The 144,179-nt window shown below is 35.0% G+C and overlaps 8 protein-coding genes, 1 long non-coding RNA gene and 1 pseudogene across 10 annotated transcripts; 6 read left to right on the forward strand and 4 right to left on the reverse strand.

The window, feature by feature from the left end:
• Positions 1–16,648: 16,648 nt before the first annotated feature.
• Positions 16,649–17,356, reverse strand: LOC145581202 (uncharacterized). Its single transcript, XM_081638253.1, has one exon. It carries the CDS (start codon positions 17,354–17,356, stop codon positions 16,649–16,651), a length of 708 nt encoding a protein of 235 aa, XP_081494379.1.
• A 30,667-nt stretch (positions 17,357–48,023) lies between these two features.
• On the forward strand, positions 48,024–56,334 carry LOC145582257 (uncharacterized). Its single transcript, XR_014099845.1, has 4 exons — positions 48,024–48,215; positions 48,644–48,727; positions 55,211–55,775; positions 56,141–56,334. It is a non-coding gene; the product is annotated as an uncharacterized LOC145582257 (long non-coding RNA).
• A 4,029-nt stretch (positions 56,335–60,363) lies between these two features.
• On the forward strand, positions 60,364–63,801 carry LOC145582258 (cycloeucalenol cycloisomerase-like). The gene is made up of 8 exons (XM_081639269.1): positions 60,364–60,529; positions 60,655–60,806; positions 61,182–61,265; positions 61,360–61,401; positions 61,853–61,963; positions 62,052–62,243; positions 62,921–63,018; positions 63,178–63,801. Exons 1-8 carry the CDS (start codon positions 60,523–60,525, stop codon positions 63,368–63,370), a joined length of 879 nt encoding a protein of 292 aa, XP_081495395.1. The 5' UTR covers positions 60,364–60,522; the 3' UTR covers positions 63,371–63,801.
• A 4,788-nt stretch (positions 63,802–68,589) lies between these two features.
• On the forward strand, positions 68,590–74,433 carry LOC145582259 (eukaryotic translation initiation factor NCBP-like). Its single transcript, XM_081639270.1, has 6 exons — positions 68,590–68,836; positions 72,496–72,591; positions 72,679–72,783; positions 72,920–72,997; positions 73,820–73,939; positions 74,041–74,433. Exons 1-6 carry the CDS (start codon positions 68,708–68,710, stop codon positions 74,170–74,172), a joined length of 660 nt encoding a protein of 219 aa, XP_081495396.1. The 5' UTR covers positions 68,590–68,707; the 3' UTR covers positions 74,173–74,433.
• An 8,790-nt stretch (positions 74,434–83,223) lies between these two features.
• LOC145581203 (uncharacterized) lies at positions 83,224–83,757 on the forward strand. Its single transcript, XM_081638254.1, has one exon. The coding sequence runs from the start codon at positions 83,224–83,226 to the stop codon at positions 83,755–83,757; it is 534 nt and encodes a 177-aa protein (XP_081494380.1).
• Positions 83,758–86,297: 2,540 nt separating this feature from the next.
• LOC145581205 (uncharacterized) lies at positions 86,298–86,729 on the forward strand. The gene has a single exon (XM_081638255.1). The coding sequence runs from the start codon at positions 86,298–86,300 to the stop codon at positions 86,727–86,729; it is 432 nt and encodes a 143-aa protein (XP_081494381.1).
• Positions 86,730–87,456: 727 nt separating this feature from the next.
• LOC145583168 (uncharacterized) lies at positions 87,457–102,694 on the forward strand. 2 transcript variants are annotated; one of them, XM_081640339.1, is made up of 4 exons: positions 87,457–87,575; positions 88,261–88,411; positions 101,385–101,819; positions 102,300–102,694. In XM_081640339.1, the coding sequence occupies exons 3-4, from the start codon at positions 101,409–101,411 to the stop codon at positions 102,504–102,506; spliced, it is 618 nt and encodes a 205-aa protein (XP_081496465.1). In that variant the 5' UTR covers positions 87,457–87,575; positions 88,261–88,411; positions 101,385–101,408; the 3' UTR covers positions 102,507–102,694. The 2 variants fall into 2 exon arrangements, with proteins under 2 accessions (XP_081496465.1, XP_081496464.1); XM_081640338.1 differs by lacking the exons at positions 87,457–87,575; positions 88,261–88,411 and adding an exon at positions 101,104–101,245.
• A 10,163-nt stretch (positions 102,695–112,857) lies between these two features.
• LOC145581206 (uncharacterized) lies at positions 112,858–114,722 on the reverse strand. The gene is made up of 2 exons (XM_081638256.1): positions 113,838–114,722; positions 112,858–112,866 (listed from the first exon to the last, which is right to left on the reverse strand). Exons 1-2 carry the CDS (start codon positions 114,720–114,722, stop codon positions 112,858–112,860), a joined length of 894 nt encoding a protein of 297 aa, XP_081494382.1.
• Positions 114,723–121,137: 6,415 nt separating this feature from the next.
• On the reverse strand, positions 121,138–123,494 carry LOC145581207 (disease resistance protein RPM1-like; annotated as a pseudogene).
• A 10,182-nt stretch (positions 123,495–133,676) lies between these two features.
• LOC145582260 (histone H4) lies at positions 133,677–134,244 on the reverse strand. The gene has a single exon (XM_081639271.1). The coding sequence runs from the start codon at positions 134,174–134,176 to the stop codon at positions 133,865–133,867; it is 312 nt and encodes a 103-aa protein (XP_081495397.1). The 5' UTR covers positions 134,177–134,244; the 3' UTR covers positions 133,677–133,864.
• Positions 134,245–144,179: the final 9,935 nt, after the last annotated feature.

The following is a 144,179-nucleotide window of genomic DNA, read 5'->3' on the forward strand; positions in this document are numbered from 1 at the left end:
GAGCTAAGCATCATATATAGTGTAAAGAAACGATCTTGAACGTCACTTAGGTCTGGAAGCTAAGGACGTATATAGATTAAGTGATTGTTAAGTATTGCACAATAAATGTTGCTTAGGTCAAGATGCTAATCACGATATGCTTTGTATGATTACAAATCATTGATTTTTAAATGTTGCTAAGCACATTACGCGATGCATGAAACAATGAACATTGCTCAGGTCAGGAAGCCAAGCAAGTATACAATGTTTCTTCTAATGAATGTTGTCTTGAAAGATAATGAAGCATGAGCAGTAGGGAAACAAGATTTCATGACAAGGGTTCCTAAGGGAAAGATGATATGGCTATGTATGTGTGAAAGAAGTGTGTGAATGTGATACAAAGACTGGCTGCAAAGGCTGTGGTGATGGAAATAGATGTGAGAAGAGTCAAAGATGATGACTCTTTAGGCTGGGTGAGCTAAGCGATTTGGGTTCAAGCCCCCAAGTCTAGCTCTATATGGGTAGGGATAAGCATTGGAAATGACTCGATCATGTGTGGATATGAATGTTGACATGAATGTGAGTATGAATGTGGCCGCACCTCATTGTGAGGTTGCCTACGTATCTGTTAAGAATTAGGCCGGACGTAGCTCTAACCGAACTTCGCACAAGTATATGTACACCTCAAAGAGGTCTTTTGAGGGTTGTAACGTGGTTAAGGATGATGGTTTGAAGAAAAAAGGGATAAAGGCTCAAGACCCGAGAGAAGCCCCCAAGATGTGTAATTGTGTTTGAAAATTTTGAATTCGCAAGTTTTATTTTCAACATTTTTTTTCTTTTTTTTTTCTTTGATTATTCTTTTCTCATTCTTTTGAATCAATGTGGGAAATCTCAGATCATGCGGTCCATCACTCACTTAGCATTCATGTTTCTCAGGCACATGATCGGGCTAGGATAGGTCGTTGGTACTACTACCCCTAATCAAATTAATTACTTATAATGCCTAAACTTACACTAAACTAGTTAGTGGAAAGTAAAGGGTCGATCCACTAAGGAAGCACACTTGTTTAACATCAATGTCACTAATGCAAGAGTAAGAAGGGAAATGTTTTTGTTGGTTTTGGGAATGAAAACACTAGAACTATAAGTAAACAAGTAAAAAGAGTGATTAAATCAAGATAAGACAACACTAGGGATTAGGGGGTTTCAAATATGATTAAAGTGAGGGAGAACAATATTAAGCATCATGATTAACATGCCAAAGAATATAAAATCCTACCTAAACAATTCATTTTCATGCAATAGTTTAGGCAAACCAATAAAAGTGGTCTAAGCTGAATAGGATCATTTTCATGCATCCCATTAGGCACAAACTAACCCAAGAATAAAGAGGCACAATACATGGAACTCCATTTCAATACTCATTCTCATGCAATCATTAAAATAGAGGTGATCTAACTCTAGTTCAAATCATTCTCATGCATTTAAACTAGAAGGCAATCAAATAAAGTGCTACAATAATCTCAAGTCAATAAAAATCATATCTTTCATTGATTTAAGGCATGTAATCAATCCACTAATCATCATTCATCCATCATTCAATACATATTTTACACCCCCTTCCCCTAGCTAAGAAACTAGCCTAGAAAAGGGGGATTAGACATGATAACAAAACTAAATGAGAACAAGATAGACATGAAAGCAAACATGATCAAAAACAATGAAAATACCAAAAGATATCAATCCACAAAATAGATAGAAATAAACAACTAGAGTGCAAATAAACAAAGCTAAGAGAAAGGATTAGAGATTACTAGATAGGCAATAGTAGAAAGATTAAAACTTGCAAAGTTGCTTGATTGATTGAAATGAAACTTAAACCAAAGTTGCATACATGAAGATAACTTGAGTAATACTACACTTTCTCTCTCTAAGATTAGGGTTTAATTGTTTTTAAGTAATGATATATGATCATACCAACTTGAATAGGAGGCTATATATATGAAGCATAAAAGACGGAAATAACAAGCCTTGGAGAGCCTTCTAGCTTACAGCCGCACCCTCTACATCGTGGGTTATGGGGTTGCTAAACCCAGCAACCCGCGCCAGCGGCATCAAGACCCGCGCCCGCGGCTCCAAGGAGATGCCATCTCCTGCTGAGGAGAGGCCGCGGCACAGCATCAGGAGGAAAATCAGGCTCGCACAACCGCGCCCGCGGCTTCTGGTGCCGCGCCCGCGGGTCAGGGAGGAGAGCCCTCTCCTGAGGCGCGGCGCGACATCTACTGAAAGTCTGAATGGCTGCCCTGCTCAGGCTCCGCGCCCGCGGCATTAGGCTCCGCGCCCGCGGCTCCCCTGCTCTGCCAAACTTCCATCTTTGATCAACATATCTCCAATCCAAGACTAGCCAAGCTTTCAATGGTTCATCCGGAAGGGCCAAAAACCTACAAAACAAAAGAAAAAGCTAGAAAAGACAAGAAAAAGGGAACGAAAGAAAGAAAACACGAGAAAGACAAACAAAGAAAAGAAGAACAAAAAGGGAAGAAAAAAAGGGGCAAACAAGCTACAAGTGGGAGGAAAAACCCCGTAAAAGGAGCACTAAACCGTGGCATAAATGCCACTCATCAGCACAGTACCAAGCGCTCGATGAGAGACGCAATTCGAGACGTGTTCATATCAAAGACATTGGAACACTTGCCCTTAGACATTGTTTTATTGTTGCTTTGCTGCTTTTTTTTTTACTTTCTTTTTAATGTTACAAATTACACACCTTCCCATCCCATGGTTAGGTGAATGTGGGTTGAATAAATGAGGTCAAATGTTAGACGAGGCTCAAAGTGGTTAATGAAGAAGTGGAATAAGTGTTTGAAAATGGTTTTAGGGGGAATGACAGGGTTGCAAAGGTGCCTCAAATCATTGATGTACCTTGTGTTTAGTTCGGCAATTGATATTTTTTTTTAACTTTTTTTATAAGAAAGACTGATCGAGATATAAAGGAATAATGCTCATTTTATTGATGGGAATGGTGAATAAACAAACACATAAACATATTAGAGTCTACGAAGAAAAACCTATGCTACACATAAGAGGGGAATGGAAAGAATCATGAAATCTTGCACGATGGATCCGCTGTGCGCCTTGTCTTCATTACTTCTTGCCGCCTAGAGGGATAGGAAGTTTGTTTGCATCAACAAGATCTTGAATAATGTCCTTCAAATTCCAACATTGCTCGATAGAGTGACCTCTTCCTTGATGGAACTTGCAGTGGGCATTGGGATTCCACTTGGCGCTCCTTTCTTTAGGTTTTGGCTCTGGAAATGGCCCAATAGGTGTGATCAAGCCTTAACCGTAAAGGCGATCAAAGGCTGCATCATAAGTCATTCCTAAAGGAGTGTAAGTTCTCCTTTTCTTGGGCAATGGAGCATAAAGAGCTAACACTTCATTAAGATCAACTTGGCTTATATTGTTGGTAGTATTTTCGTGCTTAGAAGACGAAAAAGAAGGAAGGTCGTTCTTCTTGTTTTTCCAAGTGTTATTATTGTTACCACCAACAGTCTTTATTAGCTCATCCTTGATATTGATACCAATGTCATATACAGCTTCAAAAGTGTTCAAGGAGAGAAATTTGAGATGTTGCCTGTACTTGTATATTAGGTTCTAGATGAAGAGGCGAACTATCTCTCTTTCTTTGGGGTGATTTACCAAGAGTGCAGCCGTTTCCCTCTACCTGTACAGATAAGCGGTGAAGCCTTCATTCTCTTTCTATTTGAGAATGGAGAGTTCACGTTTAGACTTTCAGGTTTGAATGTTACACTTGTAACGATTCATGAAATTGTCGGTGACATCTTGCCAAGTTGTTGTATTCTTGGTATCTAGAGAATAAAACCATTGCTGGCAAACATGCTCTAAGGAGAGAGGGAACACCATAGGGAAGAGTGTTACGTCCAATCCTTGAGAGCCATGGTTATAGAGAACACCTTCAAATGGAATATTGGATAGTCAATAGGCTTGAACATTGGAATATCAGCAGTGGAGAACTTTTCAGGGAGCCTGTCCTTCATATCTAAAGGAATGAGAGGCTATTCCACATAGGTGAAATCCTCAAAATCTTGCTCACCTGCTTTTTCAATTTGTCAAGGGTAGTAACAGTGACCTTGTTTTGCTCGATGGTAATGACCCTAGTGGTAAGGGTTTGCATCATGGTAGACAGTGCCTCAATGGATTTGTCGATGTTCTCAATATCTTCCTTAGTGGCCATTGGAACGAACTGAAAGTAGTTTGAAGGTGATAAGTAATGTAGAGATGGCGAAGTTCTCTTTGAACGCCTCTTAGATCTAAGAGATTGTTGCGGTAATGACTCGAATCGTATTAATCTACCCCTGATCCTTGATCAAGTACTGTGAAATAAAACAATTCACTTAATTGTTTGACTCATTGCTCAAGATAGGAAAGGAAGGGGAAAACTAGACATTTGAAAACAGGTGAGAAGAATTCCACTCGTTTTTATTATGACGAAAAAAGGGGGCTGCATGAACCTAGTATATGATCATAAACGACATGGTGCATGACTTGAGTCGGAAAATAAAGAAAGTGTGTGGATTATACTAGACTCGTGAGTGATTAAGTGATGTTAAGACTCGTGGTATGATCGTATGGCTAGACATGTGAATAGTAATCAAAATGACTGACGCGAGGACCAAATTAGCACGGAAGACTAAAAAAAAGCTGACTGGACCTATTCCCTGGGCACCGTGACACGACGAACTGTACCGTGTCACGGTACAAGCTGCCGTGACACAACACTGATTTCCGTGACGTGGCATTTCTGCCCTAGCGCGATGATCAGTTCCAGGTGTTTTTGTGTGTTTTTTCCTGTTTTTTTTATTTATTTTTATTTTAGTGTTTGCGCTAATTACTAAGTGAGTACAGTCCATTGGCATTAGTTAGTCATAAAATAAACCACCATGGACAAAAAAAAACTCATTAAGGTTAAGATCAAAACGATCACACATAGGGCACGTAGGCATAGTGATGCAAAGAAGAGTTTGCAACCTAAGGTCAAGATGTTCCACTATGGTCAAGTTCATTTGGTGTCAAAAGGGTACCATGGTTAAGAGTTTGGATGCATTAGCAAGGCAGCCTCCCTTGAGGGTGTATGCCAACGTGCGGCTCCGCAAGTTCGGGATTAAATCGAACTCGACTCCATGGTTTGGGTGAATTTAATAAATCGGATGAACCCTTATTGCCATGAGCGTTTTTGGGTTGATAGAGCTTAAATTCCCCGGGGCTAAGATGTATGTAGAATACACACGTTTTTTTTAGAAAAATGGAAGGAAGCTAACTGTGAAAAAAAAATAAAGCCACTAGAAAGATTTCAGGATTGTCGCAACACGGCAGGAAGCACCGTGTCGTGGTATAGAACGCCACGTCACGACATTGTGCACCGTGACATGGCAGTTAGGAAATTTGACTGGTGCCTCTATTTTCTTCGTTCGCAGTCAGATTATTCAATTTTTCCTATGGGAGAACCTAAAAACGACGTTAAAAACGTCAATGTAAAAGCAAAAATGCCAATTTAATCACTGGAATACAATTCAAGAATCTTTCAAGTCTCATCCACTCATCTTAATTAAGTACCGATCACTCAAATCAATAAATAACCAAGAATCCTCCCCAGCGGAGTCGCCAAATTATAGGCGTCGTTTGATGAACAAAATATCTATGGGATTTACCTCGCTTTTGGATATGTAAGTATATATCCTAAGCTTAAGGTTTTCATACTATGTTTATATGTACTTTATAGATTATTTTATTTACTTTTGAGATTGTTTGGTTTACTTATGAGTAATTTTTCATTTAGTGTAAAGTTTTATATAGACTAGCCAACAAGCTCAATTTTTCATGTTGCCTTACTTTGCATGACTTATTTTCTCTATACAATTGGTAATACTTAAATAGATTAATGATTTTATGACCACTTTTATGACCCATTTTCCCCTTTATTAAAGTCCTTTCTTGTTCTTTTTTCCCTCTTTTTCTCTAGTTTTGATATAATTTGCTTAGTTTCCCTCTCTTGGTAGCTTTTAGCCAATATTATGTGATTTTGGGTGTTTTACCCCCCTTTTTCCTTCTTTACCTCTTTCCTCCACTATTTTGCTTATATTTGTGTATGATTTTTTGTTCAGGTTAAACGAAAAGCTTGCATTACTTTTCCTGAAGCTTCGCTTATACCTCAGAATGCTTTGGAGTAGGAGGAGTGTGGAGCTTGAAGCATTTTTAGAGAGCTGGAACAGTCGTAAGGAGCGGTCGCTCACCCTTATAGGAGCGCCCGCTCCTCTCGAGCCTTTATCTCACATTTTTCAACAGTTTAGAGGAGCGGCCGCTCACCTCTAAAGGAGCGCCCACTCTCATCTGTACGAGCGCCCGCTCCTCTTTGGTGGAGCGCCTGCTCCCAAGGGTTCGAGAAATTGTCTTGACCCTCCAGAGCGGCCACTCCCCCTCGATTGAGCGACAGCTCCCGGTATTTCGTGCATTATTTTTTCATTTTTAGACTTAATTTTGGGGAATGAGATAGGGGTATAAATACCATTAATGATGTAATTAGTGGGTTATTGAGTTTTTATCCCTAATCTAGTGAGAGAAACTATTGGTAATCTAGAGAGAGAAAGTTGTTCAATCTTCAATTTCATCTTAGTAATCAAATTTCTTCAAGGTTTCCTTCAATTCAATATAAGATTTTCATATTTTCACCTTCAATCAAACTTAAATGGTAGTAATCTCTTACTCTACTTTGGTATTTGGTTTAATTGTTTTTGGTAATATTGAGTTCCTTTTAATTCTTTGATTTATCTTGTTTGATTATCTTTTCTTGAATTTGGAATTATGTTTAGCTTGGTTAAGATTGAATGCTTGCTTAGAGTAGTTGTGATGGCTATCTTCTTTCCTCTAGCTTAGATTTTAGCTAGGAAAGGGGGTGAAAATCATGATTAATTAGGATCATATTGATGATTGGTTGGATTTGGCCTTGATTTGATGATTTTGTGCTTAAATTGCTTGGAGTTATTGATGTGCACCCTTAATTCTAATAGTTGATGTTCTAAATTAGATGCATGGGAATGATCTAGTTTAGGTTGGATCTAATTCATCAATTTACTTGAATAATTGCATGGGAATGAATTATTTGAGTAGAATTTATATTCCTTAGCATGAACCCTCGTTGATTATCATTGTTGTCTTAGTTCATCATGATTGGAACCCCCTCTCCCTAGTGATTTGATCATATTTATCTCAATTCTAGTTTTTCATTCCTTATTTTAGTGTTTCTAGTTTGAACTTTCTTAACTAGCTTGCTTTAATCTTTGTAGTAGTTAATTTGATCATTAAATTTCACAAAAACAATCAAAATACCCCTTGTGACTTGCAATAGATTCTTAATTTCACTTGATTGTGAAATACTCCGTTTCCTTGAGGATCGATCATTTACTTCCCACTAACTAGCTTAGTGTAAGTTTAGGCTATAAATTTCTAATTTGATTTAGGGTAGTAATCTCAATGACCTACTTTCCCGTGATCAAATAAAACACTAATCTGTTCAAATTCAGAATATTTTGGTTTACCTAATCTTTACTTTGCATTTATTTTCTTGTTCTTCTTTATATAAATGCAGTTAGGGGTTGGCAAAGAAAAGGTGATGAACATTCGTTGTTCAAAGATATGGAAATCTTCGTGGTTTCGATAAATATTCTAAACTTGCTAGTCATTTTCTCCAACTTATTTTGTGGTTTGTATTATCATGTCCTCTGTTTTAGAGTAGGCCATTATCATGTATAAATGCTAGCTAGGAGATATAGTCACATGTTTGATCTTGCTTGATGTACTGGCATACATAAGGGTAGTTCGAGTTTTCTGTTTCATATAAAAAGTGTTCTTGCTCCTCTTGTTTCATATTAGAACCTTTACTTAGTCTTATGCCTTTCTTTTATTTGAGGGTTTGATTTGTTGGTGTTTTATTATGTATGTGTATATTGGTATTTTGTAATCTGGGAGTGGACTGAAGGTCTGAAGGTTTAGCGTATAATTTTTGGTAAAGAGTGGTTACATAGCTATGATATGTTGGTTTATAGCTCCTATGTGCTCATTATAGATTTATAGGACTGGCTTGCTATGATATTATTTATTATTTTCAGAAATTTGGTATATGATCAGCTTTTCTTGTATGATTTTCGCGATTATCGTCTTTTTTTAGATAATTATATTTAAACATTTTCTATATGACAAGCTCTTAGTGTTGTGGGAAAACGATTGAGCATTTTGTTGTGTTGTATTGATGTATGTCATATTGTCATATCTATATTGCACACAGGTTTGGTTTGTATATGGATCACAACACCCTCTATCCTTAATTTCTCAAAGTCAATGCAGTTGTCTTTGTTGCTCTATTGTAGTTTCCTGGTTTCTATATGGTTCTGGTTTTAATGGGTTTAGACTTGTTGATCAGTTAGTCAACTCTTGTACATGCCAATTCTTGCTCATTGTTCATTAGTCCCTCCTATCACTTGTATATCTCTTAAAGAGAGGCATGACAGAGTGAAGTGTTGGCAAGGAGGCCAAGGACAACTAATATATGTACCTGACAACAGATTACCTTGAGCGGATTTGATATATTTTTCATAGTTTTGTTTTTTTACGAGAAGAAAAAGGATTTCATTAATGAAAGATAGCTAAACGGCACTTACAAACAATTCCTAGGAAATCTAAAATTCTAACACAAGTATAAATCACCTTAGAACTAATTACATCGCAGATTCATCAACGATCGCCTTAATAAAAAAACTTTATCTGAAGCAATACAATATGTGAGTTAGCACTAATTCGGCTTAAGATCCACGGATGAGTAGTTATTTGGGTGAAAAAACTCAAATGGCCTTCTAGATACTTTCGGAGATTGTGAAACCCTAGATCTTCAATCTTAGCAGACAAACAAACAAAGAAATTAAGCCTAATAAAATAAGCATCATCATAAAGATGAGATCCATTTATTAAAAGCAAATGAAAAGTTTTTTGGGGCTTACCACCGGTAAAAACACCGGTGGAAGCCCCTATAAAAATTTACAATTGAGATAAGAAGAAAAGAGATGAAAGAGAAAGAGAGAAAAGAGAAGAGTGAAAGAAAACCTTAAAACAGTAGAAAAAATATAGCAATAGAGGCTAAAAAAACCCTTTTTCATAGTTGTTAGAGTTATGTTTTCTTATGTATTCTTCAATTTGAGTTTTTATAAACCACGTATTATTGCTTTGTATATATGTATTATGTGCAATAAGGATATCAAAATGATGGAAAATTGCTCTTGTTCTCGTTTAAAATACTCCATATCAATTCCATTTCCAATAATTGCAAATATACTATAGAACTTTTTTGATTTACTTTTGAAAATTTTTAATTTACTTTTAAGTAATTTTTCTTTACTTTGATTAGATTAGCCTACTAGCTCAACGAGTAGAGCATTGTGCAAAATGCACAAAATATGTGGTTTCGAATCCCACGTAGGTTGTTTTATTAGATGAATATTTCTTTTAATTATATTTTTGTGTAATTCATGAGTTCTCTGTCAAAAAATATTTTATTTACTTTTTGAATTATTCTATTCACTTTATATTAAAAAAAAACCTTTACTTTAATCTTGTATGCTAATTTCTTTTCCAATTATTTTTCATCTTTGTAAATCAGGTTATAAGTGGCTCATCTTAGACTCATTTTCTATGTTTACATATTACTTTTAACGATTTAATTATGCATATACTCTTGAAATTTTTTTTATTACTTTTAATATTGTTACTTTTAATGATAGAAAAGCTTCCTTAGTCATTTATCATTTCAAGCTAATTTATTTTTCGTATACTTTAGAGTTGATTTGATTTACGTTTTAGTAAATTTAATTTAATTTTAACTTTTGAATAACGTTATAGTGATTTTATATATACTTTCAGATAACCTATGTAGGAATCGAACCTACACCTCTATGCATCCGCATAGTGCTCTACCATTTGAGCTAATAGGTTTAGCTCAAAGATTTTTTTTTTTCATTTACTTTAGATTCTTTTTTATTTACATTGAAATCTTTTTTATTCACTTTAAAGGTTTGGTCTCATATTATGGAGAAATGATCAAATTGGAGCATGAGAGTATGGGACAATGAAAAATGTTTGTCTAGGGTGTGCATTGTTGAGTTCATATGCTTAGCATGCTGGTCATACGTCTGAACATTGCTTTTGATATAAACCTTAAAATATGCTAAAGCAAGGGAAAAAATGACTAGGTGAGTAAAGGTAATTGTGGAAACTTTCTTATACTACAAATTCATAATCTTGCATAAATATCAAGTTAATCAACAATAAGACAAGTCGAGCAATTCTATCTCTATGGTGCTCTACATGAAAGAAGCTTGGCATCTTTTAAACCCCTTTAAACAAAGCATATTGCATGTTCAAATTAGCTGACACAATATTCCGAATTTATACTAAATTTTTAGTTTCCCCTCTGATCACTTTATCCCACAAGCCATTAGCAGCAATGGAATGCGCAAAAGCCCTTGTCATAAATGAGGGTATGTGATTTTACCTCATCACAACTTTGAAAACTTATGAAGTAAACACAGTTCACAGCCACTGTTGTCAAGTGTGCTTATAATTTGATATGCAACAGAAAGTGGAATTCAGGAAAAAAAAAATCCCTAACTAGAATTAAAACCAGTAGTATGAGATCAAAATTAAAGTTACACTCAACTTCAAAAAATATATAATAGTTTTATGGGACCTTCCATTTCTACACCAGCTTCCATAACCCTGATTCTACATCCCCTTTGATTTTGATTGCTCATACATTGTATGAGTATATCAAAATGTCAATTTTTCAATTTACTTTCAAACATAATTGATTTACTTCTAGGAAATTTTGACTTTTACCACCTCCAAAAAACGACTTATTGGATTTTACCACTGACATAAAAAAAAGTTTTATTTTACCACCTACAGAATTTCCAAAAATTGGATTTCACCACCAACTTACGGATTCCGTCCATGAATCCGTAGGGCCCATTATTTTGACGTTTCATCTTCATCTCCCCCAATCTTCCATGTCAACCAGTCGACAACGGAATTGACTCACCTCGGTTGGTCGAAATTTCGAGTGGGGTAGGGACGGTCGGAATTTGGTTTTGGCTAAGGAGGGGGTCGGAATAAGGTGGTGGTTAGGGTTTTAGGAGTGCGAAATTTGGTGGTGGCTAGGCTTTTAGGAGTGGTCGAAATTTGATAGGACGGGGCTTTATGGGTGGTGCGTAGTGCGGTGCGGTGGCTGGTGTGTTGTGGGTGCGGTGGTTGTGCTAGTTGGCCTGGTGTATTGTGGGTTCGGTGGATGTGGTTAGTGTACTGGTTGTGCGGTGTGAAGTGCAGTGGTTGTGGCTGGCTGTGCGGCAAGTTGGTGGTGGGGCTTTGTAGTCGGTCCGACGGTGGGGTTGGTAGTTGGTCCGGCAGTGGGGCTGGTAGTTGGTCCGGCAGTGGGGCTGGTAGTCGGTCCGACGGTGGGGATGGTAGCCGGTTGGTGGCTAGGTTTATTTATTTATTTTTTTAATTTACCCAATAATATGGTGACACGTGGACATGGTAGTCCCCACTAACGGATTTATGAACGGAATTCGTTAGTTGGCGGTGATTGGTGGTAAAAGCCAACTTTCATTTTTTAATGTGGCAGTAAAATAAAACTTTTTTTTATGTAGGTGGTAAAAGCAAATAAGTCATTTTTTAAAAGTGGTAAAAATCAAAATTTACTTACTTTTACTTTGTTTTTATCTACATTTGCAATTGATTACATAATAGGATTCTTTGATGCATTTTATCAAACAATTCACATAGATCGTTCACAAACTCAACCAATTTCACTATTAAGAATTCAAAATTGTCTAGACTAACGATAAATTTTACAAAAAATCACAGATAATGATATCATCAAAACTCGATGATTTAAAAAAAAAAAACTTACCACACAAGCTGCTTTAATGGAGTACAGAGAACTCGAAAGCCGCTTTAATGGCAATGAGAAAGCTCGAAAACTTCTGTAATGGAGAACTCAAAGCCCTAGCATCAATGGAGAAGAGAGACTAATTGGAGAAAAGAGAATTTTGAGCGTGAAGAGAAGATAATCGCAAGATCCAAAATTCTATTCCCTCCGTATTTTAATAAGTGTTACAGTTTGACCAAACACGAATGTCAAGACATTACTTTGAACATTAATTTATCTAATTATATGTTAGTAAAATCATAAGAAATTTTATAATATGAAAGTATATATTATAACAAATTCAACAATATGTTATATAATAACATTTGTTTTTTATATATTGGTAAATTAATCAAGTCAAAACCATTATGTAAATAGTGGAAAAAGTTAAATTGTAACACTTATTAAGAGGGAGCACTATTTATTAAATAATCTGATCCGTCTATCGTCTTTTGATCTAACGGTTGTGATGAGTTCTTAGTTTCTCACGCTAACTCGATTATATATATATATATAGGGAAGGGGTGTAGGTAGAGTTCCCTACAATAGAATGTAGGCATTAGTAATTATTAATCACCGAACTAAATTAATCTCGCTCCGCCTTTGGCTTCCAATATATTGTTATAAAATACAATCAAACTCTAAAATAATTGTAGTAGTTTAAATAGCTTGGAAACAGTCGTAAAACTGCGAATTCCTACAAAATAATACCAACTCTACAAAAAAAAACTAACACTAGAAAACGTATATTAGTAATAAAAATAGTTCTGTAAAGTTTAAATAAACACACACACACACACACACACACACACACACATATATATATATATATATATATATATATATATATATATATATATATATATATATATATATATATATATATATATATATATATATATATATATATATATATATATATATATATATATATATAATGAGTAGGGAGGGGAGCTGTTATACAAGTAAGACACATTATCTATAAAAGTCTAACAACACACAAGTATAAAAGCAAAGCAATACTAGATAGAAGGCTTTTGGATTTCATTCAATCACTTTCCCTCTAAAGGGTTTTAATTCGCAATTACATAATCTCTAGTAAACACTAAAATGACATTATCATAATAAAAAGCCTAGAAAACTTATAGAAAATTCTAGGAAAGCAATAGAAAAACATCTAATACATACTGAGGGATTGAGTTGAAAAGTAGGGGACGGGATGAATATTTTAGTTTGGAATGATCCCTAGGACACAGTCAAGAAAAATTATTTTGCCTCGGGGTAGTGCGAGTGAGAATTTCAAAGAGTGCGATTTAATTCATTTACCTACTGCTACATGGAATTTCCCTAGGATAAATGAGCTCTTTTTGCCATTCGAAAGGGTGAGAATTACTAGCATCTCAATAATTTCAATTTACGTGATGATTCTCTATGTTAGGATTAAGGATATAGTGATTACTCTGTTCGTTCAGCTTGTAGGGCTATCTTTGGGGAGCTTGATGTTGATAATGTAGCTTTGAGTTCGAGTGTGTCCAGTTTTTGGGGTAAAATCTGGAATGCTATTGCTCTACCTCGTGTTAAAGTGTTCTATTGGAGAGCGTGTAGGGGAGCTTTGCCTACTACCCAAGGGCTTCAAAAGAGAAGGGTGAATGTCAGCTCGGTCTGTAATATCTACGATGCTGAAGAGGAGAACGAGCTTCACTGTATACAAGGGTGTGTGTAGCAAGGCTACTTTGGGATGCTCTAGATTTGGGGGATATGGTGAGTGGTTTCTTTAAGGATTTTGTAGAGATGGTGGGATCATGCTTTGGCAGGGTGCAAAAATCGGATTATAGGCATTCTGTGACAGCTTATTGGGCAATTTAGGTGGCTTAAATAGATGATGTTTGAGGGTGAAAAATTTTAGCCTTCAAAATCTGTAGAGTATGTAATTCCTTCGAGGAAGTGGTTTGGAGTTATGTGGGTAAGGAAGGTAATGTTGTAGCACATGTGGCACATTGCTTACTTGGGATAGTAGGGGTAAGGGTTTGTTTGTCTTATTTTCCTTTTAGCATTATTTCTCTTTTAGATATTGATGTTGTTTCTAATGAAAGTTAAATGCTTGATGGCGTTTTTATTTTTTTAAAAAAATACATACTAAGGGAATAATATGAAAGGAATAGTGTGGTGTCCATTGAACAAGAGTAATACTCCGATAAAGGATTCTAAATTAATTAGAAAAGCTAATTATTCAGGGAAGCCAAGTGATCGAAATGCCTATCTGGAGGCCGCTTCCGATCAGTAAGTTACGATTAATATAATTAAACTTATAACTTGCTCTTGACTAAGCCATGCGGGTCACACCCAATCATGTAACCGAACAAAGGCGACGAATTAATCCAAATGATTAAATACGTTGATAAAGATTTTATGAACTTAGACGTTGGATTCCGAGCTTAGAGAGTCGAACCCAAGCATTGCTAGTCGAGTCAAAGGAATCAATAAGACGAGAAAAATAATCAAACGACACATCGTGTTAAAATTACAAGCATAGCACGAGGCCTAGTATCGCCTCGTTTGTGGGGAAAGGGACTAGGGCCAAAAGCACTAGGCCTTCATGCCACAGCAGTGTTTGCAAGGCTCATGTAGGCTAACCTTGCTTGCGGGTTGGCTGGAGCAGCCTATTGGCCTGTGCACCTAGGCAGCACTAGCAGGGCCTGCCTAGCAAGGCCAACAAGTGGTTGGTTCTTGTGGTGCTACTGCTAGGCCTACCCTGCTGTTGTGGGCTTGCGGTATGCGCGTGGGCCTACGGCTGGCAGCGTGGGCTTGCGGAAAAGGCTAGTAGGCCTAGCCTTGTGGCACAAGGCTGCTAGAAAAGCCAGGGTGCTTCCCTTGTTGCCCAAGTAAGTAAAGGCAGCCCCTTGCCTTATTCTCCAAGGTGAAGGTGGTCTTCCAACCTACACTCTCTTGTGTGTTGATACTTGTCGTTTGCTTATTGTTCATGCGATTTAATTTAATTTAGAATTAAATTAATAGCTTATTTTCTCACATTACCAATTCTCTCACATGGAAAGGTGATTGAGGTTTTTGGGAATGCTATACCAACTTTGGGAGTTAGAAATTTAAACTTTGATTACACTTAATAAGGCATCTCTCAAAAGCGTGAGAAAACCTTTAAGTTCGTAAAATTCCCCTTTTTGGTTTAATTAGTCTCGTCTAACTACAAGATAGGAACCTTGTTCGGGCACGTGGGTCTGCAGCGTAGGAGGATTCTCGCGTGCGTGTCTAGAGCTTTTCGAGGGTCATGCTCTTGTTTGGGTGAAGCATGCTTCAAGGTTAAGATGGTCTTCTCTCTCTCTCTCTCTCTCTCTCTCTCTTATGTGCTTATTGCTTTATTAATTGAATGTTTATTAGTTGTACTAATTATGCATGCGGTCCGGGCGGGTTTTGGTTCCACACGGTTCTTAGACATCGTGAAACCCAACATAATATTCTAACACTTGGAGTTAAATAAGAGAATTTGGAAGAGTTTTGATGTGATTTTTACAAATGGGTCAATTTAATTGAACATATCTTTTTTTTTCTACTCAGTATTTTAAGGATTTTTGCAAAATAAAAGTCAAGGCTTGTTATTTTGGGAGTATAAATAAGAATTTGGTTAAGGTTAGTGTAAAGTGTGTGTGTTGTTGGAGTGATAGCTTGAGTCACTATTTTCCTTTGAGTGTAATGATTCATGGTGATCAATACCCTAATTTAAATTCTATCCGAAGCAAGCATCCAAACTAAACTTTGTGTTGGGGATTTCTTGAGTCTTGATGATGTTAAAGCTTTCTTGCCAACAAGAATAGCTTGTAAGTGTAAGGTCAAATGTTCATGTGACCAAATTAAAGATCTTGTTGAGAAAGGTAAAGCTAACAGTGAACGAACAATTTTAGTACTTTTAGCTACTGTAATTGGGGTTTATTGTGTGTATCCACTCCTTGAATTATAAAGAGCTCCATTTCTGCAGCTTAAGTTGTTTCTTGAACCTTTACATATTAAGTTTCTTGAAAGCTATCTAATAGTCCTTTTCTTATAGTTGTGTATTATTATGTTGCATCACCTATTCACCTTAGTGTCATGTGTTATAAATGTTTATGTGTGAAAATCCTATTTATCCTTTATATTTTATTATTTTAAAGTCTAGGCCTCTATTGGTAAGTTTTACTTTTTATATTGTGCCTTATAAACTCTTATTTATGTTAATTTTAGTTGTTCAAAAAAAAATTCAATGATATTTTTAATGTTTAAACCTTCATAAACTTTTAGCAGTCATTTGCAATTGTAAAACAAAATGAATGATTGGCCTATAACTAAAGTTGCAAATTCATTGCTAGTAAAGGAAACTAATGAAAGAGGCATAAAATCCATCTCACTAACATTATGAAGAATATAACTATTCATTTCAACAACAATCATTAACATAACATTAAGGCTAAAGTAAAACTTAAATTCCAAGCTTGAAAATAAACCAAATTAAAAGCAAAATACAAATTAAATTAAAGTTCGATTTTAAGGGAACTAAAAAAGTAGAAAATGAAATAGATTTAGGAAGAAAGAGTTAATAATATTTGCCCTGATATTGTATCCCTACAAAAGAAGCTAACTAGGGAAACATTGTAAGTAATCGTGAGAAATTTCCTTTAAGCAAGACCAAACTCTCCATGTAAGCACTAGTGAAAGTGGAGAAAGCTTGTAACCTTTTCCAAGAACTTTTGTTTCTTTATTTTTTAAATTGTAAGAGTTTCCACATCCGGTGTTTCCCCAAACCAGTAACTCGCCATCCATCTTGAGATATAAACTCTTACCAAATAATTGTAAGTTAATTTTATACCTTTTAGTCCATGATTGTGTTGTGTCTTCTACTTCTTTCATCTCCCATATTTGAAAGTGAGTCTCAAATATCTCCATGAGCATAACCAATTGATCTAGAATGACAGGATACCTTAAACAATCATCTGATAATTCATTAACAACTTCACACTTAGACAATTTAATGTATTTAAATGTATCAGTAGGTACATTAAATAACACAAAATGGGAAGGCCTATCTTTTAAAGCATTAAATAGAATATCAACCCCTGACCAATATATGATCCCATCATGAGAAGCCTTCGGACAAGCAATATCCCAATAACATGGCCTACTTGAAATATCAACACACTTCCAAGAAAATGTGCTAAGAGTAAAAATCTCAGCAAATCTAGGATTTTGAAATCCATTTCCATTAAGACTTGCTACCACTTTGTAGTAATTCTTAATATGGTCAAAGCCAAAAGCATAATCAATGGTAAACCTTCCACCTACCATTGGCAGAAATTGGGGAAAAGGGAATTCTAAGGCTTTCCTAATTGAAGGGTTCCATAATAATATTTTGTGAAATTGATTTTGCAACACGAATTTTCCTATGCAAAGAAAACCATTGGTATAACCAATAACTTGGTAACGTTCATACCATGTGCAATCTATTTCAAGTTTATACAACTTTTTAAATTTATCGGCACTCCGAATTGAACAAAAATGTTCAGTACTAAATGTTCGAGGTGTTTCAAAAACTAGTAGGTGAGACTTTATTTTATTGATTTGATAGTTTTTTAAATGGATTAAAGAAAATTTTGGGTCGTCAATTAAAGAACACCATACCTTGGACACACAACGACATCTAAGTAGAGATTTTGCTAGTAATTTTGCAAGTATTTGAATATATATATCTTCTGGTAATGTGACTGTTGGACCTTCACTCTCCCTTAGTTTCACCATACTTGATAGCAAAAAGAATGAATGCTTTCTATTCGAAAGAGAAAGAAAAAAAATGGAGGCTGAGAGGATGATATTGAAGTTGTCAATATATTTCAAAATTTATAACAAATTTGCATATGAAGACTATTTGACTAAGTCTGTATAATTGGAAAGAAATCATGTCAATGTGAAAATAGTGATTTTCTTTAACAAAGTGTGATTTTATTAATGACAAATGTTTCTAATTAACTTATTCACGTGAAAAAAAACTAATAACTTAGGCTAGCATGTCATTAATGAAATGTAAAGCTACAATAATAGGTGGAAGCATGAAAGAATGTAAGGTGACTAAATAAAGAGGAAATAATATATTATTCAACTGTCAATTTCTAACCCAAACCGTTAAACCCGGCTATTTCGAATCGAACCGAAAAAGAACTGAATTGTAAAAAAACCCATTTTTTGGAAACCGAAAACCGACCCAACCCAATTTTTTCTAACCCGAAACTAAACTGAATCGAATTTGTGCGAACCGTTACTAACCCGACCCGTTATCAAACCTAACTGTTACAGCCCGAAACTGACAATAACCCAAACCAATTATGTCTGAGCAGATAATAACCCGACCCATATTAAACCGAAAACCCTTTAAACTCGACAAAAATCCGATAAACCTAAACCGGTCCGACCCGTAACCCGTTCTGACCGAACCATTTATAACCCGTAACCCGTTGTGACGGAACCGTTTCTAACATGTAACCCGTTAAGACCGAACTATTTATGACTTGTAACCCTTTGAGACCGAACCATTTATGATTGCTAACCCGTTATGTCCAAGTCTTTTACATCCCATAACCCAATATGTTTATGATCTGATCCGTTTCAACCCACTACTCGATAAACCTAACTTATTATGACTTAACTTGATTATAACATGACCCGTTCCTACCATTATCTGACTAATTAACTCGACTCGATAATGATCTAACTCGATTTTAACCCAATATGATTTGGACTTAAACCCACTTTAGATTGGGTAAACCTGTTTTCAAACAGACCAATGTAAGTTGAATCCAAACCGATTATGACTTGAACCAATAATGACCAGACCTAAAGTTTACCCGAACTATTTTGAACCGAAACCCGTTTTCAAACTGACCTAGTTTAACCCAAACTGATTATGAACCGAATCGATTACAACCCGACCTGATTAGGACTCGAACAGTTTTGAACCAAAATTCACTTTAAACCGACTCGGTTCAGCCCAAGCTGATTATGACCCAAACCAACTACAACCCAACCCGATTACAACCCGACCCGAATAGAAACTGCAATAAAAAAAAAAAACAAACCGAACTGACCAGAGGAGTTTCAAAACCGACCCAAACCAACCAGCTAATCATTGCAACCCGTTTAAACCGACCCGTTATAACCCAAAACTGATAAACCCAACCCAAACTCGAACTGTTTACCCGAATTGACACCTCTATTTATTCTATAATACTGTGTAAAGTGTCGCCAATGAGTTTTAGAAATACTCATGAAACCCTTTCGTACCCTTAACTAATGTTCTAAAAGGTTTTCATATTGTACGTGGGTTTTTCCTCTAGTAACCTTACGAACCCATTAAAAGGTTTGTTAATCAAAGCTAGATTAGGGAGAGAGGTTACGGTACCAAAAAGTCTCTCAAGCAAAGAGTTCAATCGGTCCATATATAATATGTATTCTACTAGCTCTTCTTATTCGCAAATTCATTTGTAGGTAAATGTGTGCAACGCGATTCCTAATTTCTTATTGTTTATTTAATACTAGAAAAATCATGTAAATGCATAAATAGTTATTCTTATATAATCAATTAAAGCAAGAAAAAAAAGGAAAAAAAAAATCAAGTTAGACATATTGTCACTAGTAGAAAAAACCAAAAAGGCACCAACGGATAGACATATGTTTACCCACACCGTGCCCATTATTGCAAAATGGCACCGGTATAAAGAAAACTTGTGCCCATATGTCTTAAAGGGCACCAATTTTAATTAAACTAGTGCCCTTTGTACTGTAATATGAAGGATATATATATTTCTCTATCCTCACTACTGCCTCTTACCCTCTCTTCTTATTCTTTCTCCTATAATGGGTAAACCCTAATTCTCTATCTTCTTTCTCAGTCCTTAATTTCTGTTGATTATTCCTTCATTAAATCTCATTATCACCTCTTTTTCTCTCTTCTCTTTCTTTCTTCATCTCTAAAATTAGTGAGGGTTGTAAGACCTAAGTCATCATTAGCCTCAGGAAGATGTAGAAGATGACAATAAGATGTTGCTACTATTCTGACACCACTTCTCGCCAATGTATTTTCCTCTTTGAAATATCATCTTTAATTAGGATTTTTGAAATTGTGTGATGATGTTTATAATTTGATATGGATCTAACTTAGCTAACTCAGTTCCTCACTTTTTGATGTCTTTTAACTTTGTTTGTCCTTGTTCTTTTTTTCATTTTGTCGAACACCTAGGTTGCACGCCCTCGCATTTGTTAGGCTCATGTAGTTAACGAGTTTCCCATGATCCCAAAGCCTTTCCCACGTTTGTATTTTTCCACTTTGTTGTGAATTTCTGTTGTTAAGTATGAATTTTGATTATTGCAATTCATTAATACATAATTTGAGAAATCATGTTCATTGTGCTAAATAAAATTGATTGATTTGGTGTTGATTTTAGGGTAAATCACTTGTGGTACGGATTTATTAGAAGATTATGAATGAGAATGGATCCCTAGCTTAATTCTGCAGTAATTAAAGATACCTACATACTTAAGTCGAGTTTGATTGGTGGAAGATTTCTAGAGTAATTAATCTTGCTAATTGTCTAATTTGACGATAAAAACCATAATCTTTATTGCAAATTTTAGAATATGGCATAGTTTATGCAAGTTTTATAATGTGGCATTAGTGCGATTTTTAATTTGTTGAGTGTACAGTTTTAAGACGTGGCATATATAGTTGATGCAAGTTTTGTAGTTTTAGTCTAAATTGAAGTGTCAAATGTCCATACGTACACATGGTTTTGAGTTTAATATTGGAGTCTAAGCAACATGGGGAAGAGATAACATCGTTCCTTGGTCCTAAGCGTGGCGTTGAGTTTGCTTTGAATATTAACATGAAGTCGTACCTTATTCAAGAGATGCATAAATGATTATTTCCTCCAAAACTTTCTAAGGTTTACTCAGGTTAGTGGAGGTGTTGTTTCTCTTTAGAATACTTTTTTTGGTGGTTATATCATTAAATATTTAACAAATGTCAACTTAGAACTCATTAATTATTTCCCAATATGCTTGTCTTGCATTGCCTCTATTTTTTAAGACTTAATGGTGCTGATTTCTTCTTAGTATGCAATGTTAAAGGCCATGCCTTGAATCATTTTTCTATGACTTCATTTTAACTTAACCTGTTTTCACACTTTGTTGCATGTTGGACCAGAAATCTTTTTATCGAAGACTCATGTTGATATATTGCCTAATTTCACCCTAAACTTTGGTTCTAAACTTTGCTCGGTATGTTATGGTCACTCATCCTTCATATCCTAATTTGTCACCCCTATCCCCTAACAAACCCTTTACAAGCAAGGAACCGGCAATAGGTTTTTAATTTATAAACTTGTAAACCGTTAATGAATTTTAAAGAAAGGAGCAAAGAAATCCACAAATTTTAATCCATCGAGTTAATATAAGATTACACCTCATTCACAATCCATAAGATTGCTAACTCCATGTGATCATGAAACATGAATAGAGGGTTCAAGGATAACGATACGTACGAAATTGAATTAGGAAGACAATTTCACCTATGTAGGCGTCGTTTGAAGTGCGCCTATGTTAAACATGTGTGAATATGCTTGGCACTCATTGGAAGTGGGAATTAACATTCGATTAGGGACAAGGAAAGTAGGGAGCCGCCAACAAGTTTTTAAGGAACTTGTAGATCGTTCACGGATCATTAAAGGTAACCACGATAAGGGACAACGATAGGCAACAACGATTGACACGTGAAGGTTACACCCCATTCATAATCCATGAGATTACTAACTCCATATGGTTCGGAACCACGAAAAGAGGATCAGAAATGATGGTACGAAGTGAGTCATGGAGTCACATTCGCCCGTATTGGCCTCTACTCGATTCTTATTGTGAAAAGTATTCCTGCGGTCTCAAAGGGGTACAAACAAAATATTCAATTCGCTCCAAACTATTATTATGCTAAATTGGCTGAATATAATGCAACATATAATTCTAAAATATTCGTGATCACTTAATTAAATAACAAGATTAAAAAGGAACCTAAAGCGGTTGTCCAAGTTATCTTATTAGGCATGATTTTCAATTACATATTCCCTTTAAGATGTAATATGGTGATCATGAAAATATAATAAAATAAACATTAATGTTGGAAGCAATTCAACAATAAATCCAACAATTAATATCTGTCAAACATAAAAAATGGTTAGAAAAATAATAGGAATAAAAGAAACATGATTCCTTACTTTGATTTTGTTTGCTTGCAACTATAAAATAATAAACACATTAGTAACTTCAAGGAAATTAATAAACAATAATTGAAATCAAATTAAATTAAAGGTTGATTTAGGGCCAAACCCTCAAACAATTTTACCTTTCACGCCATGGCTTAAGTATAGAACTATGGGTAAAGTACGGACTCCTTGGAGTGCTTAAGGGAAGTATTATGGAAGATTAGTGTAGGCGTCGTTCGAATTGCTCCTACGTTAAAGCATGTGTGAATATTCTTGGCACTCATAGGAAGTGAGGATTGACATATACGATTAGGGACAAGGAAAGTAGGGAGCCGCCAACAAGTTTTTAAGAAACTTATAAACTGTTCACGGATCATTTAAGGCAACCACGATAAAGGGACAACGATAGGCAACAACGATTGACCCGTGAAGGTTACACCTCATTCATAATCCATGAGATTACTAACTCCATATGGTTAGGAACCATGAAAGGAGGATCGGGGATGATGGTACGAAGTGAGTCATGGAGTCACATTCGCCCGTATTGGCCTCTACTCGATTCTTATATTGAAAAGTGATTCCTGCGATCTCAAAGGCATACAAACAAATATTCAATTCGCTCCAAACTAACATTAAGATGAATTGGTTGAATATTAATGCAACACATAATTCTAAAATATTTGTGATCACTTTAATTAAATAACAAGATTAAAAAGAAACCAAAACCGATCGTCCAGATTATCTTATTAGTCGTGATTTTCAATTACATATTCCCTTCAAACATGCAATATGGTGATCAATAATATAACAGAATAAACATTAATATTAGAAGCAATTTAACAATAAATTGTTAGTCAAATAAAATATAAATTAACCTAATTATGATACTAGCAATATAAAAAATAAAATAAGTAATTAAAATAATTAATTACTCACATTACGCACGTTCCTTAAAATCGCTACATCATTAATAAATTGTTAGTAACTTCAATAAAAATATAAATTAAATAGAAAATAAATTAAATAAATGTAGAGTTGATTTGGTCCAAACCCTCAATTATTTGTACCTTTCACGCCTTGATTTAAGGACGGAACCTCGGGTCAAGTATGGACTCCTTGGAGTGTTTAAGGGATGTATTATGGAAGAATAAGGAGGCTAGTGTTTAGGCTAAAGAGGGAGAAGAGAATGATTGTTGTTGTAGAGGGAGAGAGAATGATTTTTGGTGCCCCGAACTGCAGAACGGAGGGTCATATTTATAGAGGAAATGATTAGAGGATCACACGGAACCCTAGAAAAGATAAAAACCCTAATGTGGGGCACCGTGACACGGTCAGTGGTTGCCGCGACACGGCAATAAGTGCCGTGACACGGTGAAAAATACTGTGTCGCGGTGCACTATTTTTCCCTAAAATGATAAAGCACGTGCAGTTGTTTACGCGGAGAAAACACGGAAATTCCCGTGTCACAGCATGTTTGTCGTGACACTGCAAATAATGTCGTGATGCGGCAAAGTCCACCATGGCGCGGCATGTGGCATCGTGTCACGGTGTACAATTTTTCCAAAATTAACACAGAAAAGACACGGCAAAGAATGCCGTGACGCGGCAATGTCCACCGTGGCGCGGCACGTGGCGCCGCGTCACGGTGTACGGGCTTTCCAGATTTGCGTCCAAATTCATAAATGAGTGAGAAAACATGGAAAATACACGGAAAAAACACCGTGACACGGTGAAAAATACCGTGTCACGACAATATGCATCGTGCCACGTCAGCTTTTGACGTGACGCGGCATTTTAGCTGTTGCGAGGTAATTCCAGTTTTTTACGCGTTTTTAAAACTATGATAAATTTTGATCTGTAACTTGAAATAAGGCGTATAATATATCATTGTAAATCTTATCAAGTCTACTTTTCAACCCAATTAGAATCACGTCAAAATAATTTGTAAATTTTAAGATATGGCCATTTTAGTGAAAGGGTGTTGGTTTTGGGCCGAGTTTAGTATTTTGCTCATATCTTCTTCGTTTTAAATCGAAATTGGGCTTATGATATATCGTTGGAAACCTTATTGAAAGGCCTATCCAACCAAATAATAATTGGATCAAAATTATATGGCCGCAAAATCAGTTTCTCTCGGTTTTGTGATGTGGACACGAAAAGTGAAAAATAAGTTATGGTTTAGCAAAATGGGCCAAGAATTGAGTTGGTTTATGAAATGTATGGAATGGAAATATGGATTAAGCACTCTAAAGGTTAAATATTCAACCCAACCAATAATGGCGGTGAAAGGTTTTTCATCATCGAGTTTGGTTTTGGGGAGACATTTTAGGTGTCTACAGTTAGAGTAAGCTAGTGTTTAGGCTAGAGCATAGAAGAGAGAAGAGAGAATGATTTGATGCCCCGAACTAAAGAAATCAGTAGGGTATTTATAGAGGAAAATGAGCAGGGGATTCCACAAAACCCTAAAAGGGATAAACGCCACGGAAAAACCCTAATTGGGCATTGCGTCATGGTGTGTGCACCGTGACACGGTACTGGGCACCGTGACGCGGTAGTGTCCGCCGTGGCACGGCACAATGCAGCGTGACACAGTGCACAGTTTTTCTAAAAATACGTCCAAATTCATTTTAAACCTAATTCTTAATTATTAAGTTCGGTATTTTAAAGTGTCTTTTTAGAGTTCCGGGCTTATTTAGGTTTATTATTCATTAATCGGGCTCAATTAATAAATAATACAAAATGAATCAAAAGGGGGTTTCAGGCAAAAATATGAATTGGACTATGCTTTTACTAAACATTATGACTGATCCGTTGACTATTCTATGAGATGTGTTCAATTGAACATGGATTTTAAGCACTCCCGAGATTAAATACTCGACCCTCCCAACAATGGCGGTGAAAGGTTGTTCTGTTGGGTTTCGATAAGTCTAACTCACCGCGGAACAAAATCCGACCCCAAGATCCGCTCACAATTAATATAACTAAATGACATTAATAACAAGAAAGAGAGAAAAGACGATCTTACCCTTGCCGCGTGCTTCACTCACACTCAGAGCTCTTACTTCAAAGCCAAGTCTTGCAAGCGCAGAGACCTCCTACGGTATCCACCCGCAACTAGACCCGATCGGTCTCCTACTCGGAGTTTAGCCGAGTCGGACCAAAACACTACTCGAGTATTATATGAACTTAAAGGTTTTCTCTCAAGTGAAGATGCCTTATTGAGTTCTTACTTAAGTGACTTTCTCCAATTCCTAAGGTAGGTATTTATAGAGAATTTCATGTGAGAATTCCACTCTCCCATCAGTGTGGAGAGTTGGTAAAATCAATTTTCTCATTTTATTTTTAAATCAAAAATAAAAAGAAAACTCTAGATAATAATTAATCAACAAGTGTCACAAAGAGGGAGAGGGTAGGTGAGGACCACAAGGAGGGGGGGACCAAAAGCTTTGCCCCCCAAGGATCCCCAACCGCCCACACGGAGCCAACCATGGCGCGCCAGCTGGCGTTGCCAGCCTTGGGCGCCAACGCTGCCTAGCTGCTGGGTGCTGCTGCCAGCACTCTCGTGCGCCAGCCTAGCAAGCATTGCTTGCTTTTTGCTGCTAGGCGTGGCGCGCTATGACGCTGCTCCCATGCTAGCTGGCCAGCATGCCAGCACGCACACGCGCACAGCAAGCCTCGCATGAAATGCGGGCTGCTGGTGCGCTTGTGTGCGGCTGGTGTTGCTAGCTTGGCTAACGACGCGCCAGCTGCCTAGCCATGCGCACCCAGCACCCTTGGCTTGGTGTAGTGCGCATGTTAGAACCACTTGCCCCTAGCACTCGGTTTTCTCGGGGCATTCCAATGCTAGGGGTGTTTCAGTAATTGCTGATTAATTATAGATTTTACCGTTTCGTCTTTTATTAATTCGACTCGACTTGCGACGCTCGATTTCGACGCTCCTAGCGTGATTTCCGACGTCTAAATAAATAATACACGAGCGACTCATTCATTCCTTCCGAATTAATTTATCGTATCGGATCGTTAGTTGCTTAGGTGTCACCCGAAGGGTTCAGTCAAGATTTAGCTGTAATAATAATTATGGATTAATATTACTGATCAGAAGCGGACTCCAACTAGGCATTCCAATCACTTGACCTCACTGAATAATTAGCTTTCTAATAATTCTTAACCCTCTATCGGAATAATACACTTGTTAGAAGGACAACATTCCTATCAATCTCCCACTTGTCCTTCTGGACAAATGCGTTTTTTGTGTATAGCCTATTTCCTATGTCACTTTATGTCTCTTTATGAAGTATAAGGTAAGATTATTCGTCATCCTTATTACGTCCAGAAGTGTTTCTCGAAATCTGAGTTTGATTGTCAATAAATAGATGATTTCTAAAATCCATCCGAGCACGGCCATGCATTTTATAGTCGCACTCTTCGTTAGGCCTTGTAAACAACGGAGACATGTTCCCTATTATTAGTAGGGGATATTGCCAGTCTTGTACTGTTAGCTTCTCTTACTAAAAGGACCTAGCCGCCCGAGTGTTGCCGTTATAATCTCCATGTACGGTAGATGTTTGACTAACATTAAAACGGACTGGTACTCAAATAAGAGAACTCACAATAATACTCACGGTCGAGGAAAGAGGTTCTGATAGCCATAATGAGAAGTATACTTATGACGATTTTTAAATCTCTTAAAGTATTCTCATAAGTCGATCCAATATGGTTATAAACCAATAATTGTGCAAATGATTTATGACAATCATGTCCTTGTAGCACAAGAAACGATGCTATAAATCAAACTACACACTAATCTCAAGTGGTCATTAATCGTCCATCATTTAAGTGACCTTGATTAGGGTTAATTTTCGATTATAGTATTCATTGTTCACTTAATAAGTGTTTCTTTATCCGATCCAAGACTGGTCTTGATACCCTATTTTGAATATTCTCATAATCGAATGGACTCAATATTTAATTCTAAACCATAATTAACAAGAAATGGAGTGATAAAATTGCATGAAATTGAATTACTCCAAAACTTGAATGGTTCATTGTAGTGTCTTACATTAAGATGTTCAAAAATTAATTAAAACACTAAACAGGGAAGTCAAAGCCAATCTCCAACGTGCCTGATTCTCATTGCCTCAACGTGCTTGTTGTGCTTCACTTGAGGCAGAGGTTTAGTAAGTGGATCGGCTACATTGTCGTCCGTTCCAACTTTACAAATTCTGATTTCACCTTCTGACTTCCGTTCCCTTATCATGTGAAATCGCCGCTTGACATGTTTGACCTTCTGATGTTCCCTTGGCTCTCTTTCTTGAGCAATAGCTCCATTGTTGTCACAATAAAGGGCTATTAATCCCTTGATGGAGGGTACAACATCAAGTTCACCAATGAACTTACGAATCCAAACTGCCTCCTAAGCCGCTTCAGCAGCTGCCAAGTATTCGACTTCAGTTGTAGAATCTGCAGTTGTGCTCTGTTTGGCACACTTACAATAAACGCTCCTCCATTTACCAGAACACGTATCTAGACTGTGATTTGAAATCGTCTCTGTCTGTTTGAAAGCTTGCGTCGGTATAACCTTCAACAACTAATTCTTCTGAGCCACCATATACCAGGAATTTATCCTTATTCCTTTTTAGGTACTTAAGGATATTCTTGGCCTCAGTCCAATGTACCTCTCCTAGGTCTGATTGGCATCGGCTCATAGCACTCAAGGCATACGATACATCTGGCCTAGTACATATCATGGCATACATGATCGATCCAATAAGCAAAGCATATGGTATCTGATTCATTCTTTCTCGCTCATCAGGTGTCTGTGGACACTGCTTCTTGCTTAGGGTTATGCCATGTGACATGGGTAGGTGACCTCTCTTGGCCTCTTGCATGTTAAATCGAGCCAGTACCTTATCATCCTCAATCTAATCATCCTCTTTGATCTATCCCTATAGATTTTGATGCCCAATATGTACTAAGCCTCTCCCAAGTCTTTCATTGAAAAACATTTTCCAAGCCAGGCCTTTACAGACTCTAGAATTGGAATACTGTTTCCAATGAGCAATATGTCATCGACATATAAGACTAGGAAGGCGATGTCACTCCCACTGACCTTCTTGTAAACACAAGATTCATTTGGATTCTTGATAAAACCAAACTTACTGATGGCTTCATCGAATCGCAGATTCCAACTTTTGCTAGCTTGCTTAAGCCCATAAATGTACTTTTTAAGCTTACACACTTTCCTAGCATTGTTTTGGTCGACAAAACCTTCAAGCTCTGTCATGTACACAGTTTCTTCCAAAATTCCATTGAGGAAGGCAGTTTTGACGTCCATCTGCCATATTTTATAATTGTAATATGCAGCAATCGCTAGGATGATCCGAACGGATTTAAGCATTGCGACCGGAGAAAAGGTTTCATCATAATCAATACCATGAATTTTCTTGTAACCTTTTGCTACCAGTCTAGCTTTGTAAATGAATACATTTCCATCTTTGTCGGTTTTCAATTTGAAAATCCACTTACATCCAATAGGTGTGTAACCTTTGGGTAAGTCAACCAAGTCCCATACTTGATTTTCAAACATGGAATCAATTTCAGATCTCATGGCCTCTTGCCATTTAGTAGAGTCGGTGATTGCCATCGCTTGCTTGTAGGTTGCCGGTTCGTCTCCATCCATTAGCAGGATGTCCTGATTCTTGGTTAATACGACACCAAGATACCTATTAGGTTGAGACCTTGGCCTCTGCGACCTACGTAGGGTAACGGATTGAGCATTAACATTGTCAATTTGACTTTGCACATTTTTACTAGCGTCAACAGATGTTGTTTGAGCACTTTAACTATCAATTTGATTTTGTTACTCGTACTCTCGAACTTCATCGAATTCGATTTTCCTCCCACTTGTCATTTTGGAAAGGTGTTCCTTCTCCAAAAAGCCACCAACATGAGCAAGAAACACTTTGTTCTCGGATTTGTTGTAGAAGTAGTACCCTTTGGTTTCTTTTGGGTAGCCCACAAAGAAAACCTTGTCAGATTTGGGGTGAAGTTTGTCAGAAATTAATTTCTTGACATATGCTTCGCATCTCCATATCTTGAGAAAAGACAATCTTGGAGGTTTCTTCGTCCATAATTCGTATGGAATCTTTTCCACAGCTTTTGATGGAGCACAGTTCAGTGTAAGTGTCGCGGTTACAAGTGTGTGCGCCTAGAAAGAGATAGGAAGATCACTAAGACCCATTGTTGATCGTACCATGTCCAGCAAGGTTCAATTTCTCCTTTCAGATACTCCATCCCATTGTGGAGTTCCTGGAGGTGTTAATTTTGAAAGTATACCCTTTTCTTTCAGATGGTCATCGAATTCTTTGCTCAAGTATTCACCACCTCGATCCGATCGAAGGGCTTTAATTTTCTTGCCAAGCTGATTTTCAACTTCACTCTAAAATTCTTTGAACTTTTCAAACAATTCAGATTTGTGCGACATAAGATAGACATATCCATATCTACTATAGTCGTTTGTGAAGGTGATAAAATACTGATGGTCGTTTCTTGTGGTTTTACTCATTGGTCCACATACATCGGTGTGTATTAGGCCCAACAAGTCACTTACCCTTTCTCCCAACTTGGAGAATGGTTGTTTTATCATCTTGCCTAATAAACATCCTTCGCAATTTTCAAACGATTGTAAATCGAATGAGTCAAGAACACCTTCTTGGAGAAGTTTCTTGATGCGTTTGATGTTAATGTGGCCAAGACGACAATGCCACAAGTGCGTCTCCTTTGACTCAATGATCTTAGCTTTCTTAGTGGTATTATTAACATTATAAACTTGTTTGTCTAATGAAAGCACATAAAGACCATTTTCAGAATGTGTAATACCATATATAACATTATCGAGATAAAACGAACATTCATTGCCTTTACTCGAAATTCAAAACCTTTGGCGTCCAACGCCGAAATTGAAATGATGTTTTTGGTAATGTTGGGAACATAATAACAGTTTTCAATTTCCAAAACTAGCCCGGAGGGCAAAGACAAACTAAGAGTTCCTACAGATACGGCCGCAATTCTGGCTCCATTGCCAATCCGGAGTTCAACCTCTCCTTTCGCTAGCCTTCTAGTGTTCCTTAGTCCTTGAGAATTGGAACAAAGGTGTGAACCACATTCGGTATCTAATACGCATGATGTTGAGCAAGTGAAGTTTAAGTCTATAACGAATATACCTGATCCAGAAGCAACGGTTCTGTTCTTATTATCTTCCTTGAATTTGAGGAAATCTCTCTTCTAATGTCCCTTCTTCTTGCAGTCTAAGCATTCGGAATCAGATTTAGAAGATGCTACCTTCTTGTCCTTGTTATCTTTGGTAGCTTTTGGCTTAGGCGGAAAGGTCTTCTTACCCTTCCCCTTGAAGCCTTTCTTCTTTTGCCTGAGCGCTTGAACGGCTCGCCCTTTTTTATCATGAGCATATCATGCTTCCCCTCATCCTTGAGCGTTTACTCGGCTTTCTTCAACATACCATGAAGCTCGGTGAGGGTTTTCTCCATGTTGTGCATATTATAGTTCATCATGAACTAATCATAGTCTTTGTGCAACGAGTGGAGAATGATGTCAATTGCCATCTCGGTTGAATACCCCGCGTCAAGCCTTTCCATGTTCTCAAATAATCCTATCATTTTGAGTACATGTGGGCTGACCGGCTCTCCTTTCTTGAGCTTACTCTCAAGGATCTGCCTGTTGGTTTCAAACCTTTTAATTCGGGCTTGCTCTTGTAAAATGTTCTGAAGCTTAGAAATGATCTCAAAAGTTGTGTCCTTCTCAAAGAAATTCTTCTGAAGGTCGGGAGACATAGTGGCCAACATGATGCATTTGACATCCCGATTGACAGTTTGCCATCGGTTTAGGGCAGCCTAAGTCACTTCCTCATTGGGAGTCTCGAGCATTTCCTCATCAAGGACATATTCCTTTTGCTCTTGCATGAGAACTATACGCAAGTTTCTTTGCCAATCAAGAAAATTTGGCCCACTCAACTTCTCCTTGTCGAAAATTAAGCGTAACGAGAATTGGTTGTTTGAGTTATTTACAGACATGGTTCTACAATTGAAAGAATTTGAAATGAAAAACCATTCATAATACTTAAATAAGATTGAATTCATGCATATTTATCAAACTTATTTAAACGTCTTATTCACACATTAAAATTGTCCCCATTTGGTGAGAATAAGTCGATTCTAAGATCCAAATTAAAGAATTAATGAGTAGTTAAGCATGTTTTGGCGTGTCTTAACACTTAATATTCTAAGCTAAGCAACTCTTTGCTAATGGCTCCAAGCCACTCTTGGTTAGATAAATCATCGCATCTAATGCTCTCTTAACAACTTATCTACTTTGCCATGACATGTTAGGACTCCATCACTCATATCGTTGAGTATAACCAAAACCAACATGCATACCTGGTAAGCCTTACGTTTCCTAGGAGTAATAGTGATGTCTTGCTTTGGCGTAGCCCATCACTACTCTTAATAGGTTGGTAAGTGTTGTTTTGGAATGGCAAATTTTACTCAATATTTTAGGGACCTAGGGTTTCTACGTTGGTTGATATAAGTGAACTTAATTAATCATCACAACATTCGAAATCCTAAACATGCATCTAACATATCATTCATATATATAAGCATAAATATATATCGAAAACATAAGTAAATGATGCATTTGGCAACTAGCAGGACCCCTTGAGTCTTCAAGGGTCTTTTCTTGCAACTTCATGGCTTCGTCTTCCAAGATCCTCCGTCTTCAATACATAACCAAAATAATGCAGCTACTAGTATCTACGATTAGGACTAATAGAAATATTAAGGTACAAAAATACTCAACGGTTCACAGACCGTATTTAAATTTACAAAAATACATGACGGAACGCATTCTGTATTTTCTATCCTAATTGGGCCCCACTAGTTGCCATTTCCATTCATCCATTCACTATATGTGAATGGCCCATGCATTTTACAACGATAAAAAAGTAACAATGTATAAACACGCGTAAACTAGTAACTAACTTAGGTGGTTAATCCGATTAACGAGCCTAATTAAAACTAGTCAAAGTTGTTTAACCGATTATGTGATTAAGCGCAATTAATAATCGAAGCTCCCACTAAATTCCGCATCCAACGTAATTAATCCAATTAATTAAGCCGGTAAACCCAAAATTTTGCCCAAATAAAATTTCACAAGTGCTGCTCAAAACCAAGGCCTAGCCTCCAAAATTTAATTAAAATTATTTAAACATAATTAAAATAATTAAAATCGGCAAAATGCAAAAATAACATAGCCCTAAAAACCCCAAATTTCCTAACATCAAGCCTTTTGTTATGCTCCCTAGTGAGGGGTCGCGCGCACAGCCATTTCCCATGCCAAGCGTCACACCCGTAGCCTAAAGCATCGCATACGCGTTATGCTCCCTACGGGGCATGCTTGCGACATGTGGGCTGTGCATGTGTGTGCGTTGCTTGGTGAGGCTGGGTGGCTGTGTGTGCGCGGTGTGCTAGGCACTGGGGCATGGGTGCCTAGTGAGGGGTCGCGCGCACAGCCATGGCCCATGCCAAGCGTCACACCCGTAGCCTAAAGCATCGCATACGCGTTATGCTCCCTACGGGGCATGCTTGCGACATGTGGCCACGAAGGCCACTCGAGCTTGCTGCTGTGCGCGCACCATGCCGCCAGCCAGTAGCACACCGCGCACACACAGCCACCCAGCCTCACCAAGAAACGCACACACATGCACAGCCCACACACACCGCACGCATAGCGCGCACAGCATGCGGCTGCTGCTGCGCCATGATGCTGCTTTGCGAGCATCAGCCATGCATTTGAGTGGCGCACGCACCAAGCACAACCAGCCCTTGGCAGCTACATGCGGGTTGTTGTGTAGCCCGGCTAGCCGAGGGTGGCTTTTGCCTTGGTTTGCGTGCTAGATTTTCATAATTAATTCCGAATTCTGCGTGACTTAATTCCGAATTGTAGGAGACTTCCAAGTGAGTAATTTCATATAGTCGTGGCGATTTTAAGATCGTATTCAAGGTATGTTCGCGCACTTGGTATTTATTTGGTGATGTAAGAACGTGCTAAGCTTAGAATAATTTATTAAAAATAGTATCATGATAGATTTTGATTGGAATTTATTATTTGGTTGATGGTAGTGATTGAATTATGAAGCATGAATTATTTGTGATGGATTAGTGAATGAAAACAATTAATTTGGCATGTTGTACATGAACCATACTTTTATTATTGGCATGATAAAGAGCATGTTTAATTAAACTTAATGTTTAATTTGGTTTGGAATATTGAAAAGGAATTGATTAAGGTTCCTATATATAATTTTTATAGATGCTATAAGCATGAGAAAATAGTTATTTAAGTGTCTATGCACACGAGGAATAAATTATATATTGGTGCCTTAGTGCACTTAAGGTGTTTCTAACACCAAGGGATAGGAATTTTGGCGCATTATGCGTTTAAGGTGTCTTTGACACCGAGGTAGATTAAAAAGGGTTCAACATTAAATATTATGTGGTCACTAATTATTCAAGAATTAAATTGGTAGGGTTAATTGTTTGAATAATTATAATGATTGATTGTGTTATGGTTTGAGAGTCATCACCAAGTTTAATAATATGAAAATAACGTAAAGTGAAAGAGATTATGCACCAAAACTCTTGGAACGTATATACCTTGAGTATGAACATATGGGGGGAGTTATGGGGTTTTATATTTAACCATAACTTCTACTAGGAGTACAGGACACTGTATATTCCTTTTTATTATTATGCACAGGAATTCCGCCACTTATGAGTGGTTCTTTTATACTGGCACGATTAGCTCTCGTGTTAGTACCCCTTTATTAGGGGGGAAACCTGTTCGATGCGTAATCAATGCTAATTGAATAAATTAAATATTTAATTGAGAGTCATGTATTGTTGTATTTTGTATGCTTGTAAACAGGTGCAACAAGGTAAATTGTGTGATATAGGTGAAAGCATGTTAGTGTGTTTTAATTACGCTTATGTACTCAACATTGCTGATTGTGTGTTTGTATGTTTGTTTGGCCTAGTCTTTACTTTGGCCCTACGATGACCCATTTCTAATGGAGAGTAGTAGGGACAAGTAGAGATGAACTTTTCAAGTGATGAAGCATATTCATGATGGGCATGAGTGAAGAACGAATCATGCTTAGTTTTCATAAGTTTATATTGTGGTTTATTGCTTTGATTATTTTATTATATTATGCTTGTGAGACTAACGCAGAGGTTTTTAAGTTGTTTGGTTTTAATAAGGGCCTACAATAGTTCCAAGTTGTAGGTTAACTTCGTTTTACTTTGGTTTGACATTACTTTTGTTGGGTTGACTTTGAAAGTTGAATTGTTTTGAATTTTTTCAAAGATAGTCTTCTGATGTGTGTCTTAGATAGTTACCTTAGTCGTTTTCACGGTGGCGGTAATGTCTTAGATTTTCCTATTTTAAGTTTTAAAAAGAGCAAAACAGGTATTTTAAAGGAAAGGAATTTCTAGGGTGTTACAGTAGATGAGGACCACAAGGAGGACCACATGGCGTCCTTGCTCCCCAAGCATTCCCACAAAAAATCGGCCCTCACATGGCTGCCAATAGCAGCGCGCCAGTTGGCCGCAGCCAGCCTTGGGTGCCAAGGCTGCCACGGTGGCGGCCTGGCCCCTTGGCTATGCCTGCTGGCTAGCCGCACATTCGACCCCAACACGTTGCGCTTGCTTTTGGGCTACTGGCTGAATGCTACTGGACAGCCGCACACTTCGGCAGCCCGTGCTAGCACGCCACGCATCGTTGCGGGCTGCTGGGCGCTGCTGCCTTTGCACATGCGCGCGAGGCCTAGCAAGTAATTATTGTTGGCCTTGCTGCGATGGTGCGGGCTGTGCGAGCCAGCACACCTAGCCACTGCTAACGAGGCACAGCGCGCATTGCTTGCGGCTTGCCTTACTAGCACTGCTTGTAGGGATTTAGGAACTCTAAGCGGAATTTTACGAATCATATTCGTTCGCACCTAAACAGGATCTACAAGCATAACACATTAAGAATCACATAATACATACCTTTGACGCGTGATTTCCACAAGCGATTAACTGTCAATTAGGGAGATAATAGAGCCCCAAGCGTTCCTCCTCTACTTAGTCCACGGGATAGGATTGAACCTCCACTACTGCTAGGTAGTTGGGCACAAACACTTTGAACCACCTTCTACGGAGAGGGGAGGAGAAAACTGAGCCACGAACAACCACGACCACCACTTTGCACCACCGTGCACCATACGCACCACCGGCGTGTGCAGTCATGAGGGAAGAGGAGAGAATATGTGCGTGAAGCTAGGGTTTGGTGGCTAGCAATCTATTCTCAATTGACTGTTAATTGTGTTATATCAAAACCTAGGCAAGGCCTCTATTTATACATCATATGTATAATTAGAGTCCAAACCAAGCCCATAATACTCTCCCTTTACAACCCATATGGCCGGCCATTCCATGAGGCCCAATAATGGGCTTCTTTATTTTGTTCAATCCATTACCCTTTTGTGTGACCTTATAGGATCCATTCTATTGGGCTTTGGACTATTTGACTATCCCAAAGATCATTGATCACGTCTAGCAACAGATAATGACGACCCAAAAGAACGAACTTAATTATCTCCATAATTCGATCCATTATACATCTAGTAAATGCACTTGACGAAGACATAAATCCTTCAATCTCCCACTTGTCTGAGACAAGTGAATATTCAAATTCCTTAAGTCAATATATGTCGATTTGATAATATTATTGCATCACATGTCGAGATCATATCAATCTACAAATCTTTTTCTTGAAATCTGAGTTAGAATTACAAAACAAATGAAACTGAGTAATACATTTGAGCGCGGCCACGCATTCACTGAATTCTCCCTCTTCAAGTCGCGATGACACATTCCTAATTAAATAGGTAGACTCAATCCAATCTTGTGGCAACCAAAGCTCCCACTCAACTATTGAAGTAACCAGGAAACACCCTTTATAATCTCCAGTTACGGGAAGACGTTTGAATGTACCACAGTTAAATCAATCATTGAATGAAATCAATGTTCCACTCATGTCAGAGGAATCCACTAATATATCCAGAAGCTCTATACTTGAACTTTAAAGTAGGTCAATAGTTCGATCATGCATCATTCATGCATATCCGTGTGATTGACCGAGCATCACTATGCCCCTATAGCCCATGAAACTGCGCTATCCAATCAATCTTACATGCTAGTCCATTGATTGAAATCATTTATGTCCACTTTAATGATTTCAAACTAGGAACTTAAATAATGTATGAATTTCGTTCACCTGTGGGGTTTCATTCACCAGGTCATCATTCTGATGAGCCCATCAATTCATAATTATTTTGGACATTTTATTTAATTTCAAAAACCATAATTAAATAAGATTGAAACTTTGTTTCAATTGATAAACATAATTCTGCAAGTTAATGTATTACTTATGTAATATGCTTTCTCAAAACATACACAACTTAAATTACATAACTTGCTTCAATCCAAGAACCTTGATATGACTCTCATACCTTGGTTATGGAAGGAGTTTAATAAGTATAATTCATGAGACATTCTCATTAATATGAATTTTGAAACTTCTAAATTTTAATATTCATCTCCATACACTAAGAACTTTCCTTCATCCTTTTACTAGGAATCAGAAATTTCTAATTGCATTCCAATGTTACATTGGATTTCGATTGAAATCTATCATCACTTGTTCTTAAAACATGTGAATCAAAATAGACGAGTATAGGCCATGACATGCATGATGCATCCTTTGCAAAATGCATACGGAGCATCACCTCAAAACCTTAATTTCATCAATCCTATTTTCAAAGCATTGAATCTTTAAGCAATGTGTCATGTTATATGGGATTGAAACTCTTTTCAATACAATGTTGAATTTCATAAGAATCTTATCAATATAAGCTTCTTAACCAAACTCCAACACCCTTTAAGACCTATTTCAATAGATCTTGAATCCCAACTGTACTCATCTTCCTCTTCAAGATTTTTCATACAAAATGCATTAGCCATTACTTGACCCTTCAAGCAATGAATAATTGTTCTTTGTACTAGACCAAGAAGACTTCATAGATCCTACTAAACATCTTGTATACATAACATCTTCATTTTATGAGAACATCAAACAATTTTGATTAACTCACAAAATTAAGAATACTAACTCTATGGTGCTTTCTTTGATCCATAAATGAACCTCTTATGCATCCTTTAGGATTATTGGATTTTCAAAACTATTTTGAGTGTATCGTATACAAATATTCTTTCATGAACAATTTCAAGAAAGCGTATTTAAAATCCATCTACCAAATCTCATAAGGTAGAAATCACTAAAATATCTTTAATAGATCTTTGCAACATGACTAATGTAAAGGTTTCATCGTAGTCATAATCATACTATGAATTAGTTGAATCCTTTAGCAAGTCTTTGCTTTGGTTAGAAAGCATTTTTCTTTCTTGTCTTTTTTGCTTATAATGGGTCTTACCCAATTAGGCAAATTAATCAAGTGTCATACACTTTCTTACAGACTTAGAATCTATTTAAGACTTTCATGGTTTTTCAACCACTTTGGAGTTATAACTTGTCAAATAATCTTTATTACTTGCATAATCATCATGTTCCAAAATAAATATTTTAGAACTCTTAGTCAATATGAAATCATATTTCTTTAGCTAAGTTTCACGTATGCTAGTCATCATTGTGGGTTTTAATGCAACAATTGAAACTTATACAACAACTTTGTTTAGTTTTTAATGAGAAACGACATTAGAGGTTGTGTACTTGGAATGCACTACCTTCGACACATTATTATTATTCCCATTACACTTAATGAGACCACGCGTTGTCATTTGTAACATGAGGTGAATATGCTCATATTGTTGCTTTCATTCGATTATTTCTTGAATTTCTTCAAGATTTTCAAATTGACTTTTCTTGAACTCTTTCAAGGCTCTCGAACTTTTCGAATTAGCTTATACTCCCACTTGCCTTTTGAAGAGGCATATTTAGCATAGGGTGAACCAACCATGGTTTAAACCATGTTTGTTTGTTGCTTTTCTCGAACTTTTTCGAGATTTACACTACTCCCACTTGACCTTTTGGAAATGACATGTTTTCCATAAAGGCACCTACTTGAGCAACAAACACTTTGTCCTAAGTATGACTTGTGTAGTAATACCCCGTGCTCTATATAGGACTTGAACGTGCATGAAACATTTTAATACAACTTTCATTCCTTGCTTTGTATAAAGACTTTATAAGAACTTTTCTTATCCATATCATGTATGAAGCCTTTGCTACATTTTGATTTAACGAACGTAGTTTTGTTTAGTTTTGTATCTTATCTTAAAAGTATATCCCTTGAATAATGGTTGGAAGATAGGTAATTTTCATCCATTATCAAAATATATCTTATATAGATTGATAGCTCCTTTATAAACACTTCATAAGGTCTCTTTTGGAGTTTGTTGTAAAACAATTTCATAATTCTTGGATGTTTATTAAGGTAGGCTCAAATTCTCATTATCACGATCATATCGCAATAAGTTGAATATATATTGCCAAGTAAATCTTGACTCAAACTTTCACAATTACAATCATATTGTAATGTAATCATTATCTTGTCAAGTTGATACTGAACTTCATACTAAACCTTTTGAATTTTTTAAAATTTTCACACTTATGATTCAACTAAGCACTGGTGATCATATCACAAATAAAGTTTCATTGTCCGACTCTAGCCTTTGAACCTTTGGTTTTCTTACATCGATATGTATTCGACCTCGAGTTCGCATCATCATTTCTCTAAATGGTGACTTTGTCAAAATTTTCAAATTGGAATGAAGTTCACATATATCAATAGATTTATAATCTAACGATATTGAAAGTCCATCCCTTTGGATCTTCCGCATGCTATGTTCATTTTCATCCGAATCATTTGACATATAGAGACAATATATATATATAGAACTAGTTTATCTATATCTACCATATTGAGTTTTTAAACCTATTTAGCTATTCAAAACACATTAACTCAATAAAGCATAGAATAACATTTATCCATGTTGTATAATCTTCAATGCTTAGTCATTACTAAGATTGAATGGTATTTCGATAATGGCAAGAATAAATAACATTTATTTAATTCTAGCCAATAACTAGGTAAGGTGAAAATAAGCTTCTACTTGTAAAGTTGCAACTTTTGCTTCTAGACTTGTAGATTCTACTTGTGAAGTAGCAACAGTTGCTTCTAAACTTGTAGATTCATTTCTCCCTTAGCCATACTTTTTCATTTAGTTCAACCACATTCTCAATGACAGTGAACTAAACATGACATTACATATCCAAGAAGTAGTAATATGCTAAATCAATTTCTATAATATACTTCTTAAATTGGAATATTTCCATTCTTTTACCTTCTAATTGTATGAGGTGGTTTCTAATCAATTGGAATTGGTCCATTTAATTGGAAACATTTTTTGTTCATAACAACTTTTAGCATGTAAGTAGTTCTAGGTTTGAGAAATAGCAACTTGTTTGTATTTCTTGGCCTATAACTTCTTAATGCAATCCTCATATATTCTTAAACCTTTCCAATTTGAGCCATTTAGAACATTTCTCTTAGGTTCAAAATGATGTTTTGCTTAACTTTTAAGCATTTTTCATGATTTTGCTAAGTCTATTAATTCATTATTCATATTTGAGTTTAATAAACTATTTAACTCTATATGAAATGGATGAAGAATAATGTCATTTAATCAACTTTGGATCATAAGGATTTCCAATCACTTTCTTATATTCAATCATATTGAAGATAAGAGATTTTATTGGACTTCCATACTTGTTTTTTAAATCCATCTTAGCAAAATTAAAATATAGGTTTATGGATTATCTTTTAACCTTTTGATCACGTTTCTCAACTTTATTTTCAATCGAGGAGATTTTATATAAAATTAGAACGACATATTACTTATAAGTAAACGCAAAATTTAATTATGTTTAATAAAATTTAAAGTACCATAAGCAAATTAAATTGGTAACTTTAAAACACTTTATTCAATTTAAATGATCCCAATTTGAATTTAAGTGATTCCAAGACTCTTTATTTGTGCAATAATTGACCGAACTTTGGCCCTACCATCAACCATTACATTTTCAAGGTGAGTAAACTCTTTAATGATTACAACTCTTGTAACTCTTGGTTGAATAATTAACCATCACATGTTTAATTATTACCCTTTGCTTCAAGGTTCTAAACACTTTAGGTAACCTTGTTGAGTATAACCAATTAAAATTGTAAAACTTGACTTACCCCAACTCTCCCAAGATATAAAATGACACCCAGCTTTGGCATGACCTATCATAAATATCAAAGGTTTATTGGGTTTTTAATTGGAAAAGCAACCTCAATATTACCAGGACTTAGATTTATTATGTTATGATTAATTTAGTGAACTCTAGCGCATCATCATTAACATCAATAAAATCTAACATGCATAAAATACTGAATGCATAAACAAGACATAGCATGGCCCCTAATCCTAAGAAAACTAACAAAGTAAATGCTCCCACTTCAGCCTTCATGGATCTCATCCACCTCTCTCCTTTGGGCCTTCACTTCATGGGCTTCTTGGATTAACTGCAACCTGTAATTCTACTATATTCTATTTACTACTTAAATAAAATAAATAAAATTACAAAAATACTTTATCGGTTCGTAGACCATACTTAGATTACAAAAATACATCACGATACGCAAATCGTATTTAGCAATCTAATGGGCCATACTAGTCATTATATAGCAACATAATATCATATATTATAAATTTGCCACATAATAAATCACTCATCATGCTTTCCTAAACTACAACATCGAATGTTCATAATTAAGGAAACACGACACCTAAATATCTCATATTTTAATTACTGCAATTAGATAATATCATATATTATTCATGAACATCAATAAAATATCATATATATTAAATTAGGCATGAGATAGAATCAAATCTTATTTTAATCTTAAAAGATAAATCATATTTATCCCCAAAGATTATCCTAACAAAATTAGGAGATTCTATCCTAATTACTAGCCAATCATAAATTTTAAATCAATTATATCCTAAAATAATTATGGGATAATCACATTATTTAAATCAATCTTTATCCTTTTGGAATGTGCTCAAAATATCCTAACAAATCCTCTCCAAAATTAACCACTTTAATTATGGATAATCATCAAAATTAACAAATTTAAATATGGATGATATCACTTTTGAAAGATTTGAGTTTATCCCAAATAAAAGATTTTATTTCAAAATAATTCTATTTTATCCCAAAATAAATCATATTTATCTTGAAATATTTTTAAATAAAAATAATAATTATTTTTTTTTTTTTTTTTGAAAAATGGGGCTATATTGTGGCTAAGCTAACTGCCCAGCCAGGTGGCTGCCGCTGCTACAGCCAGGCTCACAGCCCAGCCGAAACAGCATCCCTGCCACAAGACCAGGCCGAAGCCCAGCCTCAACAGCACCAGCTGCCGCAGCCAGGCCGGAGCCCAGCCGCGCAACCAGGCAAAATGCCCAGCCACGCCACCACCCACCGCCCTCACTACCCCTCTTTTCGACCACCTGGATAGCCGTCGTGGCCCACCTAACGGTGGTCAGACCACCCAGCCACGGCTGTCCCCTCTCAAAATTATCTTTTTTATTTTTTTGAGATTTAGTTTAATTAAAAAACTTTTGTAAAATTAAATTAATTAGGTCTTTTGAATTAAAACATAAAATTTATGCCTAATTCAATTTTGAAATTAAATTCATAATTCAATTTCAAATTTAGGGTTCTTTACAAAATTAATTCAAAATTTAATCTAACACTTAAATCAAATTATTGATTATACAAAAAACCATATTTTATGTAACAAATCAATCCAATTAAATTTATGAAGCATAAAACTTCAAAAATTATCAAAATTAAGCACAAAAATAAAAATAAGGGCTTTATTTCAATCAAATTTTTCGAAAAACTAGGGCTTAATTTGGATTTTGCTAGGAAGAATTGAGCAATTTAAATCATATTTAAACAATTCCAAACCTATAACTCTCCATTTAAAATAAATATTGAACCATAATTAAATTATTCTCCCTCTTAGTTGAATTAAAATTTGTGGACATCAAAGATTTATGATCAATATGCGTAAATGCAAGAGGCTAACTGATACCACTGTAGGGATTTAGGTACTCTAAGCGGAATTTCACGAATCATATTCGTTCGCACCTAAACAGGATCTACAAGCATAACACATAAAGAATCACATAATACATACCTTTGACGCGTGATTTCCACAAGCGATTGACTATCAATTAGGGAGATAATAGAGTCCCAAGTGTTGCTCCTCTACTTAGTCCACGAGATAGGATTGAACCTCCAATATTGCTAGGTAGTTGGGCACGAACACTTCGAACCACCTTCTATGGAGAGTGGAGGAGAAAACCGAGCCACGAACAACCACGACCACCACTGTGCACCACCGTGCACCACACGCACCACCGGCGTGTGCAGTCATGAGGGAAGAGGAGAGAGTATGTGCGTGAGGCTAGGGTTTGGTTGTTAGCAAGTCTATTCTCAATTGACTGTTAATTGTGTTATATCAAAACCTAGGCAAGGCCTCTATTTATACATCATATGTATATTTAGAGTCCAAACCAAGCCCACAATACTCTCCCTTTACAACCCATATTGCCGGCCACTCCATGAGGCCCAATAATGGGCTTCTTTTTTTTGTTCAATCCATCACCCTTTTGTGTGACCTTATAGGATCCATTCTATTGGGTTTTGGACTATTTGACTAGCCCAAAGATCATTGATCACGTCTAGCAACAAATAATGACGACCCAAAAGAACGAACTTAATTATCTCCATAATTCGATCCATTATATATCTAGTAATTGCACTTAACGAAGACATAAATCCTTCACTGCTAGCTTGCAAGCTCGACCAACAAGCACCAGCCAGCACCCTCGAGGGTTGCTGTGCTTGCGGCCTTGCTTGCGGCTATGGCTAGCTAGCACATATAGCCTAGCTCTCGATTGGCTAGGCCAACGCGAGGTTAGAGCTATATTTTGACTTGTTGGTTGTTTGATTTTTTGTCTCGTCGATTCCAAAATTCGACTCGACTTGAGACGCTCAGTTTTGATGTTCTTAGCTCGGTATCCGTTAGCTCGATATCCGACGTCTTTGGTCATAATACTCTAATGCTCATTAATTCCTTCGGATTAATTCATCTAGCTTCTTGGATCGGTTACTTGATTGGGTGTGACCCAAAAGGTTTAGTCAAGATTAAACTGTAATATTAATTATGCATTAATATTACTGATCGGAAGCAGCCTCCAGCTAGGCATTCCGATCACTTGACCTCACCGAATAATTAGCTTTTTAATAATTCCTAACCCTCTATCGGAATAATACACTTGTTTGAAGGACAACATTCCTATCACAAGGTTTATCTCCTTTTTTCGTGGGAGAATCTTCTTAAGTTTGAATCCAAGATAATAGATTTAATGGAGTGTCGTGAAATTATTTCGTTGGTGAAAAATCATGCGAGATCGCAAGGGTTATCAAGCTTTCGAATACAATTAGATAAAACAGAAGGAAAACAACCTCACGGCTACAAAGGATCATTAGATTGTCTCTCCAACAAGGTTGTATATTTCAGCTATATAAGCCGGAGATGTTCTACAGTACAAGATCTACTCGATGATTGTAGTTTTTATAAAAGAAATTTTTAATTGATTCAATATCTCATTTATTTGTTAAAGTCGAATTTTTTTGTAGATGACCTATGACTATTTATTAATGAATTTTTTTACTATTAAAAAAAAAACTTCAAAATCAAATTGAAATAAATTAAAATAAAGAATATACAAAGGTTGAAAAAATTGGTGTATCCCTTGAGATTATACCACTACGCCTGGTCTAAAGGTAACACCTTCGGATCTTATTTCGAAGTTTTGAATTACTTTAATAGATAACCTAGGTCTTGTTTGGTTCACATGGAAAATTTATATTTCACGGGAAATTTTTTCCGTCATTAGTTTCCTAGGAATTAAGCTAAAGTATTTGGTTAATATTATAAGATATTGCACTTCCTAAGAAATTCAACTCACCAAGGGGGGAGTTGATTGGTGAGTAAATTCCCTTGGAATTGCTAGCTATTTTACATGTTTACCTAGCTTATTTCCTACTAACCAAACACAACTTCATTTTAATACTTCCTGGGAAACTCAATTTCAAAGGAAATCGACATCCAACCAAACAACACCCTAAAATAGTGGAACTATTACGTCCAGGTCTCGGGTTCATGAAAACGATATTTAGAATGGTCTCGGTTTGACATGTCAAAGTCGTCTCATCAGGTCATCAAATTCATGTCGAATATTAGAAAGTAGGTCAATATTTATAAACTAAAAATCGAAAAAAGATATAGAAGTTGGACGTGCACTGCAGCACGCAGAGATGCGACGTGTTCGTTGCGATGCAATTTAGGATAAGATGAGAAACTACGTCACGATAGGTGGCAATGCACCATGACACCAGGTTATACGCAATTACACAGGGTATTGTACGTGACACAATGTGAGTGGTGTCATCTAGGGGTCTCTAGTAAGGGGATCCTATATCACCTTACTTATTTCTCCTTTGTGTAAAGACCTTTTCGAGGCTCTTAACAAAGGTGGCAAATGAGAGATTGATTCATGGTACTCAAGTTTGTAGAGGTGCTCCCCGGGTTTCCCACTTATTTTCTAGTGATGACAATATCCTTTTTGCTAGAGCTAAGCGATGTTGCAAGAGTGTTCTGTTGTGAAATTGTTGAAATTATCAGTGTAACACCCCGGCGCATTTTGTCCTCACTCATGCGCACCCTAGGAAAACTTCTCAGATTGTCACCCATCCCAAGACTACTCTCAGCCAAGCACGCTTAGCTAAGAAGTATCTTAACATACAAGCTCTCTAAAAAAAGATACATCTTGTTGGTATGAGTAGTATATTAAGTTCCTTCAAAGAAATCATGAGTGATATTACAATCATTATTAAATACAAGAGAGCATGTGTACGCTATAGTCCTTGAGATACCCAGATGGCCGGTGTACTATTTTGCCCAAATATTCTAAAAGGTGGTGATGCTGATAGTAAATAGCTTAGGTTGTATTATTTGAACACACCGATAATAGTTTGGATTATTTTAAGCAAATTTTTACACACACACACACACAAAAAAAAATAATAATAATAATAATAATAATAATAATTTGTAATGTACAAGGTTTGAAGTTTTTAACCTTAGACCACTTACGTCCTATTCTTTAAAGCTTCTAGTAGAAGAGAGCAGATTTCAACAGTGTAGAATATGTAATAGCATAGTAGAGCAGAGCATAACATATTTCAACATAATAAAGCAAAGCAAAGCAAAACAGACATTAGATCTTTAGACTTTAGTCTCTTACCATCTTACGTATGATTGTACGCAGCAAATTTGGTCAAGTTGTGACAAGTAGAATTACACAAATTTTTGTATGTGGCTGGCCACACGGTGTGGCTAGCCACAATTATTATTATTATTATTATTATTATTATTATTATTATTATTATTATTATTATTATTATTATTATTATTATTATTATTATTTTACAAAATACGACAAGTCTTCTCTCTCATCTTTTCTTAGCTTCTTCTCCAAGCCAGACCACACATCACCAACAACCATATCTCTACTCCACCCATTTTCTCTCTCCTCTTTTCTTAGCTTCTTCTCCAAGCCAGACCACACATCACCAACAACCATATCTCTACTCCACCCATTTTCTCTTTCCTCTTTGCCAAATTGCTGCAATTAAAGCCCGAAATTGTAGAAATTGGGTGTCAAATTGCTATGAAAAATTGCGATTAATTAACCTTAAGATCATCAACAACATTTGAAGTAGCGAAATCGATGAGAACCGGAGAAATGTGAGCTCGTTTTCTTCGTGAAATCGTCAATCGAACATTCTTAGTCAAAAATTCAGCAACAGAAACAGCAATAGTAAATATGAGTATATTATAGAGTATTTGTATTTTGGTTTGGTCAAGGGTTACTTGTAGGGTGTTACTGGTTTAGTCAGGGGTAGGGTGTTACTGGTTTGGTATAGGGCCTACAAGAAACCCTTGAATAAGTAACTCATACAAGTAACCCTTGAATAAGTAACTCATACAAGTAACCCTTGAATAAGTAACTCATACAAGTAACCTTTGAATTAACCCATACAAGTAACCCTGAAAAAAAATACAAGTAACCCCTGAATAAGTAATCCATACTAGTAACCCATGAAAAAAAAAATACAAGTAACCCCCGAAAAATACAAATAACCCTGACAAAGCCAATAACCCCTACAATTTTTACTTATGCGCGTGAATAATAATCCCATTATGCACGTGTCAGAGTCCGTTATTTTTGCTGACTTGGCGTGTGGCTGCACCAAAAACACTCTAGTAGAGTTAGACCCTGTTCTTTTGAGTTTCTGGGCAAAGTAGAGAAGAGCAGATTTCAGGATAGCAGAGCAGAGCCGAGCCGAGCAGAGCAGATTTCAACATTATTATTAATACTATTATTAATGTTATTAATATTAATGTTGTTGTTGTTGTTGTTGTTGTTGTTGTTGTTGTTGTTGTTGTTGTTGTTGTTGTTGTTGTTGTTGTTGTTGTTGTTGTTGTTGTTGTTGTTGTTGTTGTTGTTGTTGTTGTTGTTATTATTATTATTATTATTATTAAGTGCATATACCATTGATTTAGGTGAGTGAAAACATAAATAAATGTGTACCATATTTAACATATGTTAATAGTAGAAAGATAAAAGACAACGGTTTACTTATATTTATTTCACAAAAATTTTAAAATAAAATGATTTAATGAGTAATAATGATTTTACTTATAAATTTGTCTTAATCATATATTTTAAACCCTCAAAATAATAATGATATACAAAGTACTACTTGAAAACAACCTCTTTTTTTTAATTCTTAAATTGTATGAAAAGATTTGAAAAATAATTCAACTCAATAAACTAACAATCAATACCCACATAAAATGTTTCTACACATTGTGATTCTAATATCAAATGTTTATAAAAAGAAATTGTTTATTAATTTTTATTATTATTATTTATTTATCTGAAAGAATTGTTATAATTATTAGAAATTATTAATTAATAATATTATTAAATATTAATTCTTAATAGTTTGAATTATTAAATATTATTATTGATAATTATTATTATGATTAATAAATATTAACTATTATTAATATTAATAATTATTAAATATATTTTTAATATTAATAATTATTATAATTATTCAAAATAATAAATTATTATCATTAATATAATATTAACTATTGTTATTAAATATTAATTATTATTTAAAAATAGAGCAGAGCAGAATTCTTTTAAACAGAGCAAGCAGAGCATATTTAATTTGAGCAGAGCAGCGCAGAACGAGCCTAAATCTCAAATCCCAAAATCTTTGTCCCAAAAAAATCCATAAATCACATGGTATTCACGTGGGAGGGACTGAGGGAACAGTCCACTAGATATCGTAATTAATCGTAAGCAACCTTCAATATTTACAAGTAGTAATCCACCATCATCGAAATTCCATCAAAATCCCCAATTTCTCCTTTCTTCGATTGCTAGCTACATCTTGGTTTTTGAAATTCAATTGCAGAAGACAACTGTTTACTTAAACTCCAGATTCACAAGGTGGGGTGAGCTTAAACTTTTTTTTTTTTCTTTGCTTATGCTTGTGATTTTGATTTTCGTTAAATTATTCAGGGAACTAGGTTAGTACTCATGCGATGCACGAAAATATTTATAAATATCATTTGTCCGTAAGAGAATGTTTAATCTCATGTGTATATTACTCATGTTAAAGATTGTACATATCACAAAATGGTTAAAAAAAAAAAAAAAAACTCAATACAAATGAAAAAGAAAAAAAAAATGTTTTAATAAGCAAATTCAAATGAAAGTGTTACGAAATGTATTGTAGTATTGCAATAAAAGTGTATGGATTAGTAAATAATCATAAGTACGAGTAATTTTAGATGTCAACTGATTTTGTTTTAGTACTTCGTATAAGACTATTAGTTATAGATTTTCCTAATAATTTGTATTGAATTATCTTGCAGGGTTTAAGGTGATTTGCGGCGAATTTGATATCTTTGAACTGTTAATTTAATCTCAAACAAGCATATTCATGGCAGATTACAGGGGTAAAGTTTTGAATTTTTTATATATATTCTGAATATCTTGTTATGTCCCTTTTTATATAGTAAAATTCCTTATGACGATTCATGTTAGCCAACCCAAATCATTTTGGGACTAAGGCTTTGTTTGTTGTTGTTGTTGTTGTTGTATTCTGAATTATCATTATTATACTCCTTGTTATTGTAAAGTGTTACTGTATTATTGTACTTATCAAAATTAGTATGTATTGCTTTATATTTCGTTTCCTGGTTAGAAAAAGGATTTGTTCGAGTATTCATTCTAATGTGGCATACTAGATTATGGCAATATTATTTCAAAGCATGATATTTTGTGATTATAAGATAGAATTTTATCCTGAAAACAGGTCACTTACCTGTAGTTGATCTAAAGCTTGTATTTTTCATGTGCTAAAAACTGGGGTAGTTTTTGCCATCATGTCTCACAAGTGTGTCAATCGTTTGGGTGCAAACTTTCTAGAGGGTATTGCATCACATGAGTATATAGATGCCGTTTCGGATCAAGTATGTCGTGCATATATAGAAAAGGGATTAGGAGAAGTTGTTTTTGTTATTGATTAATCACAAATATTTATACTGTTACAATGAGGCTTAAGCTATGCAATCAAATCCCTACAATTATGGAAGATAAAATCATAAATAGCTTACAACTAGAAGATTGAATAATATCCCTAAAATTAAGTCTAGAATATACAATCATATATCTATGATCAAGGAACATAAGTATTGAATGTTTGACTTTGAGTATATCACTCCTTATCACGCCCCCTCAAAATGGGCGGCCAAGATGAGAGGCCAATTTTGCTGACTAATGTACCGAATTGCTCTGGAGGAAGGGGTTTGGTGAGTGGATCAGCTAGCTGGTCATTTGTGGAGATGTATGCAACTCGTAGATCGCCACTTTGGACATTTTCTCAAACAAAATGATAGTATAGAGCTAGATGTTTCATTTTGGAGTGGAAAACCGGATTTGCACTTACATATGTAGCCCCAGCGTTGTCACAATATATGACTGGAGTAGTTGTGACATGAAGACCAATTTCTTGAAACAAATTTCGTACCCACAACAATTAAGCCGTAGCATTTGTAACTGCTCTATATTCGGCTTCGGTAGAGGACCTTGCCCTTGTACGTTGTTTTCTAGAGGACCATGAGATGGGATTTCTGCCCAAATAAGTAATGTATGCTGTTGTGGAGATATAATTACCTTTATCCCTAGCCCAGTCGACGTCTGAGAAAGCATGGAGAGTGAGTGGGGAGTATCTATGCAATGTTAAGCCCATGTTGAGTGTGCCACGAAGGTACCTTAGTAGGCGATATAATGCTTGCATATGTTGATCAGTTGGCCTTTGCATATATTGAGCTAACTTGTTAATGGCAAAAGCAATGTCCGGATGAGTTAGTCCGAGATATTGGAGGCTACCAATCAGTTGTCGATATTGAGTAGGATCCGATAGTGGCTCACCATGAATGGTCAATGGAGGATCCGTTACAAGAGGAGTAGCAGCTGGTTTAGCTTCATCCATATTGGCTTTGCATAATATCTCAGTGATGTACTTCTTTTGACTCAAGAAAAGACTATTAGGATGGGGCATAACTTCAACTCCCAAAAAATATGATAACTCACCTAAATCCTTAAGTGAGAAACGAGCAGCAAGTTTGTTGATAAATTCTTCCAAAAATAAAGGTGTATTACTTGTCACTATGATGTCATCGACGTAGACAAGCAAATAAATTGTTTTACCATTTTTGTGAAACGTGAATAATGACGAGTCCGAGATAGTGTTCTTGAAGCCCATTTGAACCAAGTGGTGTCGCAATTCTTTATACCAAGCTCTTGGGGCTTGTTTTAGACCATAAAGAGCTTTGTTTAGCTTGCACACATGCGTGGGATTTTTAGGATCACTATATCCCGGGGGTTGGATGGTGGTGACATCATCGGTGAGGGTATTTTGGAGAAATGGATTGTTAATATCAAGTTGGCGTAGAGGCAAACCATTATTCACGGCAAGGGAGAGAATAAGCCCCAGTGTTGCGGGTTTTACAACGGGACTAAAAGTTTCTCCATAGTCTATACCCGCCCTTTGGTTGAAACCTCTTGCCACATACCTAGCCTTGTATTGAATGACTTTGCAACCTTTGTCTTTCTTGATGCGGAAAATCCATTTGCACCCTACTACATTTTGTGAGGGGGAGGGAGGAACAAGATCCCAAGTTTTGTTCTTTCAATAATTTCTTCATCCATTGCGTTTCGCCAAACTAGGCTTTTGAGAGCTTGAGTAACCATTGTGTTGAGGTGTATATGGAGGAGTAGTTAGATGAGATATCCCATCAATGGACAGAAAGTTGTGGAGGGATTCATACTCGCCTCCATGATCCGAGTAGAGAGTTTTGAGAGGTAGTTGAAAGTATTTTTCAACCAGAGCTTTGTATCGAATGAATATATTTTTAGTGTCTGATTTTTGTTTAAGGTTATATAACCAGATATATTTAGTGTAATGATCAACAAATATTAGATAGTATTTGAAACCATCATGAGAATAGATTGGAGATGTCCATAGGTTAGTATAGACATACTAGACTTAATAGAAGAAATAGAAAATGGAAGACGATGACTTTTGTTGCAAGCACATGCATTGCAATCTAGAGTAGAAATACTAGAAACATTGAGTTCATTTTTAGAGATAAGTTGTCGAAAAACATTTTGAGACGGATGCCCTAAACGATGATGCCAATCAAGAGAAGTGGCTTTTGTGCCTGTGTATACTCTAGGATAATGAGGTTGAATTTCATAGATGCCCATCTTAACGGGCCCTTGGGAGAGAGATACCCTCGTTGTGAGATCCTTTATAAGAAAGGAATTTGATGAGAATATGACACAGACATTGTTATCGTGACAAAGTTGAGAAACAGAAATTATATTTTTAGATATGGCAGGGATAACAAGAACATTATTAAGTTGAAGAGAGTTTGATAAAGAAATAGATCCAAAGTGTGTAATTTTGAGGCCCATACCATCACCAACGACTAATTTGTGTGTGCCGTTGTAAGGAGTGTGGAAGGAGAGATTGTTGAGGTCTGGTGTGACGTGGTGAGAAGCACCACTATCAAGAAGCCATTGTGTGGTGGAGGAGTGGTTGGATGAGGAATTATTGAAATTGATAGTGTTGTTGATGTTAAGGTAGATAAAAGGTTTGGTAGGAGTGGGGTTTATCACTGCCATGTGACAAATTAAAGGAAGCAAGAAGGTATAAGTTGGATGGATCTTAGTCTGATACCATATAGAAAAGAGATTGGGAGAAGTTGTTTTTGTTATTGATTAATCACAAATATTTATACTGTTACAATGAGGCTTAAGCTATGCAATCAAATCCCTACAATTATGGAAGATAAAATCATAAATAGCTTACAACTAGAAGATTGAATAATATCCCTAAAATTAAGGCTAGAATATACAATCATATTTCTATGATCAAGGAACATAAGTATGGAATGTTTGACTTTGAGTATATCACTCCTTATCAGCATAAACTGAATTTTTACTGGGAGGTTGGGGGCACAGCTACTATGAAGGATTGATAAGGTGACTCTTAATGTGCTAAATACTATTGAGGCTACGACCAACAAGTACTATAAATACTACGTAGCAAAAGTATCATCTTCTCCTTGCCTTCTAGGAAGGATTGAAAAGGTGATTCTTAAATCTTAATGTGCTAAGTATTGTCTATACAATCAGCAGCCTTTTCATTTTATCATGACATCGACTAGCTACCTTTGAAATAGTAGTCTTGTACACATCATTTAGTAGTCTTGTACACATCATTTACTATGTCGTTTATAGGTTTGTGTCAACTAAGCGAAAGCTTCAAACAGCATGTATTCTCCGAAGTACTGTACCAACAGACATATGTTGTCTGTGTAATGGAAATACAAAAAGAGTCCATATGTTTGTAAAATGTGGGGTTGATCCAGGCTTCATCTGATTAACTGGTATGGGATGAGTTTATAAAGTTTTATGTATGAGTAGCTGAAGCGTTGCAGATTCCACTAAAGTATTTAACTTGGGGTTTAGGTAAAATTTTACGATAAATTATTGTTTGTCAAATTGGAATTGAAGTTAGTAGAGTAGACTGAAGAACTTTTGGTGAAAGTGTACTCATCAATCGTATGATTCTGCTGTCTTCCAATAGATTTCTGTTTATAATCAAGTTAAATATTCAATGTTAGCAGCCATTTCATATAAGGTTGAAATCTGCTGAAAGTCATGGAATGATATTGTATTACCTCTTTTAAGTACGAATAAAAAGGTTTATATTGATAATAATGGACGTTTCAAAATGGAATATGGGGCAAACTAATAGGGACGGAGATAGTTATGTATTACAGTATTACCTGATTGCTTTAAGAAATGAGGCCAAAGCTGTGTTATGTGTCTGTGTTTTTTGAATCTTTCCCCTGTTCATGGAACTCAGTATTCATGGCTATTGTTTCAATCCTCTACCTCAGTTTGAAACTGAGATGCATTAGGAGTGTGCTTTGGTTGGACATAGTGGCATACACATGCCTTCATTTTGCTGGTGTTATCCTGGATGAGCAGGCTATTAAATATTGTGGTAATCATATTTTGTTGGAGACAAATTATGCCGTTTATGAGTTCATAGTGTGATGGACTATTGCTCTCTCTGTGACCTTACCTACAAAATCTGAAAAGTTCCCTTAATGTTTATAATGAAGGTCATGGATTGATTATTATAAAGAGAGCTTGAAAACCTACTGCTACAAGGCTATGTTCTCAACAATCAAATTCCTTATTAAGGTTTACCAACATGTTGATATAAGAATCAGCCTCTGGCCTCTGCTGCTCAACCCCAATTAAAGATAGACTCAAATGCCACAAAGATACCCCCGGGGATTTTTTCTTTTAGTTGGGACTTTTATTTTTCCATCGGACAGGAATCACAGGACTCTATTTCCATTCTTCAAAATCTTCTTTTTTCTCCCTGGTAAAGTTTAATATCATGCAGTGCTGCTAAGCTTATCTGAACCACCACATCTCTTTTCCGTCATGATGACAGCATTAGGAGCTTCCCTTAGACTAAAGTCCTTTCTACTTAGAACTAATTGTTAATATGCAGTAGACTGAGCCAAGCACTTGAATGGCTGTTGCTACATACTCTTGGATATATGATCAATATTCTCATGGTTTTGCCTCTTGACTAGTTCGCTGTTGCTTATTTGGATATTGTCAGGGGTTTTTGTTGTTCAAGTACTAGCCATCATGCTGGTTTGGTGAGATGATAAATTAAGCAATGGAACTTGTGAGCTTTCTAGCTGGTGGTCTAGGATTGTTTATACTAAATCGTGGTGATTTTTTTTTTCATCCAATATAATCTTTGACACATTCTGTAGTCATCTTTGTGTTGCTCGTTTTAGTAGGCTTGCATGCATCTGAAAGTTGAGTTAGCCCACTATTGTGTTGCCGAGAGAGTGAGATGTTACAAAAATAGATTAGATCAGATCCTAGGGATGCTCATGAATTACAAGATGTTCTTAAAGCACTGCTGACTCCCACATTCTTGTATTTACTACTGGCCATTACTGTGTGGCTGATTATAATTTTCATTTCATTAACATAAATAAGAAAAGTGACGAAAACCACCTTCAAAATGCTGGGGTTCTGTTTCCAGGGTTGCTGCAGTCTTCCTTCACTTTCGGAATCCACCGTTTTATTTTTTTTATTTTTTTGTTTTTCCTATTTTATTTGGAAATAATTAAAGGCTGGAGTTCCAGTTCATGGATTGAAAGAAGAATACGGCTGGAAAGCTAAACATTGCTTGGCATAGGAGAGATGTCATCTTGGTTAGTACTTCATATGTGAAAATCTTGTCACTAATATTGAAATTGAAGGAGAAAACAATTGCTGGGGTATCTTAGTCACGTAGTGATAATCTTGTACTTTTTATAGAAATTTAACAAGCTTTGAGGTTAAAATTTAAACTCAAGAGGATGGAATTTGCAAAAATCAATGAAAGGAGAAAACAAATGTTGGGGTATGAAACATTTGCTTTTCTATATATAAAATTTGCACAAATTGCATATTTTGAGGTAAAGTCATGGTGGGATATCAACAAAGGCCCTATATAATTCTTTGTATGGAAGAATCTTGAAGTTTGCTAAGGATGATATGATATGATATGATCATCTGCTATTTTATGTTTGACTGAGCTACAATTTTTAAAGTCATAGGCCATACTGCCATATGATGAATGGTGAAAATCCCAGCACTTTATGTGGCAAGATCATTAGTGTCTTTGTTTCTTTCAACCAATTAGGTTGTCACGTGTTTGTAGCTGGTTGATTACACAGGTTGCATTTCTAGTGCTTTCCAGGCAGACAATATTAACATTTCTACACATTCCTTGAGCTTAGTGATAGATGTTTGGATTCTTAAATCTTGGTTGTTTTATCCAGAGCTTCATTAAATTGAGAAAATGAAACTTCTTGGCTCCAACTTGAAGAAAAGAAAGCAGTCAGCTGTAGCTGCTGAAGACTTGGACCTGCCTGCACCAAAGCATGTATGCTATGAGGCAGCTGACGAATCTGAATGTGGATCATTACGATCTGCAAATGAAGAGGATTCAGAAGTACTTAACATGCTAGTTGAATCAACTCAAGACAGCAATAGCTTTCCTGGGGGTTCACAGTCATCTACAGAACTGAATTTTGATGCAGGTTTTCGAATGACGGAATCATATGATGAAGCTTCTACTTCCTGGGCTAATTTCAAGACCAGTCACATCCGGAATTGATTCCCTTTCACTAGAGAGTAGAATTTTCAATGCCAAAGGGGATGATATGGAAGAAAACCATCTTCCTCATCAGGAGAGTATTATTGGGTGGTATGATGTTGACTGTCTGGAGGAGTGCATCGATACACAGTATTATAGGGACAGCAAGGCAAATGTTTATGAACAACTTGAAGGGTTACTTTCCTCCAGTGGGATTCCGTCGTCAGATAGGTGGATTGCTGATGGAGGTAATTTAGTCATTCTTTATAAGAGAAAAATTGAATAAGTGTAACATGTTCACTCTCTAATACCTTGCACATAACTCCTGTGTTTAAACTCTTTAAAGCCTTGAACATAATTTAGTAGAATTTAGCTTGAGTTCTTACCGCCAAAAATAAGGAGGAAAGGTTTGATCTGGATTCACACTTCACAGAAAATAACATGTTTGCTGTTTAGCCTTTACTCTTTTAGGAAGCACAATCTAGAATCACAATGGTAGCGGACTCTTATGTCTTACTAAATTTAATTTCATAACTGTTAGTTTTTCAGTTACCTATTTATATATGGAGAACTTAAATATTTTATTCTAAGGCAATATTTCGTTTGGATGCAGAGACGGATATGGGTAGACAGAAGCCAACAATTGATCAGGAATTCGAGCAGTACTTTTCAACACTTATGTTGTAAGAGATTTATTCCTCGTTGAGTTCACGTTCCTGTTGTATGTGACCTAAAGTTGTATATATATGTCAAAATATATTCATATACTGCTCATTTCATATTGCTCGTAATTATTTTGATTCGAAATCTTCTCTCTTATGTGCTAGATTCCAAGTAAAGATTTCTGTTTTTCCATCACCTTCTCTCACATGCTTAAACTTCGGACATTGGCCGTGCTTAATGATTAGCTATTACTTTGTAGTCAATTGTTGACAGGATTGTATGAACTTTTTTATGCCATTTAATTTATCAGCAGATTTAATCGAGGAATGTTAGTTGATTAAAGGATCAAAGGAATACAATAAGATACAGGGATGTTCCTGTGAATACTTAATAACACCTATGTTACATGTAAAGATACAATTATGAATACTAAATATATGTTTAATCTATAACTTCAACATTCATGTCAGGGGGGTTATAGCCTGTTCTTCCCAACTCCTCTATCATACATCCATCTCCTTAATTTGGCATTGTCGACTTGTCGGTGATAATTGATCTTATTTTGCTGTATGTCTTAGTCCTTTCAAAGATTGACTCCCCCTATTTTGAAGAACAATGCCTTAATATCAAGGCAAGAGTGATACTTTAATTTCTTTGGTTAAATAAAGTGGAAACTGCTCATGTACTCCGGTACTTTAAGGTTCTAGATTGAATTTGTGCTATGTTGAAGGATTTATGTTTAGATTTTAGGTTTTATTAGTTAATTTCTAGGAGTTTGTTTTAGATCTTAGGTTTTGTTTTGTTAATTTGGCTTGGTAAATTTTAGTAGAACTTGCAGATTTTTCCCCCTTTTTTCTCTTTGTTTGCATCATATGGGAGTATAATATCCATGTTCTTCCATTTGTCATCCTTTTATGATTACAGTTAAATAAATATTGACATAATTACAGTTAAATAATGTTGTCTCTTGCCTTTTATACAGACATTAAGTCTAACACTGCTTAAGTGCTTGTGTTGTGCTTGATGCTGCTTCTTCTTCTTGATGCTGTTGTACTCTGTATTTGTACTCCTAGAACCATTGTAAATTTTGTGTTTTTGGGATGAAATTGTAATGTAACATTACAATCCTTTTTTAGTTTTTTGGGCATTTAAGGTCTTTGTGAAGAGCAACTACCCATTTGACCTTGAGAAGAGATTTTTAGAGAATGATTTATAAATGCAAACCATGTAGCGATTGTAGGTTTGGTCGATTGGGAAATTCTTATCAGTAACAAGCACTAATTTGGAAAAGAAAAGGTAATGTTTGGAGAGACAATGGTTACTCTTGGTCCTTATTGCACAATTCGGGTTGATGGCTCCTGGAATAGGGGACAAACAGGAGTGAAATAGGAGGAACTATGGAGTATGCTACAGGCAAAGAGCATGATGCAGGCACCTTTGGATTGACCTACAGTACCTGCAGGCTGAGGCTTCAGCTTGCGTCAATGCCTATAGTGGAGTCTAGGCCTGAACCATTCCTGGTGTACTCAGATTGCACCATGCTATTCTCTATGCTTCCATACGAGAAAGGGTGGCATGTTTATCCACTTGACCATAGGGGACATCTGATGACTTGATGTGCTTCCAAAGTTCCAAGTCTATAATATTCTGAAAGTTGATTGAGAATCAGGTACATAGAGCTCACCATATAGCTAAGTTGCTAACCACTGTCGAATTTGTTAAGTACATTTAATCATTTATAGCTAAATAATAACTTTTTAATGTTTTTACTAATGTTTCATTTATTTTTATTTATTTATTTATTTATTTTTTTTTTTTTTTTTTGAAAAGGTTCAAAAAGCATATATTCAAAAGATCAGCCTAAATCAAGTTCAACAGGTAGAAATTATTATACACCAGGGTGTAAGGTGCACCCAAGAGTGTTCTGCTCGTTTAATATTGTTTAAAATGAGCAAAATTATATCAAATGAGAAAAAAAAAAAAAACACCTTTGGGTACACCTATCTTTATTGTACCACCAAAATGTTCTCTAATTTAGCAAGGGAAATGATACCCTACAGGGAAATCATTTAAATACATATGCTCAAGGCCATTAGGTGGGACTTGTCTCGCCATTAAGTGAGTTACACAATTACTCAACCGCTTTACATGAAAAAACATCAAACTCATTACACATAAATACATAATGTTTCAATGTATTTATAATTCATTCGTTATAGTCAAACTTCTTTCATTTGGTCGAGTAAAATAATAAATAATTGGCAAACTACCTTAAATACAATCAAATTGTTGCACTGAAAAAACCAAAGAGAGCATATAAGCTAGCAAAATAGTGTAAAAAAAACGAAGAAGAAGAAGAAAAAGAGTAGTGCATAAAAATAGGTGTAAAAAACTAACCTGATGCAATACCTAATTTAAAAGTGTTTTGAATCGGAATTGAACATTCATGGATACAATAATTTAGCAAGTTCAAACCTAAATTAGAATCGGCCTAACAAAATTCTATTGATCTCGAACCGGTAACTCGAATTAACACCTATAGTTGCTCCTAATAAGTCAATCGCACTACATGTGTGGATTCGGATAATTGGGTCAAGTTCGGTTGAGTCTTGTGAGTCCAAGTCAAGTCTAAATTATGCTAAATTACCAATTTTGCATATCGTGTCCATACAAGTTAAAATCTTGATCGAATTATTTTCGGAATAGGTCGAACCAAGGCCGTTCCTGATATATTATAGGCCTGGGGCGAAATTTTGTATAAAGACCTCCAATATGTGAAACAATTATGTCGTCATGTATTTTGTACTCCGTATATACTATTAGGTGGCTTGGTACTAAATAAAAATAAAAAATAAAAAAAAATAAAAATAAAAATAAAAATAAAAAGTTTCAATTACTTTGTTGTAAAAGCAATTTGAATTTAACCACATTCAAGTAATGAGAAAACATAACCTTCAAATAGACACACTTACAAACATGAGGGAAAAAATTAATTCTATCTTGAAATCCTATTAGAGATAATTAACAACAACTAAATTATAATAACATGGGGGTCAACAATTCAACACTACGAACTATTCAAGTTTTCAATCAAATCAAGGAGGCAAAAAAAATTTAATCGATTTGAAGTATAATATCATAGTTTTCAAAAAAAAAAAAAAATACTCCCTCCTTTTTTAAACACTCGCTCTACTTTCTTTTTTCGGCCTTTTTTAAATACTTGCTTCATTTTTTTATTTGGAAAGCTTTTACTATATTTAATTAATTTCTCTCACTTAGTGGACCCACATGAATCATATTGACTATTGTTTGGCAATTGGCTGCTGGCTGTTGACTGGTTTGATTGGCTATTTGTATTGGCTTTTTTGATGGATGTTTGACTTTTTATTAGTTTAAAAACATGTTTGGTAAAATTTGCTGTTGGATGTTATTAGTAACTTAAGTAGCCAAAAGCTACTCCAAGTAGCTTTTTCATTTTGGCTTAAAAGCCAGCTTTTCAGCTGGCTGAAAAAGCCATTAACCAAACACAAATTTTGGATATTTGACCAAATGAAAAAGCCAAAAGTTAATAAAAAAGCCAATGAAAAGTCATTTACTAAACAAGCCATTCTATTAATTTCATATTCTTTCTCCTCCAATTCTCTCCAATACTTTTGTTTTTTACAATTTTTTTATTCTTCCACCTACTCCACTACCTCCATATTTTATTATTTTCTCCAATTTCTGCTAAAATTCCGCGCACGAAAAAATGGAGCAAGTATTTAAAAACGGAGGGAGTAACAATACTTCGTCTATACAAATGTATTTGAAGAAAATTGTCTACAACTAATTCCCAACCCCTTAAGCTTATTTCATAAAAATATAAAATAGCTAGCATAATCCAACCAATTGAGCTATTGCAAATATTAGGCCCCTTTTCTCAGGGCGCCCAAGTCAACTGCTCCGAGAGATTGTTATATACTCTCGAGTGTATCGTACGCCTAACTAACCTTTGGTTATTTTTTGCTTTGCATTTGATGATTAAATGAAAAACAATTATCAAATGAGAACAAAATACTTATGTGTGTATAGTACACCGGGTTTTTATAACAAATTCCAAATTGCCCCTCAATAGCGCAAATCACCTCTCAGGGCTGGGCCGGGTCTGATTTTGATACTTTTCTAGTCGCACAGCACTCAGCCACTCCTCACATCAGAAAATCAAACACCCAACTTCCTCAAAATTCATCACATCACAGATTCACAGTGAAGTTGTGAACTAAGACACCAAAAGAACCCAGATTCAATCATTCAACAACACAATTATTCTTCCCCACCTAAAACTTCTCCAAAATGGCAGGTATCTAACTACATTTGCGCATTTCATCTTCCTTATTTCACTTTCCTGCAATTTTGTTACAAAAAATTCAAGAGAAATTCTGGTTGAAAAATGATAATCATAACTTTTGAAATTTTTGTGTACAGGTAAACGAAATTCAAATTCAAATCGGTCTAAACCGAGCAAATGGTTGGCCCAAAATCCGAGCAAAAGATGGGGAGAATTGTTTTTCCTACTCTACACTCCCTTTTGGCTTACTCTTTGCCTTGGGATTGTTGTCCCCTTCAAATTATACGAGGTTTTACTTCTAATTTATACTTTAATTCATTATTTATGGCCATAATTTTTCTGGGTTTTCTTAGATTTTTAATGCTGTAGTATATACTAGTAGCATTTTTGGGTTGACTTTGAGTTAAGGATAGCTTTACTTTTTCAAATTTTATCACATTTACTAGAGATTTTATTTAATTTTAATAATAAGACGCAGCGGAGGGCATTGATGTAAACGGGATTTTTGCGACATGTTGAGATATTTATGAATTATGATGTCATATTGTAAATTAATAGGTAGTCAAAGTTGATTACAAGATTATGTGATTTTGTTCTCGAGTACTCCATAAGTAGTGATAGTTGAATGTTTAAATTTTATGTAATACAATGTGATTATTGACAGAATTTTAAAGAGCTGGAGTACTTGCTTTTGGCTATGATTTCAGCTGTACCATCATTTGCCATACCAATGTTTTTTGTTGGAAAGGTAATATTTTGCAACTACACCCTTTTCATAAAAGATTTCCCCCATTCTTATCATGTATGCCTTGGTTTAAGTTGATTGAAATGTTGGTTTTCAGGCTGATGAAGGTACTCCCTTGAAGGATCGATATTGGGTGAAGGTTAGTTTTTTTATTTTACCATATCGAAAGCTTTTGATTTGTTTCTTATTTGATAAGATGTCGTTCACCTAATAAACACGAGCTTTAATAATATCAAACATTAATAATAAGCTGCATCAATTGTTTGTTAGTTATTATCAAAACTAGTAGTTGTACAGTATAGTTTCCGGTAATTTGATTGTTTATGTTTATGAGGAGTTGAAGTTTATGATATATAAGTTTTTGGAGCATATGGATGTTGCATTTCAAGTTTGGCATTCTACTATTTATGCCTCAGTTAGCTACTTGCAAATGCTGTACTCTTTTGAGTCTTTTCTTTCTATGCTACAATCTTGGTTCCTATTTCTAATCATCCATGGATTGAATGTTAAAAGCAGCTGATGATTTCTCTTCAACAATTTGAAATCTTCAGGGTGTAACATATTTGATGCTGTAATTCTTCTGTTTGCAGGCAAGTATCTGGATCATATGCTTCAGTTATGTGGGTAATTATTTTTGGACCCACTATTTCTTCAAAGTGTTGGGAGCTTCATATACCTTCCCATCATGGAAGATGAATGATGTGAGCCACACTGACTTAATAGTCACTTTGGTGTAGAAATCATTTTAGTCATCAAAACGCTGTTGCTAATTTTTGCTGCCTGTTGTAGGTACCACACACAACTTTCCTGCTGACTCATGTTTGTTTTCTATTCTACCACGTTGCTTCAAATATGACACTTCGAAGATTACGCTATGCTCTTGCTGATGTTCCTGAGAAAATCCGGTGGATAATGGAGGGTGCATGGATTCTAGCACTGTCGTATTTTATTGCATACTTGGAGACTATAGCAATTGCAAATGTATGTTGACTCTTTCTGTACTCACTATTCTTGTGATACCATCATAATTGGTACATTATTGCCTTAGTTCATCTATCTTATGCAAGTTCTTCATATTGTTTTGGTTGATCTACTAAACTAGCATGCGATGTTCTTGAATGTCCTTTAATTTGACTAGCTTGAAGCTGATACTCCACCCCTTTAATGTAGTTAAGCTGAAGTCATAGACAACTGGACCTCACTAAACCTTGGTTGTGAACTTCTCTGACAATTCCTCATTCCATCAATCAAATTATCAATACATAGGCTTCTAGAGTATTTTCTTGAAATTCTATTTTTGTACTTGTGAGGTCCACTACGCATAATGCTCAGCAATAAGCAATCTCTATTTTTTTTTTTTTATTTTTCTATTTAAAGGGGGAGAGGGGTTAGCTAGAACACCTTCCTTTTCCTCTTGAATTGTTTTTGTTCGATGGCTTAGTAATTGCTTATGTGATTACTATCATAAAGATCAATAGGATTGCCTTTTACTCTAACTGTATCTGATGTTTTGCCCTATCATACCGATTAATCATGTAATTTCCTCCTATGGCTGCTATGGCTCATAAGTGCTTTCTGAAATGAGTAAATGCTCTACATGCTCCTTACATGTTGAATGTGTGAATTACTGACTAATGTCTACATTTGTGAATGTGCAGTTTCCGTATTATGAATTTGTAGACCGAGACGCCATGTACAAAGTTGGATGTTTGTTTTATGCAATTTACTTCATCGTAAGCTTTCCTATGTTTCTGAGGTGAGTGTATGCAGTGGATTGAAATTTATTGCATTTAATTATCCAAGACTCTGTATATTTGGATTTGGCCTTCAGAAGTAAAGTTCCTCATTATCTCATTTGCAACTGCTCTACCTCTGCTAAATATATGTATTTTCAATTGTGAATTTACTACTTCAGAATTGATGAGAAACCTAGCGACAAGTGGGACTTAGCAAGGGTTGCTGTAGATGCTCTGGGTGCAGCGATGCTTGTCACAATTATACTGGATTTATGGCGCATTTTCTTGGGACCAATAGTTCCACTTCCAGAGGAAAAGCTGTGTGCTCAAGCTGGTCTACCCTGGTTTGCAGATCACGTAATCTCAGCTTGAGAATTCGAGATTATTCTATCATGGAAAACTAGTACCAAAGAGGCAGAACAACAATAGTCAGACTACAAGCAGAAGATACTTTTGTACCAAATTACCCAATCTTGTAAAAACTATTTTTCAACCTATTTTCATTTTTGTTTCCCTTGCTAGCCAATATGATAGAATACTGTATTCTTGGAAGCATTAAGGAAGCAGACAGAAGATCTCTATGGCAAAAGCCAAGTGCTTGAGCGATCTCCTGCCCGTATATTCTTAATCACCTGCAGCAGCTGAAGATGTGTGGGAGTGTTCCATATCAAATGGCCTTTTAAGACTGTCAATTTTTGTCAGAATTTTCGTCTTTTCACAAACACATTTGACATTCAAGCAATCAATCAGGGTTTCATAACTTTCAATAAAGTTTTAGTTTGGAGTAACAATTGTACCAAATAATAAGCCACTGATTAAATATTTATTGCCAAATGTTGTACTCTAGTACAGAGTAATTTCCAAATGCAGTAAATTATTTGAATCTAAACTCTAGAAATGGATGTCTACAATGTAATTCACTAAGAATTTAATTAAATGATGATACCTAATTGCATCACATTTATATCATGCACTACCACTCATAATCCTACATACTAATCTTGGGAAGCTTATTAGTGCAATTGTTCGAATAAGAATGTAGCTTATTCGGTTTGTGAATAAGACTTACGTTGAATTAAGTATGGAGTAATTAGATAAAAGTGTAAATTATGTATGAAATTGCTGAACTAATCTTTCTTTTCTGGAAAATTTACAATTTTACTGTGATTCATACTCACGAGCCGAGTCAGCTATTAGACAATCTTGAACATTTGAAATTCTCAAGTTTAGTATGAAGCACATATTATAGACAGAGTAGTAGTGCATCACTTTAATTGAATTCTTAGTGCATCATATTGTAGACATACATTTCATGAATTTATTTTCAAACAACTTACCGCATTTGTAAATTAAATTGATATTGATATTGATTACAACGTGAGGATACGTATCTTATTGGCAATTCTCATTAATTAGTGGTTTATTTATAGACGACTCTAGCTTGCTACTATAATTACTAAACTTAGGAAGCTTTAGAGATTAATTAGAAATAAAATACGCTCTTAGCAATTATCGAGTTTGTTACGTAGAGAATTTGCTTACTAGTGATATGTAAGTATATATAAATAACATTGCAGATATGCAGAACTCATCATATACTTCAATTTTTTCATTGAATAACAAAATAACTCATGTTTTTTTCATTTGATCTTCATTTCACAATTAAGGAAATCTCTAGTTTTTTTTGGTGTTTATAAAGTCACAAGAAAGCCGGGTGATGAGAATCAATCCACGGGAGTATCCCTTACTCTATATATGGTTAGAGTAACCGCCATGGCATTACTTCAATCACTGGCTTCTTCTTACAGGCATTAAGGCCGCTTCCTTGACCAGTGCTTTCGGGTTTAGCTGCTGGTGCTCCACGAGTTTTCAATTCATTCTTGAGACTACTGATTACATGGCTTCAATTGAGTTAATGCCATGGCAGTAGTCTAAAGAAATGAATTAAAGCCTTGTGGAGCACCGCCAACTGAACCCGAAAGCAACGGTCGAGGAAAGTGGCCTTGACGCTGGTAAGAAGAAGCCGGAGTTTGAGTTAATGCCATGGCAGTTAATTTAACAAGATGTTGCATTAAACTTATTTATTGGAGGGGATCAAATGATCAATTATTTATCAATTAAGGTGAAAATTTGGAAAAAAGGATCTTTTTTTATGATTTACACAATTGGTGAATAATACAAGTTCTAATCTTTATTTTATTTTGACTTTTATATTGTATCACACCTAAAATATAGCTTAACATATTTATTGTTAATTGACATATACCGTATATAAAATTGCATGCAGGGTTTATTAATGAAGAATGTGTCATATGTACTCCGTATTTATTCAATTGCAAATGGAGAATTGCTTTGGATACTTCCAACGTGTAGGCATAACTTCCTTTGTTATTGCAATGGTGATCGGTTCTTAAAACGTGACTGTCAGTATCCGATTTGCTTGCGTGATTATTCTGAGAAAAATTGTTGTACACTCGGATATATTAGACTTTTTTCTTTTTGGATCATATACTTATTGTTGTACTTGTTAAGTTGTAAGACATGGAGTTTGTTTTATGACATTATTGCTTTATCATCTTATATACATTTGAGCTTGAATTGTTCCAACGATGTTTTGCCAATTGACGAGCACTTAATATGTGGTTTGAACTTTGAAGATCCCTAGTATAGGCTAGAAGAATACGAATTAGAAAGTCCCAATGCAATTTTTCATAATAAAATCATTCGATCAAATTTTTGATAGTCATAAATATGAAAGCATGTCGGGAAGAAGTAAGTGATGAGCAACATGATATGGAGTTCTCATATACTTTTTAATTAAGTATAAATTAATTAAAATCACAATTGAAACTAAATGACTTTGTTAATTGTGGTTTAGTGATGAGCAACATGGTTTAGTTATTTTTCTCGTAAGGACTTCCAAGAACAAAAAAATTTGGAATATCATTACATTCCTATAGAAAATTCTACAATGAACGACTTGTATAGCTTATATACTACCAAAGTAATGTACTTTATGTACCATTAAATTTATCAAAAAAAAAAAAAAAAAAAATTAAACTTTACAGTCATAACATTAGCAATAATAACATTTTAAAATTTGGTGCACTAAATTTCACCACTTTATTTAATTTTCAACTTATAAATTAAACATAGTAAGATTTTGTTAGATTTGCTAGGGTTTCAGGGGTGAGGGAGGGTGGCTGGGTGTTTCCAACGGCCGTAGAGGAGTTATAAGGGGTTTTTCGAGGGAGGGGAAGGGGTTACGAGGAGGGGTGTTGTGGTGAGGGGGGAAAGGGGAGGGGGTCTAGGTGTTACCAACACCGGGGGCAGGAGGGTCAGGCTGGGAGTGGGTGGCAGGGGGGTGGCTAGCGTGGGGGAAGGTTAGTTGCCATTTTTTAAAAAAATTAAAAATTTGTTAAGTTCTTTTTTTTTTTTTTTATCAGTCCACGTTGACACATGTCTTGGTAATCTGTAATAACAGGTTGTTGACCACATTTTGACCAGTTGGGTCTGCTAAGGAAAACTAATGTCAAAGATGGAATTATTAGAAAATAATCCAAAATTGGTATTGTTCACGGTAAATCGGTCAAAGTTGTTATCATTAAAGTGAATTTTTTCAAAAAAAAAATAAAGGATTTTTTTTTTTTAAGCTAAAGAGGGGCAAGCCCCTAAAAGATAATAAAAAACACCAACAAAACAGAACACAAAGGAAAGGAAAAACAAAGCACAAAAGAAAAAAAAAACAAAAGGCAAAAAGAAAACAAAAACCAATCTACTTAAAACAAACTAAAGCTCCAAGCGTCAGGCTGCCACAGTAGGCACACTTCGAGCTAAAGTCATGCCACCCCAATCCTCCAATAAAACCGCACGAAGAACCTCCGGGGCCGCCTGTAGCATTACCAGTTTCGGGGAAAGACCAACACCGTAGTTCGTTTGCCAGTCTGCCGCCCTATTAGCCTCTCTATAATAATGTTGGACCTCGATACTCCACTCACTCTTATAGATCAGCTCTCTGCATCTTTTTGTGATATGATAATGAGGAGAGGAGGAACTAGAATCCTCCACCAACGCACAGATCACACACTCTCCGGATCCACCTCCAACTGTACTTTCGTTTAACTAGCATTCCAAGCTATGCTTAAGGCTCTTATTACAGCTAGCAGCTCAGCCTTCGTACTCGACGCCACCCCACAATTTGTTGTAAATATTTCATATAACTCCCCCATGTGTCCTCTGATTATACCTCCAGCACTTGCAGCCCCTGGATTGCCTTTCGAAGCTCTGTCTGTGTTAAGCTTCACCCATCCTACTCTCGGGTGTGTCCACCGCACATAAATTGTTTGCTTATCCCTTGTATTGCTGCTTTGCAATCTGTCAGTCCAAGCCAGAGCCTTTTGTATCAAACCAACCTTAGCCAAACTGATCAACATGGATATCCATCATTCGGTCAAAGAATTGGTTATTTCGCCACCTCCACAGCCACCACAAGGTAGTGATAAAGACAATCGGGCAATCTGCAGCCCTTTGATTATCTTTTCGTACATTGTCCTCAATCCACAAATTCAGGGGTTTGCTAAATAACTCATCATCACTCGTACAGGGGAACTTTGTCCACATAATTCGAGCAACTAATTGGGCATCTTCGCAGAATGTGATCAATGTTCTCCTAAACCTCACCACAAACCAAGCATCGGGGATCATCAGTCAACTTGCGAATGAAACGATTCGCATTAGACATTAGCCTATTATGAAGCACAAGCCACAAAAAGAAGCGGAATCTTTGTGGAACAGGAAGTTTCCATACATACTCCCACTTATTACTCTCCTCCTTTTCTCCTCGAATTATTTTCAGAGTTGAGGAAATAGTAAATCCACCAGATGTTGTCCCATTCCAGAACACTCGATCAATAGCTTTATCATTTTTAATTAATTCAAAGGAATCAATCACCTTCAAGATGTCGCTGGGCAAGAAATCGGCAAATTCCTCCCATTTCCAGTCTCGGTTCGACTCCTACATATCATTGGCTTTGTACTCTAGATTTCGGTGGGTCACGAACCACAGCTTCTATTAGGAGGTGTTTAGCAGCCCACCTATGCTGCCTGAACAGGGTGTTTGTACCATTTCCAACGGCCATCCCCACTCCACTCCGCAAGGTGTCCAAGTCATCCACTATGCCCCTCCAAGCATTCGACGCATCCTGTTTATGTTTAATCGTATCATTTGAGCATCGTCCCTCATAATACTTACTCCTTAACACCCTAGACCATAGTGATTCAGGTTCCATAAGTTGAATAATATTATTTTTTATTTTGAAAAACAAAAACCAAAAAACAAAAAAATTATACCAATGTTGAACAAGTCCTTAAGTGCTGCCCATTAGACGTGTTAGAAATTAACCCGAATGATTAATCTAATAAAAAAATCCAATTCAAATTTTGACCCATTCGAACACAGTGATCTAGCATGACTCAACATTAAAATTAACCTAATTCAATCTCAGCAAACCCGTTCCTAGTAGTAGTACTTAAATTAAATTGACACCTTTTAATTTGAACTTAGAGTGTACTGTATGAAATTAAGAATAGCAGTCCGTGTTCACTAACACATTCCAAAACGTTATTAAAGTTGTGCCAAAATCAAACCATCAAACAATTGGGGTTAGGGTTTGAGACAAAAAAAGAGGGCAAAATTCAATTCATTCAAAAATGGACATGGTTGAGAAGAACAACGCCATTAACAATCAAGGTGTTGCTGATAATTCTCTGCTCGATAGAGAAGCCGAAGATCGTGAACGTCAAGCCCGCGACCTTAAAGCCGGCCTTCACCCCCTCAGGGTACTTTCTCTTTCCTCCTTTTCCCCCCCTTTTTTTTGCAATTTATCGGGGATTTCAGGACCTAATTTAATGTGATTGTCAATTTATTGAAATTGTATGATAAAGGAGTGAATTTGATGATACGAGTATGATTAGTTTGATGGTGAATCGAATTCATAATTTTATATTTGTAAATTGGCAATTTTAATTAAACTTGAGTTTAAAGGTACAGTTTTTCGAATTAATTTGTTGCTATTAGGTTTTTGTTTTTGTAAAAAAAATTGAAATTATTATAATTTATTTTGGTTTTGAACATGTTTATGTATGGGTTTGGTGGTTTTAAGCAAATATGAATGGCTTGTTCCTGGGTTTCTGTTTGATAATTATAATCAGCATTCTATGGTTCTTGTGTTTTTTTTTTTATTTTTTTTTTTATTTTTTTTTTATTAAGGGATATGTTGGCTGAACCTATTGTAAATACTGCTAAATAAGCAATTATACTGGTAAAAATACAATGCAGCTCTGTTTGTAACGAAAATTTGCTGTCTTGGGGATGAGTGCTGCTGTGATAATTGAGTATTAAACTGTACTGAGGCCTGTTCATCACCAGTAGTTTACACATTTTCTGGTTTGAAGGGTATTGGGTATCCCTTTTTACTTTGCCAACTCTAAAACTTTCGACGAGTTTTTGATACAGTTTCTGTGGACCTTGATATGAATTTTAGGTCTTTTCCTTGTGATTTTGTGAATCAAGTTCTCATATTTATCCCATGATGTTATAGGAGCTATTATTTTCTAGCTTAGTAGATCTATGGTGGCGACTTGATCCCTTCGAACAATAGACCTTTGGGATCGGGGTTGTGGGGGGTGGGGGGGGGTGGGGGAGGGTTCAGTGAGTGAGTGTGAACCCATACTAAGGTCATCTTTCAGCTTCCTTACGAAATCATATACTTCCTCCGTTATTTTATTATTGCACCACTTGCCTTTTTAGGAAATTTCACAAATATTGCACCATTTCCTCTTTAGGAAAAAAATTATTTGTGTTCACACTACAAATACCCAACTACCCTTACTTTTTCACACTTACTTTTTAGTTTATCAATATTTCACATGGACAATTTTGTATTTTTACCTTTCTCTCTCTTACTTTTTTCCATTACCAAAATATTTGTACCCAACCCCTATGGTGCAATAATTAAAAAACGGAGGAACTACTATTAGTTTACACACCATCACATCCTCACCGTTTTGTTTGTTTGCGATGAAGTTTACTCTTGTGACATGATGCTACTTAGTGAAAGGACAATGGAACAAGTTTCATGTTATAGGCAAGCGTTATCAACTTTATATATAAAGAGAAACTTGTGAGTTCATGCCCAGTTTAGTGATATGAAGTACGCGCAATTCTTATTTGGTGGATAAGTAATAAGGTATTGATTTATAAAGACACCAACCGTTTGCAAAAAGGAAGGCTAGGGACAAAATCAAATTAACACATCTAATTTTTCTAACTTTGGTTGCTCTTTTAAATTTTTAATTGGCATTTGGGGTATTTAGTGGGGTATTGTTGGGTCTAACTGGGTATTAAAAAATTGTTTTGGTTGCTATGATAGACAGGTAGGAATAGGCAGATTAATCAATTGGGTAGTAGCAGTTTTGTTAGCTTTTTATTGACCTACTAGTGTATAGGAAAGCTTGCCTAAGGCTAACGTAGGAGCTAGGCAAATGGGGTTCAGTGCTTTTTTTTTGAGCTAGAAAAGCTCATTTAAAGAGTTTTTATTTTTTTATTTATATTTAATGTTTATTAAGTTTGCTCACTTTTATGAGGTGCACTGAGCACGCCTAGGTGCAGCTGGATTTGTGTCCTAGAGCACCTTGAGCTTTGGGGAGTGTTTGTTCCACGTGCACTGCATCAACAGTATTCATTTGCATGCTTAGGTAATGGGAGTAATGTATTAAGTGGGGAATGCATGTAACTTTGAGGGTAGCTAAAGAGATATATGTTGTGGATATTAATGAGAATGACTCATTATGGCAGAGCTTGAAATGAAAAATATATGTTTTAATGTCTATCCTTTATGCTTGGTCTTCCTTCATAACTATAAGTGGATGCATTGGACATCACATTGTTGATTTGAACTTTGAGATACTCTCTCTGACAAGTTAATCACCAAAGTAACTTGGTTTGTGTTTTGAGTTTTGCATTGAGGGTGATTGTTTTTGAGAGATCTACAAGATTAGTTAACTTCTTTGGAGCAAAATTAATTTGGCTGATGTAAATTGAGTGTTAAAGGCACATTTGCATGAGTTTTTAAATATAGGTTACTCTGAAGTTCTTGCTTAATTGGTTGAGTTTAATGAACATGGCTTTCGGATTCCACAAATTTTTTGTTTTACTATGAGTTGACTTAATATTGGGTTCAGTTGTTGAATAAAAGTTTTTAGGGTTTTTGTTGAACTCTCAGATCTTAGTTTGAAAATTATGCTGCGTACAGAGCTTATTTGAAACTGATCCTAATAAAATTGATTTGTGATAATATGATTGGAAAGTGAACTTTGGGTTTGGATCAGGCAGGTCTAGTGTTAATTGCTATAGTATTTAATATAAGGTTGATGTGTACGCAGAAGAGCATGTATATTAACCAGGTTTTGTTATGATGTCAGCTATCTTAATTAAGTAATTAGTTTTATTTGAATAGTTTTATGAGCTGAATTGTTTTCCTTCGCTACAGTTTTCTCAGACCTTATGATTTCAACTTTCTTGATTTTTATTCTTGATTTCCTTTCAAAACTCCCTTAATTTTTCTTAAATGCTCTTTCGTTTACTCACTTTATTCACCTTTTTTCAAACTCTTTTAAATGATGGTCTTGTTATGTCCATTTTTTTATATCGTACAATTCCTTATGACGATTCATGTTAGCCGACCGCAAATCATTTTGGGACTAATGCTTTGTTGTTGTCGTAGTTTTATTTGAATAGTATAATCAATTCTTTAATAAGGGCATGTTTGGATTGAGAGTAATGTATTGCTAGGGTTATGAAACTCAAACTAAACTAGGTGATAGGGATGGTGTGATTGCAAGGAGTTTTGTGTAATGGTGATGTAGTGATAGGTGAAAAAAGGGAAACTATTACCCTCATTTTGGGGGTAATAGTCGCACTAGGAGGAGGGTGGGTAACTATTAGTCTATTACCCTTATTATGAGGGTAATGATCCTCCACCTCTCTCTTTTCCTTATGTCACAAATAACTTATTTCATTTGGAAACACCTTATCTCCCAACACCACCACCTCTAGTCACTTATGTTTTTCCTAGTTTGACTTTTATTACCCCCTTAATTTATCACCTCGAATTCAAGCATGGCCTAAGTGTTAAGGCCATAAGGTTGCTCTCGAAGTGCATCAAATTATGAACTTGTATTTAATAGGTTAGATGATTTGTCTTTCTACTAGATGACCAACTCCTTGTTGCACAAGTGTTCACTTTTGAACCTGAGTAAGTGGTTTACCTTTCAGATTTCCAGTTGAATTCACAAAAGTGATAAGTAAAAACGGCGAATGTCCTGTGCGCTGTCATTAAAGCAAAATTTCCCCTAAAGTACAAGAATGCTTCTGCTTTACATAATATGATTATTGTGCATACTGTCATCTCTGACATTTTACTGATCATTGTAAACAGCACAAGTTTGTATTTTGGTATACTCGTCGAGCTCCTGGTGTGCGTACACAAACACCTTATGAAGAGAGCATAAAGAGACTTGTGGACTTTAGCACTGTAAGATTGCTTATGAATTCATTAATGCTGATTATTCCTTCAGTCATTATTTTGATATTGCTTCTTGATTCTTTTGGGTATATATAGGTTGAAGGATTCTGGGTCTGCTATTGTCATTTCGCCCGTCCTTCTACATTACCAAGCCCCACTGATTTGCATCTTTTCAAAGATGGAATTCGCCCACTATGGGAGGTAAATTCTCGATGCTAGATTTTGAATGCTTTTTTCTTGAGCATGATAATGCTTTCTGAGGTTTTCTGTGGTCTCTCATTTTGATGTATAATTGGTGCTTTCTTTTCTTTTAACAATTGTGGTTATACTTAATTAGGATTCTGCTAATTGCAATGGTGGGAAGTGGATCATCCGATTCAAGAAGGCTGTTTCAGGGCGCTTCTGGGAAGACCTGGTCAGTGTGGTTCAAATTTTTAGTTGTAATTCTTGTAAATCTTTCATAATTATCTGATCTTTCGATATCTTTGTTGAGCTGTTTGAATTGTCTATTGATTGAATGTTATGGACGTTGTTGTGGACATTCTTGGTACCTATGTAGAGATTGTATGGGGAAGGATAATATCGATCATCTTGCTCTATGAAACAAGTAGATTGCAACCTTTTCTTTTTTTTTTTTTTTTTTTTTTTTTTTTTTTTTTGACAGATGATTGCAACTTGAAATATATGTGACTTTGTCCTAACAACTTTTATTATAGGATTTATCATAATTTTACTAAAAGCTTTATTTGTGAATTGTGTATTAAGGAAGAGTAAGAGTAAGAGTTTTTGTTAAAAGAAAACCAGTTTTTTTGAAGTGGCATTTAATTTTTGAGGGAAAAGGCCTCCACAGAATGCTTCCAAGTGTCGCTTGCTGTTGTTGCTATATTATTATAAAATATTAATAGAGATTCTAATTTCCCCCATCACTCAATAAAGTAGAGGCATTTTGGGAATTCCATCCTTGAGTATTTACTATGTTAAGTTGCCAACTTTCCTAGAAATTCTTGTATTCAATTTTTTTAAATTTTTTTTACCCCATTAGCATTCAAAATCCAAATTGATATACTGTGTGTAATCAATTATCTGTTTATTGTTATTCTGTTGGAACTCTTGGAAGTATCACTGAAAAACTTGCCCAATCTCTCTCTCTCTCTCTCTGGATGAGTCAATTGGCTGGCCTAATGTTTTTTTTTTTTTAGGCATTGTTTAAATCTGGTTTTGCTTGTTTATATTCCAGGTTTTAGCCTTGGTAGGTGACCAGCTTGACTATGGTGATAATATCTGTGGTGCCGTACTCAGCATAAGGTTTAGTGAGGACATATTGAGTGTTTGGAATAGGAATGCATCCGACCATCAGGTTCGCATTTTAAAATTATCACCACCAAACTCACGATAAACAGTTTTAATAGTCTCATGTGTTAATCTGTTTCTAACTCTCAAATTTTACGTGGGTTGTAGGCTGTGATGGGGTTGAGAGATGCAATAAAACGTCATTTGAAGCTTCCCCACAGCTACGTGATGGAATACAAGCCTCACGATGCTTCTCTACGTGACAACTCTTCATACCGAAACACATGGCTGAGGGGCTAAGTTAAGACGGGACTTTTGTATACAGGAAGTGTATCTTTGAAGGGAGGTTCTCGACGCACTTGTTAATGTTCCTGTGTTTAGGAGTCGTAACTTATCCTTGGGTCCTCACTTCCCAAATGTTCCTTAATGGCCAAAATCACACTGAAGTGATGCCAGCTAAGTGATATTGATATGTATCAATCTGTTGAACATGTTTATGTTGGACCTGAATATTTGCAAGGCTCTTGAATATATATGACAGGATCCTTGGTTTACTGGTTATTTTACTTATTTCTCCCTTTGTGATGCCAGAAATCTGTAATGACTACTGTAACTAGGTCACTACTTTTGGAATTTACACTATTTCAGCATCTAGATTTTAATTGTAGGGTGAGATAATGAGATAATATACTTTTCCTCCTTTCAGTTTTACTTACTTGCAACGATTTGACTAAAAGCAAGCGAGCCTTTCTGTCGGACTGTTGCAAGACTTGCAACTAAAATCAAAAGGAGGAACTATGATAAAATTTGCGACACAAGCTACGGAGTACTAAATTAAGTCATGGAGGAAAAATATACAATTTAAGGGCATTTTAGTTAAATTATGTTATACGGAGTAGCTTATCTATTAATTATTACTTAAACATTACGTCACCATTGTCCATGTGTCGCTTTCTCAATAAAAAAATTCCCGCCTAAATGCAATGATGATGTAATCTTTTTTGTTTTTGTTTTTTGTGTAGAGCTATTATACTTAACATTTTTGAAATTTAAATATTAGAAGCTTTTACATTATAACTAAAACCTATCAATTTATCGTAGAAAATTGAAACAATTTTAAATAGTACACTAATAAATGACCTCTTACATTGAACTATGAATTAGACAATATTGAACAGATACTATATTATAATTTTGATGAAAATAAAAAATTTTAAAATTACAAAATATACGTAATTCTTATTTATATTCGTATAATAGCAATTTATTTTTAAAATGTACAAATTAAAATTAGGTTTTAGATAATTCTAACCTAGTTGATAATATAATCAAACATGACCTAACTTGACCCGATTTGAATTGACCCAAACTTGAAATCATCCAAACAATGACCCCTAAACCGAATTGATCCGATTGGTACTTGACTAGAACAACCTTTTTGTCGGCTGTAGACCTGTAGTTGGTATTATTCCAACTAAAAAACATAATCCACTAATGTTGTTCCTTCTAACATCAATTTTTTTTCTAAAGTTTTTTATACATATAAACCCAATACAAGCAATCACTAAATAAACTGCAACCCATAAATTCAAACAAAGACCATAAAATATTATTTCTTCATTGCACGACTTTTTGTTGATATGTTACAAATTTAACAAACTGCATAACAACAATTCTAAGCAATATGAATATGGTGGCTTGGCGTGGCACTTAACTTCAGCATCAAGCGGTCTCATTTGGTTTAAAAAAAAAATGACATCCATTGATTCCAATGATCTCTTCTTATTTTTTAAAAAATTGACATCCATTTATTGTAATCAATTAATAATAAATTAAATTAAAAATTGATATTAAAATATTAAAATAAAATATTATATATAATATAATATAATATAATATAAATGGACACACACACGCACACAAACACAAACACAATGGAAGTCTTCTCCAAAATAATGTACTCGTATTAAAAATTGATATTGTGAATTGCTCGGTTGGTTCTTTAAACTATCTATCTATATACTATACTAAAACAGGATACACTAGCTCCAAAGCTGACATGTATCCGTGTTTTAGTTTTTTTTGGTTAAAATTCTTTAATTGTTTAAAAATTATTACGGTGTATATTTGTCAAAAATCCTGTTCATATATATTATTGCATATTTACATAGGAATATTTTAGTAAAGTACTTACTTTTACGAATGAAGCTATATAATCTCTGTCAATTATAAACATGTATAAAATTTTTGACAAATAATATAAACAATATCTCTAACAATTAAAATCATATATTTTAATTTTATTTATATAAGTTTAATAAATTATATTATATTTTGTGGGATATTTACACTTGAGGTTTAGGTTTTTTTTTTTTTTTTTTTTTTTTTTTTTTTTTTTGAGTTAACTTAATTTTTATAAATTTTCTTATATGTATTATATATTTTTTTTTGAATCACATGTGACATATGTCATTTAAGATTCGTATTTAGCAGGGTATATTGACATTAATGCTAGCTATAAACACTAATAAAGTTATTTTAATAATTTTGGCATGATTCTATCATTACTACATTCATATTATTTACCAGTTATATGTGATTGAATTATTTTGGCATGTTTCGTAAAAAAAAAAAAAATAAAAATAAAAAAATATTATTTTAGCATGATTCTTACATGTAGATCCACTCAATTTTATATTGTATGATTCTTTTTAGCTCTGAATTGCTAAAAGCTAAACTATCTATATTTGAACTTATAAATGTATATCTTATTCTTAATTAGAATTTTATAATGTTTCTTATAGATATTTGTATGTCCTACATTTTTAACACTCTATATATATAAAATTCTATGTATAAATATCTTTTTACAATTTAATATTTAAAAGATTGTTGACTCCTCTAATTTTATGCATTAAGAAAAGATTTATGATATTGCATACAAGGTATTATATAATAGTCTTTATAATCAATAAAAATTTATATCCTACGTATATTAGTCAAGTCTATATACCATACTAAAACAACGTACACTAGCTTCAAAGCTGACATGTGTCCCTATTTTAGTTTTTGTTTTTTTAACATTATATTGTCAAAGATCTTATTTTCAAAGATAGTCCAAGATAATATCCTTGACTTCTTAATATTGTTTCTTAATCAATATTATTTACGGATATTCAACGTATATTTAGTCCCTATTAGTTGACTTTAAATTGCTTAATTCAAAGAGAGTATATGCTCTTATTTTGTAGAGTATATTTTTGCTATCCTTATTAGCACAAGTACAACAATTATACATGCTTTAGACTTTTTTTTTTATTTTTTATTTTTTTTTTTTTTTTTTGGTAGACTGTATAATTATCAAAGATCTTATTATTTAAGATGCTCCAAGATAATATCCTTGACTTCATAATATTATTTCTCAATCAATATTATTCACGGATATTCAGCATATATTTAGTCCATATTAGTTGACTTTAGATTGCTTAATTGAAAGAGGGTATATGCTCTTATTTTGTAGAGTATATTTTGCTATTCTTATTAGCACACGTACAACTATTGTATATGCTCTAGACTTTTTTTTTAAAAATTCCAAATAAGGCTACAAATAATCAAGAAAAGGAAAAATCAAACAAGCAAAAACAAGAAAACTAAAAGAAAATAGAAATCTAAACACCTAATTACGGAGAAATATTAATAAAAACCTTTGATGGTACTACAGTAGGAATAAAAAGCGCTGTATTGAGTTAGTGGACAAAATTTAATCATTTTTAAAATGAGGTGGCCTATTGATTATCAATTCATTGAGTTGAATTATATTTAAAAACTTTACATTCAATTTAAGAATAATAAAGCTATTTTAAAGCACAAATTTTTATATGTGGCTGGTCACTTCGTGTGACCGGGGTTACTCAATTTTTTCGGTTAGGGGTTACTCGAGTTACACGATTTGTGGTTACTTAAGGGGTTCGGTCAGGGGTTATTTGAGGGGTTCGGTAATGGGTTACTCAGTCAAGGGTTATATAATTGAGGGGTTACTCGGTCAAGAGTTACTTGAGGGGTTACTCGAGGATTTATCCAGTCAAGGATTACTTGAGGGGTTTGGTCAGGGGTTTCTCAGTCAGAGGTTACTTGAGGGTTACTCGGTCATGGGTTACTTGAGGTGTTACTCGGTCAGAGGTTACTCGAGGGTTTACTCGGTCAAGGGTTACTCGAGGGGTTCGATCAGGGGTTACTTGAGGGGTTACTCGGTCAGGATTAACTCGAGTAACTCTTGACCGAGTAGTTAACTCGAGTAAATCCAGCCACGCACACAGTGAAATCCCCTATTTTAAAGTAGTATATCATTATTTTGAGAGGTGAAAAATGTATGATTAAGACACCTATGTTAGTAAATTCATTATTACTCATTAAATTGTTTTATCTTAAAATTTTGTCAAATGAATATAAGTATTAAGATTTGTAAGTCGTGTATCACACGGGTGCTATGCTATATTATACACTCCACTACATATCAACCTTCTAAATTATAGCTTATTCTCCCTTAATTAAAAGGTTTCAATATCTTATTTAATTGTTTTAAGTAAATAGAGCACGAAATAAAAAGGAATAATTATTATAAAAATAATACACAACCTTTCATATGTGGCTCGCTACACCACATTTTTTTTTTTGAAAGAATGGTACGGGTTACTCGGTCAGTCACGGGTTACTCACTCTTTCAGGGGATACTCGGTCAGTCATTAGCTACTTGGTCAAGGGTTACTCGGTCAGTCAGGGCTTACTTGGTCAAGGGTTATTCGGTCAAGGGTTACTTGGTCTGGTGTTACTCAGTCAGGGGTTACATGGTCAAATGTTACTCATGTGTTAGCTGGCCACATGGTGTGGACATCCACACACAAAAGTTGTTGCAGATAATACATAAGATTAGGAATAATATTATTGTAGTTGTATTTTACAAATATTCCAAAAATAAATATTTTTGCCAAAAAGGGATGGGAAAGTTTTGAACGGAAAAAAACAACACCATAAAATGACATGTGTCATTCCTAATGTCTGTTTAATATTATGTTATTGATTTAATAAAATATTACCTTTTTTTTTTAAATATATATTAGGTTAAACCTTATGCTTTGCACAAATCTTAAATAATTATAATGACAATACAATAATATAGAAAAATATAATGAATAGAGTCAACGGGCATTAAAATGTATGAAATAAATTAAAACAATGAAAACATGTGAAAGAAAATATTTAAATATGTAATAATTAAAATGTGCAAGTAGATAAAATTATACTACGTATTAATTAATTAGTTTGTGTAAATGAGCTCTTTATTACTAATTGAAGTATTTTTTTACGGGATTAATAATTAGAGTTATAAACCGTGCATCGCACGGGCACTATGCTAGTAAAGTGACTAAGTAAGAACTACGTAGCGTTGGTTGGCTTGGTCCTTCATGCATGGTGCACACAAGTGAAAGCAAGAACATATTATCTTGGAAAAATTGAAAAGAATAATCCCACCTTTGACACTTCTTCTCAAAATAATTCCACCTTCGAATAATATGGATATAATCCCACCTTTGCCCCTAATCTGCTCAAAACAATCCCTTGACCAATTTATATCCTTGGTTACCTGTTATAGAAGGTGATTTGCCACGTGTCACCTTCTTATTGGTCTTGTTATTATTTTAAAAATAACTAGTGTGCAACCCAGGCGTTGCACCGGATTACCACTTTGATTAAATTGTTTCTTTATGAAATATATTATCATTTTTTTTTGACAAAATGAAATATATTATCATTGATTATGTAAGTTATGCATACATGTTAAAAATTATGTTACTAATTGATAAAGAGTATAGAAAGATATTTTTAACACTCTATTGTTTGTGAAATGTTGATTTTATTCCTCTTTTTTTTTTCAAACTGTTTATCTCGTATTTTCTTTTTAATTGATGCATGTCATTTACAGTTATATTTATATGTATAGATGACATCAATTGTTATTGACTAAGATGGTAAGGAAGTAGATCTTGTTACTTTAAGGTCTAGTGTTTGGAACCTATCAAAAGCTTTTTAATAATAGTTGGAATGATTTGTTAATTGGTAATGACGTGTCATTAAGTGATGATGTGGCACAATGCTATGAGAGGGGAATGACATGGCACATAAACGATTTTAGGAATGCTTTTTAATATATAATATATAATATAATATAATAAATAAGTATAGATTTTAAAAAAAATAAAACAAAAAGAAAAATCAACACCCACCTTCCCCTTCCCGTTCACCTTCCCTCTCTCCGAACCTCCACCCGAACAGAGCCCACCCACCGTCACACCGATGCTGCCATGCCGGAGCAGCTCCACTTACAGCAGCAATAATTACCCGTCCACCATCTTTCACGCCTCCTTCCAAAACCTGACATTCTTTCATAGCTTCAAGCCCTCAAGTAATTTAATCTAATTACTGCACAAACTCATAACCATTTATCTCTTTTTTTATTTTAATTATGACCCAATTTCCCCCAATTCCTCTTTCCAATTTTAATTCAATGAGGTTGAAAATTCAGTGGAAAAACCGGAGTAAACTACACCGCCCACCTCCCTTCCCATTCCCCACCCCCTTCGACAAACAGCAAGCAGCCCCCTATCCCCCGCCGATGAACAACAACCCCCTCAATCCCCTTCCCCGCCAATAGACAAGAGCTTCGGTGTCATTGGTAATTTCGGGGTCATGGTAATTGGTAAAGGTGGGCTTTTAGCGGGTTTCGAGGTGGGGTTTGGGGCGTTAATTTGATGTTGTTGTTGTTGTTGTAGGTGAGGTGGTGATGACAGCGGCGGCTAAAAAGGTGGATTGAAGGGGTTTTTTGGGGGGTTGGGGTTGGGAGGAGGTGTGCTGGTCTAATTGGGTAGGGTGTTCGAAGGAAGAAGGTGAGGTCACGTGGTGGTTATGGAGTGTTGGTTGATATGGAGGAGGTAATGGTCATGGTGGCTTCCATTGAAGAGGGAGGTGGGAGGAGATAAATTAAAAAAATAAAATAAAAAAGTAACCTAGTAAACAAGTAGTAGGTAAACGGGATTGTTTTGGGCAGATGAAGGGCAAAGGTGGGATTATTTCCAGATTATTCGAAGGTGGGATTGTTTTGAGAAGAAGTGTCAAAGGTGGGATTATTCTTTTTAATTCTTGCTATTATCTTTGACCATTAAATAAATATTTGTGACTATTAAAAAAAAAATTGTGAAAATAATTTTTCTTGCTCTTAATGTGAGGGAGAATGTGAATATTTTGACAAAGATGTAAGCAATGCTTCTTATCAAGAACATTTTTCACTTATAAAGTCCCTCGCTTAGGGTTCGTAGTACGATCGAGTTTTGCCTTTCCTTGTGCTTTCCGCTCGTTTTTCCAGTGTGAATCTGCTACCATGGCAAATGAATTGATGAAAGAATGGAAAAATTGAAGCTTACAGAAGACGAAGTTGCGGTAGTTAGAGGATACTCTCTCAAGACTGATATTGCGGATTCTAATATCCAATTGAAACTGACATTGGTAGGGAAGTTGTGCACCATTAAACCCTATAATTCTTAAGCGATGAAAAGAACTTTGCAGTCGGTTTGGAGATTGAAGGAAGGAGTTGCAATTAGGGTTGTGGAAACAAACTTATTTGTTTTTCCAATTTTTCTGTGAAGGAAACAAGGACCGAGTTATTGAAGACTGCCCGTGGTTCTTCGATGACAAAGTCCTCCTAATGAAAGAACTCCAAGGGGATGAACAACCCTCGGAGGTCACTTTTTCTCATGTTCAAATGTGGATACGCTTACTAGACGTGCCTTTCAACAGGCGCAATGCATCCACCATGTATGATGTTGGCGAATCTCTAGGGGGTTTTATTGAGTTAGATGATGAGGATCCCCTAGGTGGGAGCGAGTTTGTTCGAATGAAGATCAATGTTGATGTCAGGAAACCTTTGCGCAGAGGATTTAAGCTTGCAACGGGTGTGACATCATCAAAGTGGATAGACATAAAATACGAGAGACTTGCTGACTTTTGTTTCTTTTGTGGCATGCTCGACCACACTGATCGTGACTGCCAATCTAAAGAAACAGCAAGGGTAGAAGAAGATGTTCTTGTGTTCCAATACAGGCCATGGCTGCGTGCAACTCCAAGGAAGCGCGCAAAACTTAATGCGAATGAAAGAGAGAAAGAGAGAAGGTAGAAAAAAACCTTGAGTGCCAGCTCGGTTGCTAAGCCAAAGGGATTTAACGATCCAGGTGTCATTAAACTTGGCCCTACAGGGGCAGCAAGAAAGCTTCTGTTTGATTCTCTGAATTCCTCTGATAAATACAATGAGAAATCCCCTGTTTCCCCTGTGCGAAAGGCCCGACTTGTGATTGAGAAAGCAAGGGAAGGCTCATTGTTGGTGCTAAGACCGAAGGGTGTTGAAGAAATAACCACTGGCTCCCTGACCCAAACAAACAATGCTGCTTTTGACAATTTAAGGGAGGATGTGACTCTTCCAAATTTAAATGGTGGGGTCGAAGTAGATTTTTCTACTGCTACTGTGGGGAATGTGATTGATGAACCCAAAGCCATGTTGTACAAAGATCCTAGTCAAATTGTTGCACCAATTTTTGAACACCCCCATTGTGATTTTCCTCCTTCCAGCAATGTCAGCATCCAAGACACCCCTCTACCCCAGGCCGAGTATATGCAAGGTGTTGAATTCCAGAAGGTGAAAGGAAGTGGATGGAAGAGAAAGGATAGAGCCTCTATTCTTCGAAGCAAAGAGGGGTATGCTGGTCAGTCCAGTTCAAAGAATTCAGATAGTCGCAAGAGACAGGCAGTAGATGATCAATTGGATGCTGTTAATATGAAGAAAGGGAGGGTGGTTGAAGCTTTTAAATCCGGAGACGGAACAAATCAAGTAGAGGGAGTTGGGAACCAACCCCTCGAACAGCCATGAATACCCTTTGTTGGAACGTTCGAGGGCTTGGCAACCCTCGAGCTGTAGGCGCACTACGAAATTGGTGTGCTTCTCTTGCCCCTAATCTTGTTTTTCTTTCCGAAACTATGATTAATAAGATCGCTTCAGAACATGTTAAGCATAGATTAGGCTTTGATTGTGCTTTTGGTGTGAGTAGTGTAGGTCTCTTCGGAGGCTTATGTTTGTACTAGAATAGTAGTAATATTAGTTTTGAAATTTTTTCTTTTTCTGAACACCACATTTGTGGCAAAGTAATAAAAGCAGATGTTACTTGGTATTTTGTTGGTGTTTATGGATGGTCGGCTGCTGCCGAATAATACAAGACCTGGCTTCTTGTAAATCCATTTATGAAACGATCAATGCATGGTCCAATTTTATTTAGGGGTGATTTCAATGAAATTCTCAGCATGGAAGAGAAGGAGGGAGGCACTGAAAATGAGCGCAGTTCTATGGATGATTTATGTGCCATTCTTGATGAGTGCAATTTGCGTGACTTAGGTTACGAAGGCCAATGGTACACACGGGAAAGAGGCCGTACTTCCTCTACTATTGTTCGTGAGAGGCTGGACAGGTTTTGCGGGAATGATGAATGGTTCTCTTTGTTCCCGGATTCTTATGTGGAGCACCTCGTTAGGTTCAATTCTGACCACACTCCAATTATGGTTAGACAGAAGCGGCCTAAGAGAAAACACAAAAGAGGGAAGAAATCTTTCAAATTCGAGACAGCTTGGCTCCTTGACACTGAATGCGAGCAAGTGGTTCGGCAGACATGGAAAGACACTGAGGGGTGCCTTATGCTAGATCGGTTGAGAAGGTTACTTGGTTCCTTGCGATGCTGGAGTGGGAAACGATTTGTTAATTTTAATAAACAAATCGATGACTTTGAGCAATAGCTCAAAGCCGTACAAGAGGGAGTAATGTCTGAGTCTAATATCCGGCTAGGGGTAAAAATTGAAAAAAACTTGATGTCGTGCATGAACAGCAAGAAGCTTACTGGTATTTGAGATCGAGATCGGCTGAGATAAAAGACGGAGACAAAAACACAAAGTATTTTCATCATAAGGCCTCCCAACAGAAAAAGAAAAATAAAATTGTGGGGCTGCATAATGAGAAGGGGGAGGGGTGCACAGAAGACGAGGAAATCGAGGGTATAGTTCAAGGCTATTACTCCAAACTTTTTACCTCGGGGCCGTATTTTGAAAACTCCTGTAATGAAGTGCTCGAAGCTATTACTCCTTCCATTACTGATGATGCCAATGCTCAACTTCTCTGACCTTTCACAAAGAAAGACATTTTCTCTGCAATTTGTGAGATGCATCCTTGCAAAGCTCCGGGACCTGACGGACTTCATGCAATTTTCTACCAAAAATTCTGGCATATTATTGGGGATGACATTACTACAATTGTGTGCAATATTCTTCATGGCCGTATCTCTCCGGCAGACTTCAATGGCACAAATATTGTTTTGATTCCTAAGGTAAAAGACCCCCAAAATATGACTGAATTTAGGCCGATTGCTCTTTGCAATGTTCTATATAAAATAGCCTCTAAGGCTATCGTGATGCGTTTGAAGTCAATTCTTCCTAATATCATTTCTGAAAATCAAAGTGCCTTTGTTCTGGGGAGATTAATTACTGACAATGCCCTCATAGCTCTGGAATTATTTCACACCATGAAAAAACGGAGCAAAGGTAAGAAGGGAACGATAGCTTTGAAGCTAGATATGAGTAAGGCTTATGACAGGGTAGAATGGTCCTTTTTGGAGAAGCTATTGATCAGAATGGGGTTTACAGAGTTCTGGGTGAAGACGGTTATGAGTTGTGTTTCAACGGTTTCCTATGCTTTTGTTATAAATGGTGCTGTTTGTGGGGAAGTTAAACCGTCAAGGGGTTTGAGGCAAGGAGATCCGCTCTCTCCGTATTTATTTATTATGATCGCAGATGCTTTTTCCCGCCTCATTACCAAGGCTGTATCGCAAGGCAATATTCATGGTGCTCGGGCCAGCCGAAATGGTCCCGAAATTTCTCATCTTTTCTTTGATGACGATAATTTACTTTTTGCTAGAGCCAACCGAAGAGAATGCTCCAAGATTAATTATGAAAAATCCGAGGTCTCTTTTAGCAAAGGTGTGTGTGAATTAGTGCAAAAAGATCTTGTGGATTTTTTGGGGATGAGACTTGTTGATGAACACGGGAAGTATCTTGGCATTCCGACAATGATTGGGAGGTCTAAGAAAGCGGTGTTTAGTGCCCTCAAGGATAGATAATGGAAGAAACTCCAAGGGTGGAAAGAGAAACTTTTGTCTCGAGCCGAAAAGGAGACCCTCATAAAATCCGTTATCCAAGCGATTTCGACTTACATTATGGGGGTTTATAGAGTCCCAACTATCATCATTGATGATATTAGATCCTTGACGGCAAAATTTTGGTGGGGTCACTCTAACAATCACCGGAAAGTTCATTGGATAAATTGGGACTCTCTATGCAATCCGAAAATGCTTGGTGGCCTTGGATTCCGTGACATGGCGGTGTTCAATGAAGCGATGCTCGGGAAGCAAGCTTGGAGGCTTGTTTCCAATCCGAACTCTCTGTTGAGCAGAGTGTTGAGGAAAAAATATTTTCCTCACAGTGACTTTTTAAGTTCCTCCCTGGGACTTTCGTGTAGCTATTCATGGAGAAGTATTTGGGGAGCTAAGGCCTTAGTTAAAGAAGGTCTCATCTGGAGGGTTGGCAATGGCAGCCGGATTAATATCTGGGATGATTCATGGGTTGCTGATGAGAACGGCTCACATATTCTGTCTCCACAATCTGATTTGGCTACTTATGTCAGTGACCTTATAGACTTTGATGTCATGGACTGGAACCATGAGCTGCTTGCTACTATTTTTAATGAGCGGGACAACAAATGTATTTTATCGATACCTCTAAGCTTGAGAAATCCGGAAGACAGACTTACTTGGGCCTTTTCCAACAATGGCTTTTACTCTGTTAAAACCGCCTATATGTTGGGAAAATCTTGTAACCTTGATCTTTTTCATCACGCTTGGGTCAATTTGTGGAAGCTTGAAACTACTCCCAAGGTAAGACACCTTCTGTGGCGAGTTTGCACTAGCTCTCTACCTGTTCGTGCTCTCTTGAAATTCAGACATATGTCAGATGAAGACCCCTGCCCCTGGTGCTTGACTGAACCCAAAACCATGCACCATGCCTTCTTTACTTGTACTGCTGTTCGTGAGCTATGGACTGCAGCCAATTGTGACAAGCTTGTCAAATTAGATGAATTTCCTGATTTTAAAGACCTGTTAGAGGCGTGGGGCAGTGAGAATTAGAAGACTCAGTAACGAGGAGCAGCTCTTCTATGGTTAATCTGGGAAAAGCGCAATAACAAAGTCTTTAATAACAAAAAGACTTCCCACAATACTATCCTCATGCGCATGACTAACCTGGTGGAGGATTATAACAGGTATGCCACAAAGTATTATGGCTGCAAGAGCCCGAAGCCAACCAAGATCTTGAAGATTTGGAAACCCCCTTCGCAAGGCTGCATCAAAGTTAACTATGATGCTGCTTTGAATGTGGATGGTTGGGTAGGATTGGGTGTGGTCGCTCGCAATCACCTGAGAGAAGTTGTCTTTGCTGCTGGGCGAAGATACAAGGCATTCTGGTCCCTTGAGTTAGCAGAATGCAAAGCTGATATTTATGTTGTGCGTTTGGCGAGGCAACATGGGCTTAAACACATTATTCTGGAGTCAGACAGCAGCACCATTATCTCCAGGCTTTCGAAAGCTTCAACTTATCTCTCTGACTTGGATTCTCTATTAGATGATGTCTTAGATACTTATACCTTTTTCGATAATATTGATTAGTCTCATGTAAAGCGAGACGGGAATTTTGTTGCTCACCATTTGGCTCGTGTTATTCCGTATGGTGTAGAACAAGTATGGTCTAATTGTGCTCCTAGTGACATTGCCCATATGTACTTATGGACAATTTGTCCGCTAATGAATGATAATGATTCCCTCGCTTTTCCTCAAAAAAAAGAACATTTTTCACTTCATAATTATATATATATATATATATATATATATATATATATATATATATATATATATATATTTATGAAATACTCCTTTTTATTTTATACTCGTATATACTTTTTGTTGTTATTGTTGTTAACTTGTTATCCATTATCTTTTTAGACGTTAACATAGTTCAATACTCAATTTGTTTATAATGATCTTTTCACTTTAATTCTAATGTAGTCTTATGACTTTTGATTACCACAATTTTTTAAAATGGACGGCTGAGAATATTTGTTTTTTAATTTATTTTTAATAAGTAATTTTGATTATATATATATATATATATATATATATATATATATATATATATATATATATATATATATATATATATATATATATATAGGAAGACTCATATAAGAACCCTCCTCTATATAAGAACCAATCTTATATAAGAACCAATCTGAACCGTACAATTCATGCAGATCTGACCGCCCAAAATGAATATGGTAGAAATGGCATTTTAGTAATTTTAGGGGAAACTTATCCCAACCCCCCCTTTTCCACGCATAATCTTTCTCCCTCTACTTCTCTAAAGTCTAACCTTATACATCTTTCTCTCTCCTTTTTCTCTCATAATTTTGGCTGCAAATTCGTTCAATAAATTAGGGTTTACTTTCAGAAATTAAGGTTTGTTATTCTATTCTTATGATTACTATTCTTTCTTTTATTGAATTCATGTGTTCGATTGTGTTGCTTTATATTTTTCTTTCATTTTTTTTTTTGCGATTTTCTGTGAAATTTTTATTCGATTTTGATGATTTTTTTTCTTAATTTTTATGCAATTTTTGTTCCTTTTTAGCGATTTCTATTCTTTTTTTTAGTTTCTTTGTTCCATTATTTATCTGTTCGAAAATTGCAATTCATCAGTTCTTTCTTTTTTTTTAAAAAAAAAAAAAAATTTGTTCGATTTAATTAGATCGATTTTGCTTAATTGTGGTTTCATAGTTGTCGGAATTAGTTTGGTTTTGTGTTTGGGCAGCAATAAAATTAAGCTAGGTATGGTTATCGTATAAACGCTTCCATGAATTTCATTTTCACTCAATTTTGTCTTTATGGGCAGCAATTAAATTAAACTAGGAATGGGCAGCAATTCACTCTTTTAATGTTTATTATTTGATTGATATTTGGGTTCACTCCACATCATTCAGCTTAGTAACAAATTGAGTGATAATGGATGCTTTTAAGCAGACCTTATGTTGTGTAGAATTGTAAAATGGGTGGAATCAATTGTGATTTTTGGTTTATTTGGACTGATTTTCAAGCAGTGCAAGAACCTTTATTGAGGTGTTTCTAATGACTTTGATTATTACAGGTAACTTATATAATGAAGCTGAGTGAAGATCAGTTGTTGCAATTGCTTTCCGTCTTTTGAATACTGGCCAATCTTTCAGATAAATTATCATCAAACTTTGAAGCAATAGCTCACTCATATTTCTTGATGCTGATATCTTCACACACAAAGGGTAAACTAACCCAAGAACTATTGTTAGCACAACTTTGGTTCCCTTTTCTTTGTCTTGCTTTTCTTATGCTGCTGTCATATATTATAACGTTCCTTTGCATGAAGTGGGGCTATAACTCTGTTTACTGATTATTAACTTTGCCAAAATGTGTCCCATGCTTCATGAAAGCTTAGTAACCACTAATTGCTTGGATTATTTTAGAAGTATTGCAACACCTTTTGTTTTATTTACTCACACACTAGCCAAAACTCTTATAGTCTTATATGCATAATACAAATTACTTTTAATTTAGCTTGATATATCTCCTTCACAAAATCAACACCGGTCTTGAACTGGTTTCCATTTACACTTTTCTATTAGTGAAAGTTATCCTTTATGTATTTGAGTTTTCATATATATTTTAAATTTTACTCTTTATGTTCTAAAGTTTACCCTATATTTTATAAAGTTTCCTTTTATGTTCTAAAATTTAGCCTATATGTTCTAAAGTTTATCCTTTTATGTTCTAAACTTTTCTTTTATGTTCTAAAGTTTTCTCTCTATATTCTAAAATTTATTCTATATGTTCTAAAATTTATTCTATGTTTTATATGTTTTAAAGTTTAAGCCAAGGTTCCTCGGGAAAGTAGTGTAAACCGCCTTATATCTTGATAAAAAAATTGAAGGGGCCCTTATGTTTGTAGTCATTGGCATAGAATCACTATTATCATATTCACTTGGAACTTATTACTTTGTTGTTTCTACGATGGATATGAACATTATACTTCAAGAGAGTAGTGCACGTGGAAATAGGTTGGTTTGATTAGGCAAAGAATTCAAGTGGTGCTATAATAATTAGTGATTAGGCTCCATGTAACTTGGGATCCAAGTGAATGTAATTTTGAATAAGGGTTATTCTTCAGTTGTGTCGATGAGTTAGTTTAGTGTAGTGTAAGTAAAGGTTTGAGTTCAAATGTTATATACATTAGCCTACTAGCTCAATAGGTAGAGCATTGTACAAAAGCACAAAAGATGTGGGTTCGAATCCCACGTAGGTTCATTTGTAGAACACAAGAAAAATTTAGAATGTAGGAAAAAAATTTAGAACATAAGTAGAAAAAATTTAGAACATAAAAAAAAAAGTTAGATTATAAGCAGAAACAATTTAGAACATAAGTGGAAAATTTTTAGAACATAAGCAAAAAAATTTAGAACATAAGATCAAAAAAATTTTAGAACATAGGGAATAATTTTGAAGAAAATTAGAATAATTTTAGAACATAAGCAAAAAATGATTCAAAATATAGGATTAAACTTAGAACATAGAGTGTAAAGTGTTCTCACATAAAGAAATATTATTTCCCAAGTTCTAAATCTATGTTCAAAACCTATGTTCAAAATTTTCTCCATTTGTTCTAAAGTATTACATTATGTTCTAAATTAGGCTATAATGGGAAATAATTAGGTTTATTTTTGGAGTTTTTTTTAGTTATTTATAAACATAGCCTATGTAGGATTCAAACCTACATCCTCTATGCATTTGCATAGTGTTCTACCACTTGAGCTAATAGGTTTTAGTTGTTTGTTATTGATCACCACCCCTTCCATAGGGAAAAAAAATTAAACAATCACATGTAGAAACTCAAATGCCCCCATTACTACTACAACACATAACTCTCGAATACCCAACACATTACACATGCTCACAAACTAGTGAAATTACCCAACACAACTACTACTTTTGAAAAAAAAAAAATTTAACCTATGTTCTAAATGTTTATGTCTATGTTCTAAATTTTTTTGCCATGTTCTAAATTTTTTTCCTATGTTCTAAACATTTTCTAACTAGGTTCAAAATTTGTTTTCTTATGTGCTTATTTCCTATGTTCAAAAACTTTTTCCTATGTTTTAAATTTTTATTCTTATGTTCTATTTTTTAAGCCTATGTTCTAAATTTGTTTTTTCTATGCTTTAATTATTTTTTTTCAATAATCTAAATATTTTCCTATGTTCTAATTTTTTTTTTTTATTACAATGTTCTACATTTTTATTCCCATAAGTTCTAAATTTTATAAGCCCATGTTCTAATTTTTTTTTCCTATGTTCTAACTTCTAACATAAAACACTACTTCACAGCCTATGGCACAAATATAATAGGGCATGGAAGTTACAAGCAACTAAGAAAAGTACATATTGCTTCTAGCTATACTAGGTTCATGAAGCCCATCATTTTAAAATGTAGAACAATATAAGTACAACAAAATGGTATAACAAAGATACAATGTCGATTATATAAATAAACAAAGATAAGTACAATAAAATGGTATAACAATTCCAGCTAATGAATAATAGATTATGGGCTTCTTTCCAAAGATATAAAAATCAAACAAAGAAGTACTTGTTGCACGCTTAATCCACACCCCTCACTCATAGCCACCCCAATTCGGCCTGCCCCTGCTGCTCCCTCACGCAGAATCCTCCACTCTGCCAACATCACCAACCTTCTCATTCCTCTGCCACCAATCATAGCCAAAAACCACCACCACATTAACACCACCATAGCAGCTGCAAAACAACGAACAGTAATACCCAGATTACCCACAAAACAACAATACCAACAACCAATTTACCTCGCAACCACCTTCAAATAGAGCCACCAGTAGCGCTGCATAAGCAAACTGGCCTGCTTTCACGTCCACCAGCACCCCCTGCGGTGACCTGCACCATCCTAAATTATGGCAGCCACCATTTCGACCCACAAACAGCACCATGAATTGCAGCAATTGACTCACATGCTAGAGAGTAATACCCAAAAAAAAAAAAATCGCAACCTTCTAGAAAATCATATTAAAAGCTAGAAATTATTGGTTTGCTATGTGCTCAAAATTTGTGAGTTCAAATTTATATGATGCACACCCTCTCAAAACATATTATCCTGGATTTCAAATTCACTGCTTCTGTTGTTCAAGTAATGCCAAATACAATGTTGTAGGTTGATTAAACCCAAACATGTTAATCATACTTTAGGTTATAATCTTAGAATACATTAGACATAAATTCCAAACTTATGGAGCGTAGATATATAGATTAGAACACAAACATAAACATTAATGTTAGAAAATTTTTCTCCTATTTTCTAAATTTTTTACTTTGTTCTAAATATTGTTCTCTGTGTTCTAAATTATTTCCTATGTTCTAAAATTATTTTTCCTATATTCTAAATTTTTCTGCCTATATTCTAAACATATGATCTAAATTTTTTGTCTATGTTCTACATTTTTTTCCTATGTTCTAAAATTTTTGGCCTATATTCTATTTGATTTTCCGATGTTCTAAATTTTTTTTATCTATGTTCTAAATTTTTTTGTCTATGTTCTAAATTTTTCTTCGCATGTTCTAAATTTTTTTTGTCTATGTTCTAAATTTCTATATTCTAAAATACTTTAATACTTTTATGTTCTAAGTTCTAAATTTTTTCTATAATCTAAATTTGTGCTCTAACTTTTTTTCCCTATAATCTAAACATGTGTTCTAAATTTTTCCATTGTTTTAAACATATGATTTAGATTTTTTCATATGATCTAAATTTTTGATGCGTATGTTCTAAAAATTTTCCCCTATGTTCTAAAATTGATTTCATGTTCTAAAAATACGCTTTAGATTTTTTTTTCATATGCTCTAACTTCTTTTCTTATGATCTATTATTTTTTACTACGTTCTAAAATATTTCAACTTATGTTCTAAAGTTTTTTTCATATGTTCTAAATATTTTTTGCTTATATTCTAAATTTTTTCCTATGTTCTAAATTTTTTTCTACTTATGTTCTAAGTTTTTTCCTGTGTTCTAAATTTTTTTTTTGCTTATGTTCTAAATTTTTTTTCCTATATTCTAAATTTTTCTGCTTATGTTCTAAATTTTTTTTCCTATATTCTAAATTTTTTTCTGCTTATGTTCTAATTTATATTCTTATTTTTCTGATTTTTTTTTTCTCCTTTGTTCTAAACTAATATGGCTTTGGGAATGCCCCATGATGTATTGTACGTGTTAGGTTATGCAAACACAACTGATTTATATATTGGCTATTGCAAAATCTAAAAACACATCCAACTTGAAACTAGGCAATATAATAATTGGCATTAGCTTTAAAAATACCCATTGGCAATTATGTATCTTTAATATTTGCTAAGTTAGCCCTTATTAAGTTATTATTTTTGGATAGAAAATGAGCTTATAGCAACCAAAAGTGCAGCAACTAAGCTGAAACAAGCACAAGAAAATCTGCTAGAATTGCATTCTTACTATCAATAGCAATAGAAAAATTGTACCACTTGCAATTAAAATAAGTACACTGCTACATAATACTTAGTACAACAAACTGGTAAATGTCTTTTTTCCCAAGAACAGTAGGCTGATTGCCAATAAGGTTCCAGTACAACCTTGGTCAATATGAACTAACAGCAACTGTATCAAAGATCAAAAGTAACATATTCAAAGCCATCTATTCATCTTTCACCAAAAAAAAAAAAAACAAAAAAACAAAAAAAGCTATCTATCCATCAGTAGTGCGTTTTTGGCCTAAATTTGGAACATATTAGATCTTTAGAACATAATAAGTATAATTAGAATTCAATACAATACTTTATACAAGTTATAAAAAAAAAAAAACCCTTAAATCACCAATCTTATACGGCACAAAATTGTCGAAAAACAATGAATCTCAATACAAACTTAATAACACAGCAACTAGGCACGAAAACCTCTTCAATTTTCTTTTCTGTGAGTCATTTCATCAAACACTTAGCGTTCTGCTTCCAGCAATCAATCGACTTTAACTCATGCTAAATTCATGAAAATCTAATCAAAAAATCGCATAAATTAAATCGCATAAATCAAGTCACAAAAATTGCAAAAAATAAAATCGCAAAAATCAAATCGAAAAAGTGCATAATCTACTTAAACATCCTACAAATTTCATGAAAATTTGACCAAAATGAAAAAAAAAACAGTACCTGATTTGAGCAATTTAGGTTGTTTATGCAAAATTTGAACAAAAATTCTTCAATTTGCTGCAATTTATGTTCGATTTTGGGATTTGAGAGAGAGAAAGTCAATAGGTTTGAAAGTTTGAGGAGAGAAAATTTTGGACGGTGGGTTAGGGGTTTGAGGGAGGATATGTGTTTTAATCTTAACCGTCCAAAGTAACTTAATCCTACGGCTGAGATCGGTTCCTATATAACTAGAGTTTCAAGCCCCATGACTTTCTCTCTCCTCAAACTCCCAAAAACCGCCATAGAAACTGCAATTTGAAGGATTTTCAAGTTTCTTCCTTCATTTTTTTGCATAAATTCAACAACAAGGATCATAAAACAAGTCAAATTGTTCAAGCAAAATACAATTTTTTGCGATAAAACCCTAGATTTCGCAATTTTCAAATTCAGGTACATATTTCTTCGATTTCAGTATATATCATTGTTTTCGTCTATACATTGTTTGGATTTGTTATTTTGTAGTTCGATTTCATTAGATTTTTTGCAAACATAAACCCTAGATTTCACTGATTTTTTTCGAATTTAGGCTCTAAACTAGCGATTTTATATTCTGTCATGTTTTTGTTCTTCAACTTTTTCAATTATTTGGATTATTTAGGGTCTTTGTTATTTGATTTTTTGTGATTTTATTTTTTGGATTATTGTTCTTCGTTGTTTACGAGTTTATTTTTAAAATTTTATTGATCTTCTTAGAATTTTTCGATTATTAGGATTTTTTATCATTTTTTTTTTAATTTTTGTGCTTAAATATACTACTCTACTCTTTGAATATTTGGGATAATTTGGAGAGTTTTGTTGTTGAATGTTTGGGAGAATTTGGAATATCATATAGTTGAAACATCTCAAGTACATTGCACGGATTGATGTTGCTTAATATTTTCGGATCGAATCAAGTAGCATAGTCAATGCATAAAATTATAACTTTGGTTGAAATAATTATTTTAGTAATGGCTTTAGCTAAAGTGTTGATATTATTAAATACTCCCCTTTTTTTGCTGCATGAGGTAAAACTTGAAATAGACATAGTGTTTAATCAACATTCGTCTTCAGGCATTTTGGTAGACTTTATAAGTTAATGGTAACTTTCTTCTATAGGTACACCTTTTAACTACTGATTTGTTGGTATGAAATGGGGTCAAGGGAAAAGAGGAAGTGTCATTACCTTAAATGTGTCCTTAAATGGATGATGCAACAGTAGTATAGTAAGTAGAATTTGTAATAATTCTAGTAAATTGTGGCTTTTTATGGGCATATGTATCACACTTTTTAGTTATGAGTGTGAACCATCATGCAAAACCCCTGTTAGGGATCGAAAAACTCAAACAAGGACATCCATACTCCATTTTATTTTCTATTGTTGCTTTCGACCTTCTGTTTTGGTAGTATGAAGTATAGGTCCTAATATTGACAAGTTTGATTATTTAACTATTCCGGATGTGGCTGTCTTATGTAAATGATCTTGTGGGTGTATCCTAGGCTAGTGCTATGCAGCTATGCTGTCTGTATGTTGATTGCAATGTTGGACTCACATGAAATCTCGTTTATTTAGAAAAAAAAATTAGAACATACAAAGACAAATTTGAAAAATAGGTAGAATAATAAGTTTAGAACATAGGCAAAATAAATTTTGAACATAGAGAAATTTAGAACATAGACAAAATAAATTTAGAACATAGGAATAAAAATTAAGAATATAGGCTAAATAAATTTAGAACATAGGAAAAAAAATTTAGAACATAGACTTAAAATACTTAGTATATAGGCTTAAAAATTTTAGAACAGAAAATAAAAATTTAGACCATAGGAAAAAATTTAGAACATAGCAAAAAGTTTAGAACATAGCAAAAAGTTTAGAGCATATGAAAAACTTTAGAATATATAGGAAAAAAAATTTAGAACATATGAGAAAATCAGAACTTAGGCAGAAAAATTTAGCACAAATACGAAAATTTTAGAACATATGCTAAAAAAAAAATTAGAACATAAGAGGGTAATTTAGAACATAGGCAGCAAAAAAAAATTAAAACATAGGCAGAAAATTTTAGATTACAGGCATAAAAAATTAGAACATATGTAAAAAAAAATTAGAATGTAGGCAAAAAAAATTAGAACATTATAATAAAATAATAAAAACTTTAGAACATGGGTATAAAAAATTTAGAACATAGGAATAAATTAAGGACATAGGGAAAATTAATTAGAACTTAGGCAAAATAAAATTTAGAACATAAAAATAGTTTTAAAACATAAAAGAAAAATTTAGAACATATGCTTCAAAAAAAAAAAAGAACATTTGTAGAAAATTTAGAACATAAAAATAGTTTTAAAACATAAAAGAAAAATTTAGAACATATGCTTCAAAAAAAAAGAACATAAGAAGAAAATTTAGAACATTTGTAGAAAATTAAGAACATAAGGTTATGATAACGTTTAAATTTCAGGTCGGATTACACTACTACGGAGTACTTAATTTGCATGTTACTATTTTTTGTTATTTCCATACTAAGAATAAGTGAACTTAGATTTGTAAAAGCCATCTCTTTACCGGCATCTTTCCTCAAGTGTTGCTGGTGAAGTCTTTTTTAAAAAACTTTAATTTGGATCAATACGTGTCTTCAGTGATTCGTTAAGTGGAAAAACTTGTATAATCAAATTGATGACATCATAATATTATTTTTAAAAATTTCATAACCATCCCTTGAAATTGAATTTTATTGAAACCAAGAAGGGGCAATAAGTTTTTGTCTATCAGTCACAGGATCTATCTTTATAGTCTATCCATATGGCTGGAAAGATGCTCTATCTTATACCAATCTTCACAATCAGCATCTAGACTTAAGCAAGGTACTATATGTGGTTTATTGCAGCTAGTGGGGAGGTGACTGATGCTGCTGTAGATAGCATGATGTTGCCGCTATTATTGGCTTGCTGCGCTGCGTGGCATGCTGCAGCGTATACTGCCTCTTTCATACTTTTATGGGTTGATGATGTCGATTGCAGCTGGTGATTTTAGATCATAGGGCTATTGTAATTGGTTAAATTCAGGTTGGATTACACTACTTAATTGTTAGAATTGCATAGGGGATGTAAGGTTTGATTCCTACATAGGTTTCTCTAAAAATAACTAAGAAAATTTATAAAGAGTAAATAAATTCAGCACTAAGTTGCACGAACAAAAAATTGAGTTAAATGAGTTATTACTATGGAGACTATGATACAACTAAACTCTTCACAAAAACTCAAGTCTCCACATTACACAAATGAACCAACGTGGGATTCGAACCCACACCCATATATGAGAGGGATCCGGTAAGAACACCTCCTTATATAAGAACACCCTATGTTCTAAACTTTTTTCTGTTTAAGTTCTAAAGTTTTTCTTATGTTCTAATTTTTTTCTGCTTATTTTCTAAATTATTTCTTATGCTCTAATTTTTTTTTCAGCCTATGTTCTAAAATTTTTCCTATGTTCTAAATTATTCTTATGTTCTAAATTTTTTCAACTTATGTTCTAAATATTTTTCTATGTTCTAAATTTAATTTTCAGCCTATGTTCTAAATTTAATTTTCAACTTATGTTCTAATTTTTTTTTTCCTATGTTCTAATTTTTTTTTCCTATGTTCAATATTTTTTTTATGTTCTAAAATTTTCTGGTTATGTTCTAAACATATATTTTTTTTTTTTAAAAAAAAAAACAAAAGTATATTAGTTACATTTCGTACAAGCAAAAAATTAGCTTGAAATGATTTATAAGCACAATTGGCTTGAATTGATTAATGACTATGGAAAACTTTGTTATATTTGAACCTCATATAGTCATACAAACTCTGATTTTCACATTATAATAATGAACCTACGTGGGATTCGAACCCACATTTTTGTGCATTTGCACAATGTTCTACCCTTTAAGCCAGTAGGTTTAATGTATATGAAACATCATTTAATGTGCTATTAAAGCTAGTAGGCTTGTATATATAACACCATCTAGTTCATTCTTTCATAAATAATCCTAATAATTATTACATATTATGGCATATAGCGTACATATGAATCTTGTATACAATAATTAATAATTAATAACTAATATGCAAAATCCACAATGTACGAAAGTTATCCTTCCTGACTTTCCTTCCCAAAACCCATGGTAGGCAATGGGTTAATTCATGAGCAATACCATTAATTTTTTCTAATAAAGTGAAAAATCTCATCTAAAATAAGATGTAGATTGCTCCATTGTACCTCATTCGACTAAGTGGAATTAATTACTCCTAAATTGGCAATCATCCTCAACAAGCACATTATGAATGCCAAGCTTAGTTGCAAAATGTAACCCAAAGAAAATTGCTTCATCAATTATTACCTCCCATTGTTCTACAAAGTGTCATGTAACACTAGCAATTGCATCATCCTTTGACAGCACCTTTAGCACTAGATGAGCAAGAGCAATTAACCTATAATAGCTTCTCATAGCAAACTTCAGCAAGCTCCAAAAAAAGAAGAATGAATCTCTAACATATCACCAATTCACAATTCATTCTACGCCATTCTCGCAAAGATGCAAATCTAACTAAGTACATCCCATTATTTTCCAAATCCTAGCATATTGGATTCTCTGGCAAATGAGCAGGGATACTTCTACAGCATATCATTAATAATTTGAAACATATGGTTAAAAATTCAAAACATACGAAAATAACAAAAATCACTAAATCAGACTGAACAAATCTGTAAAAATGTAGAATATTCGGCAAAATACCAGCCTAAAAATCATTCACAATCACAAAATTAAATGATATTCGTAATAATCGAACACAGACACATAACATTCATTGAATTTTATCAGAAAACATAATTTAGCCAAAATAAGATACGGAGTAATAAGTATCTAAATAATCAAAATTGAGCCGAAAAACAAACAAAAAAATAGCAAAACTGTCGAAAAATCAACCGACTCGGAAATAGCAATAATAATTACAAAATTTGATCATAATCGCAATTCTAATCGCAAAAATTGATAATAATAGCAATAATAATCGCAGAATTGGATAAAAATCGCAACAATAATCTAAAATTACAAATAAAGTTGAATTTAGAAACAAATTTGATCATAAAATTCATAAACTTACAATAATTGATCTAAAAAGCTAAGAAAATTTCCTCAAGAAGTTGACGAATTTCTGCTAATATTGAGCTGAGGAGAGAGAGTGGAAGCTTAGAATTGTAGAGAGAGAAAGAACGAACCTACGAAAGAAGAAAAAGGAAAAGGGATTGTATGATCTCACAATTACAAAAATGCCATTATTAGGAATCATTTTGGATGGTTAGATCAAAACTAATCAATGGCTGAGATTGGTTTTTATATAAAATTGGATTCTTATATAGAGAAGGGTTCTTACATGAGCCTTCCTCTATATATATATATATATATATATATATATGTATGTATGTATAATAGTTAAAAACTGATTTTTAATTAACATTACTAATTAAAAATTAATCAAAAAACAAATAATCTTAGCCATCCATTTAACAAAAGTGGTAGTCAAAAGTTATAAGACTACATTAGAATTTTCAGTGTATGTTTGCAAATGAATTACTTTGACCACAAATATCTTTAATTGTATAACAGTAAAAAAAAATAAAAAAATAAAAAAATAACAATTAAATGTTACGGAGTACTCCATAATATCGGATAATAAACAACTCATTGCTGAGACCAAATATGTCTATGTTATGTTTTATATACTAAGAGTAATTTAGATGATTCCTACTTCCATCATCTTATGAATAGTGGCAAGATTTTGAATGCGTTGATCATTGTGAAAAACATTTCTTGTCACATTTTTGATGTTGCGTTTAGATTTGTATCCTGGAATAATTCTTCTAACTTTTACTTATTCAATTTTTTAGGGATTTTACTTTTTTCAATTTATTGTCAACAAGGGCCTGTTCACTTCAGCTTAATTTCAGTTCAATTCAGGTCCAATCAGTTTAGTTAGTTCAGTTCAACTCCTAATTTCCTTCTCTAATAAAATATTCATTTCAGCTCTATTCAGTTCAGATCCAATCAGTTCAGTTCAGCTCAGTTCAGTAAATGTGAACAGGCCCTAAAAATAGTAAAATTATTTTACCTCAACTTTGGTGAGACTATCTTTCTTATATATTACACTTTACCTCTCTCCACTTGGTCACTAGCTAGACTGTTTATCCCCATCATTACATTTAACAAACACTAAAAATTTTAATTAAGTAGTCAGATAACTATAATTTTCCTTCCTTTAAAAAAATTATATATTACTCCGTATTATTATTATTATAATTTTCCTTAAATCTACTAATGCGTCTTTAACCCTCCTAGCTACCTAGCTTTTCTTAATTCCCTCTTTACCAAACCGTTTCTGCTTCGACCACTCCATCCTTAACTTCTTCTCTACAGTGCATTGAAAGTAAATTCTTTAGGCCCCGTTTAGTTTGATGTAAAACATTTTCAATGAAAATTTAGTTTTTATGAAAAACATATTTTCAAGGAATAGCACAATTGCAAATTAGTTTTCTTTTGTTTGGTTGCATACAAGAAAAGTTCAAGAAATATAAAAAATTGAGTGAGAATGTGTGAGGGAAGTAATAAGGACTTAAGGAGGTATGGAGGATGGTGTAAAATGTGGTTTCCCTTGTTTTATAAAGGAAAATGTTTTTTATCATTAAAAATGCAATTTTCCACCTTGAGAAAACTGTTTTTCATTCCTTCACAAACCAAACAAAGAAAAATGGAAAAATCATTTTACATGAAAACATTTTACATCAAACCAAACAAGGTCTAATTGTGTATTTTGAAATGTTATTATTAATTATGGATTTGGTTTTGCTATGAAGGTTCATAATGTATGTATGTTAGAATTATAAACGAGCAAGATATGAACCATAACGCTTTTGTGAGGCTGGTACAAATTTGGAATTCGTCCATGCATAGGTGTATAGGCCAATATGCGCATAGCTAGGAATATTCACCACTTCACCGTGACACCAAGCAATTAAATATACATGCATATTATTGCATTATTGGTCTTAAATTAGATGTTCACAACTAAAAACTAAAAAGTCATACTTTTCCATCTTGAGATTGAACAGGTTCTCTTTGATTCGATTCAACCCTGTTTGGTCCCTTTTTTTTAGTCCTGATTGGTTTTTGGATCCCACTATGCACGACCAACTATACCCATCAATGTGTCTTCCGTGTCAAGTCGAGGCAATGCCAATAGTGGATTATTATTGGATTCTAGCCTGATCACGTTGCCCGTGCGTGTAACTTTGCATTAAGCTAGGCAAGGGTGCACAGCCCATGCCTAGGTCTTCTAATCTGGTTAATAACTTTATAATTGTGGTTGTAACTTGTAGACAATTTGTTGTTTTTAATGAGTATATGCATAGGAGTATATTAGAGTTGCTGGCGTACAAACAAGACATGGAAATTGGAAAAAAAAAAAAAAATTATGTGTAAATTTGAATAATTAATATATGCATACACGTGGTACAATTTATTCAAAATATTATTTATTTGTTTGTGCCATTTGCTTTTAGAGTATTCTGATTCCTATATCCTATATATCTTATAATTTGTCTAAAGTAGTGCTAGCTTTAATAATGCATGCATACTTTGATACTTATCCAATTGTTCTCGTAAAAATAATAAATAAAACTTTAAAAATTATGCATGCATTATAATCCCTCTGTATATACACGCTGGTGACAACAAGTTTATTGCATTGCAAAGCATAAACTTCTTTCAACTACTCTATTTGATTAAGGTATGTATATACTTTCTTCCCTCTTAATAGGTCGCACTACTGTATTTTATATTATATTATTGTGGATTGGTTGAGTTTCTAATTTTTTTTTTCTTGTTAATTAAAATGTAACGCTTATGAATGCATGAAATGAAATTAGCTAAGCAAAGGTAAGAAACTAAGAATGGCCTCAATTCAAGTGGATAGCCAATTCAATGACAAGCAGAAAGCAGCAATCGAAAAGGCGATGCAGGAGGCACAAAACATCCTAGCCAACAACGACATTGCGAAGGATGCGCAGCCACATCTGCTGGTTAAAGTAGCAGGCGCTATGCAGAATTCTCAACACCGGCCTATAAGGCTAATGAAAACCCATGACGCTAAGGGAAAATTTGTCACAAACCCTCCAGGGACTATCGGCAGAGAAACATCCGGTGTGTTTGTGCACGAAGGTGCCACGTTGCAAGGAGAACTTCCTGTGGTTGTAGGCTCAAAGTGTGCACTCGTATATGGTACCTTTGACAAGTCTTTCCCTGCTCTTGGATATCTTTTGGCTTGGGACATGCCCGAAATAAGCCTTGGTAGTGAGCTTAAGGTAAGTAATAGTGTCATATACACTAAATTATAATAACAGTTTTTCTAACGCGTGTCCATGTTAAGTTATAAAAATAATTATTTTTCAACGCTCTCTAAAATTCAGTAAAAAGCCTAGAGAAAGAGGTGAAAATGGTGATTCCTAAAGGATAATTTATTATAAACTTCCTCATTTTAAAATTATTTGATTGTGGAAACATTCTCATTGGACCAATTTGGTAAAATAATTATATTAATATAGATATTTTTAAGTGTTAATCTGTAACCAGCTTATGGACACACGTTAGAAAATCCCTTAATTTATAAGAAAACATTCAAATAAGGAATATGTGTACGAACACATAAAAACCAACAATTTAGTACATGGAACGGAGATAATATGCATATATATACATCGTAATAAGACTAATACCACGCAATACAAACATGAATGAGTTGAAGGAACAAAAAAATTATGAATTAATATTAGCAATGTTTGCAGGTGTTTGTGCAAGCTGGAGATCCTTACAAGCTCGAGAAGATGGAGTGGAGTGAAATCGAACGAAGGCTAAATGCTTCCGGCAACAAAAGCACCTCCATCGACCACGAGATAGGCGCTATAGTCACTGCTGAGATCAAGCACACCCATAACACCAACATGCGGTCTTTGGTTGCTGCCAGTTTCGATCGTTTCGAGCCCAAGTCTTAACTATAACAAGTTAGCCAGGCCAACTGCGTTATAATCTATATTAGGGGCACTTAAGATTTTAATTATGCAACATTATACTATCATGTTTTATTTTATGCTTATGAATAAAAAATGCCCCATGGTTTTGTAACGCTAACTCATAAAATCTATGCTATTATATATTATCTATGCACTTATCGGTAGTTCAATTCCTCTCTATCATATCATTTCTGTATTTTTGCACTTCCATTATTCCTGTATGGTGCATGAATTGGTTGAGTTCTAATTACCAAAACCTAAGCTATGAAGTAATGGGATGAAAAAAATGGGGATGCCCCAATTTCTCATAGTGAGAAACAAAATTTGTTTCTAACATGTCATTTTCGTAAATAAACTAATAACTTTATTCAACTTTATTCAATTGTGAAGCTCACAATAATGAAAAAGTTGTTGATTTTTTCATGAAAATGCCCCCATGAGAAACAAATTTCGTTTCTCAATATGACAAACAAGGAATTTCCCGAAAAAAAAAAAGAACTATTAAAAAAAATTGAAACACATGGCACAATAGAGTGTACATTTACTTGAATTTCATTAACAGAGTGACATAAATTTTATACTCGTACATTATCACACTTTTAATAGTTCCTCTGTCCCAGAATAATTGAAACAGTCAAACATTGCACACATGTCGATAGACTAGTTTCCCCTTAATTTTACATAGGTAGATAGTAATGAAAATTATAACAAAAAATTATATCACGAAACGTTATATCAATACCTATCTAACAATATATTTTATAAATAGAGAAAAATAAAAAAGTAAAAGTTAATTTATATATGGATAGTGAAAAAAAAGCCCAACGTGTCAATTATTTTGGTACGGGCGGAGTAATTTAATTTGTTAGAACATAATTTTTTGTAGGCGGCCTGTTGTATTGTGCGGCAGGGATTATTCGAGTTTCTCGGTCGAGTTGCCGGGGTTACTCGGTCAGGGGTTACTCGAGTTACTCGTTCAGGGGTTACTCAAGTTACTCCTGACCGAGTAACCCCTCAAGTAACCCCTGACCGAGTAACCCCTCGAGTAATCCATGACCGAGTCCCTCGAGTAACCCCTTACCGAGTAACCCCTGAGTGAGTAACCCTGACCGAGTAACCCCTGATTGAACTCCTTAAGTTACCCCTAATCGAATTACTCGAGTAATACCTGAGTGAGTAACTCAAGTAACCTATGACCAAGTAACCCCTAACCGATTAACTCGAGTAACCCTAAACCGAGTAACTCGAGTAACTCCTGACCGAATAACCCCTCAAATAACCCTTGACCGAGTGAACCCCTCGAGTATCCCATGTCTGAACCCCTCAAGTAACCCCTGACCGAGTAACTCGAGTAACCCCTAACTGAATAACTCGGGTAACCCCTAATAAAATAACTCGGGTAACCCCTGCCACACGGTGTGGCCCACTGCACCAAAAAGCTGCTGATATGTAGTCCGTCTGGTGTGTGATTGGCCACATCGTTTGGTCACTTATAAAAGAACAAAGTAACCCCTATAACACTGATCAAGTAACCCCTGTAATACTGAATGAGTAACCCCTATAACACTGACCGAGTAACCCTATAACATTAACTTTGATATTGGGTGTTGCGAGTGAGAGAGTCAGTTGGGCGGTGGTCGTCTGTTGTTGGCGTGTGGAGTTGTGGGTGTACGAATTTGGTGGTGTAAAGTAGCATTGTGGGCTATCGGTCATGATTTGGCGCGGTTGTTAGACTGCTAGTATTGACGATTAGGTGGGGTGCGAAGGGTTAGCGAATTGAGGATGCAATGTGGGAATGAATAAGGGATGTTGTATGTTCGGTGATAAAGGTGGGTGGCGACAGGGAAGGGGTCGGGCACCGCTCCGGCAAGAGTAAGGGGCTGGTTTTTATCGGGGAAGATGGAAGCTTTTATTTAAAAATTTATTGTTGTTTAATTTGTTTTATTATTAAAAAAAAGTCGATAAGAAAGTGACATGTGGCAAGTCATCTTCTAAAACAAGTTACCAAATTAACAAACCGGTTAAGGGATTATTTTCAGCAGATTGGGGGCAAAGGTAGGATTATTTCTAAATCATTCAAAGGTAAGATTGTTTTGAGAAGAAGTGATAAAGATGGGATTATTATTTTTAATTTTTCCAATATATTATTATCACACTTTGTGTGATGGAGAATTTGAATATATTGACAACGACGTAGCTAGTGCTTCGATTCTTATCGAGAACATTTATTTTCCTTCATTATTTTTTTCTTTGGTGTTCAGAGAGCCATAAGGACGGGTGATGAGAATCGATCTCAAGATCTCTTGAAATCGCGATGGGAGCTCTAACCACTTGATCTACCCTCCCTATCATTTTCCTTTGTTATTTTGTCTTCTTAACTTTGTTACTCTTTTTTCGTTTTATATTTAATTAACATGATATGAATAACATAAGAGCATCTTTATTTGATGGTAAGCAACAAAAAAATTTAATTTGCCTTGTCATATTAAATATCTAAGACATTGGCGTAATAACTAGAAAATTTGTATTAGGGAGCCAACGCCAGGATCGATTTGGTTTATTTCTTTTGTCTCAACAGTAATTTAAAATAATTAAGAGTTTAGCTAACAAGATTCGAACTTGCAACCACGTACTATATAATTTCTTATTTCAGCTAGACCAACTAGGCTAAGTATATTATGTTAACATTAAGGGCATGTTCCGATTTATTGAAAACAACTGAAATGAACTGATTTGGACTGAATTGAACTGAACTGATTGGAGCTGAATTGAACTGAATAGGGCTGAAATGAATTGTTTATGAGAGAAGAAAATTAGGAAATAAAGTGAATTGAACTGATTGGAGCTGAAATGAACGGAATCGAACTGAACTGAACTAATTAGAGCTGAACTGAACTGAGTTGAAATGAAGTTGAACAGAACAGACCCTGAGTATAGGAATTTAATATTTCTCCCTCCGTTTTTTTTAATGCATCACTTTAATTTTTACACTATTCACATACCATGGTTGACTTGATTTTTTCACCTCTATAAAATAAATAAATGTTATTATATTATATATCATTAGATTCTTCAGAATGTCTAGTTTCATAATATAATCTTGTTATAATTTTTACCAATTGACAATTAAAGATATTAATGGTCAAAATTGCGTTTCAGCAAATGTACCGATCAAACTAATGCAAATAAAAGAAAACAGAGGGAGTAAAACATACTCAAGGAGGTGGCCGTGGCTTACCCTAACCCCCCTTGATTTCTTCCCTAGTTCAAAAATCCAACACTTTCAAGTTACAATATTCTTCGATGGTTGGCTACATATAAGTTGCATAAATTAATTATTACTTACTTTAATTCAATCAACACTTGCTTTTAGTTAATCAAAATTTTACAAGTGGTTTAGCATGGTGCATGTTTTAACTACAAGTAAATAATGTTTCATTGCAACGTTTATTAGCTACTTGCTGTACATTTTAAATAATAACTAAAATGGGGTTTTGACATTTAAATTATTTAAGGATCTTTTTTCTTGCGAAAATATATGCTTCGTATAAGCTAGTGAAACAAAAGATATTTTAGCTCCGTATGATAAGAAGAACTTTAGTTATTGAGGACTAAAGCGGATGGGTAGATCCTCCTTTTTCATCTCTCTATTTTTCTCCTATTTTCCACAAGAAAGTACTTAATAAATACTTTCTTTGTTTTATTAATATTGTAATAATAGATTTTTTGCACTATTCATCACTCTTGTTTCACCATATAATATGATATGTTAAGCAAAATATAGTTATGTGGGATCTTGTTGGATTCGTCTAATAAATTACTTTCACAATATCAACTTTTTATAATTTTTACTCTTACACAATTATACATATTTAGCATACAAAATGTGTTTTGAGATGTGTAATTTCATTCTTATTGCAATATTAATAGAATGAAGAAAATAAATACTCCGTATGTATGAATGTATGATGTATATAAATAAATAAATATATAAATAAATCTCACTCAGTCACAATATCCCTTTCTTCTTTCGCATCCCCTTTCTTTAAATTCCCTAGACAATGAGTATCTTCTAATCTTCTTTCCTTGTTTCTATCCTACTTACACGTATGTATGAATGTATGATGTATCCCACCATAATATTTATATTGACTACTTACACGTTTGATTCCGCAAGGTACTTAAATAATGAAATTGGATACTTAAATAATGAAATTGGATAAATGTTTGATTCCGCGAGGTACTTAAATAATGAAATTGGAATATGATACTTCAATACGTAATCTACTACTTCCGTTTCATTTTATTTGCAACGATTAGATATTTTTCCTCTTTACTTTATATCAAATCGTTGCTAATAATATGAAGTTGCATTTCTTTAAGTTTTTCATTTGACTATGCATTACACCTCTATATAAATATAGAAATTGGTTACACCAAAATATATTGCATTGAAACGCACAAACATCCTTTAACTATTCAGCTCAATTACGGTATTCTTTCCTTCTTTCTTTTCCTAGTTTCTATACCTCTATATTGATGTTAGTTTTATACTTCCTAACTTTTTTTTTCCTTGTAAATAAATATGTAACTCTTTTTGACAAACATATAGCTAAGCTAAGGTAAGAATGACTTCAGTTCAAGTGGATGCTCAATTGAAAATATATAGGATAGTACACCAGCGTGCACCATGCGCATGGTGCACCCGAATGGCAGAAAGAACATACTATTGTTTGACAAAGAACATACCTATATATATATATATATATATTTGATATGTTCTTTACATTATAAATTAAGTTCTTTTAACATATGTTATTATGAATTTTGAATTTTGAAATTTAATTTGAAAATGAAATCTCGAATTATTTTTAGTTGAAAATAATTTTAGTGAGAGAAAACTATTATTATTATGGAAAGTTGAATTTTTGGAGAAAAGAAAACTATTTTTGGGAAAATATTATCTTTGGTAAAGATTTTTCCGTTAAGTATAATTTTTCATGAAATTTTAATAAAGTTTTTATCATGTTCTTTTCGTAATGTCTTCCTGTTCTTTTGTGATGCATGTTCTTTGTCAAACATAAACATGTTCTTTGTCAAAAACCTTAATATTCTTTTTCAAACAACTATATGTTCTTTCCGCCTTTTTTTATTTAACCCGGTGTACCATGCACATGGTACACCCTGGTGCACAGATCATGCATTATGCTCAATTCAATGGCAAGCAAAAAGCAGCAGTCGATGCAAGAGGAACAAACTATCCTAGCCAACAACGAAACTGTGAAGGATGAGCAATATCTGCTGGTTGCAGTAGGAGGTGTTATGCAGAATTCTCAACACCGACCAATAAGGCTTATGAAAACCCATGATGTTAAGGGAAATAAAGTTCGTAGCCAACCCTCCTGGCACAATCGGCGGAGAAGATCATGGTGCGATTGTGCACCAAGGTGCTACTTCTCAAGGACAACTTCAAGTGATTGTTGGATCCAAGTGTCCAATTGTTTATGGTACCATTGACAGGTCTTTTCCTGGTCTTGGTTACCTCTTGGCTTGGGACAAGTCCGACAATTCCGATGAAATTAACAAGGTATGACATTCAAATAAGGGTCAATTGACCACATCTATAAATAAAACTACAGTAATTACCGCCGATATCATTACTATCCACGTGTCAACCACTCATAAAAAAATTTCCTGCTAAAACTATTTTTTTTCAACATAAATAAAAGTTTAAAAATGGTAAATTAATTATACATTTTCCTAACAGATTTTATATTTAATTTTGACTAATTAATTACACAATTTTCATTGGATAAATTAAAGAAAGGTCAAACTATTTCATTTTCTTATAAACATTATTTTTTCTCATACTCCTTATATTTTATAAATATTATATAAATTGGGGTTTCCACTCTTTATTAATTTATTATAATTTGCTTAAATTATTTATACTACGCACATATATACACATATAAGTCAAAAAATTATTGTTAAAATCGTGCAACGCACGAGCCTAATCTAGTTGGTATAAAAGTTAGCACCTTCGTGACACATTGGTATATAAGTAATATAACAGTTAGCACCAGTGATAAAATGGTATAAAAATTAACAAATTGTGACAAATTGGTATTTGTTAAATATGGAAGAGAAATATAGAGAGATGAGAGAAATATTTTTTACGTTATGTATATTATTCCATCTAATACGGGGTATATATACATGTATATTATCTATGATTCCATCATCAGATAAGATCAAATACCCAACTCTAGAATGTTCTAGATTGTACATAGGATAATAGTCATCCATATTTAGATATTTCATAACACTTCCCCTTGGATGACTATATATTAAATAAAACAATAACTAAAATTTACTAGAAAAACCCGTACAAAATAATACACTATAATGCGCATAAGATGATGCCTCGTTAAAAACCTTACCAGGAAAAACCAGTGAGAAAAAACCATGGTTAAGGAAAAAAAAAGTGCAACGCGCATTAACTCCCCCTCATGAATACATCACTTGAGATCTTTAAGACGACACAATCCAATGCCGTAAGCTAACTTTTTGAATGTGGCTGTTGGGAGCGCCTTAGTAAACAAATTTGCCAAGTTTCACTCAAGTGGATCTTAAGGACTTTTATATCGCCATTTTTCTGGAGATCATGAGTTTAGAAGAATTTTGGTAAAATGTGCTTCGTTCTATCACCTTTGATATACCCTTCCTTAAGGTGGGCGATGCATGCTGCATTATCCACATATAAGGTTGTTGGAACTTCTTTCTCGGAGTTTATGCCACAATCTGTCTGTATATGTTGAATTACAGACCTTAACCATACACATTTACAACTAGCTTCATGAATTGCCAAAATTTCTGCATGGTTAGAAGAAGTAGCTGCAATTGTTTGTTTGATAGAACGCCAAGAAATAGAAGTACCTCCACATATAAACACATATCTAGTTTGTGATCTAGCATTATAAGGATCAGACATGTACCCTGCATCTGCAAAACCAATCAAACCTTCTTTGGATAGATTAGTGAAAAACAAACTCATATCTTTCGTACCTTGAAGGTAACAAAGTACATGCTTAACCCCATTTCAATGCCTTCGGGTGGGGCATGAGCTAAATCTTGCTAATAAATTTACTGAAAATGATATGTCAGGTCGTGTATGACTAGAAAGATACATTTATGCCCCTATTGCACTTAAATATGGTACTTCAGGATCAAGAATTTCTTCGTCACTCTCCCGAGGACGAAAGGGATATTTTTCTACATGAAGTGCTCTAACAACCATAGGGCTACTCAATGGATATGATGTATCCATAGAAAATCCTTTAAGAACCTTTTCTATGTATGTTGACTGGTGCACAAGGATTCCATTCTTAAGGTGTTCAACTTTTAACCCTAAGCAAAACTTAGTTTTTCCAAGATCTTTCATTTCAAATTCTTTCTTTGAGCACTTTACTGTTATTGGAATCTCTTCAGGAGTTCCATTAATATTCAAATCATCAACATATACTACAATTATGACATATCCTGATACAAATCTCTTTATAAAAATGCATGGGCATATAGGGTCATTCTTATACCCTTCTTTCAACAAGTACTCACTTAGTCGATTATACCACATGTGCCCTGATTGTTTCAATCCATATAGAGATCTATTTAATTTTATTGAGTATTGTTTTCGAGAACCTGAATTTGCTGCTTCTGGCAGTTTAAATCCTTCTGGGAGTTTCATGTAAATATCATTATCCAGTGGGCTATATAAGTAAGCTGTGACTACATCCATCAAACGTAAATCAAGTCTTTCTCTTATTGCCAGACTGATTAGAAATATAAAAGTAGTTGCATCCACCACAGGGGAGTATGTCTCCTTATAATCAATACCGGGTCTTTGTGAGAATCCTTGTGCAACTAATCGGGCCTTATATCTTACAATATCACCATTTTCATTTCTTTTTCGTACAAAGACCCGTTTATATCCCAATGGTATTACACCTTCAGGCGTACGGACTACAGGTCTGAATACTCCTCTTTTTTCAAGAGACTTCAATTCAATTTCAATTGCTTTTTTCCATTTTGGCCAATCGCTTCTTTGTCCACATTCATCAATGGATTTTGGCTCATGATCCTCATCATCATTCATGACATCTAATGCTACATTGCATGCAAAAACATCATCGACGTCGATTTGGTTTCGGTTCCATGTAATTCCAGACATGATCAAATTTGTTGAAATTTCTTCATTGTCGGGTACCTGAATATCCTTTTCTATCATGTCTAAGGTCTCTTCTGGAGATCCTTCAAAATTGATAACTTCCTCAGTCTGGCCATTGTCAATTGTTGCTCCTTTTCTCTTCTGATGATTTTTATCTTTGGATCCGATGGGTCTACCACACTTCAGGCATGCTTTAGAATCATTTGCAAGTTGGGCTTGTCCTTCTGGGACATTAATTTTAATCGGAGCATTTTCAGCCGGTATATGTGACTTTGTCACTTTCTTTAGGTCAGTAGATAACCCGACCCGAATATAACCTGTAAATTATTGACTTGAACCGAACTCGACCTAAGCCGAAATTGACCCAAACTCGTTTTAACCCGTCAAAACCCGAATTTAACCTGACCTATTACTAACCCGACCTGAATTCAACCTGGTCTGTTCCTAACCTGACCTGAATTTAACCCGACTTGTTACTGACCCGACTTGAAATTCAACCCGATTTGTTACAAACTCGACCCGAAACCAACACAACTTGTTATTGACCCGACTCGAAATCAACTCGACTTATTATTTTATACATCTTTATTATTGTAGATATTGACTAGCTAAATAAAGATATATGCTATATATGTTGTAATCTACTTGTAAAGTCATAACTTCGTAAGGCTAAAACTACTCTATGTTAATATTGAAAGTATTTTGTCTTTACTTGAACAGAACTCGCAAATTATTGACTTGAAACCGAAACCGAACCCGACTTGAACCCAAGAATGACCCGACCTGAATATAACCTGCAAATTATTGACTTGAGTCGAACCCGGCTTAAACCCGAGAATGACCCGACCTGATTATAACTCGTAAATTATTAACTTGAATCGAACCCGACTCGAACCCGAGAATAACCCTAACCCGTTTTAACCCGTGAAAACCCAAATTAAACCCGACCTTTTATTCACCCACTCGAATTTAACCCGACCTATTATTCACCCGACTTAAACCCGACCCAAACTCGATAAGACGTGACTCGACTCAAGCATGACCCAACTCGAACCCGACCCGCATAGGTTACGACATTAACCCGAATTGACCCGACCCGAGTTGACCCGACCCACACTTACCTGACCCAAACCCAACTTGTTTACCGAATTGACAGCTCTACACTTATCATTTTAATAAGAAAAAAGGATTAAACGTCATAAACTAGCAAACTTTTATACCAATATATGATCACATGTTAAGTTTTATACCAATATGTCACCGCTAGCTAACCTTTGTAACAATTTGTCACAACTTGTTAACTTTTATACTAATTTATCACTGGCGATAACCATTATAGTAATATGTCGCAAGGGTACTCTAACTTTTATACCAATATGTCTAATTGGCCTTCAATCTTCAAATAAGATATATATAAATCTACAACAATGTAATATGAATATATTGATATTATGGAACAAAGAGAGTATGCATTTGTGTAACACGTTATACGTACATGTACGAGGGAACAAACAAATGAATTAGTATTCGCGATGTTTGCAGGTGTATATGGAAGCTGGGGATCCTTACAAGCTGGAGAAAATGGAGTGGAGTGAAATCGAACCAAAACTAGATGCATCCACCAACACAAGTACCTTCGTCGATGCTGAGACAGGTGCTGCAGCAACAGCTGAAATCAAGGACAATGGCAATAAACGGGCTTTGATTGCTGCTAGCTTCGATCGTTTCTTACCCAAGGCTTGATTATTATACCATGTCAACCAACTTCACTATAACATACCAAGGGACTTTTTACTTTTAATTAATCTTGTAACCTGCCTTTTCTATATTATGCAACTATTACCAAGTTTATGAATAAATAATTTCCTTTGGTTTAGATCCGGGTGTCTATTACTAATTTACTACGGAGTATAATTTATGTTCACCTTTTTCTTATCTCAATCTTAAGCAATACTTATGGTTTAAGCAATACTTAATAATGTTTCATGCATGAGTTCAAATTGTTAGAAAGAATGGGCTGAAATAATAACTGTAATGCAATAATTCATTTATGTGTTCACCTTTAAATGCAAGATTTCGAAATTTATGTTTATTAATGCATTAATGTCACCAGCACTAATATGTAACAAAAAATTATAGAACTTTACAGAGTCGATATTTAGAAAACATGAATTTAGACTAATCTAAATCGAGAAATACTAGACCGACATAGTTATCAACAACATTTTATAGTACTTCCTTCGTCCCAAATTACTCGCAACGTTTTGACTTTTTGCACTATTTACACATCTCACTTTGACCATCTTTTTTAGCTATTATATGAAAATCAATTAGTCATGTAAGATGTTGTTGGGTCTATTTTAATGTATAGTCTCTTAATATAAATTTTTTATAGCTTTTATAAATATATAATAAAAGATATCGACGGTCAAATATGTGTATCGGCAAACGTATCCAGTCAACATGTTGCAAGTAAACTGGGACAGAGGGAGTACAGAATAGTCGTTACCCACAAATGGAAGACTATTCATCAATGGCTACATTAAAATTGTGGCCACTATATTCTTTTTAATCTAGACCTTTCATTTTTAGAGGAGATCTTATCCATTCTATTATTTAACCATAATTTTTTTTTTTTAATTACAAAAAAATAAAAACCTGCTTTTACCAATTTTTTTTGACGAGACCTGCCTTACCAATTAATAAAAAAAAATCAATAAACTTCATCAATTTATTTAATGATGGCATAACTGTATAACCGTTCCTCCATTGATAGAAGATTGAGAATTAATTTCCACACATATACTCATATAATGTAAACATTAAGAATTCAAATTATATGATGAAACAACATTATTAGATTGAATAACATAAGCATTAGATTACAGAAAATGGAAGAAAAGTATATAGAAGAAATGATCAATGGTGGAATTTTGACAGATGTATTGTTTTAATTTCTGTTGTGTACGGAACCTATGAAAACAATGAATTCTTTTTTTTTTTTGACAAGAGCAAAGGCAAAAGCAACAAAAAAGACTAGAAAACGTTAAACGACACCTCCTAGCTATGTCGTTTGCCCTCTGTACCTGTTCTCTTGGGACTTTTAGGATTGCACATCGAGGAAAGGTGGCTCCGATTTCCTTTATTTCCTTAATCAACCAAGTTATCGAAACATCCTTACCTCGGTTGTCTTGCAGACTGTTAATAAGGGAAATAGAGTCTGATAGGAGGAGAATCCCCTGTTTTCCTTGAGCCTTTGCCCATTTTAAAGCTTCGAGACATGCCCAAGCTTCACACTGTATTGCTGATGAGGCTACTCCACAAATTCCACCTTCTACAATCGTATCACCCAGGTTATTCACGTTACCTGCCCATCCAATTCCTGCCCTTAAGGTCTTTTTATCCCAAGAGCCGTCTGCTTCCATTATGAACCTATCAAACCCAGTCTTATCCATTCCCAGGTGTACATGATTAAAACCTGGAGGAATAATTAGGTTAGTTCTGGTTGGAGCTGTTTCAGTGTTATCATGGTTTCTGTTATGTAAGAAGACCTCATGGTCTTGCATTCCTTGGTTGACGAATTCCACCACTAAACCAGCATTTCCATTGGCGTTTTTGAAGCATCTTACATTTCTCGTTTTCCACAACCCCCACAAGGTTGCAATGAACAAAGCGTTCCGAATACTAAATTTCCCATCCTCGCTATAAAAGAGCTGGATATAGTGCTGGATCCAGTTCCTCAAGGAGCTGGGACCAGGAGAGTCATGGCAAATAGGAATAGAGGAGACCTCCCAAACCTCTTTTGCCAGAGAGCAGAAACGAAACAGATGTTGGCTATCTTCCATGTCTAAATTGCAAAAATCGCATGTTGGATCGACAGGTATCCCTCTATTTGCCAAATTAAGCTTAACTGCAACCCCATCGTGAAAAAGTCTCCACAGGAAAAGCTTCCTTTTTGGCTGAATGTCCATTCTCCAGATCAGCTTCACGAATTCTTGATCCTTAGTTGAGAAGGAGGAGCAGTCAACCCCCTATCTTTAAAAAGATAGTAGTATCCTGTTTTTGACCGTGTACCTCCCAGAGGGGTGAAATTTTCAGTAAGTGAAATCATCCTCTTTTTTGTGGGGAAGTTCCATAGCCAGAATTGCTTTTTCACTATTCCAGTCGAAGCAAAACCTAACCTTTTCCACGATCCATTTACCCGTGTTCCAGTCAATAAAATCCTCCACCTTCCAGTTTCGAGCGGCTCCTAAAGTTTGATTTGAGTGGACCATTGGAATTTCTCCATCAACCCACGGCATACTAATAGCCCTGATTTCCTTCCCATTACCAATCTTCCATGCAAACCCATCCTTGAAGCGTTGTGAGGCCTTTTGGAGGCTTGTCCTACCCATTGACGGGTTCCCTTTCCTCACATAAGGACTACTCGCATGTTGAACCCCACCTGGATGGAACCCTCTATGCACTCTAGATAGTAAAAGTTGCGGGTTGAGATGCATTCTTGTTGATTGTTTGAAAAGGAGGGTATCATTGAGGATTGAGGTTCCCCTAATCCCTAGGCCCCCCATGCTCTTGGGGGCTTGGATAACAGCCTTGTTTACCTAGTGCATACCTTTGCCTCCTTTGTTCGACCACCAGAACCTCGAGATGAGGGAGTCAATTTTGTTGGCAATGCTTTGGGGCAGTGTGAGACATTTCATAACATGGGCCGAGATACTAACCAGAACCGTGTTGATAAGGACTAACTTAGCCGCTTGTGATAGACGAAGAGAAGCCCATGAAATGACTTTCTCCGAGACCCTGTCAGCCAAAAACTGGAAAGCATGACTTTTCCTCCATTGAATATCAACCGGAGCCCCCAGGTGAATCCCCATATTATCAGTCTCGGGCATAGAAAGAATTTGTTTCAAGGCTAACCTCTTATTGTTATCAAAACCTGGAGAAAATTTAATGAATGACTTCTGCAAATTCAACTTTTGATCCGAGACTTTGCCGAACCTTTGGAGAATATCCTTAATACACAAGCAAGACTCCTCATCAGCCTTAAAGAACAACATTGCATCGTCTGCAAAGAAAAGATGGGAGATAGATGGAGATCTTCTCGAAACCTTCAAACCTTTGAATTGGTTAATGTCCTCTGCCAGGATCAACATTCTTGAGAGGATATCCATGCAGAAAATGAAGAGATAAGAGAAAGAGGGTCTCCTTGCCTTAACCCACAGTTAGGGACAAAATGCTGAGAAGTTTTCCTGTTAATGACAGCTTTGAAGCTCACCGTTGAGATACACTGTGAGATCATTCTAATCCAGTGATCAGAGAATCCGTAGGCCTGTAGGACCTTCAGGAGGAAGAGCCAATCCACTCTGTCATAGGCTTTTGACATGTCAATTTTGACCGCTGTGAAGTTTGACTTTTTCTTTGTATTAATGAGATGCATAATATTGTCCTCCATATATCTCCCTAGGATGAAAGCATGTTGGTTTTCCGAGATAATACCTGGGAGAGTTTTCTTCAACCTATTGACCAGACACTTGGAGATGCATTTGTAGACCGTGTTGCATAAGCTGATTGGTCTAAGTTGGTTGGCAAGTTCAGGGACTTTCACCTTTAGGATCAAAACCAACAGAGACTGGTTCCATTCTTTAAGCATATTACCAGATCTCATGAATTGTTGGACACTGTTCACCACTAGCTCCCCTACTTCCTCCCAGTAGATCTGAAAGAAATTGGTTGTGAACCCATCTAGACTTGGAGACTTAGAACAGTGCATATCCAACAATGCTTTTTTTACCTCCATATCTGTGAAAGGCCTGTCTAGCCCTAATTTATCATCCAAAGAAAGCTGAGGCAGTTCCAGTTGTCCTAGAAGGAGATCAATCTCCTCCCCATGATCCTCAGAAATGTCTGGATTAAAATTTTTCTTTACAGAAGCTAAAATTACCTTTTCCACCTCCGATTGTCCTTCCACCCAAGCATCATCATCATTTCTGATCGTTAAGATCTCATTATGAACCTGACGCTGTTTTACCTTCCTGTACATCGTGGAGGTAGGTAAGTCCCCCATCCTAATCTAGTTGTCCTTCATTCTCTGTTGCCAAAACTTGTACCTTAGCTGGCATTTCGGAATGATAAGGTTGACCTTTTGAATATACAATTCCCCTTCTTGAATCGTCCTAATATCCGACCCTGTATCTTGCAGATCACTAGTGAGTTTTCTCCAGTTGATCCCCCATATCTTCTTATTTTCCAGGCACCAGTACTGAAGCCGAGTTCTTAACAAACTAAGCTTTCTTGAGAGTTGGAACATAGAGGAGCCGTGAAAGGGTTCCTTCCAACCTTTCGTTACTAATTCCTTTACTTCTGGAAAATTAAGGCACCAATTCTCCAATTGGTAGGGCCTATTTGAAGAGGCCTCTTTGGAGTGTGACTGGTAAGTGATGGCAGCATGATCAGAGCAGATGATAGGTTCATGGAATACTTTCCCATCTGGAGAGTGATGAAACCAATCTTCCGTGATGTAGGCCCTATCCAGTCTTTCAAGGATCAAATTGTTACCTTCTCTTTTGTTGCTCCAAGTAAACCTTGGCCCCGAGAAAGGCACTTCTGAAGCATTACTACTAAATCTCCAATCCAAAAAGGCATCAATTCCCCTAATTAAAATCGATCCTCCTAGCTTGTCACTTCCACTCTCCACTTGATTGAAATCTCCTATAACTAACACATTTTTGAACTCGTTTAGGAACCATTGAAGTTGTTCCCAAACTAATTTCCTATGTTCTACTTGAGGCTTGCCATAAAGAAACAAGACATACTTAAAACATCCAATAGATTCAACGATCTTACAAAGGATAAAGTTTTTAGAGGTGTACAAATATTCTACTACATCATTAGACCAACCTAAAACTAGAAGACCCCCCACTAATTCCATCTGAATCCCAACCAAAGGTGGAAGTGGGAGCCAAAATACCTAAAGCCGATGCCGCATCTGAAAAACACATCTTAGTTTCTGAAATAAACATAAATAAAGGAAGCTTCGAACGGTAGAGCCACACTAAGTAGGGAATTGTAAGAGAGTGTGGATCATTTAAACCCCTACAATTCCACGCCACAACTTTCATATCTCTTTTGGGGGCTGATCTGGTCCAGCCTCCTTACCCTTTGACGAACCCATCATCGAATCAAGAATGGGCAATTGGAGATCGATGTCCATATCATCTCTGACTTTCCTGAAAGCCGAAGTTACCTCTTCACTTTTTTGCCTTTTAAACGAACCCGAAGAAGAAGAAGATAACTCTTGAAGCCTTTTGTTTCTACCCCTAGTTTTGAGGTCATCATCAATTTCAACCCCAAACTCACGAGCCATGTCCGGATCTGAAATAGCCTTTGACTCAAACTTTTTCCCACCATTCTCATCATTGATCCAAATACTAAACCCACCTTTATCGGACCACCTATGAAGCCTTTTGAGCCTCTTGCGCTCCACTCATTCATGGTGTTCACTATAGCGGATCGAATCACCATCAATCGAAAGAGGCATGTGTCCCACCGCCTCCCTAATTCTCTTTTTTGTGTTAGCACTATCATCATAGTTAAACAACTCGGTGAAATTAAAAGAACTAAGATGAGATACCGGGGTGTTAGGTGGATCAAACTCTATGAGGGGAAGGTTAGACAATCCTCCCAAGTCCGCCGGAGAAAGCCTCAAGAAAGGCAAAGAGTTTGCCCTAACATTACGATGGATTTCTTGAATCTCCATCCTTCTAGCCTTTCGGATGCTCAAGGAGAGAATAGTACTAGCCTCTATGATGCATGCATACTCCTCGTCCCCTGGTCCTTCATCAAACTCACGCATAGTTTCCATAATTGAAGGGTTATCCTCATCTCTATGCATGAAGGCAGCCGCCAAATTATGCCCCCACCCGCTTCCATACGGACAGGTGAGCTTCCGCCGAATTCGATTGGAGTGGAGGCCCACTCAGAAATCCCCAAGGTATGGAAGATAGTACCCGAGCCACCACTTTGATGGGGTTAAAGCTGGGCCGCGGATGACTCCCCCATCTCAAATCTCGAACCCGCAAAGAGATGCCTTGACGGAACCGGAAGATCAGCAGCTAAGGGAGGGATGGGAACCTGATCCGCCGTGGGCCTTCCTATGTCGAAGTCCAGCATTCTTCTTGCTGCTGGTTCACTATCAGCCTCATTCACCTTTTGTTTACCACGATCATTAGTGGTGTTCACAACCGGTGGATCCAGTTGCCTTCCTGGAGCGAACTTGGCGTAGGGGTCTTCCCCTAACCCTAATCTTCTTCCTGGAGAGAGAATTAGATCCCGCCTCACCTCTTCAATTTCCATTTCCACAACCCCGGATTCATCGTTCGACAGATTCTCATCCACCGTATGAAACCCATCACTGTCTTCACTATCCGACAGAGATAAAGGCCCATCAACCGGGTAACCTTCATTAAAATCAAAATTCTCCCTTGGAACCCTCCTGTCCAAAAGGTGACCATTTGGCTCTTCAAGATGTCGCAAGTCGACCCCGGTATTCCGACACCTGTACCAGTCCGGTGAGCCTCGAATGTAGTTAGAGTAGTATGGGTACTCAGCTGGCCCGTACAAAACCCTAACCCCATCTGCCTGAACCTCATCAAGGCGCCTTCTTACCCTTCTCCTAGCAACCATATCATGAAAGGGGCATCGCGAAGTGGAGTGACCGACGCACCCACACGATTTGTAGAATCGGAAAACCCCCTCATACCTCAGATAGACCCATATTACACGATCCCCTTCTAAGGGGATAAAGCATCCTGAGATCAAAGGCATAGAGAGATCGACGAGCATACGAGCTCTCAACTCTGCCTATACTGGCAGTCCGTTACCCTCGTTGTCCAGCTCTTCTATGTATCCTACATGACGTAGGATTTGTCTTGCCCAACCTTCTGTTAAGTAGGCTAGGGGGAGCCCATAGACTCTCACCCAAATACGAGAGAGTGAGAAGCTTATCTGGTGAGGTACGAAGTCACGTTGATACCTTCTGAGATTGATGATTCTACCATCAATAATAGCCGTACCAGCCTGTACTAGCCCTCTCAAGTCTTGACTGCTTTCACATTCAAAGAGAAAATATGGCCCAGAACGATGAACCCTAATCTCCCCCTTCATTATCCAACGAGAACGAACAATATGTTGCACGAGTGCTTGAGACGGAGGGTGGGGGCCAATGAAAAAGCCAATAACACACGAATTAAAGTTTATCTCGCTATTATCCAGATCAAAATCTAGAGGTGGGGGAATGAGAGGGCCCCCCCTTAAATCCAACTCCTGCTGCTCACTCTGAGCGTTGGGGGGAAACTCATGATTGTCATTGTCCATGAGTAAGACAATACGCTAGGAATTAAATGAAGACATAAATATTCTGAATAAGGACAGATAGAGGGAGAAGAAAAGAAGAAAAGATAGAAGAATGGAATAAGAGAAGATGAGCAATAGGTCTGGAAATTCTATTGCATTTATAGAACACCTCGAGTTCTAGGGAGAAAACCAAAAACAGGCATGGGGAACAAGAACTGGGCAAATTAAATACTATTACTTAAGTAGCCGCCTATATCTATCACCACACTGCACCAGTAGAAGAGAGCAGTAAATGCTCAAGAAATATTGGGTGGGGATACCAACAAGGTGGCGCTCACAGCTATTGGGAAGGGAGAAAGAAATCTGAAAGGTTATTGCCTTTTAATAGAAACGAGGGAGGATGGATAATCAAGAAACTGATTATCTTGAAATTCTAAAAAGAAGGGTTGGAAATCTACAGACACAAGCAAGCAATAGAGAATCTTTCCCACCTAGGAGGAGCTATGCCACCTTTAGCAAACAAAAGGAGTATATGGAAGGAGATCTGGATAAGGGAATAAGAAAACTGGAGGAAAAAAAAGCAAAGGAAGATATGACCCCTAGCAACCTAGGAAGAACTCACTTGAAGTGAGAGAAGCTCTCGATTTTAGAGAGAGAAGTTAATATTGGAGTATTGTCCATGGTAAGCAATGGAGTAATTTAATAATGTAATCTAGAAAGGAAGGGGATAATGCAGTTTTATTTTTTAATTTAAAGGTTAATTTTTTATTTTTTTATTTTTTTCAAGTCAACTAACTGCCTCAACTCAGCATGAAGGACAAATGTATAACCATAATTTAAAAGTTATAGTGGCCACAAAATTATTGTAACCATTGCAAAATTGTCCCACACAAGTGCACATTTCTTGAATAATAATGTCCTCATTGTTCATATAATTATCTCGTTTGACAAACAGCTAACCAACTAGTCTAATTGATCCTCAACTCATATACAGTATCAATAAAATCTAGAAAGACAAATCAATAAACTAGTTTCTCAGAACTTAGAAGATTTGGTACGACTCATAATACGAGTGTTTAACAATGTATCACTTGCTTTCTGAATTTGATGTGGAATATCCTCTAGATTGTAACAAGTATGATATTCAGCTACATTAAGCTTTGGAAGAGCGTTTTCCCCAGCTTTTAACGTCTTCAATTTCCTTAGCCTAATAATACGCAACACCTCCAGTTTCTTCAACCCTTTGTACCCAAAATCCAACACCATACCATCATATGCATTATCAAGTTCAAGCACAAGCAACTCTTGCATAACTTTGAGCTTTTCGAGTGGATCGTTCGTAAACCCAGAGTTTATCAACCGCAATCTAACCAAATGCTTGAGTTTGTGCACCCATTTTGGCAATTCTTTTCCTACCAAAGGCCCTTTTAAGTAAACCCTCTCAAGAAATTCAGGAGGAGATATTAAGTTGGTCAAATCAAGAACTACTTCTTCATCATTAACATGAACATTTTCATTAATCTCAATACTACTTACACTCAATGATCGAAGTTGTATCATGTTTTGCAATGCATTACATAATGTTTTCCCATGTTCCGGCCTTAGATTTTCGATTGCCAACCTTCTCAATCGCTTTAGCGTATCCAAACCGGGCACCAGAGTAGGCGAACTTCCATCCACAAATGCTAGCTTTTGCAGCTCCTTAAAATTATTCAACACGCCTTCGTGTATCCTTACTGGTACCATCTTTTCTTCCTTATAATTGCATACGAGTAGATGTCGGAGCTTCTGAAGGTGGTTAATCCCTTTTGGGAGCTCTACCACATCCGTTTTCTTGAGATCTAAGGTTTGAATGTTCCAGAGTCCGCCAATAGATTCAGGCAGCTTCTTGACCTTGGTGTTTCTCATACATAAATAACGCAAGTTATGTAACTTTCCCACCACTTCCGGGACATTAGAAAACTCGGCATTTTGAAGGTCTAGTATTTTTAGCCGGAATTCTGCTTCCTGGAATGGTGATGACCATGAGATAGGAAATTTTTCGAGGCGGATAAATGAAAGGATTGAACGAACACTTGGGGGAATGACAGTGTTTGGTGCATCCTTGTGAATCGAAAGCCTTCGACATTGATTGTTTGTACTTAATCTATTTTGTGGTAACACTTGACAAAAATTTAACTCTGCCAACTTTGGTACCATTATGTGTTGCCACATACATGGAAGTATTAGAGTCCTGTTTCTTCCTGTTTCGTCGCTCTTCAAGAGATGAACCATACCTATACATATATATATATACAAGCATCTGTATGTTAGCAATTACAGTTATTTATCAAACTATTGAACATGTAATTACAATTGAGCTAGATTTTTTTCCCAATTTTTACTTATTATGTTGTACATCTTTTACATGTATGATATAATTGAAATTTACTCGTCCTCAAGTTACATAGTTTATTTGAATATTTGATAAAACGTACCTCTAGACAACACATTTTTTGCGTGACTAAACACACTGTATGACTGGGGTTACTTATTCAGGAGTTACTCGGTAAGGGGTTACTCGGTAGGTTATGAGTTACTTAGCTTGGTCGGTTAGGGATTACTCAATTGGTCAGTAACACTGGCCACACAGTGTGGCCCAGTCACATATGAAACTTAATTTGTGGCATTTAAATTAGTTTATGTTTCAAGATCATACCTCTTTCGACAAGTTCATTGAGATGTTCTTCAGCAGCTTCTTCGCGAGTGTTATGATCCTTGGCTTCTACAAAGCCTTCAGCAAGCCATAAACGAACTATTCTCATTCTTTTAAACTTGCAGCCTTTAGGAAACATGCTATGATTTTATTCAATATGGGAAAAATTGACAGGACAATGTCCGGGGTCATGTAGGACTAATCCAAGTTCTTCCTTGAGAGTGAAAATCGATTCCTCGTAACCTTTTCAATTTCCTTTTATCTTTTCCATTGCCGTTTTAATCCTTACAATTGAACAAGCGATCCCACGTTTATCTTTAAACCCGCCGACTTCCTTAGAACTTCGGTCTAATAATTCCCATATTCCCATCAAACACCCTGTGCTGTCTTCTTGCTGGTTTTCTATTTGATGAGTTGATTTGAGCAGCTTATAGTCGTCAATGATATCTTCAACTTTAAAAACCAATGCTCGTAAATTACTCAGTTTCTTAAGTTGCTCCTTTGTTTGATCGTTTGTTCTGTCCACCTTTACCTCGGCTTTTTTTAAGTAATCTTTCGCGATATCCATTTCATTTTTGATGTCATCTAGTAATTCAGGGACACTCTGAAACTTTTGTGTCTCAGCTTGTAGTACAGGAACAACCTTTTCCATGAAAAAGCTCAGCAATTTATCTGGTATTGGTATTGCTAAAGCCATTTTGTCCAACTCCTTGTAACTTTCTACTGCAAATAGATATAGACATTGAAGAAATTTGTTCAAAAGGACCACTTAAGTGGTCTCTTTTATTCAGAAGGATCAATTAAGACAAAAATTGTTTAAAAGGACCACAAAATACACTTTTTGTTGAGGGGGACCAACTCCTATTTTCAGGAAAGTCAACGCCAAACTCCGGCGTTGACCGTCACGTGCCAGGCACGTGACTCTTTAAGTTGAGTCAGTTTTTTTTTCTTTTTCACCCCTCTTTTTCATGATTTCCCCCCAACATTCCCAATTTATCCCAATTTTTCCATTTCTTCTTCTTTCTCTCTCCTCAAAGAACTATTTATGGTATTTACTAAAGTCTGCCATTGTTGGTGAGATCAGAGCAGCGGCGATTTAATAGGCTATTAAAGGTAAATTCTTTGTACTACTCTCTCTTCCTGTCACTTTCTTTTCTTGTTTTGGAGTGTTTCCTCATCATTTTTATTCAATTTTTTTTTTCGACCTTAACAATGGCAAAAGGAAAGGAAAAGGGCAAAAAACACACAATTTTCAACCGACATGATATTCAGCTACACTTAGTTCTCTTCATTTTGCCCAGATTCATTTTGCTGCAAATTCAATTTTGAACAAAACACAAAAACGAACAACATCAACCAAAATTGCAGAAATTCGACAAATTCGAAAAAATTTCACAATTCACAATGCTTACTTTCTGTGACTTGCCCTCGATTGCATTGTGGATGAATTTGTTAGGAGAAAGAGGGCGCAATTGCACATTCCAGTCAATTTGGGGTTATACTTTGAGGAGAGAGAAAGAAGAAATGAAAAAAATTGGGGGTAATTGGGAATTTTGGGGGAAAATCGTGAGAAAAAAAAATTAGACTCAACTTAATGAGTCACATGCCTGGCACGTGACGGTCAACGCCGGAGTCCGGCGTTGACTTGCCTGAAAATAGGACTAGGTCCCCCTCAACAACTCAAAGTGTGTTTTGTGGTCCTTTTAAACAATTTTTGTCTTAATTGGTCCTTCTGAACAAAAGAGACCGTTTAAGTAGTCCTTTTGAACAAATTTTCCAATTTATTATCATTAACACATTATTACTAAAAAATTCTTTTTTTGAAAAATATGTATGTCTCATGAATTGTGTTGAATATGCGGCATCCTTTAATATTTGCCCCATTTACGTTTTTACTTTAAATTCACAAGAAACAAGTTTGATCAATAATATCTTAATCTATAGCTTATAAACTACTACGTGTTAGTAGCACTTTTGAAAACTCAAAAGAATCATTATGAAACTACATGGTGTGACAAATGTAACAAGATCCATTAAATTTATTGTTTTTTATATAGATTGTTAGAATATGTAGTAACAATTTTTTAAACCTTTCACTCTTAATAAGCATTATGTAACACCCCAATAATTCTCTCTTTAAACCTGTGAGGATCCTGAACAATATTCAAGAGAATTACTGGCGTGCTACCGCCACGTGTTCAAACGTTAAGGCTTTATCAGAAAATAGCAGCGGAAAAACTAAATCAGTTATAAATAAGTTTCAAAACCAACGAATGAAACCAAATTAAGTCATACAACTTGGAACCATTAAGGCCCTTATTCAAAACCCAATAAAAGTAGTAAGTGATTAAATTCAGTGTTCAAATAAATTCAAACCCAAAAGAAATAGTGTCGAATAAAATCGAATTAAAATAAATTCAAACTTGCAAAAGAAATAAAATGCAAACAACCAACTCTCTACTCAAGATCCCACAACCCTGATGAATGCTACATGTGTAAGAACCTGTGGTAATTCTGCTCCCCAATATTACAAGTGTAAAAATTGGATCGTCACAGGGTCATTGAAAGGCGAAGGCCATGACCAAAGAAAGACACACAAAGCACGCAATCAGCAAAGCTGAGTACATACAAGCTGCAAAATAAATTAAGAAATCCATAACATGCTACTAATAATCAATCATCATGCATCATTAAATTATAGACTCAACACACGACTCAACTATTTATATTACTAAGACTCCATCAATTAATAATAGGTAAATCATTATTTTTATTCATTGGATTACGCAATAGACAAGGTTGTCCAACCCATGCTCCATTTGGAACATCAATAAAAGAAAAACCCCATGCCTCCTTTCGGAAACATCAATAAACATCCAACGACCACGGGCGCGACTCCGTGACCCGTAGTTAGTATGAGATCTCACCTAACTCCTAGTTTTGAAAAATATTTGAAATAAGAGACTCGTAGATCAGACGGCCTCGAGAAAAGTACACGGCTAATACCCCATGTACCCCAACCCCTGATTGTCATTACTCCAGAAGTGCACCAATCCAGAGTTTTATTACTCATCCATCTTGCACTTTAGGTGATTTACAGGTTTAGACTTGGTGATGACTCATATGCATAACAATACAATCAATCCAATATCAATTCAATCAAGTAAAACAACTTTTCAATTTCAATTCTTGATTTATTAGTGGCAAGCAACATTTATTATTTATTCCTTTACTACCTCGGTGTATAAACACCTTGAGTGCATAAGGCACCCCAAAACCTCAACCTCGTCTTAGAAGACTTAAATTCTTCCTTTACTCATCCTGCTTGCATAATCATGAATGAGTAATAAATTAATCAATACACCAATCATATACCTTTGCCTCTAAGCGCACCTTGCATAATCAGAGCACAAATAATACTTGCAATATAAAATAGTGCACGTCATACGAAATTCACAATGTATAACCAAACAATTTAACTTAGTCATCCTTATACATGATACTAAGTTCTCGATCCGTCGTCCTTAAACATGCACCTAAAAGAAAGGTTTCGTAACTTGTACGTACCTTAGCAAACGAATTAGTATGCCACTTTACTAACTAGAAATCACCTTCAATAAACTCCTCTTCTAAGCCAAACAATAACATCTCAATCAATACCCAATCAATCAAATTTACAGCAATACTAACTTACTTTAAAACCTTCAAAATCCAAATCAAACAACACTTTAAAACCTTCCCTTTAGTTAAAATTAAAGGCTTATATATAGTTCTTTAAATTTTTCTTCATAAAAACCTTAAAATACACTCTTATACATGAAATTACAGCAAGTTCAAAGTCTAATAAAAATCTGAAAATTATATAAAAACCTCTAAAAATCTCCCTTTTTAATGGGTGATTAAACCCTCTTTATAAAACATCAAAAGTAGTACTTAGAAACTATTTCCAACACTTAAAACTTCAGTAAAAACATATATTTATGCTTAATTAACTTTAAACATAATTAATTTTATTAATCAAACTCAAGGATAATATTTTAAGTATAAAAAAACTTCGTTAAAATAAAAAACTGCCCGAAAATCATATTTAGAGGCTGAATTTGGCCACGAAAGGGTGGTGCTCACTACCAAAGGTAGTAAGTCTTTCTTAAAACGTTGTTTCCACATGGGAAACACTACTTTTTCATCAAAATCGGATGAGTTCAGAATCTGATCGGGATTAAAACGGGATTAATATTAACGAACGAAAATCTAAAAATTAAAACACGAATCTATGTGTTCAAAATAATCTGGAATTAAGTTAAACTAATCAGTAGTTATAATCACCAAAATTTCAAAACATCATTTCTATAAAAGCCCTAAATCAATTGTTCATAAAAACCCTAAAATCATGATTTTCAATAAATTGAAACCCTAGGTTTATAATTCATAAAATATGAAATTTATAACATAAATATAATCTGAAATTTATAATCTTTATACCATTAAAATATAATTTGATACTAAAAATATAATCTTTATACTAAAATCAAAACCCAAAACAATTAAATTAACATTAAGCAAAATAATGAAACAAAAGAGGATGAAAATAAGACTAACCTTTTTGTGTGGGAAATTTTTGGAGATTCATGGGTATTTATAGGAGAGAATTATTGTAGGGTAAAAAGAAAGATTGGGCCTCATAAAAATAATGGGTCGATTAAGTAAACAAATGGGTTAGGCTTGTGTGATTGGACATAAATTGTAGAATAAAGGTGCATAAAATAATTTGTTCAAATAATTTTCGACCCAGATTAATAATTTGAAACTTTTGAAATTAAATTATGAAAAATAACAAATAAATATTATAAATAAAATAAATTTTCATTTATAAAATATTTAAAAATACGGGGGATTATACATTATATGGATTAAAAATTAAAGGATAGAAGAAGTAGTAAGCTTAAGCATGATAAGAAACATGACACTTATTAAGGTAAGGCCAATCACTATAGGCACACTGAAACTAAAGAAAAGATAAAAATAAATATAAAATAAACTAGATGTATTGTTGTTAAATTATGTAAAATAAAAATAGAAATTTTAAAAAACAGACACGATATTTTTAGACACCCAAAAAAGAATGTTGGCGCTATAATATTAAACAAAGGATTAATAAAATAATGGTAAATATTAGATATTTTAGAATTATATATTTAAATGGTTAAAGAATCAACTAAACCAAAAGTTTAAACTAATTGTTAAGATCTAGGAATAGCAGGTTTTATAATATATCACGCCCCTTCACAAGTCTTGCCACACTAGCACTAAGGACCATGAGGCATTGAGGCTCGCAAAAAGGAGTTCTACTCTATTATAATTCATAAACAATGTGAATTTTATAAGATTCAAAATTTAGGTAAATATCAAATTAGACAAAATTATAAAACTTTAATTTATAACTAATTTAAGCATGATACCCCCTCCGTCCCTTTATTAGAAGTCTAATTCTAATATTTATTAGGAAATATTAACATAAATAATCCAACCTATTAGCCCCCTTCTCATTTTAATCTCAATTAATGTTTAAATCAGGATAACCCCAACTATAGGAGTCCCTTCTCAAATTAGTCCCTCTTACCTACAACCTGTAATACCGGTATTTTTTATTATTTTTTTTTAATCTTATATAAGAGAATAATTAACTTTTTATTTATCTATTTATTTAGTTTATTATTGTCACCCACCAGCATTCACCTACAACCCAACCATAGCCACAACCAGCCAACCACTAGTCCACCACCCCCAAATATCGCGACCACCATGGACCCACCTTCTCCTCACTGCTACAATGCCACACCACCACCACCGTATACCACAATAACAACCCCATCCATCACCTCCGTATCACCCACCTCCTTTCCCCTCCCTTAACCAGCGGCGCCCCCACCTCAACCACCTAACCCCACCTATATACCATTCGCTACCTTGCCAACCGCCGTCAACCGCATCTCCTCCCCCTTCTGCGCATCCCATTTCATCTCCTCCTTCTCCAATCGCTCTGTTCCTCTCCCCTCTCTCAAATCACCTCCATTCTCTCTCATATCTCGTCTTCCTGTTCAGCAGTCGTTGGTGTGATTGATGTCGGTGGTTGGAGTGCTTGATGGTGATTCATGGCCGGGGTGATAGAAATGATGGTTTCGGTGGATGAGCTTGGCTGGAAAGATTTTTTTTGGTGGATGGGGGTGGATGTTAAGGTGGTTTTAGTGGAAGGACTAGGTTGGGTAGGTGGTGAGATCAGAACATTCAGAAGGTGGTGGTAGGAATTTAGATTTGTTTTTTTTAAAAAAAAAAAAAAATTATAATAATGTGAATAATGAAACAAATAATATGTTGAAAAATGGCTCAATTTACCTGATTAGCAGGTTTACAAAAGTTTGAAACTAAATTGAGAAGGGACTCTTATAGTTGAGATTATTCTGATTTAAATAGTAGTTGGAATTAAAATGAGAAGGGAGCCAATAGTTTGAATTATTTTTGTTAATTTTTCTTATTTATTACTTACATAATAAAGAGAAATGAGCTTTTAATTTAAGGACAGAGAGAGTAATAATTTATAAAATTATATTAGAACACTCAATTAAAAAGAACACATCCTAAGAGATGGAAATTGAGAGGTGGCACAAAATGACTAATTTGTCAATTTTCCACCATAATATAAAAAAAGTACATGAAAATCTAAAAATTACCGATAAGGAACTAAGGCTTGTTTGGGAGTTAGATGTTAGGTGTTAGTTGTTAGATGTTAGCAGATTGAGTTAATTAATTTAACTAGCTAATTGTGATAGCTGATTGACTAACTGATTATATTAGTTGTTTGTGTAAAACTGTTTGGTAAGTAGCGATTAGTTGTTAGTTGTTTCAGAGATAAAATAACCAAAAAGCTATAAACTCTTCCAAAAACCTTCTTATATGAGATTTTTGAAAAAGAGCTTTTCATCCCAAAACTCTCTTCCAAACCTCTAACTACCAAACACTTGAGTTGGTCAAACTTCTCTTTTTTTCTCAAATCTCTCTTTTTCCATCAAACCTCTAACTCCCAAACACCCTCTAAGGGCTATAGCAATAAGAGGTTTGTTTAACCTTTTTAGAAGACAAACCTCTTATTGTTTGGAGGAGTAAAAAAAATGTTGATGTTTGTAAATACAAACCGGATTGATTTTGCCTCCATTTGTTTTACATGTTGACAAGTGGAGTTTGTTGGGCCCAGTTTTTTCTTTTTCTTTATCTTTGTTTTTTTTATAAATTTTTTTTATTTTGATGAATTTAATGAGTTGTGTTCACAATAGATCTTATACATAAACCTTTCAACAAGTTTATCTATGGTTGATAATAAGTTTGTTGGACGAGGAGTTTGTATGATGACGTGACAAATGAACAAACCCTATGTCTATTTCCCTAAGGATGCTTGTACTTGTTATTTATTACTATGTGCATCCCTATTGACAAGACAATAAACCATATTTTCATGAATCCCCAACAACATTCTAAGTTCTAATATTCATCCCACTCTTAATTTCTGAAAACAGTCATTCCCCTGATCAGATGCCCTCTAACGAATTCCGATATACTATATACTAGTTTTGTTCCCCGTGCGATGTCCGGATTGTTTGTTAAATTTTGAGATAAATTTTTAATTTATATGTCAAATTTCAAAATATATCTCTAATAGAAAATTAGTTAGGAATTGATGTACTTTTGTGACAATTTAACATGTAGTAGGCATGTAAATGACTAATAACAATATTGGTATTTTTTTTTAGAGTTATAATCCAATATTTTTTTGAATAAAATTATAATTCAATTTATATATATGAAATATTGGTATTTATCGAAAATAAATAAATCTATCAACTAACAATTTTATCCTAAAATTCTATCCAAATTTGTTTGAAAATAGAATTCTAAACTAATTTTTTTTTATATATATCCTATGAAGTCTATCTAAATATATCCAACGTGGCGAGACACTTGGCAAAAAGTTAGAATGTCAAGTGTCGTTATCTCGTGCCCTAACTAAAAGTTTAGGTTTATATATTAGTTATATAATATGGATATTATAACCTTAGACCCTACACATTGCCATCTTCATCTACAAATTTCAAAAGTTACAAAATAGACATGTAGCATAAAAAAATTGCAAGCAAATAAACTCACCCCTTTTGAAACCACTTTTCATTGAGCTTCAAATTACAATGTACTAGCACAATTTGAATTTAACTAGCTTAATTATTTAAATTTAAAACAAAATACTTAATAAAAACAATTATTAATTATTCACCCCTTTTGAAACCACTTTTCATTGAGCTTCAAATTACAATGTACTAGCACAAATTGAATTTAACTAGCTTAATTATTTAAATTTAAAACAAAATAATTTAACTAGCTTAATTATTTAATTTCAACAAAATTACCAAAAAAAAAAAAGAGAGAGAGAGAGTAAGATACCTGCTATCAAAGATGTGATGATCAATATATCAAAGATCGGGTAAACCCGACCCGTGGATTGTTGCAAGGTTGTAGGAGGTTTTGGGTTTTAGCTTGTTGGTAAGAGAGAAACTTTGTTTGTTTGATGTATTTGTTGTTTAACTCAAACAAATGTAAACTATATAAGTTTAATGTTGATAGCCTTGAATTAGCTGTATTAGTTTGGATTAAAAAATAAATAAACAAATTCAGTCTTGTTGAATCTTACATAGTTTGGGATCACGTTGCTACTTGCTAGGATAATATAAAAGTATGATATTCTTACCACATTCATTTAATTGATACAAATCGAAAAAAAAACTTCATATGCAGGATATGTATCTTTCGTATGTATTATAGAAAAATCTCTCAAATTGTGAATGATTGCAAGTTTGTAAGCTTGAACATAAAAAAGAAACAAATGAATTATTACTTATTATGATTATTACATGAAAAAAAAAAATCCATTTTCGGTGAAATTCATCTCATTGTAAAGCTTTCTAATGTTAAAATTTTTATATATACTACGTATATAAGAGCAAGATTAGCGCAGTTTCATCTTAAGACTTTAATCCATTGCCACATCAGCTTTTTAGATTAAGTTTAATTTTTTTTTCTAATTTATAATTATGTTAAGACTTCTTAAGACTCGATAAAATTTATCTCTTCAATCGCTTAGACTCATTTTTTTACATGTAAATTAAATTATTAAAGTTTTTTAAAAAAAAAAATTAATTGAGTGTTAAATTGAGTCTGAAGTTGAGTCTTGAGTTTTCAAGATTCCACTTCAGATTTTGTTAAGACTTAGCTTCTTAAATGCATTAAAAAAAACAAAGTCTTGTCTTAAGATCACAAAATCAAAAAATGATGATCTCATCCTGAGTCTTAACACTCAGGGCTAATCTTGCTCTAATACTCGTACCTAACTGAAAATTACAATTTTCAAATAAATTTTGTTATCATTTGCGAAAAAAGTCAAATAAGACAATTCTCCAATCAAATACTCTATTGTACGTAAATATTAATATTACCGGTGTTAAATCCAAAACGTTACTCTAGTACATATTGAGGACACGCCGCACGTTTTTCAGGTATTAAAGAATTCGTAAGAAAACATAGAGATTTGTGTATTGCATTGATGAATTCATACAAGTCTTCATTGATATCCAGATCAAATAATACTCCGAACTATCCTCCATTTTACCAAGTAAGATTTTTGTACTATAATTGAGTTGACTTTTGAGACATTTAGTAATGTTTTGCTGATATAATTAGTTGTACAAATCCTCAAGTTGAGGTGGCCATATCATATCATGTTTCCATATCGTACTAATTTAATACGGAGTATCATTTCAATTCGTCAGCCTATGAGTTTAGTGTGACATCTTTATGACATCATTTCCGGGATATTCGTAGTAAAATTTCAGTGTGACATGTTCTAATTTTAATGGTGACCTTAATTTTAATATCAAAAAAATACGAGTAAGAACTTGTTTGTTATCTTGTTCATAAATGAGTAAGATACAAATCCTACCTAAAACCAGTTGTATTGTTGACTTATTATTTCTCGATTTCCTTTTTTTTTTTTTTTTTTTTTTTTTTTTGCAGCTTAGATTGAAGTTTTCAAATGAATAAAAAATTTGTTATAGCCTGTAGTTGCAATATCATGTATACACAGGAAAACTGATATATTATTAGGATATATCGTATAATATATTTTGGAAAGATACTGTTTAGCAAAGATAATCTTTTGTATTATAATTAACTTCCTAAGATTCTAGGATATCTTGAATTCTAGGTTAAGAGGAGTGTAACTATTATATATTATGTGTCATGTTTAATGAGAAGTCATTCAATTATATTTCTCTCTAATTTGTCATGGTATCAGAATCAGGTTAATGTGTCATGGTATCAGAGTCAAGTTACTTTGTTTACAAACAACAATGTGTTAACTACGTTCAACAAAATAATTGGATGAAGTTTCATTGTTTATCCTGATCGTTGGTGTGGTTTATAATCATTGCATTGCTTAGCTTGATCAATTCATTTGTTTCTACTAGTCGAGTAAACAAAAGACAGTGTATTGGCCTTGCCAGAAATTTAACCTTGACAACATAGTACATACTATATGATCTGGACTATGCAAAGTCAGCACAATCGTTGAAGCAATTTCTCAACTATGAATTAGATTGGACCAGTCTGAGAAATTAACAGCGACATATGAATCTGATCAACTCGGGCCTTGGCAAAAACATGGAATTATTTCACCTTTCATTAAAACGATTTCCTTGAATTTTCTTTGTATGCTTAATGAATTCCGGTCTGACATACATTACATTAGTTGAATTTGGATGAGCTATGTTTATTAGTGCAGTCACAACAGCTCGAGTAGTTTGCTGTCTGCAGAACCCCTAGCACACAATGCCAGGACCAGATACACCTTTATAGGGTTATACGTTTGTGATCGACTACAATACTAATCATGTATTTCACATTAACCATCAAATCTCAAATTACATCGAAACTTAAATCCAAAATAAAAACCCTAAAACATAATAAAGTCTAACCACCAAACCCGTAGAGAGTACGGCCCTGCCTCTTAAGAGCATAGACAACATCCATAGCAGTAACAGTCTTACGGCGAGCATGCTCAGTGTAAGTAACAGCATCTCTAATCACATTCTCCAAGAATATCTTCAAAACACCGCGAGTTTCCTCGTAAATAAGGCCGCTGATCCTCTTAACTCCACCTCGCCTCGCTAAGCGTCGAATGGCGGGTTTAGTGATACCTTGGATGTTATCCCTCAAAACCTTCCTGTGCCTCTTTGCTCCTCCCTTTCCTAACCCCTTTCCTCCCTTCCCTCTTCCTGACATTTTCTTATTCTTGCTTTCAAGATTCTGAATCCGGGTTTTGTAAGTTTGAATTGGATTTTTGGTGGAGATTGATGTTTTGATTGTGGTGGGAAATCAGATTTTGGGGGTGGGTTTATATAAGGAGGCTGTTGAAAATTTTTGAATATTTGGTTTTGGAGGGAATTGTTGATTTTGTTTGTAATTAATTACAGCCATTGGATGTGGTTTAATCTGACGGTAAATAAGGCCAATCCGTGTGAAGAGTACTTTAAAATTTAAGACCGTTGATGGTTTTAATCTAATGGTTGTCTTTGGTTTATTCTTTAAAATGTTTTCCATGCTCGGATCTTATATTTGTCCTGCCGGCTACTGCTAGCCTTGCTAGGTTTTATTGTTTTAAGGACTAAGGAGTCTACGAGTTTTAAGTTTCATCTAGCTTATTACTCCGCAAGTGTTTGTAGTACTTGAATTACTCCCTTCGTGTTTTTATAAGTGTTATAATTTGACTTTTTTGCTATTCACATAATTACTTTGACTTGATTAACTTTCTAATATATAAAAAACAAATATTATTGTATAATACATTGTTGGATTCATTATAATGTATATTTTCATAGTATCAAATTTCATATAATTTTACTAACATATACGTAGTAATTAGATATATTAATGGTCAAAGTTGTGTCTCGACATGCGTGTTTGGCAAAGTGTACTGTAACACTTATTAAAACACGGAAAGAGTATTTGGTTATAAATTGGCAATAAGTTTTAGCTATACCCTGTTCGTGCAGCTAGGATCATGCGCTATAAAATGAACATCTAGTAAAAAAATATGAATATGGTAAAAAAAAATGAACATTTAGGGCCTATTCATATTAACTAAATTGGGCTGAACTGAATAAGCTAAAATGAATATTTTATGAGATAAGGAAATTAGAAACTGAATTGAACACTGAACTGGACTGAATTGATTGGAGCTGAATTGGACTGAAATTAAGCTGAAGTGAACAGGCCCTAAGGGTATGTTCACATTTACTGAATTGAGCTAACTAAATTGGACTAAACTGAATTGATTGGAGTTGAACTGAACTGAACTGAATATAGCTGAAATGAATATTTTATGAGAGAAGGAAATTAGGAACTGAACTGAACTGATTGGAACTGAACTGAACTGATTGGAGTTGAACTGAACTGAAATTAAGTTGAAGTGAACAGGCCCTTAGTACTAGAAAGTGGATACGTTAAAAGAAATGACCATTAAGTATTAAAATCGGACAAAGTTACTTGTATCATATAATCATAGAATTGTTGGACGATGACCTTCATAATGAATATTTAGTTAAAAAATTATGAACATGTAATAAAAATGAACATTTAGTAATTAAAAAAGTAACACATAAAAAAATAAGAGCATTATGAACACGTAAAAAAAATAAACATCTAGGCCTTGTTCACTCTACCTTATTTTTGCTGAAATGAAATTATTTTTAATGAAGTGAAATTATTTTTGCTGAACTTAAATTATAGTTACTAAACTGAAATTAATTTTACTGAACTTAAATTATTTTTGCTGAACTAAAATTATTTTAACTGATTCTCTGTTATATTTTCTTCTTAAAGGTACTGATTTTTACTGTACAAAAATTATTTTTACTGAACTGGACTTATTTTTACTAAATTGAAATTATTTTTGCAGAACTAAAATTATTTTTACTGAATATTTTTTTTTTAAGGTGAAGTAAATAGGGCCTAAGTAATAAAAAGTAAACATGTCAAAAAAATATGAACATTTTTTATATTAAAAATGAACATTTCATAAAAATATATGAACATTTAAAAAATGAACATTTAGTATTTAAAATGAACACGTCAAAAAATATTATGAACATTTAGTATATTAAAAATGAACATTATTTCATATATATTTATATAAGAAACACCACGAATGAGTATATATGAAGAAGCATATTCTATATGTCTTGTATGTTTTGATTTGGACATGCTATTAATTACTATGTTAGGCCATATAATATGTATAGCTTATGGGCCGTTGTTATGTTCCGAGCCCTAATCTCTTAGGTTGTATATATATACTTGTGTATACGCTAATACGAAATACAACACTCTATTCTCTCTATTTTGACATACTACTTTAATAGAAATAAAAACAATATTATATGATAACTATAAAGTAAAGGCACAATTGTTCGAGATTATAGAGTCATAAGGAAAAGGAGGGGTGCATCCAATTCCGAGTCCTATTTCTATCCCTCTGAACCCTTCTGCTATTTCATCGCCTAATCAGTCTTCTACTTCAGCAACTTTAGTCCTGTATCCAGATGATGGTACTCATGCTCCTCCTAGTTCTCCTTCACTTCAGATGAAAGACTTTGCATCAGCTTGTTCAGATTACAAGAAACTGATGACTTGGGGAAAAAAGAGAAGCAGAAACTTTGTAGGGTGCTTACCTAGGTCCACTTCTTGCGACCAACTTCCATAGTTACGGTACTGTACTACCAACTGGTTACAAAAGCAACGGCGACTCAGGCTAGAAAGATTATAAGCAAAAGGAGGATTCAACATTAGGTCGAAGGCTGGGAGCAGAACAGAATTTTCAAAAAGTTTAACTGATAGTACTCTTGCTAGTGACATGGGCGTTGAACCTGGACTAGAGATCACTTCATCTGCAACTGATAAGAGTGACACCAAAACCAAGCATAAAAGACTTGTTATTCGGGTTTTGAATGAAGTCTGCAAAAAATACAAGGTTACTGACTTCTCAGATTCTGATAACTTTGACTTAGATTCTACTTCGGATATGGATGTTCAGCCTACTACATACTGATCTCCCGTATGGTTACAATTCAGTGGGGATTAGTTCCTCTAACAAAAAGTGAAAACAATTTCCTGGAACTGTCGAGGGCTTAATACGGAAGACTCGACGAAGTTACCTTACATCTTTTGGTTATGCAATGTACATAAGCCGGAGTTTCTGTTCTTATCCGAGACTAAATGCTCGGTTGTTAGGGTGTTAAATATGTTTATTAGTTCTAGATGTCCTACTTTTGTGTGTGGAGTTCCTAGAGTAGATGCAATAGGTACTAAGGGTGGTTTAGTAGTGCTAGGTTGGAATAAATTGTAGGTTTCTTATATTAGCTCTTGTCAAAATCTTGTTCACTGTAATGCTTTGGAAGTTAGTGGAATTAAATATGATATGTTTTTTTGTGTACGGGCCACCTTTGTTTGATGATAGATTTGGTTTTTGGAGTACAATGGTTAATCTTAATAATTCCTACCCAACTTCTATTATTCTTGGAGATTTTAACCTACTTGAATTACTGGAAGATAAGCTAGGTGGAGTGCTGTACATTAGGGGTAATGGAGTGTTTTCGCAATGGAGATTGGGAAATAGATTGTTAGATGTTCCTTTCTCGGGGCCAAGGTTTACTTGGTGTAATAAACGTTTTGATGGAGATCAAATTTAAGAGAGATTAGATAGAGCTTATATGTCAAACGATTGGTTTATTTTATTCCCGGACAGCATGATTATTAACCAACCTCTAATTGCGTCTGATCATGCTGCTATCATTTTCGATTCATATGGTACTCTCTTGCCAAAAAATAGACTGTACCAAATTGAGAATTGGTGCTTGGGGTTTAAAGATGTAGGAGCTATTATTGAGAATGATGTTGGGTTTCATGAGTCCGACTCACCGTGGAAATAAAACCCGAGCCCAAGAACAAACTCACAATTAATATAACAAAATGCATAAATAACAAGAATAAAGAAAAGACTAAATTACCCTTGTAGCGTGATTCGCTTAACCGGATGGAGCTCTTACTTGAGAAAAGCCGAGCCTCACAAATGGCAAGGACCTCCAACGAAGTCCACCCACAACTCGACCCAACTGGTCTACTACTTGGAGGTTAGCCAAGTCCGACCAAAAAGACTACCCGAGTAATTAATGAGCTTATAGGTTTTCTCTCAAGTGGAGATGCCTAATTGAGCTCTTACTCAAGTGAGTTTTCCCATTTCCCAAGTGGGATATTTATAGGGAAACTCAAGTGAGAAATCCACTCTCCCATCAATGTGGGAGAGTTGGTAAAATCAATTTTCTCCTTTTATTTTTAAATCAAAACAAAAGAAAATAGCCAACAACTAATTAATTAACAAGTGGCAAACTAGGAGGAATGGTTAGGTAAGGACCACAAGGGAAGGGGGGGGGACCAAAACTTGATCCCCAAGGCTTCCCCAAAAACCGGCCATACACTACCACTTGCTCCAATAGGGCTGCTGCCACGTGGCAAGCCAAGCCAAAGCACCCAAGCAGCCCAGCTGGCGCTTGGAGTGCGGCTGGCCCGCTGCTGCTGAGTGCGGCTGGCCGTGGCACCATGCTGCTGGCTGGCGCACCATGCGCGCATCGTTGCTAGCTTGTTGTGGCTGCCACACACATGCTAGCATGGCTTGCTAGCCATGTGCTGGCAGTCTTGCTAGCCATGGTGCGCTAGCACGCACCAGCCAACCTTGGCTCGGCTTGGTGCGCATGCTAGCCACCTTGGCTATACCAAATGCCCCTAGCACTCTGTTTGCTCGGGGCATTCCGATGTTAGGGGTATTCGGTAAATTGTTGATTAATTAGTGATTTTACCGTCTCGTCTTTAATTAATTCGACTTGACTTGCGACGCTCGGTTTCGACGCTCCTAGCTCGATTTCCGACGTCTAAATATTTATTACTCGAGCGACTCATTAATTCCTTCCGAATTAACTCATCGTGTCGGATCGTTAGCTGCTTGGGTGTGACCCGAAGGGTTCAGTCAAGATTAAGCTGTAATATTAATTATGCATTAATAAGACTGATTGGAAGCGGCCTCCACCTAGGCATTCCGATCACTTGAACTTACTGAATAAATAGCTTTTTAATAGCTCCGAACCCTCTATCGGAATAATACACTTGTTCGAAGGACACCATTCCTATCAATCTCCCACTTGTCCTTCCGGACAAGTGCGCTTTTAGTGTATAGCCTTTTTCCTATGTCACTTAATGTCTCTTCATTAACTATAAGGTAAGATTATTCGTCATCCTTATTACGTCCAGAAGTATTTCTCGAAATCCGAGTTTGACTGTCAATAAACAGATGATTTCTAAAATCCATCCGAGCACGACCATGCATTTTCACAGTCTCGCTCTTTGAAAGGCCTTGTAACAACAAAGACATGTTCCCTATTATTAGTAGGGGACATTCCCAGTCTTGTAATGTAAGCTTCTCTTACTAAGAGGACCTAGCCGTCCGAGTGTTGCTGTTATAATCTCCATGTACGGCAGGACTAGTACTCAAACAAGAGAACTCACAATACTCATGGTCGAGGAAAGAGGTTACGATAGTCATAATGAGAAGTATACTTATGACGATTTTTAAATCTCTTAAAGTATTCTCATAGGTCGATCCAGTATGGTTCTAAACCAATACCTGTGCAAATGATTTATGACAATCATGTCCTTGTAGCACAAGAAACGGTGCTATAAATCAAACTACACACTAATCTCAAGCGGTCATTAATCGTCCATCATTTAAATGACCTCGATTAGGGATAATTCTCGATTATAATATTCAATGTTCACTTAATAGGTGTTTCTTTATCCAAGACTGGTCATGATACCCTATTTTGAATATTCTCAAAATCGAATGGACTCAATATTTAATCCTAAACCACAATTAAATAGAAAACGGAGTGATAAAATTACATGAAATTAAATTACTCCAAAGCCTGAATGGTTCATCTTATGATAAATGGTTTTTCCAAATGTTTTAAGAGTAATACTCTTTATAAAACATTTATAGAAATCACACCCATATTTAATATGCTTGATTTATTTCGTGCAATTGTAAATGTTGTCGTTCACTTATTGCATAGGTTTAGTTATAATTACTTTGCAAATCCTAACATCTTCATTATCGATCACTTTCATAATAAGATGATAAGATTTGAGAGTGTCATGGATTATATGTGATTTAGGATTTATTTTCCAAGTGATGGCTCCCACTCAACTTCATGATTCGAGATCTTCAACTTGACAACCTACAATCATCAACGTTCAACAACGAACTTTCCATTTAACATCTTACTTATTATTGCCTTTTAGGCAACCATATTCTCAACATATATTTTAGTAGACTTCCTGATGATGCTTTGCTTGGGTTTCATACCAAATGGCTAACAATGATTTGGGATACCCTAATCACTTGTGACTATGGAAAATTTACCTTAAATTCCCGTACATTACACATGGATGCACGTCCATGTTACCATTCTCAAGCCACGACTCATTGTTAGCTCGTGATTATAAATGGCTTCCTTGTTAAGGATCTGATCCTTGTTAAGGTTTGTGCTTGCAACATCAATTCTCAAATTACATTTGTTTTCATGCGCCAAGAACCCATCCCTTTTACTTATCCAAGCGCTTTGGATGTTCTTGATCATAATATAATGGTCCATGACTTAGATTTATTTTGATTGGTAATTTATTCTTCTCATGTTCTAAACATGTAAATTGTGTGACGACTCCATAGCATAAACGATAAACGATAGTTTCAATTGCAGAATTATTCTCAATTTTATTCCAAACATGTGACCTTTTAGCTCATCCAGTTTCACCGAGTCTTGTTAAACTGTTTGCTATGTGATATGGTTGAAAGTCTCTACTAGAGTCTTTCTTGTTTGACTTAGTATTTAGCCTAGCTTATACTTAGTTCAAACAGTTACATACGTGTCGAAAGCCTTTTTAAGTCCTTCAATTCATGTTTAACATGGTAAATTCCTTTACTCGTTCAAACATTTTATTAAGTCTATACAATAGATCTTAATTCCCAATATGTACTAAGTATCGTCTTTTGCTTGGTCCATTGTCGAAAATACTTTCAAATCTAAACATTTAGCATTTGATAGTTAATTTACAACAAAGTTTGTAAACTTCTTGTTGGACCTTACAAGATTGACTCTTGCTCCCACTAAACTTCTTATCCATAAGAATTTCTATGTTTCTTCATAAGCCAATCCTTTTAATTAACACTATGAGAAAACACGTTACAATTCCTTTATACAATGCTACCTTCAATCCCATAATGGATTTCTTGAGCTTGCTTCCAAATCTAGCATTATTTAGATTTTCAAAACCCTTAGACTATTTTCATAGTCACTTCCAAAATCTTATTTTAGGAAGGCAGTTTTGGTATCTATTTTGCCATATTTCATATGTGCAATTTTCCTAGAATAATCACGAAAAGACTTGAGCATTCCGATTGGTGAATAGGTTTTTATTAAAATCAACTCCGTGAATTTAATTATTTCCTTTCAAACAATCTAGCTATGTATGCATATACATTTCCTCATTTGTTAGTTTTCTCCTTGAAAACTTATTTGCGATCGATGGGTCTTTTACCCTTCATGCAAATTAATCAAGTTTTAAACACGATTTTCAAACATGGATTCTATTTCGGATTTTATAGCCTCTAACCATTATTCGGAATTTGGATTTGTCGTAGCTATCTTACAAGGCATTATTCTCTCACTATATAATAGTAAATAGTATGCTTTGTAAATCTTAGATTTATTTCTAACTTAATAGAAATTTATAGGATTCAATCCAAGTCTTTGGTGAATTCTATACCTATACGGGGTAATTACATCAAACACTAAGTTTCATAATTATGTTGATCTTATTCCAACATTTTAGAAGTTTTGTGAGTAATGAATTCTCTTTTAAGGCACTTGTAAAGTCCTTTTGAGTATTCTTGATCAAGTATTCTAACAAAGCCCTTTTAAGGTCTTTCGAGATTGTCAGTTCTAGTTTATTGCTAATCTCGATGGTCATCAAGTTCATTTTTCTCCTACTTGTCGTTTTGGAAATGTGTTACTTTCCAGAAAGACACCACTTAGAGCAACAAACATTATGTTCTCAATTAAGTTGTGGAGGTAATGCCCGTAGTCTCACTTGAATGCTTACAAAGAGACATGTATATTGTCTTTGGAAAAAGTTCGTTGTGAAACAAACAGATAGTTCCCACTTGAGCTATCTTAGCCTTTAATGAGCCATTAAGCTCCCACTGAGCTACCTATCTCTTGCTAAGCCTGTGAGCTCCCACTGAGTCACTTAGCTCCCTCTGAGCCAGTGAGCTCCCAGTGAGGCTAAGAGCCTTAAACATATACTTGAAAATACATTTAGAAGTTAATTTTATCCATAACTGAACATGGTGTCCTTTCTTAGATCCGACATTTTGTTTAGTGTAACATTAGTCATTTGTGCAAATGTTTAAGAGTTTTATAGGAAGGGATGTGATCCATCATCGTTCGAGTCATTTTCAAATGGCATCGAGGTCTCCATGAAGACACACTTTATTCTTTGTGGAGTTATTTATGAAAATTTCAATTTCATAACTTTGAGATGGTCACGCTTGGCTCAAGCAAACATCGCTCGATCTAATATAGAAGTTTTGATATCTTGCCAAGTCAATTTTGTACTTCATTGAACTCTTGATCTATTAAAGGTCAAGTTTGTTCACAGTTGATGAATATAGCCATATTCTTTCAAATTATTCGTGAAACGTTGAAGTAATTGAATCCTCTTTAGCTTTCAGAGTCAATTGTCTATACCAAGAACAATAGCTCTTTACTTTGTCGGTTTTTAACAAGTAAGTGTTGCTTGTCTTAGAGCGATTCCGAATCGATCAACTTTCAAGAGCATATATAGCCTTGAGTACGTTCTTGTTAATGTGACATTGCTAAAGATGTTCGGAACACAAATCATGCCTATGATTTGAACTTTGTGAGTTTATCATGTTAGAGAAATGTTTGTTTATAATCAAGCATTCTTGGCTCATGGTTTAGAAAACCATGCCATTTAAATAAATTCGCAGCTTTTGCTCTTTACTTCGAATGTGAGTCTTTCCATGTGTAAATGGATTATTTGCTGATTATGGAACATAATAATAACCATTATTTATTCCAGCCTTAGCTTTAAAAGGTCTTTAAACAAAGCATATAACCTTACAACTGATGTAGCACCACTTGCTTCATTCTAAGCTTGTAAGTCAATAACTTAGCTTTTCTTCAATAGTTTGAGGTCACTTTTAAAGTGGAATCCTCAAGCAGTATTCGGTACTTGTGAAGATAGCGAGTTGCTAAGTTAACTGTAATAACATGAACTCTATAGTAGAAATGGAATCTTATTCCTTTTCTATGTTCCTTGTTTCCTATATTTCTTATCATACTTCATCTCATAATCTTTAAGAACCATTTTTTTAAGAGTCTTTGACTTTTATACTTTGTTAGGCATGACTAAGCATCTAGTGCGCCTTAAAACAAAGTTCCATCTTTTCTTTTAATTCGTACTAGAATTACTACATCAATGAGTTGTACTCATTAGTGTATGAAGCGAAAAGATATGTTGGTTGTCAAGCATTGACAATTTTGAATTTTCAACTCAATACTTCATGTTTATCAAAACTACCTAGTATTTTGAATACATGATGTCCAACCGTCTTTACGGACTTAGTTATAAAAGTCATTTATGAGAATTGTATTTTAGAAATGCCTTTCCTTTCTTTGAGAACTATTCTCAAAGATTTCCTTTACCAATCATTGAAAACAATATAGTTTGATTTGGAATTCTACAAATATAAGTGCAAAGTATAACCATTTATCAAGAAAACATAATAAGTTTGAAATTTAAAAGCATTCATGCAAACTTTCAATCTTATTAAGTGTCTTATCCACGCATTAAATTTGTCCCCATTTGGCGAGAATAAGGCGATTCCATGATTCAAAGAATCAATGAGTAGTTAAGCATGCTTTGGCTTGTCTTAACACTCAATATTCTAAGGTAAGAAACTCTTTGCTAATGGCTCCAAGCCCCTCTTGGTTAGATAAATTGTCGCATCTAATGCTCTCTCAACAACTTATCCACTTTGCCACGACATGTTAGGACTCCATCACTCATATCATTGAGTATAACCAAAACCAACATG

Source organism: Chenopodium album, chromosome 15 (genome assembly GCF_948465745.1).
Source record: "Chenopodium album chromosome 15, dcCheAlbu1.1, whole genome shotgun sequence".
Taxonomy (NCBI): Eukaryota; Viridiplantae; Streptophyta; class Magnoliopsida; order Caryophyllales; family Amaranthaceae; genus Chenopodium; species Chenopodium album.

Coding starts and splice junctions, on each gene's coding strand:
- LOC145581205 (XM_081638255.1), top strand. CDS start 86,298: ATGACTAACCTGGTGGAGGATTATAACAGGTATGCCACAAAGTATTAT.
- LOC145581202 (XM_081638253.1), bottom strand. CDS start 17,356: ATGGTAGGTGGAAGGTTTACCATTGATTATGCTTTTGGCTTTGACCAT.
- LOC145582259 (XM_081639270.1), top strand. CDS start 68,708: ATGGACATGGTTGAGAAGAACAACGCCATTAACAATCAAGGTGTTGCT. Junction 72,998..73,819: donor GGCGCTTCTGGGAAGACCTG/GTCAGTGTGGTT, acceptor TTTATATTCCAG/GTTTTAGCCTTGGTAGGTGA. Junction 73,940..74,040: donor GGAATGCATCCGACCATCAG/GTTCGCATTTTA, acceptor CGTGGGTTGTAG/GCTGTGATGGGGTTGAGAGA.
- LOC145582260 (XM_081639271.1), bottom strand. CDS start 134,176: ATGTCAGGAAGAGGGAAGGGAGGAAAGGGGTTAGGAAAGGGAGGAGCA.
- LOC145581206 (XM_081638256.1), bottom strand. CDS start 114,722: ATGGACATTCAGCCAAAAAGGAAGCTTTTCCTGTGGAGACTTTTTCAC.
- LOC145582258 (XM_081639269.1), top strand. Junction 60,807..61,181: donor TCCCCTTCAAATTATACGAG/GTTTTACTTCTA, acceptor GATTATTGACAG/AATTTTAAAGAGCTGGAGTA. Junction 62,244..62,920: donor AGACTATAGCAATTGCAAAT/GTATGTTGACTC, acceptor GTGAATGTGCAG/TTTCCGTATTATGAATTTGT.
- LOC145581203 (XM_081638254.1), top strand. CDS start 83,224: ATGCATGGTCCAATTTTATTTAGGGGTGATTTCAATGAAATTCTCAGC.
- LOC145583168 (XM_081640339.1), top strand. CDS start 101,409: ATGGCCTCAATTCAAGTGGATAGCCAATTCAATGACAAGCAGAAAGCA. Junction 101,820..102,299: donor GCCTTGGTAGTGAGCTTAAG/GTAAGTAATAGT, acceptor CAATGTTTGCAG/GTGTTTGTGCAAGCTGGAGA.